Below are 144,179 nucleotides of genomic sequence, written 5' to 3' on the forward strand. Positions count from 1 at the left end.
TGATGTGGCTGAGAGGTGAGCACGTAGGGAAGGGAATTGATTTTGGAAATTTCTAAGTGGGGTTCAGGGTTTGGTACCATGTGACCCAGTCCCTAGGACCTGGTAGTTGATGGGGTACCTGCATTTGGGGAGAAAGAGTGGGTAGGTGACTCAATATTAAGGAAAAAAATCCTAATTAAAAAGCACATAAAATCGGGCTAAAGAGATGGTTCAAAGGTTAAGAGCACTGACTGCTTTTCAGAGGTCCTGAGTTCAATTACTGGCAACCACATGGTGGTTCACAACCATCAATAATGAGATCTGGTGCCCCCTTCTGGCCTGAAGGCATACATGGAGGAAGAACCCCGTACACGTAATTAATAAATAAGTCTAGATTTTTTTTTTAAAAAACACATAAAATTCATGGGTCCCCAGCATTGAAAGAAAGATATTTAAAAAATGGGCAAAATATTTGAATAGACATTTTATTACAGATGAGAGATGGCAAATGGACATTTAAAGATGCTCAATTGCATGTGTCATTGGAGAATTGCGAATTGAAACCATAATAAGAAATCTTGATGGGCCTATAAGCATGGCTGAAATATAGAAGATGGACAACACGGAGTAAGGATGAGGGTCAACAGGAACACAAATTAATTTCTGGTAGACATGCAGGATAGTACAGTGCTCTGGAAGACAGCTTGACAGTTTCTTACAAAGCAGGGTGTAGTCTTACCTTACTTGTGACCCAGAAACCACATCCTAGATATTTAGCCAAGTGATTTGGAAACTTACATACACACAGAAGTCTGCACACATGTATTTGTAGTGGCCTTATTCACAATTTCTAGGAATTTACCAAAGAGGCAACGCCATGGGGCAGTGGGAAGATCTTGGTTGGTAAAGATTCACAGACGGCAGGGAGCGAGTGGCTAGGAGCCTATTCCATGTGCCATTGGGATGATGGTTCATGACACTGTGAATTCTTCCAATGAAGGGAATCTAACAAAAGTTAGAGAACTGATCTAATTATTTTATAAATTGGAATAGTTAATTTAAGAATGTTAACTTTTTTTTACTGGTGTATAAAATATTAGACAAGGTTGAGTTATATAAAACCCATATCAAAATTAAAAAAGAACAGGAGAAAAATGTCTGAGATAACAAATCCCTGAAAGCCACATTTGCACATCTGTCTTCTGTCTCCCAATTATTCTTTTCGCCTCCCCTCTCTTCCTCCTCCTTCTCTTTTTCCTTTCCTTTTTCCTTCTTCCTCATTCCTTTTATTTTCCCTTCCTCGCCTTCTTCCTCTCTCTCCCTCCTCCTTCTTTCCTCTGCCTCATCATGTATGCTACTCATATAATGTAGGTATTAACCCCTTATTAGATATATGGTTTATTAATAATTTCAAACCACAAACTGATTTTTCGCATTGTTCCCCTTTTATGTGTACAGTGATCTTAGTGTGATGTCATTCCCCTTGTCATTCATTCCTGCAGTGTGAGCTCTTGATATCATATAAAAAGCAGCACACATGCACACACCGGAAACACACTTGTCGGCTTTCCTTCTACGTTTTTGTTCTAGAAATTTTATGTTTTCAGGCCTTACATTTAAGTCTCCAACCCATTTTTCTTCTGGGCTTTTGGAAATAGTCTTACTCTGTAGCTTAGGAAGTCTTGGGACTCACCATGTAGATACGGATATATTTTCATCCCTTCACATGGGCGTTCTTTTTCTTTACCTCCATTTATTGAAGAGACTGTCTCTCCTTGGAATTTATTCTTGGTGCCTTTAGTTGCTTTTATAAAATCCAGTAAGACTAGGATTATCTGGGTTATAATGTCAGGAGAAATCACCACATATAATACAGGAAAGTGGTACCCAGACAGTTTTAATTGCACATGTTTCCTTCCTAGTACTTTTCATCTTGGCCATGGACGCTTGGGCTCTTTAAATACCAGTCAGAGCTTGTTGAAATGAAGGTTTCAGCAAATAATTTAGTATCCTTCTCTTTACTCTCACCTCTTAACCCTAACCTTGGGTATCAAACATGAACACATGCCAGATTATAATACTATCATGGCTTATTTACATTTAGACTCCTCTGTAATTTCATCAGGAGTCTTTCCTTTTATTAATTTTTTCACACATTATATTTTGATCATGTTTTCCCCCCCCGTTCCTCCCTGATCTTTCCTACCTCCATATCCATCCAACTTTATGACTGATATTCCTCTAGACGTGACATTGAATCAGGAATTGTCACTTTTATTATATACTTTTAGGAATTATATATATTTCTTATATATAATTATATATTATATATATAATTTAGGAATTATATACTTTTAGATGTAACTGTTTAGAATTAGTAAAAATATTCTCTTTTATCCAAATTAAGATACTTTCCCCTTTTTATCTCTCTGGCAGTAATGCAATGACACAATTTCTTGTGCTTCTTTTTGAACTCATTCTGCTGTGTCTCTTGTTCAATAGTAGAGACTCAACGGGACTTGATGACTTCTGTATGTCATTTTCCCCTTTACTGACTGCAAGGGCCACACAGACTGTTTTACTGTGACAGAAGCAGATTTGTCATCCATACAGAGGTCATAGCAGTGCTGTTGACAGTTGTGCTTTCAACCTGTTTGTCCAAAAGGAGGTCAATTCAACAGAGACTCCCGAGTTAGTAGAGTGTATCTATCAATACTCGACTCCTTTTAAACACCTGACATGAAGGTGTGCACTGCTGATGACATGACACACAGCGAGGTAATTTGTCTCTGCCTCTGGCTGTTTCCACCTTCCATTTCTCTTCATCGCTGCCCTCCAGGCCTGTCCATCCACTGTCTGTATCATTGTATGGCCTCATTCATTCTGTTCCATTTCCACTCCTCAACAGCCTGTCTAACAAAAACAGCTAATGCAGGTTTATTGACTCTCACTGTTTATCTTTCCTTCTGTCGTCACACAATGATTGCAGGTATACAAAGCATTTTCTCACGAGGAAGTCAGCATATGGAACCATAGTCATTGCTGAGCCTCCTTTCTTTAGGCACAATATTTCGTTTTTTTTGGCTAGGGAAGTTTTTTAAATTAAATATTTTCAGGTGTGTATTGTTGGGATTGACACCAAGCCAAGTTATAGAGCAGTTCTATGAAAATTATGCACCTAGATTCATATTCCGTTCCAGTGATGGCCATGCAGTGTGACTCAGATAACCACTCCACAAAAGTCAGAAGTCCTTGGGTTAATTTTTAGAAGCAAAATCGCCTTTTTCTCAGGACGAGTGGTACATTTACACTGAATAGAGAGATATTGGCAGCCCTGATTTTTTTTAAAGGATTGTTCCTTGACAATGGAACCCACTCTAGAAAAGCAGATGTATGATATAGAGAAAAGAATCCATGTCTCTTGACAATGCAAAACTCCTCTAAGAAAGCAGTGATGAGAGACTGAGAAAAGAATTTATGCCCTGGCCACATCATCTGAGCTCTGGAGAAAGCTAAGTCTTGACTGATTCATCCCTTTATTGGCTGAGGCTGAGACATGTCAAGTCAGTTTGGACTAGCTCATAAGTCCCCTGACTCTTCTACAGGGCCCATGAGAATAAATAAGATTATCTTTATTTCACTAAAAATAATTAATAGATATGGAGAACTTACACCATTTGCTCAAATTACTCCACCTGGCATAGGTGTCTTAAATTTAAGTTAGTAAGATCTAACTATGAAAATAAATTGTAAACACTTTTTATCCACAAAATTATCATTCTGAACTATTTTTAAGTATTCTTAGTTTTTGAGAATTTCACACACATATAATGAAATATAATCATATCTTCCTCCATTTACTCCTTCAATGCTCTTTATATTCCCCCATCATTCCCCATTCAGCTTCATATCTATTCCTTTGATCACTCACTAAGTTCAGTTAGTGTTGCCCATATATGCATGGACTTGGGGCCACCCACTGGATCATGGAAGACCTAAGAGTTGCCAGATCCTCAATAAAGAAAGATTCTCTCCCCTCTAGCAATTATCCTGGTATAAAGTCCATGACTGGGAAGGTCATAGAGCCTACAGCAAAACCTGCTATTGTTATTTTGCTAAATGGTCATGCTGTGAATTTGCCTTTAAAAGTTTTATGCTTGCACTTATGGGCTGGGTAGCTCTCAGCTTGGCCAGTGAAGCTTCTTACTCTGTAGTGGGTGGTGGCTGATGGAGAGATTCATAACTGATCAGAGTTCTGAGAATGAGGCTCAGTGCACACCACCAAAGTCTTTCTAGAAAATTTGATGATGATAACCAGGTTTTCCGTAAAATAACTTCGCACATTTTGTACCACCACACAGGATGTCCACCCCATCCCAATTTCCCCTGGATCAGCTTGCTCTCATTCAGGCCTGCATCCTTTCATCCCTTCTCAGCCCTATTTCTTGGCATTCATTCAATCCCCACTTTCATTTTCTTAATTGGGGACACAATGGTGAAATTACATCTCTAGTGTGAAGACATGTTTATTAACCCCTGTAGACACCTGGAGGGGTGCGCCTAGTAGGTACCATGGTGTTTTCTGATCTCCACAGAGGGAAGATTCTGTTAATGGAGTGTAAGGTCTCCAGAGAGAAGGGGTCTCCAAGAGCACACAATGTTAAAAAAACAATGTGCTCATTCACAAAGTTGTATGGATGGGAATGTTTTTTAAGTATGAGGTAAATTTGACCCAGTAGGGTGAACATTGGTTGATAGGTTAGGAGCTAAAGACTGTGTTTGAGTTCCTGTCTGTGACATCCACCTTCCCGTTCCTGTCAGTGGGATCCCACGTCAATGCTACTAGCATTTGGAGGTACTTTTTAAGTGTGAAAACCAGTTGCTCCGGCTTTCTACTTCACACAAGGGTCTAGATTAACAGCTGGAGCTCTAAGGTCAGGCATGCACAAGTCATCAGTTCACAGAGGTGTGGGGCTGAGGGGTCAGAGTGAGGGTGGTCAAGGTCAATTTTCAGAAAGATGAAACCCTAAGGAGAGAGATACTTGCTTGAGGTGATGAGGAAAGTTAATGCTAAGGCAGTGAAACCTGCTGTGAGCTGGCCGAACCAGCATCAGTCATTTCATGCTAAAGGAAAGAGATGGGACATTCATGCCCAGTTCTCATAAAACACTCTTGAAGGTATTAGATTTACTTTCATAAATTGTCTTTATCAGCCCACTTAAGTTTGTCAATTTAAGTAAAATCTTTTATGTATTATCTTATATTATAACTTACTTGTTTCATTCATTAGAAATGCATTATATCTGTCTTTCAGTAAAAGATTTTACTTTTCTTATTTTGTAAACATTTTAACATCAATAACATTGTTGTAGTTAGTATAGACAGTTGATGTTGGTGTGCATTTGTGCTTGCTTGCATGCGTGTATGTTGTATTTGGAGGTTGACATTGCGTAGCTTCTTTTATGGGTCTCTACCTTATTCACTTTCTTCTTTGAGACAGGACTAGCTGTGTAGCCTTGATGGCCTAGAGCTCACTAGGCAGATCAGGTCAGGCTTGAATTCAGAGACTACCTGCCTCTGCTTCCTGAGTGGTGGGATTAAAGTCGTGCACCACTGTCTCAAGACATCTACCTTATTCTTAAGACAGAGTCACAGAATCTTGAGTTTGCCATTTCAGCTGTACTGTCTGAGCAGTGAGCCTTGGGATCTGCCTGCCTCCCCACTGCTCCAGTGCTGGGGTTACAGATGGTACCACAGCTATTTCAAGTGGTTGATAGTTTTCAAGTGCTGAGGGATCCAAACTCAGGTCCTCATGCTTGAACAGCAAGCGACTTAGCCACTGATCCATCTCTCTACCCCTTGGTATTTGGTTTTAGTACACCATCATGGTCATACTTAGTAAATCAACTAGTTTTTACTCTCTGTTTATGTCCCAGAGATTTGAACCCAAGCTATCAAGTGTCTTCAGTGCAATTCTGCCCTCTGGCTCTTCTTTTTCATGTCCCATACTACAGTTCTGTTTTTTTCTAAAGCCTTATAGAAAGGCCCGCATCCTCTATTCTAGTACTCAGATGTCACCAGAGTGGCATCACCGTGCTTTCTTTCTCTACCCACTGGTCCTTCCACACTTTAGATCTCGTGATGATGTAATCACTCTTACCTCCATGTGGAAGGAGCATACCCTCATTTATGCTTCTAAAACAGTTTTATTTTATTTTATTTTATTTTTTTAAAAAACCACTCTGGTTTCCTTACATGACTGCCGGAGAAATGACCATTTTTTTCTGTGAACCCCGGGAGGCCTGGAGGCTTTGGGAGGAAGCATGGGGCTGTTTTGGTGCAGGTATAAAATACACATGGTAGGAGAAGGTATAAGACAAGGGAAGTCATCAGGGCTTCATAAACAGATGAGAAGGAGCAGAGGAACTTGAATGGAGCAGGGATCAGGGAAGGATTTGTGGGTTTTTTGTTCTAAGGATGTGAGAGTACTGACATTGGGGAGAAGGCTGGGAACAGGGGAAGCTTGTCTAGGTAGCGCAGGGAACTCACTAAGCTTATCTAGAGAGCCTTGTCAAGGGTAGTTGGGTACGGAGAAAAACCTCTGTACAGAAGACTGTGTGGCTGTGGAGAACCAGGAATTTCATCCTTGTTTGCTGCCTAACTGCTGTGGTTCCACTCCTCTCAGCGTAGGCCCCGTCTGACTGGAATGATGGCCCAAGTCAGAGCCAGAAGGGCTGTCTGGGGCATTTAGGACCATACAGATAGGGATTCTCATGCAGGGAGGAGCACAGGCTCATGTTGGGGGGTTTGTGGCAGAGTCAGGACCCATTCCTAAGCCAGTGTGGCTCGCACCCCACAGCAACCTCAAGCTTCTAGGGAAGTCAGACCGTAAGTGCATCCTCTACTTTGTTCTCTTGTTTTTGATTATTTTCCCTTTAGACACAGTAGTCATTGAGGGTAGAGCCTGGATTTTCTTAAATACTTGTTTCTCCATGGATCCATTAAATGTCAGCTTAGTCACTTTTATCTATTATGTATGCGGTTACCTCTTCTGTTCTGAGAACAACACAAAGTCTAGAACAAAACCCTTGTCATCCTTCAGTTTATATTCTAGAGGGATGGATAAAAACCCAAATAGATGTGAATTATTTCCATTGGTAGTAAGTGCCTGGCAAAATGATAAACCAGGTGATTGGAGTTAGAGATCTGGGTGGTAAGGAATGCAATGTGGCTCCGGATGTCTTCTGTGTGAACTGTCTGGCTCAGGTTTATCTGAAAGGGTGCAGACGTAACTCTGAGGTGGGTGCTCAACCATTGTGTGATTGACTCAAACCCCCAAGCACAGCTGTGCTTTCTTTCAAAGGGAGCAAGCGAGTCGTAGAATTAGAACGACCCTATATGGTATTTTCTACAATCCTAAAAGTCACTTTCTGATTGCGAGAATCAACGGTAGAAAATTGGTTTCTAAAGTTTCTCATTGGGGAAAATTTCAATAATTAGGAACACCTGGACCAAAACCCAAACTAATATTTTAGAAGCCATTTGACTTATGTTCAATTGACTTGAGGTCAATGTATCCCACAAACCAACTTCTTGGGAATATGTTATGTTTGTTCAGGAACATATGGTTTTATTTTTCATGTTTAACAAAGTAACAAAAGTATGTTTTGTATTTTGGTATTTATAATAAATATTTTTCAATATATTGACATTTTAATTTATTATAGTTTTAATTTGTATTTTTTTACTATTTGTCTAATTTGAAACTCTTTATTTAAAATAAATATTCTAGTATACAATTAAACACAACACAGATATGATACACCACAGTAATAGAGAGTAGATTCTAAATAACACAAATCTGATGCTCTAAGAATGGATTTCATTAATTTTTTTGCTACATAGCAAAATATTCCCCCAAACTATTTACTGTTCTATTAATTTTTAGCTTTAAACTTATTGTTATTTTTATGTGTGTGTGTGCAAATATGAATGTACACATTCCACAGTGAGCTTGTGGAGGTCAGAGGACCTTTGGGAACTGGTTTCCTCTTTCCACTATATTAAGGAGAGTTAATTTGGTTTCTGTTGCACTGTGCACTCCAGGCTAACTGACCCGCAAGCTTTCAGGTATTTTGCTTGGCTTTGCCTCCCATCTTGCCATAGGAGCACTGGGATTGCAGATGAGTGATACTATACCAACGTTTTAAATGAGGGATCCAGGGATGGAGCTGAAGTCAGGCTGTGTGGCCAGGCTCTTACCAGCAGAGTCATTTCACCAACTGTTTTATATTTGCTAGACGATTTCTGAGTCAAAGTTTTGTTCATTTGCTCTTTAAAGATTCATTGTTACAACTTACTGGCCATTCTTTAAAACTGCCAGCCTGAACCTCTGTCAAAGTGAGCATGCCATTACAGTTTCTGCCAAGATGTCCAGATCTGAACTCAGTTCCGGCACTGTGACTTCATCATTTATGTCCTGTGTCCCTAAAATCAACACAGGGCTCTGCTGTTGTGATGAGGAAGCAAAATCACAGCTCTGAAGTTGAGTTCATCCTCCTGGGATTTTCTACCTTTCCTGAACTTCAAGGGCAGATGTTTGGGGCTTTCTTAGTTATTTATCTGGTGACTCTGATAGGAAATGCCCTCATCATCACCATCATCTTCCTGGACCAGATCCTGCACATCCCCATGTACCTGTTCCTGCAGAACTTGTCTTTAGTGGACCTCTGTTTTAGCACAGTCATCACACCCAAAATGTTGGTGGTCCTGACCACCGAGAAAGCGACCATTTCCTTTGGGGGCTGTTTTGCACAGATGTATTTCATTCTTCTCTTTGGTGGGACTGAGTGTTTTCTCCTGGGGGCAATGGCTTATGACCGATTTGCTGCAATCTGCCATCCTCTGTCCTACCCGGTCCTTATGAACAAAAGGGTCTTTGTGAAACTGGCTGTGTTCTCATGGGTCTCAGGTACCATGATGACTACTCTGCAGACCACATGGGTGTTTAGTTTCCCCTACTGTGGCCACAGGGAAATTAACCATCTCTTCTGTGAGACTCCTCCAGTGCTGGAGCTTGCATGTGCAGACACGTTCCTGTTTGAAGTCTATGCCTTCACGGGCACCATTTTGATTGTCATGGTCCCCTTCCTGTTGATACTCTTGTCTTATACTCGGATTCTCTTTGCCATCCTGAGGATGCCATCCACCACAGGGAGGCAGAAGGCCTTTTCCACGTGTGCCTCTCATCTCACGTCTGTCACCCTCTTCTATGGCACGGCCAGTATAACTTACCTACAGCCCAAATCCAGGTACTCACCGGACACCAAGAAACTGATGTCATTGGCTTACACCCTGCTCACCCCTCTGCTGAATCCACTCATCTACAGCCTGAGGAACAAGGAGATGAAAAGGGCTGTTGTGAAATTATGGCAAAGAAAAGTGGGTTTACACACGACTTGACTTGTTGAGGACCTCGGTGCTTTTCTATCCTGCTATTGAACTCTATATGGATTTTTGCAGTTGTTGAAAGCATAGTACTTTTCTTTTGGGTAGATAATGTTTCCTTTCTTGATATCTCCATGCTTGGAGGCATATCACATTAACCTTCTCTTTTAATACTGTAGTCAATTGTTTTTAGGAGGTATATGATCCATAACACATGACTCACAATTTATTGATCCACCTTCTGTTGTTGAATACAGGTCATTGCTAGACTGTTGCCATTAAGACAAAGCTGCAGTAAACATCTAATTCCTCATGTTCATGTTCTTGTTGATTTTATTTTTATGTGATAGATCCCTCACGAAGACTGAGTAGATGAATTATTTTGTTTTGACGTGCTTAACTAGGTGTTACAGATGCCAGCTGAAGTGGTGCATGGTTTCTTAAAATTATTTTTTAAATTTATTTTACCCCGACCACAGTTTCCCCTCACTCTTCTCCTCTTGATTCATCCTCTCACCTCCCTTTTACCCCACATCACTTCTCCTCTGTCTCAGTTAAGAAGGGTAAGGCCTCCCATGAGAGTTAGCCAAGCATGGCTTATCTAGATGAGTCAGGATCAAGCTCCTTCGCTCTTGCATCAAGGCTGAGCTAGACATCTGGCCAGAGGAAATAGGTTCCAAAAAGCCAGTTCATGCACCAGGGACAGGTTCTGGTCCCACTGCTAGGGTTTCCACACACTGATTTGCACCCACATGCAAATGAACTACGTTGTCCCATGCAGGCTCCCTAGCTGTTGGTCCAGATTCTATGAGCTCCCAGGCATTCAGGTCAGCTGTCTCTGTGGGTTTCCCTGTCATGAACTTGACCCCACTTGCTCATACAATCCCTCTTCCCTCCCTTCAACTGAACTCCTAGGGCTTGGCCCAGTGCGTGACTGTGCATCTCTGCATCCATCAGAGTCTGGATGAGGGTTCTATGATGACAGTTAGGGTAGACTCCAATATGCTTACAGGCGAGGGCCTGTTCAGGCACCCTCTCCACTATTACCAGGAGTCTTAGCTGGGGTCATTTTGTGGATTCCTGGGAGTCTCCATGGTACCAGGTTTCTCCCTAATAGTGTAATGGCCCCTCTATCAAGATATCTCTTTCATTACTCTCCCTCTCCATCCCTCCTCCAATTCAACCATCCCGATCCCTCATATTCCCATCCCCTGCCCCCCTACACCAGTTTACCCAGAAGATCTAATCTATTTTCCTTCCCAGGGTGATCCAGTGGTGTATGCTTTTAATTACAGTATTTGAAAGGTCAGTTTAGGAAACTTGAGAGTTTAAGATCTGGGCATGTGTTCCAGAGCACAGTGAGACTCATCTTGAGAACATAAAGGCTGAGGATGTCACTCAACAATAGAATGCTTGCCTAACATGAACTCGGCCCTGGGTTTAATTCTCAGTACCACAAACCAAGCATGAAAGCAGAATTGCTGTTCACATGTGTCTGCTTACTTCCGGCGGATGTTGAGCCCCACTGAGCACCACTTCTATCTGGAGCAGCAGGAGACCAACTACATGAAACAATTTTTCTAGAGAGAAAATCCATTCTAAGAAAGAGTAAAGAATTCATTTATTTTTGGGTGCTCAAACTTGTTTGAATTCATACATCCTCATTTTATAATCACAAACTGGGTTACTTTGGGATCTATGTATGTATGTATGTATCTATCTATCTATCTATATGTATGTATGTATGCATCTATCTATCTATCTATCTATCTATCTATCTATCTATCTATCTATCTATCTATCTATCTACATCTATATATCCGCTGCCCTGCGGAAGCCTGCCAGGCTGCCTGCCTTTCTAGGTGGGCGGCAGCATCTGTCATTTTGATGAACAACTATGTGATGCAGGGCTGGAAAAGATGGAAAAATGGAATGGGAGGAGCATGCACTGTGGATAGAGGTGGAACTGGACACGGGATGGTAGCGACAATTGGGAGAGAAGGCTGGGGTTGACAGTGAAACATGTTATTGGCCAGTCGAGGCAGCAGGGTAGTGTACAGTAGCCTGGAATGTACTCAGATGCGGACTCAGCCCCTCAACACACAGACTAGCCATGGGATTGCCCTATCTCTGGGCAGCGATGGAGGCCAAAGATGAGGAAAGTTTCTCTTTCTGGATTGGACCTCATTGGAGGACTACCATGGTCTGAGACGCGGTTGGGGGTCATGTTAGGTTTGGTGGTTCATACTGATGCCCCAGGCTGCAATAGAGCCTGAGATCCGTGTGGACATTCAAAGTCTGTATTGTTGTCCGTGGGCCATGCTGCTGCTGGAGGCCACACTGGTTTGAGCGGCCCTTGCCTCCACCCGAGGCAATGGTAATGGTCCTTTCTGTCACTGAGAGCCATGTCTGGGTCCATGGTTCTACTGCAGCCAGGGTCTATGTTGATGACTGAGGCCCATGTTATCACCTAAGGCCATGTTGCTGTCTGGTCTTGGAGGACATTGTCTGGATCCATGGTCCTACTGCGGCTGGGGCCGTGTTGTTACCGGAAACCATGTGGAAGCACTCGATCTGTGCCCCAGCTGACAGTAAAGAGCAAGCGACCTGTTTTTGCAGCGATACCGATTACTGAAGTTGCTCAGTTGAGAGGTACGGACATGGAAGGCCTCTGTGACAACTCCTACCCCCACCCACCACCCTCCTCCTTCTAGAAAAGTAACAGCCTAACCAGGAAGCATCAAAGAGATGCTGACGAGGATGCATGATGAGGATGCTGAAATGTAGCCTTCCAGAACTGATGGCTTCTGGTCGGGGTTCAGGAGGAGAATGACGCAGTTCTAATTGAGTAGGAGGCTGTTGAGAGTTTGCCCATTCTTCAGTGAGCATAGTGATGACACAAATTGAACTTGTCTTTTTCATTATTTTTTTATTTTAAAAAATTTGGGAGTGGGAGGTCACAAGGAGGCAGACACGGAAGGACTGGTAAGTGAGTGTGATCAGGGTGCATGCTGTGAAATTCCCAAAGTATCAATAAAATATTATTTTAATAAAAAAGTTAACAGCCCATTTTCTCTTTAAAACTAAGAGGAGGAATCCCTTCTTGATCCTGGGGATATATGTGCCGATAAGGTTTCTACAGGATGTGTAGAATGACAGATATTACAAACACACACACACACACACACACACACACACACACACACACACACACAAATTTGTTCTTTGAGAATTTAATTCATGTATGAAATGAGTTTTGATTGCATTTATCCTCTAATTTCTCTTCCAAGTCCTCTTGGATTCTCCCCACTATGTCCTGTTTCCAACTTCATGATCGTTTATTTATTTACTTTTTAAGACTCCAGTGAGTCTAATTAGTGCTGCCCATGTTCTTGTAGGCACGGGGCATCCATTGGAGCATGACCACACATCTGAAGAAAGTGGCTCTCCCTTTCCTTCCTTAGCACCCATCAATGTCAATAATTAAATAGCTAAGGTTTGAGTGGGGTTCTTGTGCCCCTCCCTCGTCCATGCAGGAATGCTGACCGGCTTGACCTCGTACAAAAAAAATCACAGCTGCTGTGAGCTCGTGAGTGCGGCGGTTCTGCTATGTCCAGAAGGTAAGTGCTTCTTTCCAGCCCTCCTGACTCTTGTCTCTAACAATCTTTCTGCCTCCTCTTCTATGATGCTCCCTAAGCGATGGGGGATGTCATATAAAGATCCCATTTATGAGTGAATACCTCACAGACATTTGCTTTCTGCACTTTGGTCGGTTGTGAGTCTCTGTATTAACTACTGTTCACTGGAAAAGAAGCTTCTCTGATGAAGAGTAAGAGTTGAAACTGCTCTTGCTGAAGACACCACATACTTTGGTCAGCAGACAGGGAAAAATCAAGCCATTAGTGATCTGGAAGCTCTCTTCTCTCTAGCTTGCATCCACAGTCCCAGAAGATGCTCCATAGGCTGCTGGAGGATAAAAATCAAGATTTTTACCCAGCTGTGAACCTTGTGAGATATAATCATGCTTGACCTCGCAACATATACTCATGCAGCAACAGTGTCCACAAATGTCATCGATGTAAGCTAGCCCTTCCTGATTGGATTTAAGACCTGTGGTGTAGAAGGAAATTCTTGCCTGGTCCTTTAAATATGTCTAAAAATCTAGCCACTAGGAGAGATTATATTTCTATTTTTTCATTAAATGTGTAAACTTCCCACGTTTGCTATTCTTACAAATATTTATAAAATGTTAGTAGTCAACACTATGTGGGAAGTTCCTAAATTCTCAGTTGGCAGTGTTGCTGTGGTTTCCACTTACATGTTCACTGGTAGGACAAAATGTCCCCCACACAAATAATGAGTTATTCCCGTCATCTACTGTGAAAAGATGTCCTTTCTCTTCTCTGTGTTCATTGGGTCAGGTTACCCACTATGTGGCCTTTTCAGACTGAATACCTCCACAGGTTGTGAAATTTGTAATATTTTCCATTTATAGCCCTATGTCTCATTTCCTTGTTATACAAAGAGAATATGAGATTTGTGTCTATTGAATCTGAGTCATGTGAACTCTTTTGTGCTTATGTTCTCCTCCATGGATGGTAATAAGGGTAAAATGTTTTTTTCCCAAGTTAAATGCCATGACCATTGAACCATGAACTTAGCTTCTACTCATACTCCATTGGATAGATTATGTTTCTCTCTCTCTCTCTCTCTCTCTCTCTCTCTCTCTCTCTCTCTCTCTCTCTCTGTGCGTGTGTGGTGTCTTTGTGTATATAGCGCTGGTGCTCAAGGAGGTCTGAGGTAGCAGATCCCCAGGAACTGTAGTTGCAGGGATTTGTGAGGTACCCAATGCCCAGAGTTAGGAACATAAATCAAGTCCTCTGGAGAGAAGTGTGTGGTCTTAGATATAGCATCTCTCCAGATGTTGGAGAGGAAGTATGTGGTTTTAGATATGAGCATCTCTCCAGATGTTGGAGAGGAAGTATGTGGTCTTAGATATGAGCATCTCTCCAGATGCTGGAGAGGAAATATGTGGTCTTAGATATAGCACCTCTCCAGATGTTGGAGAGGAAGTATGTGGTCTTAGATAAGAACATCTCTCCAGGTGCTGGAGAGGAAATATGTGGTCTTAGATATGAGCATCTCTCCAGATGTTGAGCCATCTCTTCAGCACCACCTTATTTATTGATAATTTTGAGACAGGGTCTCCCTTGGAGCCTGGAGCTCACCAATTTGGCTAGACTACGTGTCTAACGATCTCTAGTAGCCCTTCTCTCGCTCCCCAGCGCTAGAAGTACAGATATGTGTCCATGTTCACAGTCGTTACATGCGTGCTAGCGATCCAAACTCAGGTCCTCGCTCTTGTACAGTAAGCAACTGACCAACTGAGCCATCTCATTATCCACATCTTTCTAATTATGTAGTGAATTTTCTCTTGGGAAAGAATCTCAGTGCTGCATTTGAACTGGTTCATAGGCTTATTATATTTTGGAATGGCATGCTGAAGCTCTATCAGCAAGATGCAAAGTGTCACATACTGTGGCTTTGGACTCCAACTACACATAAATAAAACAGCTTCTTCTAGAATTGTGTGATTGTAACTATCATTTACATGGGAAATAATAGAAATTTCATGTGTTATAATTGTGAACTCATTTATATTATTCATACTCATACTACTCAATGGTATTAATTAAATATGAATAAAGAATCATTGTGACACATTTTAGTGAGAAGTTCAGGAACCTACAATAAAAATGAACAGCCCCTAACTGTCTCTGGTAGCATGTCCCTAGCTATTTCAGCACTTGAGAGGTTGAAGTAGGAACTGAAGTTCCAGGCCAGCTTGGACTATATATTAGGACCTGTTTTCAAAAACAAAAGGCAAAATAAAATCAAAGAACATACAAACAAAAGTTCACAGACAAACATATAAAGATGAAAATATCAAAACGAGCAAGGAAACAATAATTCCAAATGTTGGTTCCACTATTTTCAAGCTCATTGACCTTTACCTCTCCTTGGCGGATTCAGCATCTTTGCATGCAAGGACAGAGAGCTGATGATGGCAACTTTACCTGTCTTTAGAGAAACCATGAGACTCAGCTGTAATAGTACGAGCGGGTCAGAATGATGCTCTAACCTCTTAGTTTAGGCTTCCTGAAGCTAAGAAGGGAGCTTTCCTTGAGCCTCAGAGTTGGGTGTATTCTGAGCCACCGCGCCTGGGTTGGGGGCAGGGGAAGAGAAAGAAAACAGAAAACACAATGTAATGATAGAAAGCATTGCAGATTGAAATCCTTCTATGCTAGACGTTGTTTCAAAGTCTTCACCTTTCTCTCTCATCCTCCGCTACTTAGACTCCAATACTGAATCTTTTCTCTCTTTCATTTCACAGGTACATCAGCTGCACACATACTGGATCTTTTGCTCACTTCTTTTCCACTATCTGCTCTTTTCTCTTCCCAGCCCAGGGTCTTAAGTCGCTCTGATTGACCTCTATGTTCTTATGTAGTCTCCCCTCTTTTCTGCTCCTGGCTGAGCTTTTTTTGACAGTGTTTTAAGCTGTGTTCATTTTAAGTTGCTTGCTGATTCTGCCTTCTCTCTAGTACTCTCTTCTCATGTGTCCACTCTCTTTATGTTTTCAATATGGACTTGTGATTTTATAACATTCATCTCCTGTGAACACTGCAGATCAGGTTTTACTTATTTCCGTTGTTCCACAAACTCTTTCCTTGGCATTCATGTTTTTGTTTTGAGCTTTTCTTCAATAAAATTCGTGTCTATGTGAGTTTAAAAATTTTGTAGCTTTATTTTCTGGTGACAATTTATTATTAGTTCGTGTTTCTTTCTTGGCTATTCTTTTTACATCCTATGCTGTTCTCATCTCTTTTAGGCTGTTTGATTCTAGAATGTTACTAAAGTGTGTGATCTCTTTGGGTCACCTCCCATCTTTTCTCTTGGCTTTTCTCTGTGGTGTTTGTTTGAAGAAAGGGACTCACATGTTCCCCGTCAGCAGGAATAACTCAGGATATACAGAAACACTCCACATAAACTCCCACTGTGTTGAGACAGGCAGATTTCTTGATTCCAGTCTGCACTTCACTAAGCATTCAGGTGACATGCGTGTACTTTGAAGCTTGAAACTTGCTGCTCTATGATACAGATTACATCTTCAGGGTGGAGATGTTTTCCACCTCCTCTACTCTCCTGCTGTCAGAACCCATGGAACAAAAGGTATCGTTCAGGTTTTTATGAAGCTAAGTGGAGTGATCTGTGGTCATCCACACCCACCTTCTCTCTTCTGTCACAACAGACGGAAGGAAAGCTTTATCACCATCTTCCCATGCAGTTCTTCTTGCTGGGACAAGAGGATCGTGGCTTTTGTCCTCCAGGACATGGCACTGCAGTGGTTTAGCATGCATGAGATGTAGGACTAGAAGCCTCTGCTGGCAGACACACAGGGACTTCCCAGGCCTGAGGATTAAGCTGACACAAGATGGATTTCAGGAGTAAGAAGAAGGAGATAGGAAACACAGCCAGTCACTTACACGCTGGTTTGGACTGGTGATAGTGAGTTCTGAAGAAGCCAATGGGTTATGTGGAAGGTTCCAGAATGGGTGATGTTTAAGAGGATGCGTGTGGACTCCTCATAGTCTCAGTGTCTCTTGCTCGAGAACAGGGACAATGTTTCCTTCCCATGAGGACTCTGTCTCCTGATTTGAGGGTCAACAGAAAGGTCAGAGTAACCTTGTGACTGCTGTCTTTCCAGTATCTTTATCACAATATTCTTTATCACAATATTCAATATCACAATGTGAAAGCGTCTCATTTTAACTCTTTTGAGAGCTGTCTAGACCAATAGTAAGATATGTGTGTTTATGTCACACCCAGGAGGTGTGGATGTGGTAGATTGTTGTGGGTTCTAGAAATTCCCTCTGGGTTTCTGATGCTGATGACAGAGGCACAACCCTTTGAGAACCCATATTGGAGACCAAGGCTTTTTGTCCTGGTCTCAGCTTCACTTGGTTTGTCCCTTCTACTGCTCACCGTTTTCTTGCACCTTACACAGATCTCTCCTATATTGTAGGTTGTGCACTGGGATTTTTAAAAGTGAAGTTTAGATTCCTGCTTTTCACTATTTTGGGCAGTGTCTAGTAGTACAGTGTTACTTCCTCCGTGATAGTTTGTTTGTCTGTGTCTTTTAGATGAGGTTATAGACCAGGGTGGCATTTTTCAGATAAGGCTTCACCATGTAGACCTGGCTGGTCTTGAACTTGGCATCCTACTATCTCAGTCCTGGAAGTGTTGAGATAATAGATTTTTTTTAATGCTAGGGTTCCTTTCCCTTTAAATATGTCTGAGATTCACTTTTTGGCTTTTAAAAGCCTTCCATGTACTTATTCCAAAAATAAAAAAAATTAAGCAGGAGATAAATCAAATAAATACCAACTGTGTCTCAAAATTCTACCCACTCTCATTTCCAGTATAATTCCTAAAAGCAGTTATTCTAAGTTCATTCATGAACGCTACGGCTGATGCTTCCTGCAGTCAGAAAATACAGTGTGTGTAACAAAGTATTTCCATGAAACAAAGATGGGTTTTTACACCCTGCATTTGGCTTGTTTTCCTTGCTCCTAAACTTTTAGTTTGCCTTTTTGATTTTTGACTTCGTGCAGGTTTAGTTAAATCATGTTTCTTGCATAATCGCTATGATTTTGAAATTTATTGGAATTTTCTTTCAATTTGTATAGATATTGTAGAAACATTTTTGAGCTGAACATATATTGTTGACTGAGGTTTTCTGTCCCACCCAGTCCTTGTCCAGGCTGGTTCCCACAGTCATTAAGTCCCAAAGAAATCACACAGGTTTACATTAGTTATAAACTAATTGGCCCATTAGCTCAGGTTTCTTATTAACTCTTATAACTTGTATTAGCCCATGATTTTTGTCTATGTTAGCCACATGGCTTGGTATTTTTTTCGGCAAGTCACACCTTGCTTGCTCTGTGGCTGGATCATGACTGCCGAATAAGCTTTCTTCTTCCCAGAATTCTCCTGTTCTTGTCACCACGCCTCTACTTCCTGCTTGGCTACTGGCCAATCAGCATTTATTTAAAATATAATTGACAGGATACAGACCATTGTCCCACAACAATATATAGTTCTTTTCACTTCCTGTTGGTGGAGACTGCTTGTTTGTTTTCCCGCTGCCTAGACTCCTGAAATAATCACACAGAACTGTATTACTTTAATCAGTACCTGGCCAATCACTTATGTGTATTGCTCTTCTATATCTGGTTAGCCCATTTCTATTAATCTGTGTATTGTCATGCGGCTGTGACTTACGGGCAGGGTTCCTGAATGTCTGTCCCCAGCAGTGACTGCATGACTTCTTGTGACTCCACCTTCTTTCTCCCAGCATTCAGTTTATTTTCCCCCTGCCTTCTGACCTATCACAGGCCAGGGCAACTTCTTTATTTATTAACCACTTAAAGCAACACATATACAGAAGGACTTCCCACATCAACTTCCTATTTATTTTCATTGTCCTGTATTAATTTAAATGTCATTATTTAAATCACTCTGCATGTATTTCATGATGTTACTTGATATCCTTGAAGGAGACATAAGAATTTCTCCACACTTTGGCTATTGTAATATCAATATTTTTGTTTGGTTAACTATTGATATTATTATTACCTACTGTCTGTGTTTTATCACGTTCTAGGTATTAGCTCATTTTCACTGAGATAAAACATACTTGTGGAAAGGGCACACACCACCATTCTATAGATCTATGACCTTCAGATACAGAGTGTACTGGGGAAGAGAAGAGTTCCCACAGAAAAATTGGGTATATGAATGATGAAAAGTTCTAAAAATCATGGAGGCACGCTGCATGTCTGGGCATGTCATCCTACCTACTGAGTGGTTTAGGAAGGGGTCTGAATTGGACTTTGAATATGAAAACCCCTTTCCTTTATGACCTGTGGTCTACTTTACTCTGGGCATAGATAGATCAGGGAGAATACCCCTCTAAGTGTCATCTCCAGCCTATGGCTGTAGGAAGAAAGAATATTTTGTAGGAGAAACTTACGCTTAGAAATCTGTAGAAAAGGGAAGCCTTGGTGAGGGCATCAGTAGAATTCTGTAAAGACCTTACTAGTAGGTCTATGGAATCTGTGCTCTCCTGGGCAGAGTGAATGATCCCTCACTGTTCTAGGCAATATAGGCAAACTCCAAACCCTTGATTTACATATATGCTCTATGAAATTAATAACACTGCTTTCTTTATACAGAGAAAAGTGAGTGAAACAGAGGAGTTAGCTCAAAGTCAGGCAAACCCTTTAAACCTTTGCAGTCTCAGGATAAGAAATTCTGTGACTGAGATCCACTGTAATGGTGTTCCTTTTTTAATTTCAATGATTTGATTTTTCTTCTAGAAAAAGGAAAGTTCTGGGCATGGGAGCCTAAGTCTTGAATTTGCCTGCCTGCTTCCCACCGTTGCCCTCTAGATGACAGTCTCACCCACCCTCCCTTCTTCCTGTTTACAATGTCCTTCAGTCTTAGCTGTTGCCTCTTTCTGAGAGCACTATCTGGAAGTCAAATCTCTGGTGTAAGGGGAGGTTATTCCTCATGGATATTCAAAGGAGTGATGCTCCAAGTTTTTCTCTAGAGTGTTCTCGTCCTGGGGGCTGAGTTATAGCCCCTTGAGTCATCATACTGAATATGAGGTTGATTCCAAGTTCTTCAGGGAGTGGCTCTCCAAGGCACATGGCTGGTGCCATCTAATGCTACAAAGTCAGCATTGGAATCACTAAGACAAACTATGAATAAGTGGGTTTTTGTCAGTGTTAAAACTGTTGACAGTGTATGAAAATCGTGGAGAAAGTCATGAGATAAGAAAGCACAGCCTCTGCTTCTGTTGTGTGCCTGTAAGAGGGTGCCTTCACAGTTCTTACCACTTGAAGATGCTGTGGAAGAGACACCCCACCGCTCAACGGTTGTTTTGATCAGCAGCAGAACTTTGTTTTGATGTGTGTACAGGTCTTCTTGTATTTTTCTGAGAGGTAAGTAGACAAAGATTTCTGGAATAAATACTTTGCATACATTAACTATCAAATCCTAGACATTTTTTCTTTTAAAAAAATCTATCTACCTACCTATCTATCTATCTACCTACCTATCTATTCCTCTCCCTACTGTCCTCCCAGTCCTTCCCTCACCAACCCCTCTTTCCTCCCAAATCTATTTCTCCTCCGTTTCCGTTTAGGAAAGGGCAAGTCTCCAATGAGTATATATATATATGTATATGTATATATATGAATATGTATATTCATATGTATACTCATATATACTAATAATATATTATATGTTATTATATATTATAATATATTAATATATTATATGTTATATATTAATATATTATATGTTATGTATATATTATACATAATATATTATATATATTAAAAAACACAGCTTATCAAGTTACAGGAAGATTAAGCACCTCCCCATTATTAAGGCTGGGCAGGGTGACCCAGTATGTGGAGTAGGGTCCCCAAAGACTTGGGGACAAGAGTTGGAGACAGCCCCTATTCCTTCTGCTAGGAGTGCCCTAAGAAGACCAAGTTACACAGCTGTAACATATATGTAGAGTGCCTAGGTCAGTCTCATGTAGGCTCCCCGGTTCAGTCTCTGTGAACTCTCACTGGGTCATTTGGTCAGTGCCAACCCTTACTTTTCTCAATGGGCAGCTGAAGTTTAAAGAAAGGACCACCGGCCTCAGACTCCCTGTTGCAGAGTCATTTAAGACAGTAGGGTCTTTTAATCATTGAGTGACCATTCATGATTTTTCTCCAGTCATAACAGGTTTTTTTCTCCTTGTGAAAATTTATTTTTAGTATGCATATTTGTTTTTCATTTGTCATAGTAATCTCACATTTATGAGGTACAGAGTCCCATTTTTGTAGTTGTATGCAATCTATAAGGCTTAGCTTAGGACAGTTGGCATTTCTGTTGCCTCAGATATTTACCTTTTTTAGAAAAAAAATTATTTTTAACAGTGTGTGTGTGTGTGTGTGTGTACATGTGCACGTGAGTGCAGTTGCACATGAGGGCAAGAAGGCATTTGATTTCCTGGAGGTGGAGTTATAGGTGGCTGTGAGCCACTTGATGTGGATGCTGGAAACTAAACTCAGGTCCTCTGTAATAGTAGCAGGTACTTTTAACCACTGAGCCATCTCTCCAGCCCTCCAGAACTTACTTTTGCTTTACTCTGGGAACATTTCAAACCTTTCTTAGTTGTTTTGAAATGTATGGTGAGCTGATGTCAGTTATAGGCTTCCTACTGATATTAAAAATAATTTCATTTCATAAAGTATTTTTACTGAGTACCATAAAGGTTTACTATTTAAAACTTTTTTACTTATTGAAATTATAATATGATTACATAATTTCTCTCTTTTCTTTTCCCCTTCATCTCCTTTTTTCTTTAAAACTTATGATATCCTTTTCTTTAATTGCTGTTCCACACATTTGCATATGTGTATATTCCTAAATGCATTAAATACAACTGCTCAATATGTATAATGTTACAATGTAGTCAGTTTAGACCTGAGTACATATTGTTCTATTTAGGCTGTTGGAAAGGACTTTGAGGTCAACGGAGTCCATTTTTCCCATTCGGGGAGACGTCAAAACCAAGTATGTGTGAGCACTGGGTTGCTTCAGGCATTTGGCTTGGATTTGTAAACATGGTCCAAATCAAGCATAAATGAACTTGCTTTCACTATTTGCTAATACTCTCCAGATCGTCATGAAGATAACATAGCATGTCTGCTAATCTGTTCTCCTGACATCCTCATCTCTCCTGGTGAATTCGCTCTGGATCTCAGAACATCACACACACACCAGTCCTACGGTCTGATCCAGGACCTCCTTCTGAACTGGGCAACAGTCTTTGTACATCTTTCTTTTCCTGAATTAGGGATTCTTCCACTGCAGCATCTTGAAGTTGGAGTTGTTACTCCCCCCTCATCCCCACATTCCATATCTTAAAATGTGTCCATTGTTTTCCCATTGTAAAAGGTTCTGGCTTCACTTTAATGCATACTATAGGTAAAGATAAAGTCTAGATGTTTCTGAGTTCTTTATTCTCAAAATATTGTATTAATGTCTTTTATGAACCAGGATCTGTTGTAAGTATTGTGCACATAGCAAACAAAACACTTGTTCTCTATCCTGTTCTAGAGGGTTAGGTTTTTCTGTATGATAAAAACGTCATCTGGTACTATCAGGGTAAAATAGAGGTAGGAGTACAAGCGAGAGTTACGGGCTTTTGGAGGGACCTTTTGATGTTGCCTACTGGTCAAGGCACATGCCAGTTTCATGGAGCACACTTAGCTTCCGTTGCTCTCTGGACTCTAATGTATTTGTAGCCATACAGAAACTACAGAATGGCAGTTAATCAGAACTTTCAGAACAATTAATATTTTCACGGATTTCTGAGTAGGGGGACTGGAGAGAGGAAAGAACCTGAGAAGGTTTAGTAGAAACTCTCAAACCACAAATCCACAGGGACTTTCAAATGGGCTTAGAAAAAAAAAAACCACTAAGGTCATAAGGAAGATACTTGGGCATTTGTCCCTAAAAATGCCACATTGGGGTTCATTCTAATAGGATCCAGTAGCTTCGAGTTTGGGTAGAGATCTGAAACCAATTTAAATATTATGTGTGTCACTTAATAAAGGTAAATTTGAAACACACTCCCTTTGTATGTTCCTATAAAATGTTTTGAAAAGCTTTTAACTGTCAAAAATAGCCCTTTAATTTTCATTTGAATATAATAAATATTGTCAATAAACATATATATTTTAAAGTATAAGTATCAGGTTATAAACATTTTTGTGGCTAGCTTTCCTTCCCTAGTTTCTGAGCTAAGTAATGTGAATTTTGGGTTTATAAATTAAAAATCTGTCTCTATATGGTGAAAACTTCTCTTTTCTAATCACTCTTTTGTGGTTAGCTATTAAAATCTATTTGTTTTTTTCTGTTATAGTTTAGAGGCCTTAAAATTGATATTTACCTATATTTAATAAATAATACCTATTGAAGGAAGAGCTAGAATCATGTAATTTATGTTTACTTTAAGTTATATTTCATTTGGCACTGTTGTATCACTTACGATAGAAAACTGTCAGTAGTTTATATATTTAAGAATACATTTTTCATCTAGAATTCTTCATTTCTCCGTTTGTATTTGAATGATTGAATATTGAAAGTGTGTAGCTACTCTCCAAAATGACAATGGGTGTTTTTGTGGGGACGGTCTCTTTTATTATAGTCTGGCAGAATTCCTGGGGCAAATGCTGGCTGGGGCTTAGATCATGACTTCTTTCTTATATTTTATGCCCCTAAGAACAATACAGGGCTCCACTACTGCCACAAGGGGGCAGAATGACAGCTCTGTGGCTGAGTTCATCCTCTTGGGCTTTTCTACCTTTCCTGAACTCCAAGGGCAAATGTTTGGGGCTTTCTTGGTTATTTATCTGGTGACTCTGATAGGAAATGCCCTCATCATCACCATCATCTTCCTGGACCAGAGCCTGCACATCCCCATGTACCTGTTCCTGCAGAATTTATCAGTGGTAGAAATGAGTTTCAGTGCAGCCATTACACCTGAAATGCTGGTGGTTCTGACCACCGAGAAAGCCACCATTTCCTTTGGGGGCTGTTTTGCACAGATGTATTTCATTCTTCTCTTTGGTGGGACTGAGTGTTTTCTCCTGGGGGCAATGGCTTATGACCGATTTGCTGCAATCTGCCATCCTCTGTCCTACCCAGTCATTATGAACAAAAGAGTCTTTGTGAAACTAGTGATATTCTCATGGATATCAGGGATCATGGTAGCAACTGTGCAGACCACATGGGTGTTTAGCTTCCCCTACTGTGGCCACAGGATAATTAACCATCTCTTCTGTGAGACTCCTCCAGTGCTGGAGCTTGCATGTGCAGACATGTTCCTGTTTGAAGTCTATGCCTTCACAGGCACCATTTTGATTGTCATGGTCCCCTTCCTGTTGATTCTCTTGTCTTATACTCGGATTCTCTTTGCCATCCTGAGGATGCCATCCACCACAGGGAGGCAGAAGGCCTTTTCCACGTGTGCCTCTCATCTCACGTCTGTCACCCTCTTCTATGGCACGGCCAGTATTACTTACCTACAGCCCAAATCCAGGTACTCACCGGACACCAAGAAACTGATGTCATTGGCTTACACCCTGCTCACCCCTCTGCTGAATCCACTCATCTACAGCCTGAGGAACAAGGAGATGAAAAGGGCTGTGGTAAAATTATGGCAAAGAAAAGTGGGTTTACACACGGCTTGACTTGTTGAGGACCTCGGTGTTTTTCTCTTATGTTATTGAGCTCTATATGGATTTTGAAGAAGTTGAAAACAGAGTACACTTTTTGGTTCGAGAATATTTTCTTTCTTGATATCTCTATGCTTGAAAACATAACACATTAACCTTCTCTTCTAGTGCTGCTGTCGATTGTTTTAAGGAGTATATGCTTGTGTAACATGATGGATAGTTTGTTGATCCTCTTTCTATTATTGACATACAGATCATTGCTAGAGTGTTGCTATTAAGTAGATTCTCGAATAAACATATAGTTATTTATGTTTATATGCTTGGTGATTTTATTTTTGTGTGCTAGATTCTTCAAAAAGTGATTGATGGAATGAATCATGTTGTTCTTATATAGTTAAAATTTTAAAGTTGCATTTATTTATTATTTGTGAGCATGCAGGCTTGTGGGCATGCCATGGTAGACATGAAGGCCACAGGCTATTATCTGGGAAGCAGGTTTTACATTTGATCATTAATGGATCATAGTGGGAGATCTTGTTCATCTTGCAAGATTTCTATTTGGAGGTCCTAGCTGTTTTAAAACAAATATGGTTGGTGTTGGTTTGTGCGGTTTGTGCTTCATGGTATCCTGTCTGGTTTCCCACAGCCTGATGGGATTCCTATACATCATCAAGATGAACATTTTCCATGCTAGGCTGGATGACCTGATGATCATGCATGACTATAACCTCCTTTGCATTCCAGAGAATTACCAGATAAAATACAACTCTTGCCAGAGCCTTTTCTAGTCCTAGCTCTCTCACACCCCTGAGGGTGAGGAAAGGGGTATTGTGGGTCATATCCCCACCAAAATGGAGGAGGACTCTGATGATAAACTCCATGGACAGAAATGCTCATACCAAGGCCTCAGCTTGACCCAGAAGCTGATAGACTAGGTCTAATGGGCCATTATTGAGAACTTCAGTGCCAAGTGTATGTCCCTGTATGGCAGAAAGATCAACCAGGGCATTTTGCACCTTTATTCTGACGCCCTCAGTTTCTAGTTGGGTGAGGCAGCACCCACTAACCATGCAGATGGAAAAGTACATGTGCTGTGAAGTGACATGTCAATCAAAGGTGAATGAGTTGAGATGGCAACCGATGCGAGAAAGAGTAGATATGTGGTTCTCGGCGTCAAGAAGTGTGGAAGGTTCAGGTCAGCACGTTTCTTGGTTCTGAAGAGGCTTGTCTGCAGGAGAATCTGACTGGAAAGGACAGCACTGATATCCAGGACAGTTCAGAGGAGCCAGATTCCTCTCCCTAGAGCTGCTTGAGCACCAGAGGTTATGGCCGTATTTACATTCGGGCTCCTGGCCGTCTGCTTTGCAGTATCTGCCCTGCGGTCATCTCCTAGTTATGTGAAAGGCTTCTACTCTTAAGAACCATGATTCCCATGACACACCATGATCACAAAGGCACCCTCAGACACATTACCTGTTGGGAAGGAGCCAAGGAGGCTGGAGGCCTGCCATAATTAACCTTCCTTGACTGAGTCATCCCAATTTGGTTCTGTTTGCTGTATCCTGGGCTGGGTTGTGGTCATCCTGTGGGGTGTCTCCTAGGATGCCTTACAGGAAGCACAGACAACTCTTAAAGCATCTGCCATTTTATTTGTTTTATCAGCCTGGGAGTAATCAGGACCACCCAGTCAGACCTAATGTCCCTCTTTTCCTCTTTCCCAGTGTGCTATCTGTTCATTTCTGCCTTCTCTGAAAACTGCCCATGTCTTATCATCTTTGTGTTTGTGAGTATGGGTTTCCTTCGCCAGTGGGTGAGGGTGGTAACTATTGGATTTCTAATACAGAAACACAAGTTGTAGATTTTAAGAAAGGAACTACATTGAAATCTCTAATTTGAAAAAATGTAAAAGAATACACTAAAATAAATTAAAGGAAAGAATAAAATAAAACTAATTGGTCATTGTGGAAGTTAATAATCCTATCACATGGAAGCCACAATAGGAGAACCATACAGTCTAGGCTAGCCTGGACTACACAAAAACCAAATTCCCTCTTCAAAACTGAATCTTTTTCAAAGCTAAATGCCCAGATCCCCAAACACCCCCAAACAGATACAACCAAATACACAAAATGTAAAAACAATACAAAAGAAAATATAAATAAGAAATTTATTTCAATGCTGATTCTGATGTCTTCATGTTTTTGGAATTTTACTTGTCCTTAGAAAGAATGAGGTTGTTCTGTATAAAAGGGTCGAGTGATGACGATGGTACTGTGGTGGAGATGTTTCTGCCTTCGAAGACACTGCGAGGATCAGACAAAATGACAGTGTTAGTGGGTTAGCACAGTGCTTGTCAACTGTTAGTCTAGGCTTCCTCTAGATGAAGAATGAGGTTTCCTTGAGCTCAGGAGTTGGGGAGGGTGTGATGAGAGACCTAAGGGATACTGCTCTTGAAAAAGGAAAAGGAAAAGAAAAAAGTCACAGTATAGCTATCCCAGTGTGCTTAATAAAAAGATGGATAACTGTCAGGAACCCCTCTGTGCCGGGTACTGTTCAGCATCTTGACCACTTTCTTTCATCCTCTGTGTACTATGAGAGACACTGCTCAGACACTTCATGTGTCAATCCATTTTTAGTTTCCCTTTCCTAGGTAGGTACTGGATTCTTTTTCTAGTTCCTTAAGTCTGTAGTTTATAATTGCAACTTTATTATAAAGAATTTTCAAATTAAAATTTTACTTGGTATAATCCACAAGACCAACCATTTATAGAGCTCAGTGAAGTTCTACACGGTTAGAACAGCCATTCTGAAGCTGCAGAGCTAGCTGAACATGGCATTTTACACTTTTAGTATCAAATGTATCTTCACTCATTATCCACCACCAAAAAGGAAAAATCCATGGCAGAGCTATAAACAGAGGAACAATAACTTTCTACCTGAAGTTATTGAAGAGAGAATATGGACCCTGAAGTCCATATTCTCTCTCTCTCTCTCTCTCTCTCTCTCTCTCTCTCTCTCTCTCTCTCTCTCTCTCTTTTGTGGGATGTCTTGTAGCCCTGTCTGGCCTTAGATGTGATCAGTGACTGGTTCTGACCCTTCCTCCTCCACCTCCATCACTCTTGCCTGTGTGCATTTTTCGCTCAAATTATTTTAAGTTCTTTTGACTCTCATTTTACTTTGCCTGATTGTTCTGTTCTCTCTCTAGCTCCATCTTTCCACATCTATGCTCCTACTCTGTACTCTGGACACTGTATTTTGATTTTTAAAAATTAATCCCCTTTAAACCCCATTAGTTATTGTCTTATCTGATTTTATTGTTCTGTAATTGTCTTTGAGCATTTTTAATTTTTGGTTTTGTGATTTTATTTGATAAAATCTGCTTTTATAATTCTTAGCTCTTGGGCCAGCAAGAATGTTCAGGGTATAAAAAGCTCTGACCACCAAACTTGATAACCAAGGTTGATCACCAGTATCCAGGAAAGAACTTATTCTGGTAAGTGGTTTCTTGACTCCATTATGTGCAAAGTGGTACTAAGTGCACACACACACATGCACACACTCACATACAGACAGACACACTTGCATGCTTGGGCTTTTATACACACACACACACACACACACACACACACACACACACGAAAATATATACTAGTTCTCTATATTTTGGTGATAAGTATATCTGCTCCCTGTAACTTTTTAAAAAATACCCTTCACACATCCTTTGCTTTTCTCTTTCTTTTCATCATCTAGTGTTCAAATTACCTCAATGTGCAATCTCTTTGGGTCACCTTCCACCTTTTCTCTTGACTTTTCTCTGTGGTGTTTGTTTCCTGTCAGCAGAAATAACTCGGGATATACAGAAACACTCCCACTGCATTGAGCCAGGCAGGTTTCACAATTTCAGTCTGTATTTCACTAAGCATTCAGATGACATGCGTGCACTTTGAAGCTTGAAACTTGCCACTCTATAGTACAGATTACATCTTCAGGCTGAAGATGAGGTTTTTCCCCTCCTCTACTCTCCTGCTGTTGGAACACTGGAGCTCATGAAGCAAAAGGCCTCATTCAGGCATTTCTGAAGCTAAGTAGAGTTGAGCGATCTGTGTTCATCCACACCCACATTCTCTCTTCTGTCAAAACATGCCCAGGGAAAGCTTTGTTACCATCTTCCCATGCAGTTCTTCCTTCTGGAACAAGAGGATCATGGCTTTTGTTCTTCACGGCGTGGCACTGTAGTGGTTTAGCATGCGTGAGATGTAGGAATAGAAGCCTCTGCTGGCATACACACAGGGACTTCCCAGACCTGAGGATTAAGCTGACACAAGATGGATTTCAGGAGTAAGAAGAAGGAAATAGGAAACACAGCCAGTCACTTACACACTGGTTTGGACTGGCGATGGTGAGTTCTGAAGAAGTAAATGGGTTATGTGAAATCTTCCAGAATGAGTGGTTTTAGGAAGATGCATGTGGACTCCTCACAGTATCAGTGTCTCCTGCTCGAGAACAGGGATGCTGCTTCCTTCCCACGAGGACTCTGTCTCCTGATCTGAGGGTCAACAGAAAGGTCAGAGTGACCCTGTGTCTGCTGTCTTTCCAGTATCTTTATCACAATATTCTAATATGAGAACAGCTCATTTTAACCCTTTGGCAAGTTGCCTAGACCAATAGTAAGACATCTGTGTTTGTGTCACACCCAGGAGGTTTGAATGTGGTAGATTGTTGTGGGAACTCATTCTGCCAATAGCCTTGGTTTACCAGCCTTAGCGTGTGGCATCTTGTCTGTGGTGACAGTTTTTTAGGGAAGAGAGAGGTCGCATGCTCTTCTGGGTGGTGAAGACCATGTCAGGTGATGTGATGCAGTGTGTTGTTGGTTAAATGGAAGGATTCCTTACCTGGCTTTGTCTTGTACTGTATTGGTGAGTCTGTTCCCCTATTGCACTTCTTAGTAAATTTTATTTCTATCTCTATCTATTTATCTACCTATGTATCTAAATATATAAAAAAGGGGGAATGCCCCACAACAGGTCTAGAAATGCCTTCAGGGTATGTGATGCTGATGACAGAGGGACAACTCTTTGAGAACTTATATTGGAGACCAAGGATCTTGTTCTGGTCTCAGTTGGCCATGATGTATCCCTTCTTACCTCCCTCCACTCACTCTCTTTGATCTCACTGCATCTCTTCCACATTGTAAATTATGCCCTGGTTTTAAAATATGAAGTTTAAATTCTAGTTTCTCATTCAGTTTTTTGACATTTCCAGGGGGACAGATATCTCTCTTTCTCTTTCTTTTCCCTCTCCCCCTCTCTTTTTTATTTGTTGTATTTTTTTTAAGATGGGTTTTCATTGTGAAGCCCAGGCTGACCGAGGACTTGGGATCCCTCTGACTCTAGAATGCTGGAATTATAGTTGGGTTCTTCCCTGCCCTTTTCATTAACAACATACACACTTCATTTTCTGTCTCACAAACCTTGTTTTTATTTACCACAAAAATTATAGCAGGAAATGCATTAACAACATACAAACCACTTCTCAAAAGTCTCTCTACTATTATTTCTACTGCCATTCCTAGGAATGTTCTTCAAAGCTCATTCATAAATTTACCCTCTGACATTTCCTAGGTTATGAAAACACTGGTATGTGTACATGTTTATTGTTTTTTAAAAATAAAATTAGAGTAAGTGTTCACATTCTATTCTTAGCTTTTTGCTTTTTCTCCTACGACTTTAGTTTTTCTTTCCTGAGTTTTCACTTGGTACAGTTTTCATAGACTAGTTCTCCCATACAGTTTCTAAAATTTTGGAATGTACAGATGTTAAACATCACATACCACACAGTAAATATTTATGTATTTGTATGTAGGTAGGTTATAGAATGGCTTCAAAGGGTTGCGAGGTCATAGCAGAGGTCAAGAGGTCTCAGCAGTAGATAGAAAAGTTAAGTAGAGACTGTGTTGATAAGAGAAAGACCAGAACAGCTGCAGATAGGAAGTGGCAGAGATCATGAGTGTCACAGGCTTAAGAGAGGAGTTATGGAGTTGAGTTCAGCTACAGAGGGATTAGGGGAAGATCAGAATAAGGAAGAATGGGTGGATGAGTGGATAATGGGTCCATAGGAGCAAACAGGAAGATGGGCATACAGGAGTTGAATAGATTCTTGCCCCAGCACAAGCTTGGCTGAACAAACCCCTGGGACAGTTGGGAGTTCTCTGTCAGTGGGTCCTATCAGTTGACAGGTTAGAAGGGGCCATCTCCATCACAGTTTAACTGTCCATCTCCTTATGGGGTCCAGGTGAGGAAATTACACCCATTTCTTGATCTTTTATCTCTGATATCTATTAGGACTGGTTTCCTTATATAATCTTAATATACTTGTGGAGTTCTACAATATCAATTCCCTGAGATAAATTTATAGATTGGCATCTGTTTTCCTTCCAGGAATGTCATTTATCAGTCTATGCTGTGTGGCTGGTACTGGACAGATGGTTCCATTTGCATATGAAACCAGGTGAATAGTCATGCTCCATCCTCAAAATGGAGTCAAATACTGATTGTAAAATGGAATCTTGATCAGAATTCATAGGGATAAAGGTCTCCAAAGGTAGTGTAGGAGGATCTTCTGTCTATGTTGTACTTTTATCGGTCAAATAAAGAAACTGCCTTGGTCTTTTGATAGGACTGCAGCTTAGATAGGTGGAGTAAACCGAACAGAATGCTGGGAGAAAGAAAACAGAGTCAGGCAGACGCTATGGCTCTCCTCTCCGAGACAGATGTAGGTTAGACTCATCCTGGTAAGCTACAGTCTCGTGGTGACATACAGATTACTATAAATGGATTAATTAAAATGTGAGAGTTAGCCAAGAAGAGGCTAGACATAATGGGACAGACAGTGCTTAAATGAATACAGTTTCCATGTAATTATTTTGGGTGTAAAGCTAGACGGGAGCTGGGTAGCGGGAAGAGGCCTGCTGCTCCTTTTACAACACATTTGCAAGGTGGAGTCTGGGAATTCATTCTTTTATACAATATGGAGCAACTTAGAACAGATTAGTTTGTTCTCAACAGATACTCCTGGGGTAGGAATGATGGAAGTCTGTGTTTGGATACTTTCTGTCCCTAAGGTATGTAACTAATGTATGCTTGGACATGTCATCCCACTATAGTTATTGATGTAGAAGTGTGTGTGTGCCCTTGCAGGATGAAAACCTCCATTACACTTGACACAGATCAGAGAAACGTCATCTCTGAGTGTTATCCACAGTCTCCTTGATGTAGAAAGGAAAGGTTTGCTTGGAAAGAAAACTCCTCCCTAAATTCAGAGATGCAAAGTAGAGAAGGAGAACCTTGGTATACAGCCCTTGAATTCTGGTAAGGACCCACTTACAGGCTTTGCAACTCCTCCCTGCTCTCCTGGTGGAGAAGTGAATGATCTTCCACTGTTTTAGGCAGTATGGACTGAGTCCTGAATGCCTGGTTTATATATGCCCTATGAGATTTATAATGGTATTTTCCTTTTACAGAGAAAGTGACAGAAGCAGAGAAGTTCAGCTCAAAGTTAGTCAACTCAGTCAAGAATTTATGCCTGAGATCAACTGCAATGGTATTTTTTTCATAAAGCATTTCGGTGATTCCATTATCTTCTAGAATGGGTGAAAGTTCTGGTTGTGGGGAAATGCAGGCTTCCTACCCAGAGTCTTAAATCCACTTGCCTTGCTTCCCACCATTGTATAGACTATGCATTCTATTCAACCAAATCCCCCCTCTCTCTAGGCCATGCTTTCATCCACCCCTCCCTTCTTCCATGTTTTGCAGTATTCTTTCAGCCTCTGATTATCAGTTCCTATTGGGAGATGTCATGGTGAAGTCAAATCTCCCATCGAAGAGTTGCTTGTTCCCCGTGGACATTCGAAGAGTAAGCGCTAAGCATGTTCTCTTGAGATTTTTCACCCGAGAGGCCAAGTTACAGTCTCCTGAGTCACAATATCAAATATGAGAAGATCTGGGTGCAGTGATTCCAAGTTCTTCAAGGAGCGATTCACCAAGGCCCATGACTCCATGCTGTGTAATGTTATAAATCAGCACTGAGTCACTAAATCATATTCTGAGGGACTTTCGATCCGTGTTAAAAGTACTGATAACGAAGTGTGAAATTTTAGAGAAGTAAGAGACACAGCCTCTGTGTGTGTTGTGTGCCTGTTAGAGGATTTCCTTCACAATTCTTATCCCTGATGGCTGAAGATGCTGTGGAAGACAGATACCGCTGCACTCAGGCGTCGTTGGTGCGGCCGAGTAATTTGGATTAAGAGGCATTTTGGTTTGATGCCTACTAATTTTTTCTTGTTTCTCATTTGAGAGGAGAGAAGATGATGATTTCAGGATTAGTGCTTCACATACATTAACCATCAAATCCTAGAAGGTTCTGTCTCGTGTAGTAGGTCAGTGAGTCCAACTCTTACCTTTCTTCATGTACAAGGTGAAGCTTAAAGAAGAGATCCTGCCTAATACTACCTGTTAGAGTTGTTCAGAACAATGTAAGAGGGTTTTAGTAATTGAGAAAGCATTTATGGCCAGTTTGTCTTAACCCTCATGACAGCTCTTTTGCTTTTGCCTTTTAAATAGTGTGTTTTTCATTTTCTCATAGCAATTTCACACATGTATGAAGAACAGTCTCATGTCAGTACTTGCGTACAGTGTGTGATGATCACATCAGAACAATTGGTGTTTATGTCATCTCAGACATTTATCATTCCTTTTAGCTGGGACATTCCCAATCTTTACAAGCTATATTAGCTATACTGAAATGCACAATGAATTGTCCACTCTAGCCATACTATCGTGCTAGTAAAGACAGTTTTATTCTGTTGTACATTGCTAGTTTGTTCAATAAAAGTTTAAAAAAATAAAACGATATTTTTAAAAAATTCATAACCAATCATTTTATATATTTAGAACTGAGTATACATGAATTTTGGATTTCTCAGAGACTATATTACCTGTTGTAGGAGGTGTGTGTGTGTGTGTGTGTGTGTGTATGTGTGTGAGTGCTTATATGAATGTGGAGGCCAGTTTCAAAGTTGTGTTCCTCAGGAGCTTGGTTTTTGATACAAGGCCTTACACTGAGTCTTGGAGCTTGCTGATTAGAATCTTTTGGTTCACCAGCAAGTTTCTAGGAACTTCTTATCTCTTCTTGCTCAGAATAGGGATTAGAAGTGTACACCACAAGTCACACTTTAGTGATTGAACTTCAGGTCTTCAGGCTTGCAGAGCAAGCACATGGCCAATGGAGCTATCACCTCAGCTATCACCCCACTCCAATTTTAGGAGTTTTTTTTTCTGACAGTCCAAATATGCACAAGTATTTGATTTTGATACAGGCAATTGACTTGAATCTATGACCACAGGCCAACTCAAGAATAAACAATGTTTTTTCTACTCTTTACCAATGTCCTACAGATCTGCTCTAAAGGTCATGTTATACATCTTCAGATGGCTGTGTCTCTCTGTAATCCTGGCTACCTCATCTCCCTTGGTCAACTTCCTGTGTGTTTCAGAATATCACAAAGAGAGCAGAAGGCTCCATTCCAACCCTGTGGCACCATTCCAGGACCTTCTGAGTTGAGCACATCAATCTTCATCCTTTTGTTTTTTTCCCTCTCACCCTCGTGGTCCTTCTACCATGACAACCTGTGGTTATTGTTGCTATCTCTTCTTGACATCTATACACAAAGGGGTTCTCTCATTTAATTTCCCAAGCCATATCTTATTACATCTCAGTCCCCCCCCACTGTTATGACTGGCTTCCCCTTTCTTTTAGATACCCTTTTCATAAAGATAGAGCCTATATTTTCCTAATTTCTCTTATTCTAGAAATATTGTTGTAATATTTCTTATGATCCAGGGACTGTTGCAGGCATTGTGCATATATGCGAGAAGCCAACAAAAATCTTCAGTCTCCAGTTGTACTTCTGTATGTGGTAGGATTTTTATATAGAAAATACTATGTCAGTTGGCAATAGAAGGAAACGTAGGGGTAGAGATAAAAGAGAAAGCCCTGGTATGTGCCAGAGATATCTTTTGTGTGCCATACATGTAAAGACTCAAGTCTGTTTTATGCAATGCCTTTAACTCTCAGTTTTAGAAGCTAACAGAACAGCAGTGGCTGTACAATGCCCGGCAAAAGGCATCTACTTGATGAGGGCTTGCTGAGTTAGTACTTAATGATTTCATGAACTTTCTGATGTAGAAGAAGTCAGGGAGAGGGGCAAGAGAGAAGGGGGAGTAGAGAGTGGGAACTTTTTGACAAAAGTTTCATAATGACCCTCAGATGGACTTTTCCTTTGGTTATCAAGGTCACAAGGAGGTACCCTAGTATCTAGTCCTAAAAAAAAAAACAAAAACACTCTTAGATAAATTCCAAGAGAGGTGACCATTTCCATTCTAGGCTGGAACTACTAAGCTCTAAACTCATTAAAGCATGTTGTTGTCACCTAATATAGATAAATTTAGTACACAAACATTCTAAGAGTTTATATGAAATGCTAACCATTGTCTGTCAAACTACCCTAATTTCAAATGCAGTGGGTATTTCAAACAAGTGTGCAGAACACTGGTATAACTGAATGATTAATTTATCTTTTCTACATGTTATCTTCCATGTTTTAAAATTTTATATTTAATGCAGTTAAGTAAAACATATATCTCTAACAATAAGATGAGATCAGAAATAGAGTTTTTGTATTATTTGTATTGTATAAATTATTTGTATTTATTTTAGGAATATGATTTAATTCAAAGTGTAGGGCGTATAGCCTTCAAAAGAATTTGACAGCATTTTATTATTTAAAGACTAAATTTCTAAGTCAAAATCTTTATTTTCCCCTTTTATGTATAAAAGATTTATAATCTTAGTGTTTAGTCATTCTAGAATTGAAATGGATAATTGTGTGAGAAGAAGATGGACTTTTCCTGTGGCTCTCTGGCAAAATTCCTCTGGTGAATGGAAGCTGGGGCCGGAACTGTGATTCTGAACCAGCCCAGGGCTCTACTCCAGCCATGAGAGGGAGGAATGACAGCTCTGTGACTGAGTTCATCCTCTTGGGATTTTCCAACTACCCTGAGCTTCAGCAGCAGATGTTTGGGGCTTTCTTGGTTATTTATCTGGTGACTCTGATAGGAAATGCCCTCATTATGTCTGTCATCTTCCTGGACCAGAGCCTGCACATCCCCATGTACCTGTTCCTGCAGAACTTGTCAGCAGTGGAAACCGGATTCAGCACAGCCGTCATGCCTGAAATGCTGGTGGTCCTGACCACCGAGAAAGCCACCATTTCCTTTGGGGGCTGTTTTGCACAGATGTATTTCATTCTTCTCTTTGGTGGGACTGAGTGTTTTCTCCTGGGGGCAATGGCTTATGACCGATTTGCTGCAATCTGCCATCCTCTGTCCTACCCGGTCATTATGAACAAAGGAGTTTTTATGAAGTTAGTGATGTGCTCATGGCTGTCAGGAACCATGATGACCAGTCTGCAGACCACATGGGTGTTTAGTTTCCCCTTCTGTGGCTCCAATGAGATCAATCACATCTCCTGTGAAACTCCAGCAGTGCTGGAGCTTGCATGCGCTGACATTTTTTTCTTTGAAATTTATGCCTTCACAGGCACCATTTTGATCATTTTGACTCCCTTCCTGTTGATTCTCTTGTCTTACATCCGAATTCTCTTTGCCATTCTGAAGATGCCATCCTCGACAGGGAGGCAGAAGGCCTTTTCCACGTGTGCCTCTCATCTCACGTCTGTCACCCTCTTCTACGGCACAGCCTGCATGACCTATTTGCAGCCCAAATCCAGGTACTCACCAGACACCAAGAAACTGATGTCATTGGCTTACTCTCTGCTCACCCCTCTACTGAATCCACTCATCTACAGCCTGAGGAACAAGGAGATGAAAAGGGCCGTGGTGAAATTATGGGAAAGAAAAGTGGTTTTCAACACAACCTGATTTGCTGAGGAGTCATGTGACATTCAGATATACTGTAATTGACTGTGTATAAATTAAGACCAAGAAAACACCAAATTTCTCAGTGAGAATATGTTTAATTCTTTCTTAAATACCTCTTTATTTTTTATGCTTTTAAATCTTTTAAATTTTGTTTTTATACAATATTTTATAATCTAATCTGAAAATTTAATATAAATTTTTTAATTCTTTATTTCTAAAACTTTTTTAACATTTTAAAATTCCTTGAATTTATTTTAAAATTGTTCATATCATATTTTAAAACATAATCAAGTATTCCCTCTCTTTTAACCCTATAGTCTATTGTTTTTAAGATGTATATGTTTATTGATTTATTTCTGTACTGTTGATAGATACAGGTCATTGTAGAACGTTGCCATTAAGACAATACTTCAATAAACACGTAGTTCTGAATGTTCTTCTGCTTTGTGATCTATTAATTCTACGGCAGATTCCTGAAATGACAGCCGCCGGGATGAGACCTGCTGTGGTTATATATTTTAACCATCATTGTGAGGTGGCCCACCCGACACATGGAAATTCATGGCAGAAAAAGCTCTAGAGCTCAAGGCTAGCTTGTTTTCATAAGTTCAAGGGTAGCCTGAAGTTCATAGTGAAACTCTCTCTCTGCGTTGTGCTTTTGGTTGAATATGTAAGCGCTCAGCTTCCTGTTATCCTGATTGGCGCTCGCTGCCGTGCTTGCTTGCCATGATGGACTCATCCCTCTGGATCTATAAGCGCAGATAAATTCTTCTATAATTTGCCTTGGTCATTGTGTTTTAGCATAGCCACAGGAAAATATCGAACATAGAAGTTGGCACCAGAGAGTGGCGTGCTATGAAGTACCTGACCATATTGCTGTTTGACGGAAGGTAGACGACTTTGAACTTTGGGCTAGAAAAGTGGTTGAATTCTGCTGCAAGCAGAGCTTAAAGGGCCATTTCCTGCAAGCAACAACTTAGCTTCCCCTACTGTGGCCACAGGGAAATTAACCATCTCTTCTGTGAGACTCCCCCAGTGCTGGAGCTTGCATGTGCAGACACGTTCCTGTTTGAAGTCTATGCCTTCACGGGCACCATTTTGATTGTCATGGTCCCCTGTTGATACTCTTGTCTTATACTCGAATTCTCTTCGTCATCCTGAGGATGCCATCCACCACAGGGAGGCAGAAGGCCTTTTCCATGTGTGCCTCTCATCTCACGTCTGTCACCCTCTTCTATGGCACGGCCAGTATAACTTACCTACAGCCCAAATCCAGGTACTCACCGGACACCAAGAAACTGATGTCATTGGCTTACACCCTGCTCACCCCTCTGCTGAATCCACAGCCTGAGGAACAAGGAGATGAAAAGGGCTGTGGTGAAATTATGGCAAAGAAAAGTTGCCGAGGTTTTACACACCATGTGAGTGTCTGAGGTTTTACACCGTCTGAGTTGCTGTGGTTTTACACACCATCTGAGTTGCAGAGAGGCCATGTGCTATTTGGAAATCACCAACAGAAACTCTACTTTAGATTAGCAAATCATGGAAAAGGGATTTTTCTCTCCATACTTTAGTCATTTGTTTTCAAGAAATACCTACTTTTTTTTTTTTTGGCTCAGTAGATTTCAAAAGGAAGGAAAGAATTAACAGCAACTATATGTGACGATTTCCTGTGATATTTTGGTAAAGAATCTGACCACTTTCTTAAAAAACTTGCCCGAGGCTAAATTATAAAATAATGGATTACTAATAAAGACAGTATAAACATTGAATCTCTAATATGATTGTTATTGATAACAATGAACAAGTGTGGCAGAAAGAAATACAAAAATGTACATCTTGGAAAGAAAAATAACACTAGGAAACTTAATGTTACAGCCAAGATGTGTGTTGGAAGACAAGTTGAAAAGGTTAAGATTAGTGCCATTAGGCTGAGGCTTTCTGTGCGCTGGAATAAAAGGGAGGGCGCCCTCTGGGCAAGACCTCATCTGACTAAGCTAATTTGTGAAAAACAGCCCAAGGGGTCTTCTGCTCCAAGGAAGCAAAAACAAACAAAAGCTTAAGCTAATGTGGTTCAAAGACTAGGGTCCCTCTAGGCTCAGAGAGAACTTGATAGTGTTATCCACGTGGTGCTGGCTTTAGAGGCATGAAGGATGAGGGTCCATCTAGGCTCACGGAGAACTGCGTGGAGGATTCAGGAGTGAAGCAGTTGAGAATTATTCTTCCATAATTTCCAAGAGCTACTGATGCCACGCAGCATGTGTCAGGGGAGTCCCTGCATGAAAGCCCTGAGAAGCCCTTGTGTGAAGCTATGAAAATAAAACCTGGGCTGCAGTGCGGATTCCAAGATGCTGGAGATGCCAGAGTCAGAATAAAGAGAATGGTACCAGTTCAAGAGAGAGATGTCTGTGTCAGCAGCAAAGCTGGGCTGTTGAGTCATCTAAGCCCCTTGATATTCAAAGGACATGGAGCGATAGGAGCTGTTTTCCTTGCTTGTGTTAAGTAAAAATAATAAGAAAAGGGCAGGTCCACTGGTGCAAGCAATCCATTTAGGCCAAATCAAACCACATCAAAATGCCCATCATTTTATTAAGAATGATGCTCTCGGGTGGCTGAGGGCATGGCGGGGAGACTGGACAACAGGGAGCCCATGCATACCTGAAATCCATGTTTCTCCTCTGGAAGCTCACTGAAATACCCTGTGGGAGTGGTCCTGGAATGATGGGATTTGGAGTCCAGAGCAATGCAACTCCCAGGTCACGTTGGCTGGGATGGATGCCAGGGGCTGAGGGCTATGTTCCCAATTTAACAGCTTGGTTCAGCTCTTTAGTGAGGTATTTCTTACTACACTCCATTCTTCTCTTTTGAAATGGAAATGTATATTCTGTGTAATTTTAAGTTGTAAGTTTGTGACATGCATTTTGATTTTGAAGGAGTTACAACTAAGATATTGCCTTGGGTCTTAGAAGAGACTTTAGACTTTTAAACAATGCTGAGGCTGTGAGAGACTATGGGGATTTATGAATTTGAACTAAATTCATTTTGCATTATAATATAGGGTCCCCAGGGAGTGGAGTGTGGTGGTTTAAATGAGAGTTGCTCCCCCTAGTTTCCACTGCTTGAATCCTTCACCCAGTTTGGTGGCCTTGTTTGGAGGGAGTTCAGGAGATGTGGACTTGCTGAGGAGATGTGTCACTGGGAGCAAGTTTTGAGATTAAAAAGCTCCTGACCACCACATCCAGTTCACCATCTTTGCTTTGTGCTTATGGCTGAGGATGTGAATGCTCAGCTCCCTGCTCCTGCCAGTACGTCAGCCTTGCTCGCCATGCTTCCCTACCACGACAGACTCATCCCTCAACAACTGTAATCTCAAACAAGCTTTCTCCAGAACAAGACAAAACACAAGGGCAGAGCATGACGCTTAAATATAGAAAACGTGTTGGCATGCTCGAAGTCCTGGGTTTAATACCCAGCATCACAAAGCACTCAAGAAACAAATACACCGCGTGGTTTCAGAACAGCTGCTGTTCTTTGTAGGTTACTACAGTGTCCTGGGCCTTGGCGAGTCATGTGTCTAGACTGTTTCAGGGCATCAACAGGGTGATTTTTATTTCTAGAGAGATGATTTGTTTAGTCAAAAAGGTTGGGAAAAAAAAGCATTTTCTTGGGAAGGCGCAGAGTACTGCTGCTTCACGGATCCACACAAATAATTTTCCTCAGTGGAACACAATTCCAGATTACCATTCCTGAAATTCCCTAACTATTCTGTTGTTCCAGGAGCTGAGTTTACATCCCATTGGGATTAAATCCTCATGACCTGCAGGATTCTAAATATCCCGGCTCCAAACCCCATTTCAGGCTCATTTCCACCGCCTGTTCTCAGCAGCACCTGTGCTAGTCAGAATCTCCAGGAAGCAGATGCAGAGGGGCAATGAGGTTTGGAAACACCTCGGATGAAATAGTGTCAAGGGGCACTAGACAGGAGGAGCCCTATGAGGGTCAAGTAGGCCTGGCTCAGACGTCTGTTGTGTAAGAAGGTCTAAAGGCCTCCCTGGCCACAAGTTCCGTAGAGTGGTGACCCACTCCTGGTTCTAGACTTTTCATTTAGTGACCTTTGACCTCTGGGAGTGCCTTCTGTCACTCTGGCAGGGAGTCTACCGTGTGTAAATGCCCTGACTTTTTATGTTTATGGGCACAGACTTTTTATTTTTCCTGAGACAGGCTCTCTCTGTAGCTTTGGAGCCTATCATGGCTGACCTCGAACTCACAGAGATCCAGCCTGTCTCTGCCTCCTGAGTGCACGGATTAAAGGTGTGTGCCACCACTGCCCAGCTGGGCACAGACTTTCATAGTATTTTCTCAACTCCCTTGTCAGGTATTGATGTGGAGAAGAAATATTATTTTTTTTAACCATTAAATTAAGTCTTTAACAATTGCCAAAATAAAAATAGAATGATTTTTATTAACAAGCTTACTTAGGAAACATTAAGATATGTAGGAATGAGAAAACAAATTAAGACACTCTGCCTCTAATATAAGACATCAACAACTAATAAGTTAGTCTTAGAGAATGTAGAATTATATAAAAGTAATATAAGTCAAAGCTTTGTTTCTAACATAGTTATATAATTTGTTTAAGTATTTAATTTAAATAAAATTCTTTAAATACGTTAACCCTGCTTTTGTAAGCCTGCTTGCTGAAGCCTCTTCCTCTCTCCTGAAGAAGCAAACGCCTGCTCCTCTCCCTTGAGAAGTGACCAGCACTGGTAACTGCTCAGTAAGAGCATTCTATGGGCTAAAGGTAAAACCTGTCCCAACCGGAAGCTACAGTTATTGTTCTTTAAAAAAGATATGATGGGATGCCCTGAGCGGCCTGCGAGCCAGGCAGAAGCTGCTGCCAGAGCAATGCAGGTTCCCCAGGCAAGCGGCAGAGTCAGGCGGCTGGATGCGGTGGACGGCAGAGTAAATGGGACATAAGGCTATACATAAAGCTAAACATTTATTACTTAAAGAAGAGGGAGACATTTATTACTTAAAAAGAGGGAGACAGAGAGACATGGAGACAGACATAGAGAGAGAGACAGACACACGTGTACACACACCAAGAGACAAAAACAAGAGAGGGGAAGGGAGGTCAGAAGTGGCTGGGGAGTGGGCGTGGTTAGTCCTTAAAGGCACCGCAAAGGAATAACAACAGTCATTGCTTATCTCCAATGCAAATTCCTAGGCAGGACAGAACTATCATTTTAGGATGATCACATTGATAAGTGTAGCTCAAATTCTAATTGGTCTTAAATAATAAAAACCCATAGTCAGATAATAGGCGGTAAAAGCTGGAAGATCAGAGAAGCAAAGCAGCCAGTCACAAGCTCTCACCTCTACAAAATCCTCAGACCCAATGGGGTATCCTGTCTCTACAAGTCCTCAGACTGAATGCCTGACCTCCTGTCTCCTCCCCACTTATATTCCTCTCTCCTCTGCCCAACCATATCCCTTCCTGTCTCCACTTTTCTAGTGATTGGATTAAAAGCATGTGACTCCCAAATATAGGAACCTGGCTCAGTTTCTCTTTTAGACCGCCTTAATCTTGTGTAGCCCAGGTGGCCTTGAACTCACGGAGATCCATCTGCCTCCTCCTACGTGCTGGGATTAAAAGTGTGTGCTGCCAATGCCTGGCCTCTACAGCTAATTAGTGTCTTAGTTCCACACTCTGATCTTCTGGCCAGCTTTATTTGTTGAATCACAAATAAAATATTAGTACAGATAAGATTATTACAATGCTGCCCACCCTACAGAAGCTATGAGATACTCATAGTCCTAGCCTTATCCCTTAAGCATTAGCTAGGGCCCTGCTATACACTGATAGAGTTCTGTGGTTTCTCTGAGTGCCTGGTTGAATTCCTTGTTTGTCTGAATGTCTCATAATAGCATTTCCTAAGCCCCTGGGCATCCTATGTGGGAGCGTTTTTATTCTTTCTTCCTTTATGCTTGTTTTCCTATCTTCATAGAAGACATATCTGCAAAACATTCAGAGATCATCCCTGTACAATGATTTTTTTTGTTGTTTATAATGCTCACTATCTTTCATTCCAAGCAAATGGTAGCTGGTCTTCAACTCAGCAGCCAAGGGGATGTTAAATGAAAACTGACAATGTCCTAAATAGCAAGAAGAGATCTCACTAGTTGTATCACTTGTATTCAGAAGAGGTTGGCTGGGTAGCTTTGCCACATTTCCTGTGAATTGAAACACTCCATCTTGGAGTTTCCTTTATTCATTAATAAAGGAAACTTATAAGGCCCAGAAAGTCAAAGACTCACCAGTCTCAGGAAGTTACAAGATTCATAAGACTCCTCCCTATAAGGTTCACATACACAGGAGCACTTGCTGATGGAGACTCTCTGACCTGTTAGCTGCTTGTAAACCACTGTCTAGGATTTCAGTTTTCATTGTTGTTTCCCATTCTGCTGCATCTGCCTTTGAGTCATATCTGTTCCTGTAATAACCCCTTACCAGTAAGAAACCTTAAGAAACCCACTGATTTACTAAGTTGGACTTTGGTAGAATTGTTATCTTGGCGAATTGTCAGTTCCCTGCCTATGGTGAGCAGAAATTCCTTCATGTCTCACCAAGAAAAGTTAACGCAACATGGATACAGAGCCTTGGATGAAGGGTTTGGTTTTTTTGGTTTGTCAAGGTCTGATTCTAAACTCTGGTACCTGTTAAATATAAAGCTAAATGTTAAACATTAGAGCTGTTGCTCTGGAAAGGAAGCTAACACATAACTCCCCATAGAAATGAGATTTATTGGAATACATAGGCCTCAGGGCCAGGACTAGGGACTGGGGGTTTGGAGTGGGAGACGTGCACTAGACAGCATTGGACTCTATGGAGACAAACATGATGGGATCTTAATAGGAAAGAGAGGCTTAAGCTTTAGAATCTTGAAAGAAACTGCATTAAGAGTGAAAATAAGCTATAGATAGATAGATGGATGATAGGTAGTTAAACTAATCTGGCCTCTTCAGAAAGAAGCCTTCGGCACACTTCCCAAAGCATCCCTTACCCCTGCCTCAAGGAGTCTCTAGACCAGTGGTTCTCAACCTGTGGTCATAACCTCTTTGGGGTTGGGGTCAAACGATCCTTTCACAAGGGTTGCATATCAAATATCCTATGTATCAGATATTTATATTACAATTCACAGCAGTAGCAAAATTATAGTTATGAAGTAGTAACAAAAATAACTCTATGGCTATTGGTCACCACAATGTGAAAAGCTGTATTAAAGGGTCACAGCATTGGGAAGGTTGAGAGCCGTTGTTCTAGACCAATCTTCAGAACAAAGAAAACGCCTGCCTTGTATAATGTTTTAGGGGTGGTGAGAAATTTCTCAACATGTGATTTAGTTAAACACAGCTTCTATGAAAAGAACCTTGAGAAGCCAGGAGCAATACAGCAAGAGCTGTCAAGTCACACTACAGACTGCGCCTTAACTCTGTCCCAGAGAGAGCTGCAGCAGGGTTAGACATGAAACAGGCCATGGGATAGAATCTAGATAAACAGGCCCATATTGTGACAGTAACAAAATAACTTAGGTTGCTACACAGCACCTTTCAGAACTACTGCTAGATAATATTTTGGTCTTGATATTGTTGCTGTTTTCTTTTTATCCACCATATTACATGTGTTCAATTTATGCACCTCTTCATTGAAATTTAATATATACACATAGAAAGGGCATAAATCGTTCTGCATCTTGATGACTTCTCACAGATTGCTTATATGTGGCAAACATCATCAATGACGTGGTGACACAGTTTATAGTGGGATGAGACAGACACTTGTAAGACATGTTGGTGAAGGAAATGAAAATTCGTGTGTGGCAACACATGCCATCCTGAGGCATGCTACTGCTGCATGCCTGGGCATGTCGTCCTGTTCGAGTGAGTGATTCAGGAGGGTACTTGGATTGAGTTCTGAGAGGGAAAATATTTTCCTTGAGGTTGTGTGGTATAATTCCTGTTGAATACCGATTATATAGAATATGGGGCTTACTTTTATTTCATAGAGAAATCAAAGGAAGCGTTGTTCAGTGAGGTTCTCAAAGCCAAGTCAGCTGGTCTTTGCTTCTGACTCTAGCCTCTTTATACATGAGATCAACTATAAGGATTTTTTTTTTCTCAAATTTTGCATTTGCATTTTGGAAAATGTAGAAATTCTTGAGTCAGGGTAGCCTATGTTTTCTACTGCACAGGCTTAGACCTATTTGCTTTAAAGTTGTTTCCCGTCATTTCATAGACTGTACACTGCCTAATGAAATTCTCTACACCACGTTCTCATCCCATACATCTCACTCCTGCCTACAATGTTCGTTCTGCCTCTGTTTTGATTTCTATAGGGAGATGTTGCGGTGAAGTCTCTTGGGTAAAAGAGGCTTGGCCCCAGTGGACACAGGGAGGAGTGTTGCTCTGAGCTTCTTCCCCCACACTCGCTCACCTGAGGGACCAAGTTCAAGGCTGTTTAGTTATCCCAGAGAAGAAGAATATCCACAGGCTGCGACTTTAAGTTCTTTACAGAGAGAATAACGAAGGCACATAATTGTCACGTAACTTGACAAAATCAGCGCCTTAAGCCATACTTATTAACAGGTGGCTTTGGGGCATGGGGATTACTGAGACGGAGCCACAAGGCAAGGAAGAGCAGCCTCTTCCTGTGCTGTGCTGTATGCTTTTTCTTCAAAGCTTTTCTCACTGGCTAAGGACACCTTCTGTTAGAGACACCTCCTTGCCCAGTGGTCATTAGGCACAGCCAAATCATTTGACTTTTTAGGTTTGTGTTTGATAATTTCATTTGCTTTCTTTTTCAGAGAGAAGAACAGACAGAACTTCAGAAACCAATACTCTGGTGCACTAACCAAAGCTTAGAATTTCTTATCAGGACACTTGGCTGCAGGGTCCAGAGCTTACCATTTTCAGTTGGAGGCCAAAGCCTACAGAATGAGGTGCCCACTGTAGCACTATTGTCTGAGTTATCGAAGACGTTAGCGTCTTTAACTTATTGAAAGAACAGTTGTTCAGTTGTTCTTTACCGCTCATGGTAATATTTTCATTTTCGTTTAGAGTTTAAATATATATGTATATGCATATTCTTTCTTCATGTATAGTAACACATAATAATTACATATATTTATGAGCTATAGTGCTACATCTCAATTTATTTATAAAGTATGCATGGTCAGATAAAAACGATTAGCATTTCTATTACTTGTATTCATTTCTTTGTGTTGGGGACTTTCTAAATTTTTACAACCCTGTTTTGGAATGAACAACAAGTTGTTGTGAGTGAGCCCTCCTATTGTGCTAGGAATATTGCCTTCCTATGTCTTACAGGCCAAGGATTGTTGTAGGCATTGCACATGTCTCCAAGAAGCAAGCAAAACATTTGCTTTTCATACTTATGTTCTTATGATAGATTACATTTTTGCATATGGAAATACATTTTTTAATAAGAAAAGAAGGGGTGAGAGCCAGAGTTCTGAAGTGTGTTGGAGTAGTAGCCTATTAAAAAGTCATGCTTATCTCTTGTAGCATGCCAAGTTTTTATTGGTTTCTGTGCTCCAATGTGTTTGGGACCATACAGAGACTAGAAAATAATTGGTTGCTGATAGAATTTGCTGAGTAATTAATGATTTCATAAACTTGAGGACTAGGAAGGGGCTGGAGAAAGGGAAGAGAGAGACAGAGAGGGGAGAGTGGAGGGGCTTTTCTTAAGCCATCATGGTCACAAGGATGGGCATGTCACATCTGTGTAAATTCTAATAGAAGTGGCTAGTTACAGTCTAGGGAGCATTTAGTAAAGCTGAAGTCAATTCACACAAGTTATAGGTATCCCATAACATAAGCACATTTAAAATACAACCTCCTCTATGTGTTCATATACAATGTTCTTACTTCAATTCTGTTATTTGTGAATGCAATGAATTTTTAAAATGTATCTAACATAGATATATGAAACATTATACAGACTGAGCAGGTTGTATTTAAGAATAATATGTATATGCATATACATATACATGTAACATATATCAATGAAAAAGAGGCTATGAAGTAATTAAAAGGTATATAAAATTTCTATAACTGAATTATTAGGTTATTATGAAATTTTTGTTAGGTTAATAAATATTTATTTATTATGGTCTTAAATTTTATATTTACATACTATTGTATAAAGCAAGTAATTCCTACAATGATGGTACAGAGTTAGAATAGGCATTAGAAATCATTTCTATTAGCTTTAAAATGGTGCTTAATTTTCAAACCACACAGTACACAACTTGCAATAGAAAAGACAGTATTTTATAGTTCAGACCAGCTTTCCTAGAAAGAATTCCCAGTTTCTTCATTTATATTTCAAGGACTCATTAATTGAAGTGGTTAGTCACCCTCCAGGTTGCTAACTGTGATGTTGGTCCTGGGTTTTCATGCTCTGCGCTGGGGATAAGACAGGTGGAAGCTATCTGCCCAGGACTTCATCTGCTGTACATTATGTTCCTGAGAAAATACAGGGCTCCACTCCTGCAATGAGGAGGCAGAATGATAGCTCCGTGGTTGAGTTTATCCTCTTGGGCTTTTCTCACCTTCCTGAGCTCCAAGCACACCTGTTTCGAGCTTTCTTGGTTATTTATCTGGTGACTCTGACAGGAAATGCTATTATTGTCACTGTCATCTTCCTGGACCAGAGCCTGCACAGCCCCATGTACCTGTTCCTGCAGAACTTGTCAGTGGTGGAAGCAAGCTTCAGCACAACCATTATGCCCGAAATGCTGGTGGTCCTGACCACCGAGAAAGCGACCATTTCCTTTGGGGAATGTTTTGCACAGATGTATTTTATTCTTCTCTTTGGTGGGACTGAGTGTTTTCTCCTGGGGGCAATGGCTTATGACCGATTTGCTGCAATCTGCCATCCTCTGTCTTACCCGGTCATTATGAACAAAAGGGTCTTCGTGAAACTACTGATATGTTCATGGGTCTTGGGCATCATGGTAGCAACTGTGCAGACCACATGGGTGTTTAGCTTCCCTTTTTGTGGTCCTAGTAAAATTAATCATATATCATGTGAAACCCCAGCCGTGCTGGAGCTTGCATGTGCAGACACGTTCCTGTTTGAAATCTATGCCTTCACGGGCACCATTTTGATTGTCATGGTCCCCTTCCTGTTGATACTCTTGTCTTACACCCGAATTCTCTTTGCCATTCTGAAGATGCCATCCTCAACAGGGAGGCAGAAGGCCTTTTCCACGTGTGCCTCTCATCTCACATCTGTCACCCTCTTCTACGGCACAGCCTGCATGACCTATTTGCAGCCCAAATCCAGGTACTCACCGGACACCAAGAAACTGATGTCATTGGCTTACTCTCTGCTCACCCCTCTACTGAACCCACTCATCTACAGCCTGAGGAACAAGGAGATGAAAAGGGCTGTGGTGAAATTATGGGAAAGAAAACTGGCTTTACATACCATGTGAGTTGCTGAGAAGCCCTGAGTATTTGAAAGTCCCCGAAAGGAATTTTACCTTAGGTTAGCAAATCATAGAAAAGGGATCCCTTTCTTAATACTTTCATTAGTCGTTTATTTTTACAAAATATGTACATTTTATACTATGATGTAAAACTCTTCAGATATTTGTGAATTCTAGATATTCAGGTTGTTTTTTTACTGTGTTATCATTGAGATGATGCTTCAATAAAATCTAATTTCACATTTTCATGTTTGAGTCTTTGTTTTCTGGGCATCTGATGGAGTGGATGGTGTGGATGGTGTCTTTCTATGTTTCACATCTGTCTATCTATCTATCTATCTATCTATCTATCTATCTATCTATCTATCTATCTATCTATCTATCTATCCATCCATCCACCCACCCACCCACCCACCCACCCATCCATCTATCCATCCATCCATCCACCTATCTGTCTGTCTGTCTGTCTATCTATCTATCTATCTATCTATCTATCTATCTATCTATCTATCTATCTATCTATCTATCTACATATCTATTACTTACCATTCCATCTAGTTTGATCTGGTATATGTATCTCTGTGTTTGCTTGTTTTTTTGTCCATTTCTGGGAATTCAATTCTGGTTAAGGAGTTGCCCTCTTTCTGTGCTACTACCCCAGCCAGGATTCATCACTTTGAATAACTATTGCAGAATTACTTTTTAAAATGATTATAAATGCTTTAGAAGGCCCACTGAGGCTCACTGACACTTAGGATGTCAAGAAAATAACAAATGTATGTATTGATGACATTTATTGTTTCTGCAATGAAAGTCTACAAGTTAAAAAAAACCAATTTATTGGAGAGGGCCAGACTAGTCCTCATTTCTTTGATCGTCTCTATTTGTTTAAAGAGAGTCTTAAAGAGGGTTACTAACTATCCTTTTCTGTGTGTGTAAGTTTTGGAATGTAGTAAGAAATTATGCTGCTCTAGTAAAGTTTCAGAAGTAGATTCTTTTCTAAGTCCATGACCTCACTAGTCCCAGGGAGTTGACTAGGTGTCTGGTACCAGTCATGACTTTCTTGTTGATTGGGTCTTAAGTCCAATTTTACAGCTGTTGTTTGCCACTGACTTTGAATGTCATAAAAGTATATTTTAACAGTACAGTAGACTATCATTGCTGACAACTTATTACACTCTGCAAAATTAGTTATAGATGAGATTTTGAATGCCTTCAACCCAAAATAATAAATGTCTAAGGTAGTAGAAATACTAATTGTATTGTTATGTCATTAAACAATGTATACATGATAAGAAATACCATGTATATCATAATAAAATGCATATAATGCATGCAATATGTATATATATGTATATATCTATAGTAACAATAAAAATGTGCAATAAGAGTCTGGAGAGATGTCTTAGCGGTTAAAAGATTTGATTGTTCTTCCAGAGGACCTAGCTTCAATTCCCAACACCTATACGGTAGCTCACAACCATTTGTAAATACAGCTCTAGGGGATCTGCTGGGCTTCTGTGGCCACCACACACGTGTAGTGCACAGACGGCTATGCAGGCGAAACACCTATAGATGTGCAATCTTATTACATTCATATGCTTAGAATGAAGTTCATATTGTTCTTTTTCTTCTCATTAGAAGTTAATTTGAATATTTGGTCCAATAGCATGTGTGTATTTGAAATCTATTTTGAGATATTTTGACATCTAAAATAGGTATATGCATTAGGCTAGACAAAGACAATGGACTTGGATACATGACCATGGTGTATAAGAATTCAACTCACTGCTGTTTTTTGATATTTTGCAGATCTGCACCATGGATAATATACACCTTCAGCTTGTTGTGTCTGTGTGTCTGCTTGGCTCTCTTATCTTTCCTGGTCAGTTTTTTTTCTTCTCAGAATATCACAGAAAGACTAGAAGGCTCTACTCTAGTCCCATGATGTCAAGCGTGACCTTCTGACTTGAGTATGCCTATTTTCCTCCTCCTGCCTTTAGTGATGACCAGGATGCCGTAAAAAGAACAGCAACAGCATCTAAATCAGTAAACTATTTGGTGCCATGTTTTTGTTTTTTTTTTTAATTTTATTTATTTTTTCTCTTATGCATTATATCCCAACTACAGCATTCTCTTCCTCCCATCTCCTTCCTCCCTCCTCCCCAAGATCCACTGCTCCTCTGTCTCCCTTGGGAAAGAAGCAGGCCTCCCAGTAGTATCAACTGAACTTGGCATAACAAAATGCAGTGGCTAGGCATATGTGCTCTTATAAAGCCTGGAAGAGGCAACTCAGCAGTAGGAAATAAGTCCCATGAGCAGGCAAAAGAGTCAGAGACACCCCCAGTCCCGTTGATAGTTCAACAAAACTCGCAAGCTAGGCATGTATGCAGAGGACCTGGGGTAGACCCAGTAAGGCTCTGTGGTTGCTGCTTCAGTCTCTGTGAGCCCCTGGCCCTGCTTAGTTAATCCTGTGGGCTGTGATCACCTCATTTTATACTTTTTATTTCTATGACTAAGGCTACAGGGATTTAAGGAAAAGTCAATTCTGGAGTCATCGTTGTCCCCTTTAATTGTCACGGACCACTCTACTAATTTTGAATGTAAATAGTATTTTGAATAAGGGCATCTGAATCTCCCAACAGCTGTATTATCAGGTTGCTTGGGTTATAGAGGAGGGACACACTCTCACAGCCAAGTCTCTTTAAGTGACTTTTGTTTTTGGAACCTGGTTGAATTTCTTATTTTTAAAATAATTTATTTAAAATTTGTTTTGTTTGTGTTGGTGTGAAGGTTTCAGATCCCCTGGAACTGGAGTTGCAGACAGGCGTGAGCTGCCATGTGGGTGCTGGGAATTGAACCTGGATCCTCTGGAAGAGCAGTCTGTACTCTTAACCTCTGAGTCATCTCTCCAGCCCCCTTGAATTTCTCTTATAGAGAGAATATATCCCTGTGGTGGTCAAAGAATATGTAGTTCCCATCCCCTACTGTGGCATGTGATTTTAATTATTTCCATTTTCTTTTATTCTTGAATCACAGCTGCCTGCCACCTTTCCCAGAATGAATAGACACTTTGCAACTATGTTTGTGACCAACGCCTGATGCCCCAACTTAGAAAAATAAAACAAAAACTTCTTTTAAGTCACCCAGTCTGCCATGCATTAATACATCAGTCCATGGAAGCCAGAGTGCAGAAGTTTTTAGAGGTATTTAATTCTATTCCTCACTATATAAAATGTTTATTAAAGAAGGCTTATTGAAATATTTATGACTTAAAGTCAACTGACCAATTGCTATTTTGTAATCTGTAAACATATATATTGAAAATATGATCTGTCTAGGTTTTGATCTCTACTGAGTTTGCTGAGAATACAAGCTCTTACAATTTGAAATTGTGATCTTTTTCTGTTATGTGAAAAGTTTCTTTGAACGTATCTGCCATCACTGTTTCTGTTCTGATCATTTTGGCATAATGGAATGCCTCTTAAAAGTGCGGCTTCCTTGCTGCTCTAGAATGGCGACAAGGCTCCCGCCCCATCAGTGCTGTTTCTTAGGGAGCATCCCTCATACAGCACACGCTGGTTTTGCCACTGATCTTAGCTCACATCTATACCATTACAGCCTATTAACTGAGTAGTAGAGGCTTGAAGCAATCACATTTTTGTTGGTGTTCCCTAAATAACACTTGTTGAATCATCCAGCTAAAGTTCCATCTCTATATATCTGTTGAGTTCTGGTAACTATTAACTCACTGGGATTACAAACTAATCACAATGGGGTTCTTCTGTGAAGGGAAGATTTTAGTGTTTGTAAAATGACATGTATGGATAGGCACTGTGCCAGGCATGGGAACAGCAAGAAAAAAAAAGTCTAGTAAGAGAAACTTGTTTTAAGCAAATTAAACACGTGCTTAAACATTTTCACCATTATGATGATTGTTATAAAGGAAGCAGAGGATACCATGATGCAATAACAAGAAGGTCATGTCTACTTGGCGGAGGGGGGATATGACCGAAGAGGGATTAATAAGAAAATGAAAGATTCGTTGAGAGAGTGAGCTTTTAAACCTTTGCAGGGGGCCTTAAAGGCCGATAGAACAGCTAGGAAGATGGCTGGGACAACAGACAGCAGAACAATCTGGGAGGAAGGGACAGAGCATTTAAAGGTCTCAGTGTGGAGCACTGCAGGGAAGGAAGATCTGAAAAGGGCGGGGAGGGGGGGGGGGAGGAGTGGGGTGGAAGCCTGAGCAGAAGAGAACACACGAGGTCTCAGGGACACTGAGAAGTCTCTGCTTGTCACCTAGTAGCCATAGTTGGATAATGGAAGGCTTCATGCCAAGGAGACACATGACCATATTTGCACCTCTGAACTGTCATTCTGGCTGCTGAATAACTGATAGGAAGGAAGAGGGTGGTAATAGGTAAGGAAGAGGCCATGTCTGCCACCCAGGCAAGAACGATGATGGCCCCGGCTAAGAGGGTAGGGGAGGTAACAGAAATGAGAACGTTTCTATGTATAAGAAATCAAACTGATTGAACTTGGTTAGGAATCGTATGGTGGGGTCAGATAGGAGAGAAAGCAGTTTCGGGGAGAGATTATATTTCAAGTCAACAGGTGGAAGCTCTAATCATTGAGATATGAAACATTAGCAGAAAAGACTGTTTGTGGGGAGTTGGAATTCAGTTCTGAGTGAGCAACACTTAAGATGCTTGTGTTAAACCAGTAAAGCAAGACGTCTGAGATTTATAAGTCAGGTTCAGAGTAGTGATCTGAATTCTGGGGGACAAAACTATAGGGAAAAGTCTGGGGAGGGATGCTGGCTCCAGGAAGGTATTTGTGAGTTTCAGGCCAGCCAAGACTGCAACTAGAGACTTTGTTTAAAAAATAAGCAATCCCCAACAACAAACAAAACTGAAAATGCTTCAATCCAATCTGGTTTGGCAAAGAATGGATTGAATTCTTACTGCCACCTAGTGGTCTGAGTATGTAATTTTGGCAGGTGTGATGGCTGTTCTTGGTTGTCAACTTGACTATATCTGGAATTAACTATAATTCAGAAATGACGGCACACTTGTGATCTGGATCTTGAGGTGGGAAGACAATATGCCTTTATTCCAGACCTTGAGGCTGAAAGACAGTGCCTTTAATCTGGACTACACCTTTTTCTGTAAGTCTATATAAGGGCAATGGAAGAAGGAAGGGTCCATTCTTTGCCTGCTTGCCCTCACCATGTCAGCATATCCATTTGTTCACTGATACTAAAGTCTACTTTTTTGGGATTCCAGCATATACAGAAGACCAGATAAAACACCCAGTTTGGTGGGACTGAGCAGATACTAGATTCTTGGACTTTCCATTCACAACTAGCCATTGCTGGATGGCAGCCTATAAGACATCCCAATTAATTCCATAAGTTCTGAGACTCTAGAGAACCCTAATTAATACAACTGTGGCAAACAAACACGCAGTCTCTGCTTAAATTAGAGGAAAATTTTGTTTTTTAGGTGTTAATCTTAGTAGGTTTTCAGAATGGCTGAAGTAATCATCATTGTGATATCTCCTTTCCCATTAGGATATTCTTGTGCAAACTCAGAAGATCATATGTATAGAAATGTGGACAGCGAAAAGGTTACAGATGAAACTAAGCCCTCTGTTTATATTACATTCTAATAAGGAACCTGGCTACATTTTATCTACACATGAGACTTCATGGCAGGCTGATTTTAGAGGTGCGAGACCAGATAATCTGACAGAGGAATTTCAGTGCACCTCACCCTCACCTGTCAACACATGGCACGGCTATTGGTAGTTACTTTAAGACAGGTTGGCAGTGAGAATCAAGAGCCAGAAGGAGTGTAAAGAGACTTGAAAAGTGTAATTTATACAGAAAAGACACAACAGAAGTTATAGAAAATAAAGGTGTTAGGATTACTAAAAACAAACCAAGTACTGGAACAATACCAAAGTTTAAAAACGTCTTAGATAGTTTTATTTTATTTTTTGATAATTTTGTATGTGAGCACTACATCCACATCATTGCACTATTGCTACCCTCCTCTCTCTTCCTCTAACTCCCACGTCACTTCATCATCTCTTATTTAATTGTTGCTACATGTATATACCTATATGTATTCACACGTGCACACATATTAGTATGCCATCTACTGAGTCCATTTAGTTTGGCTTATATGTGCACGTGTCTAGGGTTGCCCACTTTGGGTTGGACACCTATGTGTGTGTTTATCCTTGGAGAGGACAATTATCTCTCTCTCAACAGCCATTAGCCACTTATAGCTCTTCATCTAGGGGTGGAACCATGAAGAATTTCCCCTGCCTGCATTAGTGTGTCAATTGGTATTGAGTTTTTACTGACCTTGTTTAAAAATATAGAGATTCACAACTGGCTAAAATGCAGAAAATAGTTGGCTATGTGGAGGCCAACCCCAACTGTACATATGCAAGGCAATTTCTACATCTCAGGTTCAGGAAAAGTCACGGAAGAATGGCTGGAAAGATTGTAAGAGCCAGATGGTCAGGGTGTTTGTTGGTTTGCCATGTTTTCTAGGCATTACAGAGAAAATGCACCTATAAATTTTCAACAATAAGGAAAAGTTTTTGAATGAATCTTAGAAATTGGCAGACTTCATTTATCACAATATCAAAAATATAAAGGTTTTAGTTCTTTCAAAATATTTTACTTTGAGAAGAGAGATTTGGGGCCCCTGTTTATAGAAGACTACCTAGGGAGATGTTTAATGTGTTTGGCTATCTAGGCACTCAGGCTGCTATAGCTAGAGGAACTAGTATACTTCATAAGATACTGGCAGATCTTGATATTGTCCATAAATGCTATTGTGCATGTCATGCATTCAGACTTTCTTTAAGATTTAAAAGGAAGAATTGAGGAACCAGTAATAAGTGACAGGACCAGGATCATTGGCTGTCATCCCTGAAAGGAAAATGAGTCAACCTATGAGGATGAAGTCTAACCTTTAATGAAGACCTTAGCATGTTAGGCAAATTGTCTGCTAAGAACAGCCACATGCCATATTTTGTATGTTTATGAAGTGTTTGATGACCACTTATCTATCTAAAATACATCTCTGTTTAACCTTAAAAACATATCTAACACGATTCTAAGTTTGATTATTATAGATGACTACCTACCAACCTGCATTTCTCAATTATCCTAAAGAGCTTTCAAATACTAGAACGTCACATTACAATTTTAACTGAACTGCATAACACCTTAACATGAACACCACTTAACAGAAACATATATATCTAGTATAACAAAAAAACCTTAAATTTGTATCAATATGCAAAATATGTTAAACAATAGTAGTAACTATCGGGGACCCCTGAGTGCCAGCCTCAGTGTCCCCTCAGGGTTCAGAAGAGGACTCACAGCAAGCACAGGATGTAGAAGGATCTGAGGGTGTGAATGAACTCTCTACTGCGTACTTGTATGCGTCAATTTCTTTATTCTTTTCCAGCTGTTCTCTCTCTTTCTGCAAAGTTTCCAGTTTTTACACACGTGCAAAACAAAGGCAATTCTCTGATCTTGGACATCCTTTTATTTTTGAAGGTACCAAATGTGATCTATATGAAAGACTCTTTTCCTGACTGCTTGGCCTGCCAAACAGAAGATAGTTACAGGGAGGTGGCTTCTAATGTATCTCAGGGAACAAATCAGAGATTAGACTGTGAGAACCAAGGTTATTGACTGCATGACTAAATTTTCCACTGAAGGTTCCACAGAATTGGGGGATGACCCAATATGCCAGTACATGGGAAAATTGTGGTTAATAATCCATAGTCTGCTGAATCTTGCATCAAGAGAGTGCTTATGGCTTCATAAGAGATCTACTGTAAGAATCAGCTGATACACAAAAGGTGGTAGGTCCAGCGCCTTGCAAACTGGGTTTATCTCCATCAAAACACGTTTGTTCTGGTGGGTCAGTCTTCTGCTCTACCATATGAAATCTCACTTCATGATTCCTATGAACTGCAGCAAGAAACATGTGTAGAGAATGTTCTAACAAAAATAACCTTAAATTTATATCAATATACAAAAATCCATACCAACATAAAATATTTGAAACTAGTAGTTGTTTTTTAGTTAAAAGTAGACTCAATAATCTTTTATCTTATTATTTGTATAACCTCTCTTCTTTCTTTTCAGAAAGAGATCCTTGAATCCAACGTTTCTTGCTTAGTTTCTTCCATTACCATGACTAGTAACAACTTCTAATCAATCCCCCTAAACAATAACAAACATCCTTAACCTACTGAATGACCAAAAACCACCTATTCCATCTCTTGGGAATGTGGACATCATGTTTCCTAGATTGATTCCTGTTGTTTGTGGTGAGAGCATCTTTAGGAGACCATGAGAACATTGGGATAATGATTAAGTCCTGGGAGAGTTAGCTGTGTTATTTTTTGTTTAGTCTCTGTGTTAAGGGAAAGTGTAGAGCTTATCTGAAACTTTGGCTGGATAGTCTTTGAGGTTAGACCATTTCAGCTAGGAGCTTTGAAGTTGTTCTGGGTTCAGAATTTTGAGAAAACTGTGATAGAGGCATTCTGAGAGGTTAGATCATCTGGGCTACTTGTCTTTATTGGTGTCTGATCATCTTTTTATGAAAACACAACTTTTAAAGGCTATATATAATATATATATTTCTGTATTAACTAACACAAATATGAAATGTGGGGTGTGTACAAGCCAGCTAAAGATTATTTTTTGTTCTATGTTTGAGCAGGTAAAAGGCATCTTCCAACTTTATAAGTTCACATCAGACTGCATATCCAAATTTAAGGTAAATCTCTGTCAATGCCATATGAAAGAATGACATGTAATAAGTCATGAGGATTTTGTAGCCAACAAGATTTATCATGTTTCATCCAGTTTCAGAGCTCCTCCCATTGTAGAGAGATCAGCATATGTGTCACCTGTCCTGTAGACTTTCTTGTTTTTTTCCTTTATGTCTGCAGTCAAGATTTTTAGAAGGTTTCCCCTAATCAAACTGATCTTCATTATTTTTGAAGGAATCCATAGTTTTTGCTTCCTGTGGAAAACCAGAGCAACTTCTTCCCAATGCAATACATTTTCTGATTTCCATTCTGAATTTAAGACATCTTAGGAATAGATAGATTGGTTTAATTGAGCGATTTTCATAATTCAGTGTCTCTCAGCAGCTACTCTTTTGTTTATTAGGCTTTAAAAATTCAAAGTCAACAAAGCACTACACAGGATCCAGAAGCCCCGTGTATTTACCGTCTTTACAGGGCTTATTTTTTTAAAATATTACTCTTTAAAGACTTTATTATTTTTAAACGTTTAATTTTCTATTTATTGTCTATTTCCATTTTCTCTCTTTAGCATAAAAGAACACTTTAAAGCATACTCTACCTTTTCAGACATTTTCTCTGCCCATACCTGACTTTCTGTACATCTGCAGCATTCTCTGACTGTGAGACAAACCATAAACAACAACACCTATTACTGTGGGGGCTTTGCTTAGTGCATGGCACTGGCACATGGAACCGACTGGCTCAAGCCCACAGGCAACTGCTGGGAACTGCATCTCTGTACATTGAGTACCGGCCTGCTGGAGAAACTGCAGAACTAGAAATCCACATCTGAGTTTGTTCAGCACTTTTCTTAGCTTTCTCATGGCCTATGTATTCAAGCCTCTACACTGAGTGTCTTATGTAACAAATCTTTCTCTGTCCTGCAAGCCAGCTCCCAAATAATGACACAGAGATTTATGATTAGTTATGAAAATTCAGTCTTAGCTTAGGTTTGTCCTACTCACTCTTATAACTTACTTCATATTTTTAAATCTACATTCTGCCATGTGGCATTACCTCTCTTTCTTCTTGTACCTCCTGTCTCCTCTCTGTGTCCGGTTGATGACTCTGCCTTTCTTCTTCCCAGAATCTTCTCTGTCTTCAGAAGTCCCGCCTAACCTCTTCTTGCGCAGCTATTGGCCATTCAGCTCTTTACTAAACCAATCAGAAGGTGCCTTGGGAAAGACATATCCTCACAGTGCAAACAAATATTCTGCAACATCTACAATAACAATAGTTTTTATATATAGTTAATATATATATACATATATAGAAATTTATGTTCCTTATGAATCTCCTTACATAGATGAGACAATACTAATATTCACACCATCTGACAGAGGCATAGTTTATCCCTGTGAGCATCTCATGTCCTGATGTACCTTTCCTGGCATCATGATCATCTGCCCAAGTATGTAGTTTGAACATAAGGTAGAGTTCTTTCTGGAAAACAATAATTATAATTCTTCTAATAAAAGGAAGGGAAAACAGATGCTTATCACAAGTGTAAATTCAATCTGTATCTGGTATTACTGGTGTCAGATTTGACTTAATTTTTTTCTAACATTAAATTCTTTGCTAATAAATTCTGTGGACTTTGATATTTGGTAATTTACAGAGTTCTAAATCACTGTTTCAAAATAAAGCAGTAGCAGATCTGATTCTAAATCCTCCAGATGTGTTATTTCTGTTTTCTATCATTATTTATTATTATTATTATTATTATTATTATTATTATTATTATTATTATTATTATTATTGAGATGGGCTCTTACTATATAGACCTGAAACTCAGTATGTATGACCATGTTGACTTTGAACTCACAGATCTTCCTGGCTCTGCCTCACAAGTCTGGGATTAAAGGTGTATGCCACCATCTTTGACTTCTGTTTTTCTAACTTTAAGTTAGCAGTAGGGTAGACCATTCCTGATGTCATTACAATATGTTTCTGTAGCAGACTGGAACTCTTTGTCAGCCAGGATGTCTTAATACAGTTGACAATTGAAGTTCAGAGCACAGCACTCTTTTTGTTTTTAATTTTTTTAAAAAAGAAAACACACTATCATTTTTTTCATTATATGAACCAATTCAAGTTTCCACTTTCTCTCCTCCTCTTATGCCCTCCACTTACTCCCCACCCCACCCCCATTCACACCTCAGAGAGTGTAAGGCACATTGCTTTGGGGAAGGTCCAAGGCCCTCCCTACTATATCTATGCTGAGCAAGGTATCTATCCAAAAAGAATGAGTTCCCAAAAAGCAATTATAAGTAGTAGAGATAAATCCTGGTGCCACTGCCAGTGAATTCTCAGTATGTCCCAGCCACACAACTGTTAACCACAATCAGAAGAACTAGTTTGAACCTATGCTTGTTCCTTCCCTGTCTGACTAGAGTTGGTGAGCTCCCATTAGCTCAGGTAGACTTTTCAGTGGGTGTCCCCATCATGGTCTTGACCTTTTTGCTCATATTCTCACTCCTCCCACTCTTCAACTGGACTTTGGGGAACACAGATACTCTTATCTTAATATTTGAAAACCTTTCTCTTAGTCTATGGCACCATTTTTTGTTTCATTAAGATTAAGTTGTTTGTTTTTTAATTGTTGGCCTTCATCACTGTTGTGTGTTGGTGATACCACTGGAGACCCTGAGTCTCTTTAATATCAACATTACTTTTATATATAAAAATATTATCTGATTCATGTATTTTCAATGTACAGTAAAATTTCCCAGAAACTACATACTACCTTATGTCATTAGAGATTGAATTCATAAGTAGAGATGAGAATTTAGTTATGTACTAAGCCATTAAATAAATTCATGGAAATGTGACAATAACACTATACTAAGCTTTTTAGGATATGACTAATTTCCATTAAAATGGTTATTTCTATTAATAAATAATTATGTTGCTGATATTTTTACATGAATTAAATAAATGACTTACAAAAGTACTGGTTTAAGTTCTTAAAATAACAATTATTAATTACTATAATCTGTATAAAAAGCTTCTTTGTGTTTCTTAGAAATAATAAGAATATAATGGAGTCCTGAGGCCAACATGCTTGCGAACGGGTGGTTTAGAGAATTCACTGTAGACAGCTTCTCAATGACTTTAAGGGGAGGGGTATATATCTTGATTTGCCTGTGTCCCTGGTCATATTTGTCCAAAGGAAAAAAGGGGAAAGAAAACAGGTACACTAGAAGTTCATGTGTATGAGGCCCCTGGTTTCCTGGTGTTGAGTACTGCTCCTGCACATCTGTTTCCTTGGTAACTAAACTTAGATGTCACCTGTGGCCTATTAACAACCTTCCTTAGCTCCAGTCATTCCTCAGGGCAATGAGCATCTGGGAGTAATTAGGGAAGTTGGTAAGGAAGTTTCCTTAGGCAGGAAATTGGTTCCTCTGGAACTTGTTAAATATTAACTCCACAACCAAGATCGTGAAAGCACTTACTGGAATTAGCAATAGTGTTCAGGTCTTCTGGGGACACTTACCAAAATCAAATAGTGTCAGGAATTAGGAGCTCATAGTTAATTCTTGAAGGTTTAGACATCATCTTTAAGTTATGGTGAGGGAGCAATTAACTCAAGACGATGCCTGACTTTTTAACAAAGGCACACTCTTAAGTCTCTCCCTGGGGCTCACATGGGTGTAGAATAAGAACAAGAGGTGTAATTAAGGTCCATGTTAAATCAGATGTTCTTCTTCACTGAGTTTCTTTGGCCACAGTAATATTTACAAAGACTGGTCAAGCCTGGAAAAGTGGGCCAGATTTACCATAATCTCAGCTAGGTGGAAATGTCTAATACCTTGATCAGCCTCAATTTAAAAAAAACAATAGATTTTACTCTAAGACTTGACTAATATAAACATGTGAATCTAAAGTAAAACAAAACAAAACTATAACCTAACACATCATGTATTTTTTTTTCTTAAAATAGAAATGCCGAGGACTTATAGAATAAGGAATGAGTGAGTGGTCAAGTCAGAAGTTTCTACTATGTTGACATCCACACAGGCCACAGGTGGCCTCTCTGCCCAGGGCTGTAGTCTGTGGACCTCAGATCTACAGCAGGATAAGCCCAGCCTTTGCAAAGTGGTGGGTCTGTCAGACAGGTGGCAATGACACCATCCTCTATATACTTCAAATGACAAACAGCTTCAGTTCTATCCAAAGGGTAAATAGCTTATATCCAGAAGAAAACAGGCAGTTGCAGGAAATGCTAAAGTATGATAATTCTGTAAGAGAAAGAGAAAAATGCAAAAGCAAAGAAATAAAATAGCTGGCTTTCTGAGTGCCTGTTATGAGGGAGCACTTGGTTGAGCACTTTGTGCTCCAACTTACTGCTTGTTTAAGTGTTATAGTCTGGGCACTAACTATACCCCACAGCCAATGCTCACCAGGGCTCATTCTCATCTTCAGTCAACTAACATATGCCAAGATGTCACTTCATGTTACACCCTAAAAGAAGGGTCCCAGAATCAACATGGTTCTTACCTATATGGGTTTTATGTTAAAGAGCAAAAACATAAACAACCCTGTAAGACACATGAAAGGCAGCATAAGTGTTGGAAGGTATATCACAAACCAATGGATCTATGTACATATATACCCTAAGTACCATCTATGTGTTTTCCTATCATCTATCTATCTATCTATCTATCTATCTATCTATCTATCTATCTATCTATCTATCCATCCATCCATCTATCTATCCATCTAGCTGTACATCCATCCATCTAATCTATATAATCTATCTCGACCAAGGATTGATAGGTTAAGAAAGGTATATATAAGAAAGTGATATTTATATTAACATCTAAAGTTTGAGTAGAACGTTCATAGAGAGTAGATATCAGAATCCTGGCAAAAGCAAATGGTTCCGTAATGAAAAGAAAGAAATCCCAGGTATAGAACTTGCTAGGTGTGTGGCACCAGAGAAACATTACAAGCAGATGCATCAGATCTTAGTATGTCACTAAGGGAATTACAGGAGAGGTTACACTGAGAACCTGGAAAGATTACACTGAGAACCTGGAGAGATGACTCAGTGGTTAAGAGCACATACTGCTCTTGAAGATGACTGGGGTTTAATTCTCAGCACCCATGTCAGATGGCTCACAACCACTTGTAACTCCAGCTTCAGGGGATCCAATGTCTAATGCCTATATTTTACATGCACGTGTGGGTGCACACATATACACACACACACACAAAATCTTTTGACAAAAGATTAAATTTCTGTATTTTATGTAATTTATAATTCATAATTTTTATGTGCTAATCTAGTTATACCCTATTGTTACTGAAGGTGATTTTACACTTTTGACTAAATGTTTAATTACATAAACAATTCTCATTTAAAAGTAACTATCAAGGCTACAAATTTTTAATTTATCTCTTCAGTCAGATCAATTCAATATGCCCTTTTTGATGACATTAATTCATTTCCAATTATGTCATGAAAGGAGGTTATATTATAAAGTCAAGATATTCATAAGAAATTGATTTTCTGTTTTTTAGAAATATTGATTTTCAAGTGATAAGACACTTTTCTTTCTATTTTCTGTTATTTTAATTTACAGATTTATTTACTTCAGTAAAAAACTACTCTCTGTGATCTCTATTTTTTCAAGTTTGGATATTTCTTTTTGGGCAAGTATGTGTATACCCTGCCACCTCTTCATTTGAAAGTTTGAAAATAGGTTGTCTTCCTTTCTAATTTCTCAAGGTCTGATTATTCTTTTTTTGTCTGATTATTCTTTACTCTTTAAAACCGTTTTGACTGAACCCAGACTTAGAATGAGAAGTTTGTGGCGAGAACTGGCAACATCTTTAGGCAGTCTTCTCCTGCCATTTTTCTTTGGCTTCCTTCAATCTTTTGAACCAAAATTCAGCATATTCTGCAGCCTTCTTCTTGTTTTTCTTAATGCATTGTTTCCTCAGAGCATCTCCTTGGCATTTGTACTGCAGAACACAGAGAGGAACATGGTGCTGAAACTTGGGTGTTTTGATTCTGGGCTTACCTTTTCTGTTTAAGGGCTTTCTGACAGCATATTGGCAGACATCTACTTAAGAGATTGGAAAAATTTTCAATTCTGCTAGCTCTTGTAGGCTCCAACTGCTGCGACACAGTAGTTTCTGTCAGTCCAGAACTATTCTCTCCTTCCCCCCGCCCCAGCAACCAAGTTGATTGATAGCATTCAAATTGGCAGCTACAGGGCATCCTCAAACAGACTGGAACTTCTTTCTCAGCAGTTTTCCTCGATGTCTTACTCAACAGAAAGCATGGTAGATCATGGCTCAAGACACCTTGCTTCATGAGAAAACCTTGTTTGTCATTCCTACCACTGATTCCAACTATACAACCCTTCTGTTCCTCACCTAGAGCATCAGCAGCTACTTCTGTGGCCATGGCTTCTCATAGAAAGTAGGAATCTTGCATTCATTGTCTACTTCAATGAATTTTTGAGAGCTGGTGGCTGGGAAGGAGATATTCAGCTTCATCTTGTTGTGGCTGACCACCAAGAAGGTGCCACCAAAAAAGTGAGGTGTTTTTCTTTTTCTTGCTCTCTACCTGGGATGCTTCTCAGGTTTCGTCCTTAATTGATCCTTTTGGGCAGAAGGTAAATGTTCAGCATAGGACGCCTGGGTGGTCTCTCACAGAAACATGGAATGCCTCATGAAGTTTTCTGTCACCCTTTGTGCTCTAGAGGTCACACAAACCTCTGGCATCTCAGCAAGCACTGCTCTGTCATCTGAAATTCACTACCCTCTCCTCTGTAGTCCAACATGTGATTGAATTCTACAAGTGTGGTACCTCAAGTTGAGAACATGCACACGCAGAAGCATTCATTCATTCGTATACTTTCTGTTTTATTACAGTGTCCACCAGTCAATGCATTTGATCATTCTATTAGCTTCTGTTGGCTGTTGACATTCAGTTTGTCTGCTCTTCTTGGCTAATTCCAGAATGTTGTCTTTGGCTGCTTCCACCTCAGAGAGGTCTGGTTGTTTCTGGAACCTGGATAGTTTGGGTGATTGGTTACTGAAATCAGACAAAGAAATGTCATATAGAAATATTCAAACATGATTGAAATTGCTAAAACTTAGTACTTGGTAGGCAACAGAACTTTCATAAGGGGGGAGTAATAAAAGATAATACATGATTTACAATTATTATGGAACCTGACAGCCCATGAAAATATTATTTCTAGAAGTTTTTTTTTAAGTTGATTTTAATGGGCATTTTAGCCCTTCTGGGTCCTAGAGTTTCATGTACACTGAGACTGTGGAAAATACAATAGCTCATTATCAACCAGATATTGTTAATATACAATGACTGCTTCTAAAGGAGATGTAAATAGGGGACATACAGGTGCCTCCCAGAAAGATCACTGTGAATAGGCAGGGTTTCTTGCTAAGCTTCCTGGGAGGGTACAGTCTCTTCTCAATGTTTGTTAGCTTTCAGTTTCTCCACTCTTCTCAACCAGGAACTGCAGGGAACAGAAGGAACACTGGAAGGAATTTTGGAGACAATATTTGAGAGTCTTTTCTACCAGGGCACAGATACCTCCCTCTTCTGTGGCGGATCTATAGTGGAGATTGAGGCACTCAGAAACTAGAAATGCCCTTAACTGAAAGTGAATGCTAATCCATCTGATCTGACATGGAAAAGAGAAACAAACACTACTTGAGAGCAGTGGGGTCACAGCAGGGGCTTTCCTGGCAGGATCAGCAGTGGTAGAGAAGCCAGTCTCTGCCAGAACCACGGTGCAAGGACAGACAGAAAGCCAGAGAACACCTACCTTGACCCAGGCTTTGCTTCCCTCTAATTTTCTGTAGGTACCATAAGTGTGATGGATACAACCGGCAGGCAGAGGCTTAGGAGCCTCGGTGACATTGTGCGTATGCATGTGTGTGTGAGTCGTATGAATGTATGTGCATGTGTTTCCCATAAACTACTGAGACACAGGGTAGAGTTGGTTATTGGAGGGTGGAAGGGCAAAGAAAGCTTTATTGGAGTTAAGGAGAATAAAAAGCACACACTCAATGTCTATCCTAAGCAGCTGAAGCCAGATGTAAGGTGAATTTTAAAGCCAAAGCAGTCGAATCAGCCAGATAGCTGGTCTAATGGGAACCATGGGTACGAACGACACTGGGCAATGGAGGTATAAACATAGTTGTACTGATATTTTGTGAAGACTCTGTGTTTGAGTGCATTTACACTTTTCATTCCTTAGCATACAGAATTTTCTTTTAACTTTGGTATTAAATTTGTGAATTTTACTTTCTTGATTCTTTCCTTGAAGTCATGATCAAAAATATTTTCTTGATTTAATAATTTAAGTTTCCACCAGTGATCTGGTACTATATGACTTTTCTAAGAAAACATTTACTGCATTATTTATTGAAATATTCATGTATTTCTCTGTGTGTGTATACAACAAACATTTCAAGCTCAGATGTCTCCCTGGCCTTCTGATGTCCTTAAGGCATAAAGGCAAGAAAAAATAAGTGTTAGAAAGTGTGATTGGTCCAGATTACCAAGGATAGATTTGATTGTTTCTCCACCACGGAGCTAAGAAAGGTTATGTCTGGAGTGCAGGAAATCCTTTAGGGCATTGTAACATGAAGGGCTGGCTTGTTTGTTGGGATTTCTGTTCCGCCCAGTACCCCACAGCTGGCATATTCCAAAGAAAATCATACAGGGCTTCATAAGATTATAAACTGCTTGGCCCATTAGGTCAGGCTACTTATTAGCTCTTATAACTTATGTTACCCCATTGTCCTTATCTATGTTAGCCATATGGCTTGGTACCTTTTTCAGTTGTCAGCTCACATGTTGCTGCTTCGGGGGTCTGTGCAGGAGTGGTGGAGTGAACTTCCTCCTCCCTAGCCTTCTCCTGTTCTCATTGTCCCGCCTCTACTTCCTGTCTGGTTGACCCGCCTATACTTCCTGATTGGCCAATCAGTGTTTTATTAAAATACATGATTGACATAGTACAGATAATTCTCCCACACCAGGGCATCTCTTGGTACTACTGTGTAGTGTGATCAAAGTCAATGGGAAACTACAACAATGTAATTCAGATGGACAGCTTCCCCAGAAAAAGCACCTGCAGAGGTGCTTGCTGAGCCTGGAGAAAATACAGAATGGGTAGTAGAGGAAGGTAGTTATACATATCAGCTAAGGTCATGTGATGAGTTGCAGAAATTAGGATTATAATTGCTATGAGCGTTTCTGTCATTATTTTCTTAAGAATGTGTTTATACATATATTTGTGTTTTCTTTTCTTTATTTCTTTATCAGGCAGTTGAACATTTATAGAAGGAGGGCCTCTTGTTGGTTCCCAGCCACTTAGCCCTGAAATAATCACACAGAAACTGTATTAATTAAATCACTGCTTGGCCCATTAGCTCTAGCTTCTTATTGGCTAACACTTACATATTAATTTAACCTATTTCTCTTAATCTGTGTATCACTACGTGGCTGTGGCTTACCCGCTAAAGATCTGGCATCTGTCTCTGGCAAGTGTTGCAAATGGGTGCCACTCTGTTGCAAAAAGGTGCCATTTGTAGAAGGAGCGGCGGGCTGTGTTCCCTCCACCCGGCTAGCTGTACTTGAAATAATTACACGGAAACTGTATTCTTTTAAACACTGCCTGGCCCATTACCTCCAGCCTCTTATTGGCTAACTCTTACATATTGATTCAACCCATTTCTAATAATCTGTATCTCACCATGAGGTCATGGCTTACCAGGAAAAATTTAGCATGCCTGACCTGGCAGCTTCATGGTGGTGGTTCTCTTACTTTGCCTCAGCTTGACTCTGCTTCTTTCTCCCAGCATTCTGTTCTGTCTACTCCACCTATCTAAGCTACTCTCCTATCAAAAGTCAAGGCAGTTTCTTTATTAACCAATGAAAGTAACACATAGACAGATGACCCTCCTCCATCAGGCAAGGCTACATGACTTCTCTCTAACTCACCTTCCTCCTCCCATGCTACAGGCCAAGCCAGTTTCTTTATTCATTTACCAATAAAAGCAATACATAGTCAGAAGGACCTCCCACACTATTTTTCCTTTTCTGTTTAAACAAAAAGGAAAGTTTTAACTTTAACATAGTAAAATTACATATAACACATAGTCATCAAGCAAGAATTACAGTTACAATATTTATATCTACTTTACCTTTTATCATAACTAAGAAAAATATATCTATTTTTAACTCCATCAAAGAATCCAGAAGAATATAATATTACTTACATAAACAGGGAGTGCATTACAAGCAACTTTCAAAATTCTAGAATTGATAGAGACATCTTGCTACCTGGACAGTCACCCAAAGTTCTTCTGCATCCCTCTTCAGCCTTCAGGCCCATAGTATCCAGCAGACTTTTTCCACAAAGCAGGAAATTTCAAAGACAGTTCTGTCTATACCGGCAGTTTGTTTGTCACATTTTTTCTGTGCCCTGCAGAATATCTAGCAGACTGTTTCATGAAGCAGGAACCCCCCAAAATTGTCTTACTTTTAGGCAAGTTTGGCAGTCATTTCTCTGCGGGTCCTGCATGTCCAGTTTATCAGGCAGTCTAGGCAAGAGCAGTTTCTTACCAAATGGCCAACCAACTAACTCCATAAGAAGCCTCTTTGGTCCCCACCATCCTCTTGAAGTAGCTTGGTGCTGCCAGGTGCAGATGTGTTTCATTGTCATGAAAAGTCTTAAGTTTTTAAACATTTTAAATGCCATATTCTGAAGGTCTCTGAAAGCTTTGAAGAATACCTATCTAACTGAAATATATCTCTTTACATCTAGAAAAACTAACATGACTACAAGCTTAACTATTATAGATGATTATCTATTAACTTATATTTCTTAATCATATATTACATTTTTAAAGAACTACACAATCCCAATACCTTAATCAAGAGCAGAAATATACATATAACAAGATTGTCCTTAAATTTGTATCAATAAACCAAGATCTATACCAATGCAAATCTCTATAGCATATCCCCCTTTAAATGTAAAGAATCATTTACAAACAATATTTGGGAAATGGATGTAGTTTTGTCCAAACTTCTTTCTGATGTTTATTGGGTGAAGTAATTTTTTGAGGGGTGTTCACAGCAACCTCTCAAAGGTTCATGGTCTATCAAACTATATTAGTCTGGAATAAACCCACAGGTTCTCATCCTCTGTGGAAACAAAAAAAGAACCTCTACATGGCTTCTCTCTAACTCTGCCTTCTTCCTCCCATGCTATAGGCCAAGCCTGTTTCTTTGTTCATTAACCAATAAAAGCAACACATAGACAGAAGGACCTCCCACACCAAACATCAGTTTGGAGAATATCATTGATTACCAAATTTAAGTTTTGAGACATTAAAAGAATGTCCCTCAAGGGATAGTCCCATCTATTTTAAAATTTATAGTGTTTATAGTAGTGCATGTGATAGTTATATCATGTTAGAGGTAATTATGACCTGGTTAATGTTTTCATTTTGAAATTAGCCATGACATAAGGAGATTTGATTGTATAAAGTTGGGCTGGACAAGGAGTAGATTTTTGATGGCTATTCTTTGCTGTCATTTTGACTACTACAACCTAAAAGACTGTGTATACCTATTACCATGAGGGAATTTTCTTAATTAAATCATTTGAAGTGGGAAGACATTCCTTTTATCCAGATTTTCAGAGGTGGGAAGATCCACCATTAGTCTGAGCCACACCTTCTGGTGACAGCCTACATAAAGGACATGGAAGAAGGAAGTTTTTGCTCTTTACCTGCTTGCCCTCACTCTCAATGACAAATTCATTCATTCCTTCACTGATATTAGAGCTTACTTTTGGATTCTGGAATATACTGAAGATCAACTGAGACATCCAGGCTCATTGACTAAACATTTATGGATTATTGAACTTTCTACTGGTAGAGAGCCATTGTTGGACCATGGCCTATAAGCCATTCTAATAAATGTCTTTTCTATATACATACATAGATGTGTGTGTGTGTGTGTATTTATACACATATATTCATTTTATTAGTTATGTTCCTCTAGAGAACACTGACGAATACAACTGTATATATTTATAGATAAAGCATATATTTATATTTTCACTCATGTAGTATCATTCCAATATATTATCTTAACTGCATCATTGCTATTATGATGTATTCTGAATGTAATAATCGAAATTATTCCATTGTCCCTTTTTCTGCTTAAAACTGTATCTTGTAAAGTTAACAGAGAAATGTGTGTAAATTATTTTTAAAAGCTATGATGTGAAGACTAGTAGCAAACACATTGGTAGCATTTATATTTCTCTCAACCAAGACAAGTAGTGACCATGTCTATTTTGTCCCTATTATTAAATTGTTGCATGATTTCTGTAAAAATTTAATTATGCATAAATTTATGCATAAAACTAATTTCTGCATAAATTCTCTCATGTGTGCTGCTCTGCATCCTTTCTTTATACCTTAATAAAAAACCTTAGACACCTTTTCATGCAAACAGAAAATATTTCTGCATATGATATCCCTTTATTTATTTATATACCTTTCTTTTGATGAGCGATTAGTAGTTTTTAGTTTTTCTCCATTGTTTAAAGAAATAGCGAAATGAATCCTTTCAATTGTAGAATTCATTTCCTCAGAAAAAGAAGTTCATTTTTTTTGTTTGAAAAGAAATAATATTTTAGTTTTGATAATGGTTGCTAGATAACCTTTCAGAAAGTTCATATCCCTGTGTCTGACATCACTCTTCCCTTTGACATTTACAGCTCCAGTGGATTTCCAGTCTAAAATTTAAATATTGGCTAACTTGAATGGTGAAAATAATACCTCACTATGATTTTGTTTGCATTGTGTTGGTTATGAATAAAGATAAGTCCCTTATCACATATGCATTCTATTTTATATCTTTATGCATATAGTATATAAATGTAATATATATATACATATCTACATTTTTTGTTATATATATATATATATATATATATATATATATAGTTGGATATCTATTTTGTGTGTTTGTGAGTATTCTAATAAAAAATCAATACAGAGTTACACAGATTTAAAGTATTTTTTGCATGTTTTTAGTGTTTTTTTCAACATCTCATGTATTTGAACAATGTATGGCATAGTTTTTACATATGGAATTTTAGTTTTGGCATCATTTTAAGAGACATATTTATAGCATACAGCTTCTAGAACATAGACTCATTCATATTCGGCTATAGTATGAGATGGAGATCTATATTTTCCTAAATGAACAATCACTAGTCTTGTGCTACTTTTGAATGATGCTTATTTTCTGCAATATTTTCAAGTATGTTCTTTACTCACATTAATTCCCCAAATACGCATTAGTTTGTAGATTGGGTCTATTTTGTTTTAGTCACTCATTTTTCTGTATCTAGGATATTACCATACATTTGGACAATCCTTGTTAATTATTATTTGTTTAGTTGCAAATAAGGCATCATTTTTTGAGATTCAAATATACAACTGCCTGCTATATTGATGGTTTTTATAATAAGTATTGTAGACTATATCATTAGGATTCTTTCAATTGGAGTATAATTTACATTCCATAACACTATCCTTTTATGGTTTACAGTTCAGTGATTCTATTTTTTTTAGTATGTCCATAACGTACCAACCATCACCGCAATCAAGTTCTGGTATATTTTTATTACTTTATTAGAAAGCGAACTCTTCATTTGTTCTTCTTCCTAACCTCAGGTCCTTTTTCTCCTACAAATTTTCATATAAAGGGAATCAAACAATATATTTTGTTTGTTTTGAGACAAGATCTTTTTTTTTTATTTTTCCATTCAAAAATTTACACTTCCTCCCCTCCTCCCATTCCCCTCTCACTCCTCCACTCACCCTCCTCCCTCCCCTTCATTCCTTAAGAGAGGGCAGGGAACCCTGCCCTGTGGGAAGTCCAAATTGAGACAAGATCTTGCTGTGTAGTCCTTGCTATCTTCAAACTTGTGATCTTCCTGACTTAGATTTCTGAGAAGTAAGATTAGCCAGTATATGCGTGTGTGTGTGTGTGTGTTTATATTTAGCGAGTGTTTTTAAAGGTTACCCATGTTGTGGCAGTATTTCATATTGCTTTACATTTGAATAACCCATTGTATGGACACAATGCATTGTGATTATGTGTTGTTTAATTGATGTACACTTGAGTTTTAAAATATACATTATACCGTATTTCACCCTCTGTAGTGTATTTAAACTATCAGACTTAAATAAATGACTAGATGATACTTTGAAGAAAACCTGACCCTCATCCTGGTGAAATACTTTTTAAATATTAGTCTTGGGTTGGCACAACACTTAATAACTCTTGCTGTTCTTGTAGAGGACCTGAGTTTGGATCCTAGTAACTAAGTCTGGTGGATGACAATAGCAGGTAACTCCAGATCCAGGGGTCTCCTGGTCTTTATGGGCATCTTCATTCTGACATGCAAATTCACACATACACACACACACACAAACACACACACACAGAAAGAGAGAGAGAGAGAGAGAGACAGAGACAGAGACAGAGAGACAGAGAGAGACAGAGACAGAGACAGAGATAGAGAGACAGAGATAGAGAGACAGAGAGAGACACACAGACAGACAGAGAACTAGCAAGGACAAGAAAGGCTAGAAGTGAATGGGAGAGCAGTAGATGGGAAAGCCTCTGATGCTGATTTATTTTTTTCTTTATTTTTTCTTTCTTTCTTTCTATTTATTTATTTATTTATTTATTTATTTATTTATTTATTTATTAAAAATTTCCACCTCCTCCCCTCCTCCCTTTTCCCTCCTCCTCTCCACCTCCCCCTCCCTCTCTAGTCCTAAGAGCAGTCAGGGTTCCCTGCCCCGTGGGAAGTCCAAGGTCCTCCCTCCTCCATCCAGGTCTATAAAGGTGAGCATCCAAACAAACCAGGCTCCCACAAAGTCAGTCCATGCAGTAGAATAAAAACCCAGTGCTACTGTCCTTGGCTTCTCAGCCAGCCTTCATTTCTGCAGCTGTTTTCAAGGCATTTCATGTCTGTATCTTAAAGGATTACTGCTGCTTTATAACAAAAACCTCACACAGATCTCAAGATTTGGGGGCTTCTTTGACTTTTTCTGGAAGAGACTGAACAAACATCGGCTCAGCCAAGGCGGACCACTCATAGCAGAGCAAAGGTGTGAGACTAGCTTTGCAAATGAATGAGTTTGTTGGGGTTACTTACGGGACAATGGGTAAAGGGTTACATAATAGGAGCCGAGGTGACCCAAAGGCAGCTGTTAACACTGAACAGCCCAACCCAGCGTGGGTGAGGACTCACAAAAGAGGCATTACTGGCAACTACCATCAGGCTCCAAGTTTTATAGAGTCGGAGCAGGAGGCGTGGTTCAGCCTCCACTCTCATACCCAGAAGACAGCCCCTCTCAGTGGCTACTCAAGTGTAACAGGAGGGGGCCGGCTCATTGGGGTATCTGGCCCGTCCAGTACCCCACAACCAGCAAGCCCCAAAAGAAAATCACACACATAACTCCATAAGATTATAAACTGATTGGCCCATTAGGTCAGGCTTCTTGTTAACTCTTATAACTTATATTAACCCATTATTCTCATCTATGTTAGCCATAATGGCTCCGTACCTTTTTCAGCTGGGCAGGTTACATGCTGTCTCTTCTGTGGTCTGTACAGGAATGGCCGAGGAACCTCCCTGCTTCCCAGAATTCTCCTGTTCTCATTGTATCACCTCTACTTCCTGTCTGGTTTTCCCGCCTATACTGTCTGCCTGGCCAATCAGCGTTTTATTAAAATATGATTGACAGAATACAGACAATTCTCCCGCATCACTCAAGCACTAGGTTGAGTGGTGGGTTCAGTAACGCGGCAGAGGCTCTCCGTTTTGTGCTCCAAGCAGTACACATTGCAGCTGACATGGCCTCTGCATTTTTTCTTTTAGTTTTAAAAGTTTGTATACAAAGTAATAGGTTTCATTATGGGTTTTCCCAACATACTTTATTCTTGTCTCCTTTCCTCACTCCCTCCACCTGCCCTGCTGCCTCCTCCTTCTGGCCCACCACCTTCCTTCAAACAATGCATTTTTCTCCCTCCCATACCTTCAGAGCCCCTCCACTCTTCACAGAGAACATGCAATATTTGTCTTTCTTTTGTAAAAATATTTATTTATTAGATGTGTGTGCTGTCTAGTTTTGTATCAACTCAACACAAGCCAGAATTATGTGAAAGGGGGGGAACGGCAATGGAGAAAATGACTGTAAGATCCTGTTATGTATTTTCTTAATTAGTGTCGTAGTAGGGTTTCTATTGCTCTGAAGAGACACCATGACCATGGTGTCTTATAAGAAAACTATTTAATTGGGGTGGCTCACTTACAGTTCAGAGGTTCAGTCTACTATCACCATGGCAGGGAGCATGGTGATGTGCAGGCTGACATGGTACTGGCTACATCTTGATCATAAAGCAACAGGAGGTGGAATGAAGCACTGGGTGTGGCTTAGGCACATATGAGTCCTCAAAACCCACACCTCAGTGACACAGTTCCTCCAACAAGGCCATACCTACTCCAACAAAGCCACATCTCTTAATAGTGTCACCCTCTATGAGCTTATGGGGGCCAATTGCATTCAAACTGTCACAATTAGTGATTGATGGGGGAGGGCCCAACTCATTGGAGGTGGTGCCATTTCTGGGCTGATAGTCCTAGGTCTATAAGAAAGCAGCCTGAGCAAATCACAGGGAGCAAACCAGTAATCAGCACTCCTTCATGGCCACGGCAACAGCTCCTGTTTCCAGGTTCTTTTGATGACAGACAGTGATATAGAAATGTAAGTCAAATAAACACTTTCCTCCCCAAGTTACTTTGGTCTTGGTGTTTCATCACGGCAATAGAAACCCTAACTAAGATGATGTGTGTGGTTGTTTTGTCTTCACCAGAAGAGTACATCAGATCCATGGAACTACAGTTACAGATGGTTGTGAGCTGCCATGTGTGTGCTGAAAATTAAATCGGGGTCCTCTGGAAGAGAAGCCAGTATTCTTAACATCTGAGCCATCCCTCTAGCCTTGAAAAACTATGGTATGTTAAAGTAAATTAAAACTATACATTTTTGATATTTTTGTTGTACTTTGAGACAGGAACTCAAAATGATCCTCTTGTCTCAACCTCTTGAGTGCTATCACCACCAGTCAGAGGAAAAGATTATTTTTAAAAGTGCCTGGGCTCACTTTTCTAACTTTTCTCTTTCCCCAGGGATGATCATATTCAGGCCCTTTAGTTGGAAATTCTGGTCCTTTTTGTAGCTTTTAAAGTTGAGCTTGAACTCATGTTTCTTGATGCTTCCATTAAACTTTTTTGCGGAAAGTATTTGCTGCTCTTCTCACCTTCCACTATATGCTTACACTCATTTTCTATTAATCCACACTCCTACTATTTCTACCCTTCATTATAAGTAAATCAACGTTTAACCTTTATGACAAAATTTGTAATTATAACTGAAATGTATAGCTTTTCACTGGAGTCAAGTTAGCAAAGCAACTTTTTATATATGCATACACTTATATGCACATAGACATCTATATGCATGTATGCCCACACAGTTAATTGTAGGAAATGACACTACTAGTTTAGTTGCAGATTCTCTTCTAGCTGACTAAAAATTCTCACCAGACATTATTCACATCAGCTATTTATTCTATGAGCTTCCTCATTTTGGAGAATTTCCTCCAGGGGCTTTCTTCTCTTTCCACCCTCAGTTGTCTGAGATGGACCTGACTGTTGTGCAATAACCCTTTGTACACTGTGAAGATGCACTAAGGCTCCTTCTGATTGGTTTATTAAAGAGTTGAGTGCCCAAAGGTAGGCAGGGAGAGGTTAGGTGGGACTTCCAGGAAGAGAGAAAAGAAGAGGAAATGATTCTAGGCACAGGGGAGATGCCAGAGAAGATGGAGATGAGGCAGGACTTGCAGGAGGAGAGGTAAAAGCCACAAGTCATGTGGCAGACCATAAATGAGCAGAAATAGGTTAATTTTAGTTGTAAGAGTTAGTTAGAAACAAGCCTAAACTACTAAGGCTGTGCTTTCATAATTAATAAGTCTCTGTGTCATGATTTGGGGGCTGGCTGTCCAAGAAAGCCCACTACACCATATATTTTAGAATCTTCTTTATATTCACCTTGGGAATGTTCTCTCCATTAGATTCATGTTTCCTGCATCTTCTGCCTTTGTCTATTGTGGTTTGCTGTCTCATTTCAATGGACCTTTTAATTTGGCTTTTTGAAAAAGTTGTGTGAAGAGTAGAGGTTTAGAAGTTTCTAAGTACTGATTGCTTGAAAATGTTTGCATTCTACCTTGACTTTTGGATAATTATGAAATCTTAGGTTGCAAATAGTTTTTGTTTTGAATTATTCCTTGCTTTCTAGTTTTCTATGGAGTTATTGAGAAGTATTAGTATTATAATTACTAATAAATTCTGTTCTCATTACTTCTAAAGGATTTTATAAAATCTGTGTCATATCCTTTGTATAGGATGAAGCAGCATGATAAACCTCGATGGACTTCTGTTTTGGTCTAGACTGTTGACTACTGAGCACATCCTTCCCTTTCCGTGTGACACGGCACCACCCTGGGTATATTTCAGAGAGATAGACTGAAGATAGATTTTGGCGTTTGTGTGGCAAAAATGGATTATAAAGCAAGTGTACTGCCTTTCTAGCTTTCATAGTTGAAAGACAATAGCTGTGGCCTTTGATCAACGAATTAGGATGATAATTAATGTTAGAGGTGTTGTGGTGGGAAGTAGAAATGTTCAAGGGGGTGATTACAATTTTTTTCTCTGCTACATTTTTGGAACTTCTTTAAGCTAGTGCATGCCTGAGTGTGGAATTGTATGCAAGTAGGGTTGGCGATAGCTCAAACACAGCGTATTTGTCTAGCATGGGAAAGGTCTAGCCCTGAGTTCAATTTCCAGAAAACTGCATGCACCCTACCCCCACAGGGGTGGTAAAGAGTAAGAATGAAAGAAAGAAAGAAAGAAAGCAATAAAGCAAGAAAGAAGCAAACAAAATACAAAACAAAACTAAGCACACTCTTTGACATAGTAGTTGCAGTTTTACCCCAGTTCCATCATTTTCTATTTGCTGCTGCAGCATCTACAATGAAAGGGCTGCCATCTGGGAACAGTCAAACAGTGTGTCCCTTCATGCTCTGATTTCTCTCTCTCTCTCTCTCTCTCTCTCTCTCTCTCTCTCTCTCTCCTTCTCCTCTCTATTTTCCTTTCGGGCACAAGAGACAGAAACACTCTTTTAGAGGCACAAGAAAGTCAGGAAAGCAGGTTTAGTAGTAGATTGCTTGTATAGAATGCACAAGGCTCTTGGTTTGATCTTTAACATCACAGAAACAAGCAAATTAGAAGTATGAAAAAAATTTCTATACTTTACTCTATTTTCCAATGAAATGTCTGGAAATGACAGGAAAGAAGCCATGACTGACCTGATTGGTGAGTCATTGGTGACCTGATTGGCCTTTTCAGCAAAAGGCTGGCCTCATCTTTTTTCCTTTCTTTAATCAAAGGTGTATTCTGGGTCTATGTTTTCACTTGTCTAGGGGAAGAGCTTCAATGATGGAGAGACTTGCAAGGATCTTCTGACTCATTCACATTATCTCTAACCTAGTCTTATCAGCAATTTAGATGAAAGCTTAATTGAAAAGGTAAGTCATGTCTTTGCTCCTCCCAGTTCCAGGGGAGACAGCCATATCTTCTCATGCTATGCCAGCCTTGTCTCTGATGAAGCAGTGATGAAGGTTGGAGTGAATGAATTTGGCCGTACTGGGCACCTGGTTACCAGGGCTTCTTTCAACTCTGGCAAATTGGCTATTGTTGCCATCAGTGACCCCTTCATTGGCCTCAGCTACAGTATGTTTCAGTATGACTCCACCCATAGCAAGTTCCACAGCACAGTCGAGTCTGAGAACTGGAATCTTGTCACAGATGGGCAGGCTATCACTGTCTTTCAGGAGCGAGATGAGATACTAGTGCTGAGTATGTTGTGGAGTCTCCTGATGTCTTCACCACCACGGAGAAGGCTGGGGCCCAGCAACAACTCAAAAGCAAGACTATCCCAACTCAGCCCCTGACACTGAGCATCTCCCCTCAATTTCCATCCCAGACTAACAGAAGAAAGGGAGGGGCTTAGAGAGCCCTACACTACTGAATATATCAATAGAGTTCACTGCATCCCCACAGAAAAATGAAAACACTAAGTCACAAGCCCAATTCCTGAGGCTGAGGGAACATCTTGGAAGAGGGGGCAAGAAGATTCTAAGAGCCAGAGTCTTCTGTGGGATAATGTTTTCTACACATGATGGGTGACCGCACCCAGGAAATGCAACAGTGTAGCTGCCTAAATAAGTTCTGAAAATGACAGCTCCAACTGAAATGCCAATATGCATATGAAACTTACACAATGCTCCACCCACACTGAAGAGCTACAAGGAATTAATGGTTTTGAGAGAGGGAGAAGTCTTCTCAGGGATAAGTTCCCTGACTGATAGGTTCTCAAATCCCAAGAGTTTAGCCCTAGACAGTTATGGGCAATACTAGATGAACTTAGCAGTTGTACTTAGAAATTCATCTGTATATGTATGTGGCAAATATTAATTATTATTATTATAGGAGGCCATGAATTTGAAAAATGTCAGACGTGGCAGAAGAGGAGTTGGAGGGAGGAAAGGGAGAGAGGGAATAAAGCAAATGCAGTATCAGTATATGAGATTCTTAGTTAGTAAAAATGTATAAAAAGGCAGAAAAATGTGTGCATGTATGTATATATATGATGACTATATAAATCTACATATATAGATTACATTAGTTATAAGAAATATATTAAATTGTATATCATATATATGTACAAAGTATAGAAGAGTTTTAGAAATGTAAAACTTGGAGAACTTTCTCTATAGAGCAAATGATATGGATGAGAGTTTTAAAATTTTATCCAAATGCATTAGGATATTTTAGTTTTTAGTATCAATGTACTTATTAATGTAAATGAAACAATTTGATAACTAAATTTGAGGAAAGTACAAGATATATCAGTGGTTGTTATTTCTTGAATGATGATGCCATTTTAGGACTCTTTTATGCTTGTTTACTTTTCATATTTAAAGCAATAATTTTGTATGTCTTGTTATAACTGCCCAAACACCGGGAAAGCTACTGTTCTCATGTCAGGCAACAAACGGCCTCACCTCAACTGAGTTGACTGACAGCTGTGGTAGCCCTTCCTGTTTCTTACACTTTGAGAATGACTGTATTTCAATTCTAAAATTATCATGATTTCTATGTCCTTAATTAATCAGCTATATGAACGTTCTTATGCATATCTGATCTTATTTGATATGGACTGAGCTGTTGAATAATTACTGAATTCAAATGACACAAAACAAATCGGAAACTTTTGTCTCTGTGTTCATAACTGAGGATATGAACTTCAAGTTCAAAGTCTACTGTATCCCTTTCCTATATCTAACATTGTGTTTTTAGATGCTGTTCTCCTCCATTAGGTATTTTTGGTAAATTTCTTATTTATTGAATAATAAAACACACCAAAGACTTTATGATTATTTATAGGTTCCACCATTTTCTGTTTTCTAGCTGGGTATTTTCTTGTAGTTTGACTTCCTATGTGTACTTTTCTCCTTTAAGAATGAGTCTTTCTGGGTGTCTCTGGCTGGTCTGCTACTTCATACGTAGCCTTGAACTCATGGCAATTCTTCTGCCTCAGCTTCCCAAGTGCCAGGCTTACAGGTATGCACCACAGCTGGTTATAATAGCCCATATTTGTGTTTTCTAAATTTTCTGATGGAATGTATAAGGCTTTTTTATTTTATAGGTTTTGAAATAAATATGTATGATAATAATAGCATCCAATCATGAGGTTTTCCCGATGACACTTCTGGTTAGAGGTGTTTGTTTGTTTCCCATTTCTATAATATGACTGTCTTTACTCCAGTAGGAACTAGCAAGAGCAGAAAGGTTCAAATGCAACTTGCTTAACTTTTGTATTCATGGTGGAATTATTCTATTCTATGTGTAGTAACATCCCATTTTGAAAAACAGCAGTAGGCATGGAGAAAGAGGAATTGGAGTATTGTGTATTTCTTAAACCTATTCTTTGAGCTAACATAACTTTCCTCTCTTCTCCTCATATGCTTCTACCTGGAACACTTGTATTCCAGGTAGAATACATGTATTCTATGTGCCTGCCATTAGTATTATTGTAGCCTTACCTGCCTCATAGCTTGCTAACCTGTTCCCAGGGGTTTTCAAAGGAAGTCTGGATTGGACAGTAATATTTAGCAGGACTCACTAAGTAGAGCTGCAAGAGCAGAAACAGATTCACACAGTCTATTTCTGTGTCCACCATCGAAGATGAAGTAACATGAATGCGGATCTTTTTTATAAGAAAATAAAAATTCCACCAGCAAAATGTGACATTTAGTCTAAAAAACTGAAAAAACCCGCCAAGTAAATGACAAAAGACAAATAGAAAAATGTCAGTAAAATAATCTAAAAATTAAGCATTTATTTTGTAATCAAGAAAGTGAAGGATAGGAAGTGCTGGCAATGCAAATGTATGAGACTCTTTCATACCACAGAATGTAACAAGGAAGTAAAAGCAATGAGAGACAGAGGTGAGGAAAGGTGAGGAGCGCAGAGTCCCCTGACCCAACACACTCAGGAGCGGCTCAAGGAAGCAGTCATCTTCCGAGAAAGCTGAACCCTGTCTTAGAGATTTAGGAAAATCCTGAGGACTGGTACAGAGCTCAGCTGTGGAGCACTTGGGGCTGTAGGTTCAATCCTTAGCACAACACACAAGCTAACAAACAACCCCACAAACAGCTAATGACAACAACGACAAGAAAGAAAATCTACAAACTGAAATAATAACTGTGCAGAATTGACTGCTTCCTGCATTCCAGAAAATTCGTGAGAAGAGACTCACAAGGAGACAGATTGTGAACTTATACACTATCCCAAGAGATAAAAATCACCATTCCTAGAAGTTTGGATAATTTTCTAGGAAGTGTTCATGAGCAAAGACTCAAATGATAGAGAAGAGATAAGCTCTCATATATACTTTCAATAAAAATTATGCATAACGGGGCCACTTAGATGGGTCAGTGGGAAAAGATGCTTGCCGTCAAGCTTCATATTCAAGTTCAATTGTTGGAATTCACATAGTGGAATTCTATTCTAGGGTTGTCCTCTGACTCGTATGTTTCCTATGGGATGCATGGCTCCCCAGTAAATAAGCAAATATAAAAGATATCCAAAGCATATTTCTTTTGATGAAGAACAGAATCTGATAGTAACTGCTTAAGCATGTAGGAATCAGTTGGGAAACCTGGATTTGAATACTGGTATTTAAGAATCTCATGCTGTACTGATTGAGCTAACCAGATGTCCCATGGCCAATAGTATTTAAACATACTATGATCACCTAGGCAGTAAACATCTGCATGATTGCATTATAGTGCATGGGATTTGGAAACCATATGTATCTATTTTTCCACAACCTTTACTTTTCACAAGTACAAAGAAACTAAACAAAGAATAACAAATAAACTATAGCATGAATTCTAATTGTTCTTAATAATAAAAACTCGGAGTCAACTATCAGAGGATGAAAGCTCAAGGATCAGAGAAGCAGAATGGCCAGGCACTAGAGTTTTTACCCTGCCAGTACTCAGATCGAAAGAGCGATCCTGTCCTCCTCAGCCTGACTGCCTAGGCTGGATCTTCAGACTGCTGCTCAGACTGCAATGAGCTCCTGTCTCCTCCTGCCTTATAGTCCCCTCTCTGCCCAGCCACATCACTCCTGTCTCCACCTCCCTAGTGCTGGGATTAAAGGCCTGTAACTGCTGAGTGCTGGGATCACCTTTGTGTGAGCTCTGCTTTTTCTTTTAGATTGGATCAATTTCGTGTAGTCCAGGGTGGCCTTGAATTAACAGAAATCCCCCTTCCTCTATCTCCAGGGTCCTGGGATTAAAGGTGTGAGCCACCACTGCTTGGTCTCCAGTGCTTTAGCTCTGCACTCTAAGCTTCAGTCAAGCTTTATTTGTTAAAACACAAACATCACTTCAACAAACAAACCTTTGATGTAGGCCAGAGTGGCTCGGAACTCAGGGTTCTCCTGCCTCAGCCTCCTCAACACAATATTACAGGGATACATCAGGACATCCTCCAAAGACAAATCCTTTACCTCAATCCTTCACCCCAAGTATCATTGGATCCATGGCTTCCAGATTAGCAATACATAATAACAGCCTGGGTGCTCTCCTTCAGGTAATACGGGAAACTTCATGAATGTCTGTGGCATGAATTCTAATTGGTCTTAATAATAAAAACCCAGAGTCAAATATTAGGATGCGAAAGCTGAAGGATCAGAGAAGCAGTGCGGTCAAACACTAGAACAACCCTTTACCTCTACCAATGCCTCAGACTGCATCTCCAGACCCCATCTGTCTCCACCAACTGTCTTCTTCTTTATATTCCTCTCTCTGCCTAGCCATATCACTCCTGTCTCCATTTCTGTGGTGCTGGGATTAAAGAGGTTTGGCTCCCGAGTGCTGGGATCATCTTTGTGTGAGCTCTGTTTGTCCTTTAGACAGATTCAATCTTGTGTAGCCCCCAGTAGCCTTGAACTAACAAAGATCCCTCTGCCTCTGTCTCCTGAGTCCTGGGATTTAAGTACGTGCCACCACTCCCTGGCCTTTAGTGGCTTAGATCTGTACTCTTCAGACAAGCTTTATTTGTTTAAACACAAACAAAATATCACTACAAATGTCTTTCTGATTGGTCAAGAGGTCGGAGTTAATGAAGCATTGAATGACAATCTACATCCATCAGTCATTGTCTCTAAACAGCTGGATGTTAAGAGAAGACCGGATTGAAATGAGAAGTGTGTGTGTGTGCGCACACACACACACACACACACTGCATTTGATCATATTCACTCCCATTACACTTTCTTGTTCCTCTCCCATTCATATTGATAGCCTTCCTCTTCCTTCTTATATTTTATGATGACTGATGAATTTCATTAAGGTTACTTTGGGGTAACATGGTTAAGAGTCTGTTTATAGGCGTGTAGACATCTATTATCACTTATACCACTGAAGAAAATGTCTCTCCCTTCCTCTTAACCATAGACTGCTTATAAATTCTTCAGAAGGTGTGGGTCCTCATTTGACTTCCCCCTGCTCCGTGACAAGATGTTGATAGTCTCAGCCTTGTAGAGGTCTTGTGCTCTTCCAAAGGTCTTGAGTTCAATTCTCAGCAACCACATGGTGGCTCATAACCATCTGTAAGGGGATCTGGTGCCCTCTTCTGGCCTGCAGGTATACACACAGAAAGAATATTGTATACATAATAAATAAATAAATATTTTTTTAAAAAAAAGAGTGTGGTAGCCTTGTCATGCCTTGAAGGGCACACTCCACAAACACTTCTCCTTCCTCCAACTTTTTCTTGCTTCACTTTTCTCTTCTCTAACTTGTGCTTTGATGGGTTGAATGAAAACAGATAACATATGTTTGAGTGTTTGGTCCCCAGTCAGTAGAACTGTTTGGAAAGAATTAGGAGGTATGGCCTTGTTAGAGTAGATGTGGTCTTGGAGGAAGTGTGTCAATTGGGGTGGACTTTGAGGTCTCAAAAGTTCATGCCAGGTCCAACCTTTCCCTCTGTCTCTGTCTGTAATTTGTAGATCAGATGTGAGCTCTTTGGTATTGTTCCAGTGCCATACTTGCCTGCCTGTTATATTTTCTACCATGATGGTCATGTACTAACTCTCTGAATCTGTAAACAAGACCAAAACTATATACATTGCTTTCTTTTAAATTTTCTTTGTTATGGTGTCTTCTCACAGCAATAGAATAGTAACAAGATATGTTCTGAGCCTTGGAGATGTGTGTGTGTGTGTGTGTGTGTGTGTGTGTGAGAGAGAGAGAGAGAGAGAGAGAGAGAGAGAGAGAGAGAGAGAGAGAGAATAAAATAATACAAGAATATGAGAATATGATGTATGTGTGTGGGGGACAAGCATGTATGGAATGTGAGTGGAGGTCAGAGGACGACTTTGTGGAGTTGGTTCTTTCCTCCCACTCTTATATAGGTTAGGGTTCACACTTAGTTCATCTGACTTGCATCACCAGGTAGCTGAACCACCTTGCTACTGCTATTTATTATTTACTTATTGTGTGTGTTTGCAATTTGGTCACTAGTGTAAAACAATGGAAAAGAAAAAGAAAAAGTATGAAATTATGGAAATAAAATCATACTGCCAGAAAAATATGTCATCCAAATGCTATAATTATCAAAACATATGTGAATAATTTTCATTATTAAAGTTAAATATTTTATAGTTTTACCAAAAGCAAAGTGTAATCGTAAGTTGTTTACTAGGGGAGTCATTTCAAACAAATGCTAGAAATGAACTGATGGTAAGGGAATACTAGGCAAATGTCTTTACAGATTAAAAAGAAAACCAAATTTTTTTTTTAGGTTAGTTATATAACTTTACAATAAAATAATAGAACTTCAGCACACAAAGGATAGAAAAAAGTCTTGAGTTTATAGACAGAAAAAAAAAACCCTTTCTTAAAAGAACATGCATTGCCTGGTATAGTACTTCATGTCCGTGATCCTAGCACTCTGGAGGTTGACACAGAATAGCCATGAGATTGAAGCCATACTGGTCTACAAGTAAGTTCTCTCAAAAGCAAATAACAGTGCTGGAGAGATGGATCAATGGTTAAGGGTTACTTCACTCTTGTAGAGGACCTCAGGTTGGTTTGCTGTATCCAGTTAGATGGCTCACAATCACTTGTAATTCCAGCTCCAGGTGACCCCACATCTCTACCAGTCTCTACAGGAATCACACACATGGCCACAGACCTACACACACACACACACACACACACACACACACACACACACACATACACACACACAGAGCTAAAAATAATAAAATCAAGAAAACAAAGAAACCAAAACAATTGGACAGTGGTTTCTGGAACATCATAGGACAATGCTTTCACATTTCTGAGGGAAGATATATGTGTGTGTGTGTGTGTGTGTGTGTGTGTGTGTGTATGTGTATTTATCTATAACTGTTTTTCTCCCTAAACTGTCAACAAAGAATAACATAATAGTAATGCCACTTTAAAATGTACCAGAGCTCATTCATAAGCATGCAGCTTTCGCCACGTTCAAGGGACCTGAAGAAATGCTAGAGGGAAACTGGCACTACAGGTGAGCACATTGATTGTCCCTCATGGAACACAGGATTTGTGTATTCTTCTTTGTGATTCTTAAAGTCAGAAATCTATTTCAACCACATTTATTGATTATCTAACTAGGAGCCATGGAAAGGGCAAAGGAGAACACTGTGGGAAGTGGACACAGTGGCTCAAGGAGCCAGTCTGTGAGTTCATCATTGTCCAGCGAGCTGGTTTTCAGTCTTCCATGCAGAGACGGTTTTAGTCTTGATCTCAGAGATGTTGATTCAGGCATTCTAAAGTACCCTGATAAAACTCATAACTGATTAATAGTTAAGGCCCGACAGTTAGTCAATTACAATATGAAATATTAGAAGTTTAAGTTCAAATGACTTTGAAACTCCTACCCACTCAGTCAGTCAGTCTCTCCAGCAGCGATGTAATGCTGAATGGCACTGGTTCTTGCATCTTGGTGTATCCCTTCACCATGTCATTGGGGAGGGTTTGCATATTTGGGTTGGACCCATAGGGTCCCTTTTCCATGAAGAATTCCAGGTGAAACTGAGAGCTAACTCTGCTGATCTTCCTGCTTCCTCTGCTTACATGTATGTGATCTAAATGATACCCAGATTCTGAAGATGGCCTCTCTGTGTACCAGGGATATAGCATGTGAGAAGAGAAAGAATTCAACACCAAGAAAAATAGGCAAAGTGGAGCATCCAGAGGATGAAGGTGCCCTTGTGCCCTCAAGGAACTTAGCACATAAACAACTGTCCTCAACACAGGCTGTGGGGACAGTGGGGGAGGCCTGGGAAGGACACTGTAACTTCCTTTTCTCTTGACTTAGCATCTTATTTTTGTGTGCTTTTCTACTAGTGTGTACTTTCAGGAGGACATTGTATTTAGGACTAAGAAAGATGTGCAAATGAAACTATTGGTTAGAATAAAAAGAATGGGCGAATCATGCAGAGTTTGCACAGGAGAGGAAAGGCTGAACTGCATGTGTATGCAATGCTCCTGTGTTGCAGGGGCTGCATGTTCTGTGACTTTCCTAATAATATCCTTCTAATTTTCTCAATAGCAGGATTAGTATTAAGCCCCGGGGGAAGGTCGCAAGAACCCATTTTCTCAAGTTATTTAAAACCCCTGACTCAACAAACTCCCCTCATTTACAGCATGGTGCATACCTGGTAACGGACATTCGAGGTAGCAAGGACATGAAAGTAAGTGACTTTCAGCACAAATGTCTCTGATTTCTAAAAACGTTATGTTAAAAGTAACGCTCAGGTATTGCATTCAATTTTGCAAAATTTAAGAAAAATGAGACAAATACATCAACATATGTAAGAATCTGGAAGTTTAGTTGAACTTGACCAGTTAAATGAATATTTTCCTATAATGTGCTTGAGTGTGCCAAACTTTTAACGATATAGTAATTGAGAACTTAGCATGATGCTTTGAAGGGGTTCTGATGAAAACATTCCTTCTGGGTCCTGGTGATGTGATGGGGATTTTATGGCGTTTGCAGCTCCTCTACTAAGCACGCACAGGTTTGGAAGCCTGCGAGATCTTTCTTCTCCCTTTTTTCTTTATATTTTATAATTTAAGCAATTATTAGGACCTCATATATCACATCTCAAAACTTAGTTTTCTCTGTAAAACTGAGAGATTCAGATGGGATTTAAATTGTCAAAAAAATTGGGTCCACTCTAATGCCTTTTAAACCATGGCAGTAACTCGATCCTGTGGCTTTAGAATATTGAGATGGAAATAAAGGAAGTACAGGGTTCAGACATCCACTCTGAAGTGAATTGTTCCACACACGGGAAGCAAGTTGCCATTTATCTTAAAGTGCCTTAGCGTATGTTCTTTTGAGAAAAATCTAGGAAGGCTGCAGAAATATACGGAGGAGCTTTCTTTAGTTCCTTTGTATATTTTCTATGGCTGAGAACAGCTTGGATGAAAGGAAGCCAGGCTTCCAGGTGCACAGGCAGGCTGTGTTTGACAGGTTCTGCTTTACTGTGACAACTCTGAGAGCAGCTGATATCTAGGTCAGCTATGCTTTCTCATGATAAAAACAACAGGAAATCGGTTCTGACCCCATGGGCACAGGAGTCAACACACCGCGCAGATAAGTGGTCTGCGACCTCCACCCCCATCATAGACAGAGCTGGAAACCGAGGACTTGCACAGTATCAAGCCTCCTTTCTAGCATCACACTACCCAGGCTAACACATTTCCCGTTCTTTCTTTTAGTCTTATTAAATATTTAATTGATATTAGGATTTTAATGTAGCGGAGATGTTCATATTGTTGATATGAGTATGGATGTAGTGTACGTAAAGCAAGGGAAAGGGAAGAGTTCAAGTGAAGCTGCATGTTTGAATGTAGTGACTTCACCTCTGTAAAGAAAGACAGGGAGGCAATCCCCCCTTTTCCTTAGGTCTGAATCTGTCCTCTCCACCACTGCACAGTGTTTGGTTTAGGATATGTCACTTTAGTCTAAGTTCCGATTTGCTCACATGTTGTATAGTTAGTAATAATGATATTTACTATTGTAAAGATTAAGGGAGTTACACCCGAGGGTAAGGAGTGCTGAGCGCAGCCCTAGAAGGGTCTGGAGAGCCCGAGCATGCAAAGTGCAGAGCCTGAGACTGTTTAGAGAAGCCCAGACTGTTTGCATTTATATCTGGGAATACTTTGAGCAGATTCCTTCCCGTATTCTGTATGCTAGGCCAGTCTAAAGCACAACAAAAAAGTAAGAATCTATCTGCAACAGTCTCAGACGAGGACAGAGACCTGCGGACTTCTGGGTACTAGCTGGATCTCTGTAATCAGGGCAATCAGAACACTGGGTTTCTACTTCTCTCTTGTCTTGAGGCTGGGACTCACGGAAGACATCTCTGAGAATGTGATAGTTAAGTCCTTGTGCAGAGAATAAAGGGACTTCTCGGCAGAGGAAAGGTAAGAAACTTGTCCAGAAACCTACAGCAAGCCTAACCCCACTTAGATTCTGGACTTCTCTTGACTGCTTCAAATTGTTTCTCTTGGTGCCTTCTTGGAATACATCTCACACATCTTGGTGTAAGGCACGGCTACAACTCACCTCAGAGATCTTGTGGAACTTCACCTCCAGTTAAAAATTACTGAGCAATGCCTGTTCTCAATGCGGCAAGAAGGTATTTAAAGGTCTAGGGTCTTTCCATTTTGCCTTCTCTCCCCTTCTCTTCTTTCCAGGAGAGGTAGGAAATATCAAGACTATCATGAGTCCTCTGCTGCCTTTTCCCCTCCTCTTTCCACAGCACGCACTGTTTATATGTCCCTAAGTCTGGCACTGGGTAGTGGGAAGAGAATTTGGAGTTGAGAGTGTGTGCTAACGTTGTTGATACTGCTACGGAGTTGACTTCTTAGTTTTATTTCTAAAAACATCTGGGATACAGTCATCTAGAAATAATATATATATTACCATTGGATCTATAATATTTCACATATGTAATTAAAATAAAATTGTATCATGAGCAGAGTTAGAAAATTTTTGAGCATATATTCTGAGCATTTTCAGGAAAATAAGATGTCTGTAGCATCATTTTATCTGTGACATTATATACTGCTATGTCATAAAAGTATTTTATTTAACCATTCCTTCATTGGTGCATATTTATTCCTGATGCTTTTTTAAAACTGCTGTAAAAACTATTGCAATAAATTATTAAACACATAGATATTGTTAGTTTCTTGTATTTTCATGAAATAAACCCTTACAAAGGAAATTACTGAATCAGATGATGTTTAACTGTAGGGCTTTAGTGATAATTGTCAAATTAAACTCTAAAAATTTTATGCCAGTGAACACTCCCAAAACTTATCCACGTGTGTCTCTTCTGCTTTAGTCCTATCACCCCTCTGGTAAGTAATAACTGTTAATATCTTTGCCAATATAATATGAAAATTTGTCACATTATTGTGTTAATTTGATTACAAACAGTGTGGCACGTGTTTTGCACATCTTAGGCCACACATCTCTCTTATTTTGTACATTTATATACTCATATCCTATTTCTATGCTTCTATCGTTAGCTCTTTTTGTGACTATTAATTCTGTTGAGTACATGCTATTTTCCCAGTGAATGTTTTTCTGGGTTTGTAATGGAAACTTAAAACTTTGAGTTTATCAAATTTGTCACACGTTTTCTTTGCAGTTTCTGGCCTTAATGATTCCCTTAAAATAGGCCAGAAAATATTCACATATATTCTTCTCAGTTTCTTTGAGATTTCAGTTATTACATTAAGATATGATCACTCTTGGATTTATGTGGATGTGAAGTACAAGCTATGTATACATTTATGTTAATATTTGTTGTTTAGTTAACTGTTAAATCCATCTTTAATTGATTTGAAATGCTGATATTATTATTTATTAATGCAGATATAACTCTACCATGTATCTTTGTTGTCGGAGATTTAAAGCAGAGATGTGAGGGAGGGCCAGGCACAAAGTTACCACAACGCCAGAGAAATGGAAGAGAAAAGGATTAATGTAAGACTACATTAATGCATGGGTGAATAATTGAGTAATCTTGTCCTCTGTTTTAAATGTCAGAGATACAAAGAGAGGTGAATGGGGAAGGTGCGCTCCATGGAAACGGAGTAGGAAAAGCAGACTACAAAGTAAGTGATTATCGATTTCCATCACTTCAGCTTTTAAATTTTTTTTTTTTTTTTAAAGGGGAGCTAGATGGTTCAGCCAGTAAAAGCAACTGTCTCCAAGCTTGATGATCTGAGTTCAATCCTCAGAATCTACATGGGGGAAGCAGAGAACTGACTTCCACATTGCTCTCTGACCTCCACATGTGCGCTCTCTCTCTCTCTCTCTCTCTCTCTCTCTCTCTCTCTCTCTCTCACACACACACACACACACACACACACACACACAAATAAATACATGCAAAATGAATGAATAAAGAAGTACAGCTTTGAGTTCATGGTTCCAGCAGAACACTGATACAGTGATGTGTATGAGGGAGGAAAGAGAAAGGGGAGAGGGGTCACTATTAAGCAATTTAGTTATTTTTTTCTTAGGCATCAACAAGAGAGTGAAGCAGTGGCCAGTGCACTGGTGGAGAGTCAGCAGGGCCTATCAGATCCTCCCGGCTCCTCTCCCTGCCCTCTTACCTATTCTCTTTTCCAGCCTCCGGGCCCACACCAGGCTCCTGTTACCCTCCTCTGAGCATCAGATGTGGGCTCATTCTTGCTGAGGGGTGGGGGACAGCACCGGAAGGGAAAGGCGGTGGTGGAGGGAGAGGCATTATTGACTCTTGTCAATGCTTCCAAGCTTATTGCCAGTCCCAGCAGAGATCTTGAAAAAGAGACAGGAGAAGGTGAGATGCCCTCTCTCTTGCTGACCTTCAAAACGCATCGCTCTCCTCTGACTGTTCTCTCACAGGCTTGGGCGGAGCCAGCAGGTCAGAGCAGTCACAGATGGGGGAGGGGAAGGCGACCCTCCACAGCTACGTGACACACAGCGCCTAGCGGCCCACTCTGGAACTTTAGGATTTTGTCCCTGGGAACAAGTTGAGTCTTAGTGATTCAGGGTCAAAGAAAGGTCAGTGAGTGCAGAAAACATTGGTGTTTCTAGGGCACAGAGTCCGTGTTGGAAATCACTGACTTACGAACTTTGGGACAGGAGCTCCTGCGCGGGGATAATGGGTTGCACTTCTTTCCCGAGACCCACAGGAAAAAAGAAAGTCCATTAGCCAAGACATATTATGCAACTTCCATGCTTTGTCATACAGATAGGTATACACTTTTTACAGACAGGGATTTTTTTGAGCAGTAGCCTCAAATCAGAGAACCTGAGGGTGCATCAGAATCCTGCCATCTGACTATTTAAAATGAAATTTTGTTCTAGTTCAGTGCTTGGAATGTAGTTTAGTGCTCTGTGCCAGTTTATTGTTACCACAACTTTGTGAGATATTATTTACCTTACTTTAGGCTCAGAGGGGTCAAGTAGCTTGACTGACATGGCGCAGAGCGAATCTAAGGCAGCCTCTGACCCCAGGCTCTTGTACTGTCCCCTTCTTACCGCACCATCACGGTTCCCACAGGCCTGCACTTTAGAAGGCAGCTTTGCTAAGAAAACTATTACTCTCCTCAGTCACGCGTGGTTTTCAGGCCCACAATAATTTATTTTGCTTGTGCGGCCTGCAAGTATCTATTAATGTACTCTTACACACACACTTCTCAAATGTGGATTGTAACCCTATCAGGAATCAGTGAGAAATCAGGTCATATAGACATAGATTTCTTTTTGATTAATGTAATGGTTGAATGGACAGAGAAATATGTATAGGAAACAAAAACTTATCAGATAGTCTTTGGACAATTAATTCAAACAGAACAAAGAATTGTACCCCTAGACTAAAGCTGATAGGATTGCTAGCTTGTGCCTCTGGTCATTTCTGGATCCATTTGTGACTTATATCAAATGTAAGAAGGAAAGATAACCTCACATTTTAAAAAGTGAACTTCAACCTTTCTCCATATAAATGACTGTTTCTCCACACAAATATCAGTAACCAGTTTCCTAATTGATGCATTATTATAACTGACATTCGTTTAAACTCCACATCTGAAGGGTTTCTACAGAAAGCCAGTTGCTAGTTTTGGCAGGGAAAATGATGAATAAAATATTATTTATCATAATAACTCTCAAATAAAACAGAAAGATAGAGACAAGAGAAAAGACACTAAGGGCAGAATGGAAGGTTTCCATGGGGATTAGAAGATGGACCAGGCTCTTCCATTTCCTCTCCAAAGCTGAGACACTTGAGGTCATAAAACATCCTGAGCTTAGGTTTGCCTGAGGTCTGTAAACCGCCAGAGCCTGGCTGAGTCACAACACCCAGTACATCTCTGCAGTGAGGAGTGGAAACTGCAGGCTGACAGGTGTCCAGGGCCAGTGGGCCACACACTCAACCGTGAAATGGAAGCTTGTGTGAGCAAAGTTTTATTTTTTCAGATCATAGAGTTTTTTTGTTTTGTTTTTTTTTTTTGGGCACTAGAGCTGTTTCAGAGGCATAAAACATATTCATACATTATATAAATCCTTTCCCCGATTAGACCTATCTTATGTGAGATGGAAATTCTGATTATTCATAAAATGGTCACATGTTTATAGCAACCTAAATGGAAGAGCAGGCTAAGTCTGTCCCTTTCCCAGGAGCCTGAACTCCCTAAGTTCTGAGCTCCTCGGCTCCCTATCTCTGGTGGACACACTGCTAATTGCAGGCAGAGCCACTTGTCCGCACTGAGCTAGTCTTTTCTCGCTCTGCCCGAGATGTGCATGCAGGGCCCAGATGGTAATACAGGGCAGAGAACTTGAAGGCGTAAGTGTGTTAGAATTTGCACAGATCAACTAGTGTGAAGGGACGCGGAAAAGAGGAGTTGTTGGTATTCTTGTGTTTCTTTTCGGTGCTTGACTTAAAAAAACAATTTTGAAATATTTCCAGGCATGGAAACTCAATGGAGAAATAACTGTTGATAAGTAAGAAAAGTCTATCCTAACTGAAAAGTTTAGTGATTTGTGCTCAAAGGAGCAAGTATTCATATTTCCGTGAGCAGATGTAACCCCTTGATGACAGATTAGACCAGTCGGGGAAAGATGCTTGCGTGGTAAAAGGTGACACATAAAAACCATTTGAGAATTACCATGGGAAAAAAATAAACTTATGTTTTGTTTATATATATATGAGAATGTTTTTATTTTCCCTTTCAAGGATATATTACACTCTTAAATCCAGGTGATTTCCATTACTTTGGTCACATATCTATTTTCAGAAAATATTTTCTTAGGGCTTATCACAGTCTGGGGAGGTTTCATGACCTGTCTTCAGTTTTCTGAGAATTTGTTTATACAGAATCACTTTGAAAAGCTGAGTATAATTAATTTTCTGAGAGGCATGTACTAAAACATGATAAATACTTCTTTTTTTGTAGGTTAAACTGATTTGAACATAGTTTGAGGGGAAAACATAAATTAGGAAATAAATGTAGCTTTTGATTGAAAATACAAGTTTCCACCCAGCTTTGGTACCTGTTCATCTTTATCCCAATAAGTCAGGTCTTTCTTCAGCAAAGGCCCCTTGTGTGTCAAGGTCCACTGCTCCAAGCAGCTCCTGGACCATCATCTCACCATCAGCTTCTCAAGTGCTGCCCTCTGAGCCCAAGCTGTGTTGTTAACGCTTGCGTCTTAATCTCTTTTTGACATTAGTCTTACTGGGGATATTGAAGACCAGTCTTCCTGACCGAACTCCAGGAACCTCCTCTTCCATCTCAAGTCTCAATCATGGATTTTTTTTTTTTTTGAGTTAGGAATAAGAGCAGAACAGTTCAGGTGTAGCTCCTAGCCAGGAGTGTGGTAGATGAGGGTGAAAAGTGGAAAAGTGAAGAATTGCCTGCTGCCTCTCTTCCAGGAGCTCCTGGCCTTCCACAGGCGCCTGTCCCATTTTAGAACCACCAGGTGAGCCTTTCTCCTTGTCGGCCTCTCCAGTCTGTTTGTTTGTGTCCTGCCCTTTCTCCTTGCTTCCTGTTATCATGCTAGTGTTTTCCTTTGTAACTAGTCAACATTTTCTCTACACTTAACAAAGCAACGTGTAATTCAATTCTTCAGATAGACTTCTGAATTAAAGAAAAGCAATTTAAAATAATTAATTCTATTTTCTAAATTGCTCAAGCACAAGTAACAGTGCAACAGAGATCACATACACACATTATTATCTGGGTGGTTAATTTGTACACAACTAGGGCCCCTTGTTTCTTGATTGATTTAAAAAATTACTCATAACTAATTGGTGAGCTATTTTTAACTGTTTGAAATCATAATCATCTTTGAAAACAGCTCAGGGGACCATCTACAGGTTTGTGACAGATTCATGTGTCTTAAGAATTATCTGAAACAATTATTAAGTTAAACTTAAAACAATCTTTTTCTTGCCTAAGAAAAGACAAAATATGTTTTTTTCACCTACCCCTAGACACACCAAGAGTTTACACAACTTAGCTGTAAGAAGGATCTGTGGAAACAAAGAATACATAAAATGTTATAAAACTAAAATATTTTTCTAAATTAATAAAATCATTTTATTTCTCAGAAACATGCATGCCATAATGCAATTTCCTCAGGAAGCGTTTTTTTTTCTCCTTTTCCATGTTCCCTGACTCCCGAAGAAGGAAAGAAATCTAGAAAGAAAGTGTAAAAAAGGAAAGAGAAAGCCATTGTAGATGTACTTTCCAGAGACAAGAAAAATTAATCTTTGATTGTTAAATAATGACTACTTTTAATATCTTAAAAAGTCTCCCGATCCCCACCTTTATCTCCTCTAATTAGTTTTCTTTTCCTAAAAACATTCTGCATTCAGCTGAATCCCATTTTTCCTTTCCTTGCTACTACACTGATATTTATATTGTTTATTTAAAGCAAAGAAGATTACAACTATGTTTGGGTTAGTAAGATTTTTCTGAGATGTTCTTTGTAATTTAACCACGGCCTACAGCAGTTTGTTATGAAAAAGTACTTTTAAGACTAACCAATAGCTTTCTCTGATATAGACTGCATTAAACTGGAAAATGCTTAATAACAAGATGCTCATAAGGCAGTTTATATCCATCAGCATTAATGCACAGCTCTACTCAGAATATGTATGGGCTTTGAGGATTTTCGTGACAGTAGAGCTCAAATTGTTATAGTCAGTCACTTCATCATTAACACATGAAGGACACACATAATGACTCACGTAATTTTTCTAGCAGACAAATAAATTGTAATTAGTTCGTGACAATTGTTTGGATTAAATATTACTCATGTCCATCAGGTGCTTCTTTGTTTTGCGCCATGAAAATCCTCAATTTGATTAACTACTTTCTAACTGGGCAGCAGTTGACCTGCTCCATTTCCATCAGCTTGGTGTGTACTGCTCTCCACAGCGCGGCATTGTAGTGCCCTACTTAGTGTGAAGCTTTGCCCTCTAGCATTCTTCTCAGGGTATCCTTTACCTCTGCATTTCTCAGGCTGTAGATGAGAGGGTTTAGCATGGGAATTACAAGGCTATAAAACACAGAGATCACTTTGCTATACCTCCATGAATTCCCTGTTTTTGGTTGCTGCAGGTACATGAAAAACAATGTTCCGTAGAAGATGGTGACCACGGTGAGGTGGGAGGCACAGGTGGAGAAGGCTTTGCACTTGCCCTGGGAAGACTGGATTTTTATGACAGAGACCAGGATGCAGATGTAGGAGACCAGGACGGTCATGAGGGATCCAGTAAGATTCACTGCCGAGAAGATCAGGAGTTGCTTTTCTTTGTTGTGGGTGTTAGAGCAGGAGAGTGCGAGGAGAGGGGGGTCGGCGCAGTAGAAGTGGTGGATCACGTTGGAGTTGCAGAAAGACAGCTGGAAAGTCAGTACTGTCTGTATAACAGAGTTCAGGAAACCATAGGTGTAGACTCCTACCACCAACTCCTTGCAGACCCGTTGTGTCATGATGGCTGTGTAGATCAAGGGGTTGCAGATGGCCATGTAGCGGTCATAGGCCATGGTAGCCAAGAGGAAGCATTCAGTAGTGGAAAAGGCACCAGAGAAGTACAACTGAGCAAAACAGCCTGAAAATGAGATGGTTTTTTTCTTCACCAATAAATTTTGCAGCATTTTGGGCCCAATGGAAGACGAATAACAGAGATCAATGAAAGCCAGGTGACTGAGGAAATAGTACATGGGCGTGTGAAGCCGCGAATCTGCCTTGATGAGCAGGATCATGCCAACGTTTCCCACCAGGGTAATGAGATAAATCACCAGGAACACCACAAAGAGGGGGAGCTGAAGCTCAGGGCGATCTGTGAATCCCATGAGGACAAATTCTGTCACGGTGGTGCGATTACCTCTTGCCATTTTGTTCTTCTACCTGGTGTGAAGAGAAGAGATATGATTCAAAATGATCAGATACATAAAAACCCAATCTTCTTGTGTCTCCATCCTAGCATCAGATGTTAAAAATCTACCATTTCATAAGTACCCAAATGGTTGGATGGAGTTTGCTTCTTTTAAGAACCACAGCATGAGTTTCCTCTGCTGTATTTTCAAGTTTACAGTGCTGATACTTTCGGTTTAATTCTGAACTCCACCTAGGGCCAGATAGCACATCTGATTCTGGAAGGAGAGAGGGCACCACACTGCTCCTGCTTTTGTGGGTCTGCTGGAAGGGCTCACAAAGGAGAATAACCTACGGATGGGTACAGGTTCACAGAGTACTTCAGAGACCTGTGGGAGAGTGTGGACAGTGGAAATGGATGACTCATTCATTGATTCTTACCCATGGGTCAAATGTCCACTGCCCATCTTTGTTGTGAAAGACACTATGGAAAATGAAGTGGGCATGAAGATGAAGAAAAGTATGTCTGCTGAGAGGGTGCTCACAGGCTGGTAGGAGAAACACGTATGTAAATAATTAGTTTCAGTTCAGTGCAGACAGTGCTTTTCTTCATTAGGGTTTCTCTTGCTATGATAAAACACTATGACCAAAACTAGGAGGAAAGGGTTTATCTCATCTTACAGCCTGCAATTCATCGCCAAGAGAAGTAAGGACAGTAATTCAAGGCAGGGACTCATGCAGAGGTCATGGAATGGTATTACTCACGGACTTGCCCTCCATGGCTTGCTCAGTTTGCTTTCTTATACCATCCAGGATCACCAGCCTAGGGATGTCACCACCCAGGGTGGGTGGCGCCCTCCACATTAATCATTAATCAAGAAAATGTCTGACAGTGCCATAAAGAGACTAATGTCTTACATCAACCTGCCCTCTGGCAGAGTGTTGTGTATGAAGGGAGGGTCAACAGCTTTTAAAGAGGGGATTCTGAATTATTCCAAACATCAGGCTGAATATTAACACAACTTAACAGTGAAATATTGGTGTACTCTTCATAGCAGAGAGGACTATAAATGAAACAAACAGAAAAAATAAGCAAGCAAAAAACCAGCCTGATTTCTGCTCTATTGTTAACATAACTGCTTAATGATGTTCATGTGTGAATATAAACACAGACTCATCTCTTTGTGTATAAATGAGATCACAGTTTTATGCTTTACTTCTTCATAAACTCAGCAATTATGCCATGCCATTCCTTTTCATAGCTATGTTGTGATTTATTAGTTCCCTCTTATTGGAAACATTTTCCACTTAATTCAGTAGATATATGCTTCTGGGCTCCACTTAGGGTTATGAACACGTCTGGTGCTGGGGTGAAGATGTTTAAAATTTGTAATTTACAGGTTCTATCTATCTTTTGATGGTGGTTAACACATTAATTCAACTCTTTGATATTTATGTATATACTATACTTAGTTTTCAGTTTTCTGCTTGTACTTTAAAGTTGCTACATTATTTTTTCTTTGTGCTAAACAGTAAGTTTTGTGCCAATTTTTTTTCCTTTTGAAATTCTGATTTTTGTGACATGGTTTATAAACACTTCTAAATTTAATAACACTAAATTTATCTGTTGTTTTATTTTATGTATTTATCAGATCTTATTTTTTTACTTTACAATCTTTGATACTCTTGGAATTTAATTTTGGTATGAGGAACTCCTCTATTTCTCCAAATGGCTGGCCAAGGATTCCAATACAACTAATTGGCTAAGTCATTTTTCCTCTGAGTCTGTTGGTTTCAAGTTCAAGCCTACAGCATACAAAATGCCCTTTCAGTGCATGCATCAATTTCCAATGTTTTTTCCCAGTATCTTCTAAAGCTAAGACCAAATACAAAAATCTAATAAAGTTAGTTTTCGTGTCTGATAGCACAATTTCTGGCTTGTTCATGCTAAAAGGATGTTAGCATAATTTTTTATCAGTTAAAAAGTCTTGTTTTCACTCAGATGCCTTTGACTGAGTGGACATGTTAATTTTGGGAGAACAGACATATTTACAAGAGGATCCTCTTGCTGTAAGTAGGCTATATATTGTATTCGTCCAAGATTTTGATAATAGGTATTTAATAATTCAAACGTTCCAAATACATATTGTATACATTATTTAAAGTCTATTCTTAGGCATTTTGTCTTTTTCATCATGATTGTAAATGAAATATTATCTTTCATTATGTGGCTTGTTTAAGTCTTATTTACATTATAGGAAAGCTATTGAATTTTGTGAATTAATTTTATAGGTATCTTCTTTAACATATCATTTACAAATCAATTTTAGTTTATTCTTTTGGGTTTTTCAAATACACATTCACATACTATGAACCAGATGTGATTTTCCCCTAGCTTTCTATGGAGTGTCTCTCCTTTCTTTCCTGTGTCTACTTGTAAAGGCTTGTACTTCTACAGTGATGCTCAACTATGGTGACAATTGTGGCCATTTTCATCCTCTTCAAAAGGGATTCAGAATGACAGAAGAGACTCCATGGTACTGTAGAGAGGGAATAACAGACACAGAACTGCTGAGGTAAGAAAGACTACACATTAAACAACTTCAAAGACATGTGGCTAAGAGCACACCATGGAAACAAGCTGGCCTTTGTCTTTTGCAGGGTTAGGGCAAGCATAACAAATGCAGGCCCATATAGCTTCATGTAAGAAAACATCTGAAAGTTAGAAATCAATACAGCAAATTATAAAAATCTGTTCTATTATTTATTCCTCTTTAGCAGCTATACCTTTATAACCCCCTAGAAAACAGAATTCTTGGGATGCTCAGAGTACTGGGTTACTATGCAGAGATCTCCATAGAACTTGCATTCAGTTCCCATGTGTAGCTGTACAGTTGACGAATAAGACTTTTTCCACACCCCGACCAACCCTTAGCTCTCTATAAGACCTGTCGTGACAATGCTAGTAGCATTGCTCACACCAAGAAGAGTTTTCTGGAAGATCTTAGGAGCATTCTGGGAGTCACACAGGAGTCTTGTTGCTAGGAAGGTAGTCTACAAGGAATAGATAGCATGGGTTTCATATCATAGGATGTGGTGCAGAGTAAAGTGAACTAAAATAACTCTAAAAGCAAGGACAGGGCAGTGTTCTGTTACATTTGGATCTCAGCACTGTCTGGGGTAGGTGATTGGAAATGTGGCTAAAATTTCATGCCTAAGCTAGATAATTGAAGGCCTGATGATCCCATTTTAAAAGATCCAATTATTTATTTTAAATTTATCACTGTGTAGGTATGTGTACACGAGTTTAGGTGCCTACAGAGACCAGAGGTTTTGGGTCCTCCTGGAACTGGAGTTACAAGTGGTTGTGAGCTACTTGAATGGGTCCTGGGACTGAATTCTGGCTACCCGCAAGAGCAAGAGCCATCATTCTAGTCATAACATATTCCATCTAAGAGAGTTTGGTTTATAACCTGTAGGTAGTAGGCAGCTTTTAAAATTAACTCAGGTATTGACGGAAAGCTACAAGGAGCCCTAGTGTTTTCTAAGGAGATCTAATATACTGAAACACACACATACACACACAGCTGTTTACACAAACTCATCAACATTAACACCATTTAATTCAAAAATAAAAGACGCATTTGAGCGATGAAAGGAAGCAGATATCCCAGTATACTGTCTAATCATGCTGTTGTGGATAATTTTAGTAGACAGAGAGTCTGCACTAGCAGTGAAATCAGAAGAAAGAATGTTGGATGCAGTGTGAAGGAATGCAGGGAGATGCTGTAGTCAAAGATGACGATGATATGGGAGTCACTGAGCTTTGGGTGATGGGTTGAGATGTGATGGTTGAAATCACGCAGGAAGAGAGAAATGGGTGAAAACAAGGATTTCAGAGTTGGTTTTATTTTTAAAAACTAACCAGAAGAGTCAGCAGGGGAAAAAGTTGTCTCAAGAAAATCAGGCTAGTCCCTATCAGGAAGTAGTGTAGAGCCCTTAAACACAGGCATTCTTGACATCCCTGGCTTATGGTAGATGTAGGCTGTCTATGTGTGGTCACAGTGTTCTCAATTATAGCTTTATTCGATATCAAATTAACCTTGGGATCTTCAGGTATCACACTTAAACTACCTTGCTGTTGCTGGTTAAATGTTTGTTGAGAGTTCTGTGCAGTAGCAAAAATCTATTTGGATTCATTTCTGGAGTTGATCAAGTCTTCCTGCTAGGGTCCAAACTAGGAGAGCACCTACTCCAAACAAACATAGGGAGGTTTAGCACTCTCAGGAGATCCTGAGAGCTAGTGTGCAGACCGCAGCTTTATTTAATGGCTCTTGCTTGATCAAAGATATTTACTATTAACTGCTATGGACATGATGTACTACTTGCCTGTAAAGTTTCACAAGGGTGGTTAATGAATGCTAAGTTGAAGTTTTAAAATGCCTTATTAGCTAAGTATTTGTTGATTATCTATCATATTGAAATATCATTCTCCATTCCTACACAATTCTACTGGAATTAATCTTTGAGTTTTAGAATTACTGATAGTATCAGTTTTTATGTTTAGATTACAAATTTTAGGAATGAAAAAAATCTCTAATAGTAAATATTTGACCTTTAATTTTTTTCTAGGAGAATATTCGTAGTTTCCTTTAAAAAGAAAATGTTAATGAGACTTGATTAAGCCTCAAACTTGATAATAACTAGTGGTGAGTTGGAAAAGTTTGCTTCATATTTATTTTTTAATTAAATATTTTAAATTATGTATGTATGTGTGTGTGTGTGTGTGTGTGTGTCTGTGTGTGCCTGTGTTCACACACGCTTACTATGGCACATGTGTGGAGGTCAGAAGACAACTGGCTGTGGCTGGTTTTTTTTATCCTATGGCTCCCATAAATTGGACTGAACTTAGGTTGGTAGGCTTATTGGCAAGCACCGTTAACCTGCTTAGTCATCTTACTGCCCCAGGTGCAACTTATATCATTCTGTTTAATACAAACTTGTTATCATTCCAATTTTCCAACAAGTAAACTGATATAACAATCTTTAGTAGTGTGCCACGTTTATAAAGTGGTAAGACCGGGATTTAAAGCCAGGTTGACTAATGATTTCGTCTCCTTTTGCCCAAAGGATACACTTTCTCTATTAGGGTTTCCCAGTATTTATTTATTCTGGCAAGTTTTTCTTGTAAAGTTAGATTTTTTTGATAATATTTTAAGCGTACAGTGATGGCTCAACGACACTTTCTAAAAGTTTATTTAGATTTAACTGTTGTGTTTGTACAAATAAACAGCATCTGGTTATTTGGAATGTTGTTTTACTCCTTATGATAATTCATAATGTATGACCAAATAAGACAGCTATGTTGATTAACTCAGGAGACATTCTTAGCCTCTGGGGAGGGAGGAGCAGGTGAAATACTTTGGAACTCTATGAAAGCTAAATTTTCTCTTCTGAGGAAATTTTTGCTCGTATTAAATTTTGGAATGTGATTTGGGAACCTTCATGAGTTTGTCAGATCCCTGCCATGGTCTCCTCCTAAAATAATGCACTAATCAAATGAGCAAATGAGGCAGTGAGTAAGAGCCCACTCTTTCCTACTCCATTTCCAGCAGGAACAAAGCACTTGTTTTCCCTACAGTCCCAGCACCAACAACGCCCTTTCCTTGGCTGCTTCATGGTTTCTACTACATGAATCTTAGCAGTCAGTACAACTTACCAAGCACCCAGTAGACAGTTAGGATTCCCAATGCTCTGGAAGTGTCCACTGAGTGTATTTTCAGCCGGACAAACAGGCCTCTTCATGTCTGTCTGCTTCTGCTCCTAGGTGTCTGTATTCCACACTCAGGAGGCTGGGGGGTTTATAAAGTGCAGCGAGTCTATTGTTTCCTGTTGTTCTGATGCTTCCTACGTCTCAAGGGAAAGTTTCTGTGATGTATTTGCATGCGACTAAATCACCTTTGGGAATGAAAATCCCTGAATCATTCTAGTAGCTAGTGATGACTCAGGTTGCTATACATGGGTGCTTGCCATGCATTGGTGTTTGCTCTTGGGATGACTCCCAAGTCCAGAACCTTTGGTGTAATGTTAAGATGAAGTCTTTGTTCCCTTGCGAGGACTTCTGAAGTAGGCGTTCTTGCAGTTACAGCTGCAATGAGGTTCAGCGAATGCTTTGTGGAGTGGTCGTTAAGATTAGGAAAATGTTATGTAATTAAGACAGATGCATACCCTAGACACTTTTGTCTACAAAGGAAAGACATTTTTGGTTTTCATATTTATCATAAGAGATAATATAGGAGAGGAGCAATACCTTCTTTTATTATTATGCATTTCTCACTGAATCAAATTAGGGAGTAATTATTAAGGAATGGAATCATACTAAAACCCACATCACACAGGTGGCTCTGGATAAACTCGTTGGGTCACAAAATAAAACATAAAAGAATTAGTGCAGGAGAGAGGACTTTATAAGAAATTGGAAAGACTGGGGGAGATTAAAGAGAGTGGTCAGAATGTGTTGTATACATATATGAAATTGTCAAAGAACAAATTTACATAAATAATTTTAATAGAAAAATTCTAACAATGCTAGCAGCTATATTTCCTTTCAGTCTCAGCAGGCACTGGGCTATTCTAAAGAAAGGGAAGGTACTTTTAAGCATTCACTGATTATAAATTTTAGCTTCAGTTTTCGGAAGGCATTGTACTAAAAGAAGGTGCATACATGGTTCTCATATGTAACTATGGTTCCTCATTGAGAAAGAACATTCTCCAGAGCCATCTGAGGCTTGTGGTGGAGACCACTGGACGCGCCAGGCTTTATTATGCTATCATCATGAACTCGTACGAATCTGATGGTTCTTGCAAAGGGATGAGTTGCTGGGTTTCCTAGTTACTGCGTTTGCACTGGAGTAGCAGAAGGGCTGTTCCAACTTGTTTTCAGGCATGAGTATTTTGCTATAAAATAAGAAAGTAAGTGATTTTGATATGTTTTTAGTCAGGAGATAATTCTACAAAGAATTTTTGAAAGGCGAGGTTCACAATAATTTCTTTATTGAAATAGGGAGATGATTCAGCTTTTAAGTACACTATTACTCTTCAGAGGACCAAGTTTCAATTCCCAACATCTATGTGATGGCTCAGAACAACATGTAGGCCTACTCCAGTGGAGTCTAGTGTCCTCTTCTGGACACTCAATGTAGTGCTGCAATACATACATATATGCATATAAAACACTCACATACAAAATGAAAACATACTTTTTTTTGGTCTTATTCATAGTATTCTGGTTTCATTATGGTGAATCCGAATCCATTTGCTAGAAATCTGGTCTCTATTACTTCTAGAATCTTCCAGATTTCTCACATTTGCTCAGAATGTGAGTGAACTTATCTTAAGACTAACATTGATTTACGAATGAAATCTAATTATATGTCCCTTTCTGCGGGGGGGGGGATAAGCTAATGATTCAGTTGATATCCATAAAGACTCATCAGAGAGTTTAGAAATATAATAATGTAATTATAATAATGTAAGATTTATTCAATTTAGAAGTCATGTAGTTCAGGCCCCCGAAGGCAGAAAATTATTTTCTAAGCATTTATAATGTGTGTGTGTGTTTGTGTGCGTGCATGTTGGTCTGTATATGTACATGTGGAGTTCATTCCCTTTATTTTTAATTTTGCATCCATGTACTTAATCAACTATAAATTGATTTTTTGGTAGTACTGGATATTGACCCCACGGCCTTGTGCATGGTAGGAAAGCATTCCACAGTTGAGCTAATTCTCCCGTCCTAATGAATTTAGATAACACTTGCATTTGTTGTGCTCAAGTATAGACTTTTTCTTATTATTATCCAAGCAATAATTTAATAATATTTATATTGTGTTAGGTATTATGAGTAGTACAGAACTGATTTAAAGTACACAGATGGGTACCTATAGAATGTACACAAATACTACATGGTTTTATATAAGCTACATAAGCATCTATGGTTTTTGGTATCCATGGGGGATCATAAAATAAGCCAAGTAGATACCAAGGGGTGACATATATCTGTAGCAGCCTGACTTCCGGAAGAGAAGGGTAGAGATAACATCTCACCTATGAGTCCTCTGGGGCATTGTCTTCAATTCTGTGCTTCGTTCTCAGTTCTAAATACAGGCACTATGAATTCAAGGCCTAATTCTTTTTTTCTTTTCCTTTGGTATAGGTCCATTTTATTTTTCTGAAATTAGCGAATCTTCAAATGGGTCAAGATTTGTAAGTTTCTCTCTCTCTCTCTCTCTCTCTCTCTCTCTCTCTCTCTCTCTCTTTCACACACACACACACACACACACACACACACACACACACACACTCTTATCCCTACAAATCAGTGTACTGTTCTCATGTCTGAGAAGAGTCAGTCTTTCCTCCTTTCATTTATCTTACATCATTATTTTGACTCTGACTTTTCCCAACTCTTCCTACAGTATTGACTATTGTTGTAGAATTGTACATTGTAAGGATTTGTCACTCTTATTGGCTTAATAAAACACCGATTGGCCAGTAGCCAGGCAGGAAGTATAGATGGGATGACCAGACTAAGAGAATTCTGGGAAGAGAAAAGGCAGAGAGTCTGTCACCAGCCAGATGCAGAGGAAGCAAGATGAGAATGCCTCACTGAGAAAAGGTACCAAGTCACATGGCTAAACATAGATAAGTATTATAGGTTAATTTAAGTTGTAAGAGCTAGTGGCTCTGGGAACGGCTGTGGGATCATAAGGGGCAGAAACTTCCATCTTGGAAAGAATTTCAAAATAAAGAATAAGAAAGCTTTATAAAAAAGGATTCTAGACAGACAAGAAAGAATCAAGCACAGTTTCTTTGTAAAAGTCTTTACTTCAGTAGGCTCTGTTTGTTGGCTACAAACAGAGGCATGGCTTCTTTAAGAAAGGCTTCCTGACTTAGAGTTAGCAGCAAAAACCACATGACAGTTCTTTTAAGAGGCCCTGAGACCAACCACTTAAATGGTGCTTATGAGGAACCAGCAGTATGCTTCTTGGTGGTGGCATGGGCCTAGAAACTCTGTAGAGTTGTGGCAATAAATGTGGCTCCTGCCAATACTTCTGTTCTGAAGTGAGACTCTCAGGAAGTCAAGAAATGGGCAGAACCAGTCCCCAAAGCCACTGATTTAAACCTAGCCACATTATTTAGCAGATTAAAGGCTCATGTGGTCAGAAAAATATAGAGATATACAGTAAAGAGAGCTTCAGACCAAAAAAAACCCTCTAAGCAGTTTAGAGTATGTTAAAAAATATACATAGACTTGGAAGAGGAAAAAAAAGGATAGAGAAAGTTCTTAAAAAAGAAATAGAATAGTCAGATGTGGTAGTATATGCCTTTAATCCCAGCACTCAGGAGGCAGAGGCAGGCAGATCTCAATGAGGTTGAGGCAGCCTGGTCTACAGAGTGAGTTCCAGGACAGCCAGAGGTACAAAAAAACCCTGTCTCGAAAAACCAAAAATTAAAAATAAAATAAAAGAAATAGAATTAAAAAAATAAAAGCCATGTAGAGGGAAAATACACAGAGAATCTGGATACTGTAGGTTATTGTGTTGTCTTTGAATTGTCTTTGAGGGAGGAGAAACAGCTGCTAAAAGACATTTGATTATAAATGCTGGGGGATTAATCCAACCTATACATTTGAAAATGCCTTAACTTCAAAATTTTAGTCAAAAGGCATGTTACTTTGAAGAAGAGGTTTTGCTTTTATTTTCATAGGGAATGAGAGGCTGTGGATTCATTCTGGGTTAAGAAAAATAAAGTTAAGGTTTGATCAAGAAAGACCCCGTGGAAATACAAATCAAAACAACTTTGAGATACCATCTTACACCTGTCAGAATAGCTAAAATCAAAAATACCAATGAGAGCCTATGCTGGAGAGGATATGGAGTTAAGGGAACACTCATCCATTGTTGGTGGGAATGCAAACTTGTGCAGCCACTTTGGAAATCAGTGTGGCGGTTTCTCAGGAAACTGGGAGTCAACCTACCTCAAGACCCAGCAATTCCACTCTTGGGAATGTACCCAAGAGATGTCCAATCATACTACCAAAGCATTTGTTCAACTATGTTAATAGCAGCACTATTTGTAATAGCCAGAACCTGGAAACACTAGGTGCCCCTCAATAGAAGAATGGTTAAAGAAGGTGTGGAACATATACACTTTAGAGTTTTACTCAGTGGTAAAAAAAACAATGACATCTTGAATTTTGCATGCAAATGGATGGAAATAGAAAATGCTTTACTGAGTAAGGTAACCCAGACCCCAAAAGATGAATATGAACCTTCATCTGGCGATGGAAGGAGATAGAGACAGAGATCCACATTGGAGCACTGGACTGAGCTTCCAAGGTCCCAATGAGGAGCAGAAGGAGGGAGAACATGAGCAAGGAAGTCAAGACCATGAGGGGTGCGTTCACCCACTGAGGTGGTGGACTGATCTAATGGGAGCTCACCAAGGCCAGCTGGACTGGAGGTGATGGAGCATGTGATCAAACTGGTCTCTCTGACTGTGGCTGTCAATGAAGGCTGACTGAGAAGCCAAGGACAATGGCACTGGGTTTTGATTCTACTGCATGGACTGACTTTGTGGGAACCTGGTTTGTTTGGATGTTCACCTTCATAAACCTGGATGGAGAGGGGAGGACCTTGGACTTCCCACAGGGCAGGGAACCCTGACTGCTCTTAGGACTGGAGAGGGAGGGGGAGGAGGGAGGGAGGAGGGAAAAGGGAGGTGGGGAGGAAGTGGAAATTTTTAATAAATAAATAAATTAAAAAAATAAAAAAAGAGAAAGACCCCATGAAAAATCTCCAGTGAGAATGCATGGCCCAGATGATCCAATGTTTCAGAACACCTCTGATGTAGTTTCTTCTGAGTTCTCCATGAAGAACAGCCTCAAGGTTGCTGGCTGAGATGATCAAGTCTCACAGAATACTCCCAGTCAGGACTTGACCATAATCCTAAATTTTTTTTGGGTCCTCATAAGATTACTAGCACCCCCAATCAGCAGGAAGTAACCTAGAAAACTGCATCCCCACTCTCAAATAATGGATTAAATAGGCCTTTCATAGGCATTCCATGATTCAGTCTGACAGGGTCGATTGACAATAGGTCCTTGGGGTGAGTCCCCAAGTACTTGGTGACAGAATGGAGTCCAGGATTGTCAAAGGAATGGAAGAACTTTGTTTGAGGACTCTCACTGATTATACCTAAAATATATTTTCTATAATTGCAAGGCCTAATTCTTATACTCAGTATCCTCTCTCAGACTGACCATGAGAAAATGCTGCTGTCCCCCAAGGAATCACTAAGGCATCTACTCTGAGCCGAACAGTGTAAGCCCAAAGTCTCGTTTCAGACAAAAACATTTAGAAAAACAAAGAAAAGAAATTAACCTGTTAAGCCTGAAAATCTCTAATCCACATGATTTTTCTCCCTCCACTGATCAATTTGCTATTCTGTGGGCCTTGTTGATGTTTAAAATTGTTAATAAAAATGTATGTGTTTCAGTGAGTGAGGGTCTTTAGTTGTAAGCAACAGGACAGATTTTGGGATATTTTCAGAGGATCAAGAGTCAACACGAGGTCTTTAAAAGCATGCTTAAAGCTCTTTCTCACTTAACAGAACTGGTTAGGTAAGGAAGCCTTTGAAGCTGATACTGAGGATCAGTGGCTATAGACCGTTACCTCAGGACTGTTGCCACTGCCTGATAGACACTGAGGACACTCAGCTCAGCCCTAACGTTCCTTCTATAAAAACGCTGGTAGAGTCTTAAGTTGTGGCTTTGATGAGTTGAGAGAAATACACACATGTATGAGGTTTCTGTTTCTTTGAGAATCTCATCCATTCTTGCAATGTAGTTTTATTATATTCACCTCCTCTTTTCTCTAGCTCCTCCCAGATTCCCCTCAAATTCCCTTTCAGTTTCATTTCTTTTTAAAAACATAACACACTGAGTCTAATAGTGCTGACCGTATGTGCATGGGTGTGGGGTCATCTGATGGATATATTTAATTCTTATTTCCCCAAAGAAAACAATTATTTCTTTGATTTTTGCAGATTGGCTAGGGATACATGTAATTGTTCTATTTAAAGGATCAGAGACCCAAGAGAGGGTAATTCAGGTGGTTGTTGACCAGCTTTATTCCAGTTGCCTACGTGAGTGCTATTGGGCCCATTGAAAGGTAAAATTCTGCTTATAACCCAATTCCTTTAAGCTCTGTCTCATTTTGGTGTGTGACAGTAGTTTCTCAAAGGTTAGGGTAGCCCAGAACAAGTGTATAATAATCCCTAAATTTTCTGAGCTGTTTTCAATCAATAATTGCTTAAAAATGGCCATCTATTCATTTGGAAAATAAGAGTATTGAGAATAAGAGAATATATCTCTGAAATGATTATAAAGCTTTTCCTCAATTTTACAATCTTACCTTAACCTAAAGAACTTTGGTTCTCCAAAACTGACTCAGCTATGGGAATGGGATGAGAAGTTATCAGTACATTAAACGTTTCAGAACAGGCCTGTGAACTCTGACCTTAGAGTTCACAGATATCACATCTTGAAAGCACAGCCACACAGGTTACCCATCTGTGTTTCTAAGGAACCCCTAAAGATTCCTTTAGGTCACACATTTTAAAATACTGTGTTGATTAGCCAATGTCAACTGGATTGAATTTGGAACTGCCTCGGAGATACACTTTGAACACGTCTGTGAAGACTTTTCCAGAGAGATTTAAGTGAGGAAGGCAGATCCACCCTGAGTGTGGGATGAGGTCCTAAACTTAATAAAAAACAAAGAAGAGCCAGTAAGCTGAGTACCTGTGTTTCTCTTCCTCTGCTTGCTGACTGAAGCCACCTCAGTCCTGCCACCATGAGAGACTATCTCTTCTTAAATCATTATACAAAGTAAACCCTTCCATCTTACGTAAATTTTGTTGAGTAGTGTTAAAAAGAGGTCATGGCAAAAAAAGAGGGTATAGTGCTATGGAGGGTGGATCTGGGAGAAGTTGGGGGAGGAGTGGAGAGATGAATATGATCAAGATACATTATTTTGGGCTTATATGCAAAGAACTCTTCATTCTACCACAGAGACACTTGCTCCACCATGCTCATTGCTGCTCTGCTAATAATAGTCAGAAACTGAAAACAATCCAGATGTCCCTCGACAGATTAATGGTTAAAGGCAATGTGGTACATTTACACACTTGAGTATTACTCATCCATTTTAAAAAGGGAAATTATGAAATTTGCAGGTAAATGGATGGAGCTAGAAAAAATTATCCTGAGTGAGGTAACTAGGACTCAGAAAGACAACTACAGTATGTACTCACTTACATGTGGATGTTAGCTTTTGAGTTAGTAATTGATGATAACCAAGTTGCAATCTTTGGTTAGGTGTAGTTTAAGGAAGTAACTGGGGTACAGGGACAGATAGATCTCCCTAGGAGGAGAGGAAAATAGAATAAATATGGATTGGGGGGACCTGAGATGGGAGGATCAAGTCAGGAGAGGAAGGGAAGAGGGGGACAAGGAAGGAAATACAAGGAAAGACAGATAAAATTAAGGGCCATTTGAGGAGAAGTATGGAAACTGAATACAGTAATCTAAATGAAATAATCAATTAATGGGGGATACAGAGCCCCTGCTGGCCATCTTTTGTCACTAAATGCTCTTCTAGTATTAGGTTATCTCTAATTGAGTTTTACCCATAGGTGTCCCATGGAAACCCCCAAGCAACTCAGGCTGTTACTAAGACTGTAGGTTACTTTTCATAAACTGAGGCAAGGCACAATTTCTAAAGATAAGACCTACACAACTCATTGAAGATGAAGAAGTAATGCTGGTGATTGCATAGAATCTTCACCCTTATATGCTAGGAACATTGGTATGGGAATGCACTTACATGCTACCACAATAGAAATGTAAGCACAAACCCAGTCACAAATCCTTTCACCTACAACGGTGTCCTCCTGGCAAAATGTTCCAGTGCAATGAAGATGCAAAGCTTGTGAGAGTAACCAGCCAATACCTGATTTGAATAAAGCTCACTCCACAAGTTGGAACCCACAATACTGTTGGGGTGACCAAGAATCTGAGACTAGATAGCCCAGGGACCAAGGGTAAAACCAAATACCACTGGTCTATAAAACAACAAGAGCAACAACAAACAACAACAAAAACCAAAACAACAACAAAACCTCAACAAACAAAAATACATAGCAATAAAATGACACCGAATGACAGTCTTCTATACTCAGGTCAGTGTCTTGTTCAGTCGTCATCAGAAAAGCTTCCTCCTACAGCAGGTAGAAACAGATACACAGGCAGACAATATGCAGACAGTGAGAGACTTTGGAACACTCAGTCCTAAACAAGTTATCTCTATCAAATCCCTCACCTTAGAACTCGGGCAACACTGCAGAAGCAGAGGAGCAAAGAATGTAAGCACCAGAAAGAGTGGAGGATATCAAGAAAGCAAGGCCCTGTAAATCAACAGAATGAATGCACACAAATTCACAGAGACTAAGGCTTCATGCACAGAGCCTACATGGATCAGTCCCAGATGGGGTTCTAGAGCTGAAAGGAGAAGTGGACACAGCCTCCATTCCTAACTCAGAAGCAATATCCAATTGTTAACCACTTGCAATAAAAATTTAGTTTTCTCAAAGTGAGTCTTGCTGGGGGAACAAACTGCTTTAGAGAGTAGGTTGAACGCCCAGCAGTAGATGGTCTAAGAAAATTGGGAATCATCTTACCTCAGGATCAGCAATACCACTCTTGGGACTATACCTAAGAGATGCCCAATCATACTACCAAAGCATTTGTTCAACTATGTTCATAACAGCATTATTTGTAATAGCCAGAACCTGGAAAAATTCTAGATGCCCTTCAATGGAAGAATGGATAAAGAAAGTGTGGCACATCTACATATTAGAGTACTACTCAGCTATAAAAAACAATAACATCTTGAATTTTGCATACAAATGGATGGAAGTAGAAAACACTATCCTAAGTGAGATAACCCAGACCCAAAAAGATGAATATGGTATGTACTCACTCATTAGTGGATTCTAACCATAAACAAAGGACATTGAGCCTATAATTCACGATCCTACAGAAGCTAAGTAATAAGGTGAACTCAAAGAAAAACATATATAGATCCTCCTGGAAATTAGAAGCAGATAAGATCACCAGGCAAAAGTTGGGAGCATGGGGGTGGGGAGGGTGGGGAAAGGGGAAGAGGGGGAGAGAGAGGGTAGAAGGGAAGGGTTGGGGAGAGCTTGGGGGAGTGGGATGGTTGAGATGGAGGGAGGATGCATATGGGAGCAGGGAAGGAGATATCTTAATTGAGGGAGCTATTTTGGGGTTGGCAAGAGGCTTGGCTCTGGAGGGGTTCCCAGTAGTCCATGGAAATGACCCCAGTTAGGAGGAGAGGGTGCCTGAATTGGCCTTGTCCCATAACAAGACTGATGACTATCTTGAATATCACCTTAGAACCTTCATCAGGTGACAGATGGAGATAGAGAAAGAGACCCACGTCAGAGCACTGAACTGAGCTCCCAAGGTCCAGTTGAAGAGCAGAAAGAGGGAGAATATGAGCAAGGAAATCAGGACCACTCGGGGTTGGTCCACCCACTGAGACAGTGTGCCTGAGCTAATGGGAGCTCATCAACTCTTGCTGGTCTGGGACTGAACGAGCATGGGATTAAACCGGACCCTCTGAATGTGGCTAACAATTGGGGCAGACTGAAGGGCCAATGATAATGTCACTGGGATTTGTCTTTATTGCATGTACTGGCTTTTTGGGATCCTATTCTATTTGGATGCATACCTTTCTAAGCCTGGATGTAGGGGGCAGGACCTTGGACATCCCACAGGGCAGGGTACCTTGCCCTCTCTTAGGACTGGAGGGGGGTGGGAGGGAGACTGTGCGGGGGAGCAGGAGGAAAGTGGGAGGAGGGGAGGACGTGGAAATTTTGATTGATATTATTTATAAAGTAATAAAAAAAGAAAATGAACTCAAAGGCATCTTTGGAGGCTATTGTCTCATAAGGCTCAGAGTCAGGGCTTTTCTTTTCTTTTTTTTTTAAATCTTATTTTTTATTTTTATTTTATTATAGATATATTATTTTTTTCTCTCTCCATTTAGGTACTTTCAATATGCATGATTGCTTTGGTTTATTGTTTTATGGGATGCCTGAGGGTTGGAATTCAAGACTCTCTTTTTCTATATCTTCTAAGTTTCTGGTGCTTTCTTCTGGACTCTTTCCCTTTTTTTTGGTCCTATTCTGATGTGTTACTTTTTGTTTTATCTTATTTTATATATTTTATTATTATCCCTTAGAAGCCTGCTTATTCTCTATGCTTGTAGGAGATCAGGGACTTTGCTATAAGATGGTATATCCTAGCAATATCAGAAGGCACACCCAGAAAGTCTCACCAACATGAGTGCCTAGGAAGTGGGAAGAACAACGACACCACAAGGGACATGCAAACATGGGTAGGGGGAAGCCCACAAGGCCTCAGCACTACACAAAAGTTACTGAGGAAATCTGGGAGTGGGAGAGGTGGTCCTCCCCAGGAAGAATGCACAAATTGTTGGTCCAGTAACAAACACACACACACAGTAGCATTGCATGGATGGAGCGGGCTATATTTAGAAATATATATGTACATATACATAAATGCATGCAATAACAATTAATGAAAGAAGAAGCCACAGATTTGAAGGAGAGAGGAGAAGGGTATATGGGAGGATTTGGAGGGAGACAAGGGAAGACATAAATGCTGTAATTATATTATAAGTTCTAAAAATTCTAAAGTATAAAAAAGAAATAAAAAATAGGCTAGCAATACCCCCCCCAAAAGAAGCCTGCTTATTCTCTAATGAGAGACAGAAAAGGGAGTGGGTCTGGAGAGGAGGGGAGGAAGGGAGGTCTTAGGAGAGTATAGGGAACGGAAACAGCAATTAGGATATATTCTGTGAGAAAAAGAATCCATTTCCAACATAAGGAAAAAGGGACATTATTAAAGAACTAAAAAAATAGTTTTTAAAATGGAAAATAGTTCTGCTTCAGTGTCAGTGATATTTTTAATCGCATAACTCTGGACTTTGCATTTTAGCAGAAGCCTCTTTAAGGAACGAAAATCAGTGCCACCATGGACTTGTGTTCTTCATATTTCTGTCTACTTAGGTTCCTGAGAGATGAACTGTCTTAGGGTTTCCATTGCTTTGATGGAACATCATGGTTGAGAGCAGCTTGGGAAGGAAAGGTTCTGTTTCAGCTCAGAACTCTCAGGTCACACTCTGTCAGCAAAGGGAGGACAGGAACTGAAGCAAAGCTGTGGAGGAGCTTTGCTTGCTGTCTTCCTCCCCATGCTTGCTCAGCCATTTTTCTTCTGTCATCCAAAACTACCTGCCCAAGGTTAGTACCACCCACAATGAGCTGCATTTTCCCACATCTGTCATAAGTCTAGAAGATGCCTTCACAGACTTCCTACAGAATGATCAGAGGGAAGCATTTTCTCAATTGAGAGTTTCTGCTCTCAGATAACTCCAGCTTGTGTCAACTTGACTAAACAAAATTCAAACCAAAACCAAAACCAACCAACTGACCGAACGACTGACCGGCCGACCGACCGACCAATCAACGAACCAAACAAAAAACAAACAAACAAAAATCTAGCCAGTACATGGATCATCATGCAGTTGATGAAGAGAACTTGGCAGACTTCAAACAGTCTTATTAATCGTTACATGAGAAAGCCAAGAAGTTCTAATATGAGGAAGCACACACTCTAACACTTAAGTGAGGGTGTTTAGGAAAATAGAACGTGAAATGGTTGGACAGAGAGAGAACCTTTGGCAGATTGTGATGCATTGTTGAGCTAAGCTTGAGATCTGTAGTCCCCACAGGCTCTGACATTCTTTATTCTCAGGTCCCAACCTCTGGTCCTCACAAATTCCTCTCACTGACCTTCTGTTCAGGGCTGCCCCTGCCTTTTTCTCTTTAGACATTTTCTTCTTTCCTTGAATCACCCCAAAATTCTTTAATTTATTCTGGAATCTTTTCTCTTTCACACCACCTATTCTCTGCCTCTCAAACTAATTAAATCTGGGTATCTGAGCAAAGTGCACTGTCTTTAAAGCTCTGTTGAGGAGACACCACTCCCTTTCATACTCTACAGGCACTAGTACCCAGTGTTGGCATTCTCTTGGCTCCTCATCCAATTTCCATATCATTTATTTGCCATCTTTATGGCAAAACATTGATATCTGTATTAGTTGGTGCCATTAGCACCACTGTTCTGTGAGTGGTACCGAACAACCATTTTCTTCTCCTCATTTATTAAAGACTTTGCCCAGGTCCAAATCTTTTACCCTACTCAAGCCCTTTGCTCTGCTCCAGAATCAGTAGTGGTACTCATCATGTGGAGAGCCATTAACGTGACCTGAAAAAGCCTAGAATCTTAGACCTCCTCATAACATCTATTTCTTCATAATTCACTCGAGAACCTTACTGCAATATTGTTATTAAGATTGTAGTTAAATACAGCACATCCAAACTCTCCAGGTTTTATAAATGACATGCTGTTTAGTTTTCTATGGTCTATATCAATTTTAATAATAGGATTATTATTTTCCCAGTGCTAGGGATTGAACCTTGGACCCTCTTTCATGCAAGGCAAGTGCTGAACCATTGAGCTATATCCCTAAAACAAAATACTTGCTTGAAGATGGGAAGAGGTAAATTTTGAACTATCTAATTTAATACTTTGTAGAGGAATGGGAAGGATAGGTTTTGACAGAGTTTTCTGCAGTTTTAATAGAATCTAGTATATTAAAAATTCCCGTCTGTCTGTCTGTCTGTCTGTCTGTCTGTCTGTCTGTCTGTCTGTCTCTCACTCTGGCACCCTGGATTCCACCAACCTAGCGCCCCAGGAAACCCTTGTTTTCAATTATTCAAGCTCTGTAGTCCTATGGAGCACTGGACCTTGCCAATATATAAGTTCTGGAAGTCCTGGAAGTTTCCTGAACCTTCCAAGGAAGGAGGGAGGAGAACTTGAGGGAATGGGATAGTTAGCAATGGGGGAAGGACAGAGACGGAGAGCAAGGAAAGAGATATCTTGATTGAGGGAGCGATATGGGACTATCAAGAAACTTGGTACTTGATAAATTCCCAGAAATATATAGGATGACCCCAGCTAAGACGCTAAACAATTTTGGAGAGGGTACCTGAACTGGCCTTGCTCTGTAGTCAGATGGATGACTATCTTATCCCATTTCCCCCATAAGATCATATACATTTTAGTCTTTTAGGATCTTTTATTCATCATTTTAGGAAAAAACTTGATTATGTTGCCTAGGTCTTTTCTCAGAGCTGTTTGCATGTCTTTGTTCCTTAGACTGTAAATGATGGGGTTGAGCAGAGGTGTCAGAATGGTGTATGTCATTGCCAATAGTGTGTCATCCTTGAAAGAGTCACTGTTCTTGGGTCTCAGATAGACAAAACAAGCAAACCCATAATGTATGAAAACCACAGTGAAATGGGAGGAGCAAGTTGAAAAGGTCTTATACCTCCCCCTGGCGGAGGGCATCTTTACAACTATTGTCACAATGAAGACATAAGAAACCATGATCAAAATAAAGCTGCCCACCAACACAAAGGCAGTGAATGCAAGGAGAATCACTTTTTGATAAAACGTGTAATTACAGGCAAGGGAGACCACGGGCTCGATATCACAAAAAAAGTGCTGGATAATGTTGGAGTTACAAAAAGACAAGTTGAATATTATGATAACAATGCACAGAGAAACCGAGAAGCCAACCACTCCAGAGGCCATGATGAGCTGGAAGCAGATCTTTTGAGTCATCAAGATTGGATAATGTAGGGGGTTGTGGATGGCGGTGTAACGGTCATAGGACATGGCAGACAAGATGAAACAGTTGTTGCCTCCCAACCCAAAGAAGAAAAACATCTGTGTGGCACACTCAGGGAGAGAAATGACCTTGCTCTCTGATTGCAAGTCCACTAACATTCGGGGTAGGATCACCATAGTGGTGCAGGTTTCTGAAAAGGACAGAGCAAAGAGGAAAAAGTACATGGGAGTGTGAAGGTTGTGGTTGAGCTTGATGGCTGACATGATCAATGCATTTGCTAGGAGGATGGTCACATGGGAGAGGAGAATCACAGCAAAGAGTAGATGCTGTAGTTCTGGGAAACTGGAAAATCCCCACAGAAGGAATGTGGTCACTATGGTGTGATTGCCCATCCTCACGGTGGCAGCGCTTTTGGCCAGGCAGAATATGTCCTAAGGTGAAGTTTCAGAGATGACTGTGAAGAGATTCTGCAATGATGTTGCCAGGATTTTCATCAAGATCACCTGAGTTAACAAATTTAATAACCACAGGAGAGTCTTGGATGCCAGTGACTGAAGGTGAAGTTAGGAATCTAAATGATGCGAATATTTCTAGTAAGTAAGTCTGTTCAAACTCTATAGGTTAGGGCTTAGGCTTGTTGGCTGTGGTCGATGTAGTCCAACAGTGGCTGGCTCACGTTGAAAAGCCCAAGAATCTGAGAGTTGTTCAGCCTTTGATGTTGGATGACTCAGATGGTCCTCATTCTACATTGGAACTACAGAGAAGTAGGTTCTGATGCCAGTGTAACAATGCATCAGCAACAGGATAGATGAACTTGCTGGTGAGAATGAGGGCAAGAAGGCAGAGCTTCCTTCTCCTATGTCCTTTCATACAGCCTGGACCAGAAGGTACAGTCCAGATTTAGGATGGGTCTCCCTACCTCAAATGATCCAGTCAAGAAAAATCCTCACAAGTGTGCCCAGCCGCTTGGGTGTTAGTTGACAGATGCAGTCCAATTAACAACCAAGATTAGCCATCACAGTGACAATTTTGAAAGTAACTAGATGAGATAAGCAATTTACTAGGCAATTTCAGACTGTTTTAAATATACAACAATAATACTATTAGTAGTACTTAGTGAGCTAGTTCAATGACTTTGTAGTTGTTGCGAACATTGCATTGAAAGCATCTGGGGTTGGAGTGAGTTTTGAGAACGGTGCCATTTTAGACTGTCAGTCAAATTTAGTCATAGGCATTTGATCAGCATTACTTTACAGCTGCTATACTCCAATGGTTTTGCAGTAGAGACTTGAAGGAAAAAAATTCCTGAGATCAATTTTTACATAATATTTCTAACTCATTTGTTTATTAAATTTCCAGTCCATACAGAAATTTATGGGCAATTTTATGAGGACTGTGCATATTATTTTGATTTAAACTTCGAACACTTTTAAATTATAGAAGACAGTGATTAAAAAGGAGAGGAGTACAGACAGCGAAAGAGATACTGGTTGGAAATCAACCTATAGAATTCACAGGGATTAATGAAAATGATGATGTATCAGTCTGCTCTTTGACGAGTTGCTATTTTCTAATCAGTACTGAAGATTCAGGAACAGAATATGAGTCCAGACACATGACCAGCATCCCCTCAACACAGAAGATGAACTACAAAGTATGCTGGGGTTAGACAGTGTTCATATAACTCTCATAAACATATGTGGTAAGTATCATCACTCAGATTTTAAAAAGAGTGGCAGAGTGACTAGTAACAGTCATGACTTTCTTCAGCTTATATTGACCAAATACCCACCATGTGCATTTCATTGCCCAAGACACACAGTATGGATTCAGGTGTACAGATATCTATGAAGTAGTAGCGCACAGCTATTGTCTGCTCGATTAGCAAAGGCCTGTATGAGGAGGTGAGATACGTAAGTAGATTGCAGAATGACATGTGAAGAGCAGGGGAGAGAATATCACAGGTGTGCCTAACAAAGGGCTTCTTGTGAGTAACAAAACATTCTCCAGCAATCTTCCCTGAAACTCTTGTGGTTTATCTTTAAGATCAGATTTTTTTTCCTCTGAAGATTTCTTCGCTTAGTTATTTCTAAAGGAAAGCCCTTTCCATGAAAATTCCTTCAACTATTGGTTACCTTTTGTGATTGTAAGTCTAACCTCTATGGAAAAAGGAGTTTAGTTTTCTTTGAACATGATTCAGCACCTTCCAAGCATTGAAAGCAGAATTTTTATGGCTAATCTGGCCACATCATGTCTCTTGTATTTTAAAAGTCATTTATAGTCATTAGAGAGATTTATTGGCTCCATTTTAAACTTGTTTCTCATCTTTGTGCCCAACAAGTTACTTCCTGAATTTCAAATTTAATATTCTACGTTAAGTATAAGGTGTGCTTTTAATTGCATTGGGTATTTCCCATAGAGTGAAATTGCATCTTTTAGGTTTATTGAACACACACACACACACACACACACACACACACACACACACACACATTTCATTCTTCATACTGTGACCAGATGTAAGAATTCTAAAGACAGGACATATTAATCAATCTGTTGATAGTGTCAAAAATAGTATGTAGGTATCCACTATTCAGAGAACTAGACATAAATGCCTCAGCATGTATTTCAATTTTGTTTATAAACAAATAAAAATGTTTCTTGGTTCAGTCCTACTCTATTCCTACGTATCCTTCGCTCATACCAGATGATGTGCTTTGCTTTCCAAATGCAACTCAATCTTTCTGTTACTTTGCATATGGTATTGTTTTTGTTTAACTTTCTCCTATTCATTAGAGTCCTCTATATTTTAAATTCATTTGCCTTTACTCATTTGCCATTCTCTGGGCTCTGGAATCCAAGCTAAAATGCCTCCTCTATTTTACTTTATCACTCATTTAGATTTTTGCAGTAGTTTCTAGTATCTGTTTTCCTGTTCCTATACTCTTCCATATAAAATCTCCCATCATGGTACTCCTCCTCTTTGTAGAAACTATTGCTTTCAAAATTTTGGCGATAGTTACCTTTCCATAACTGGGACCCAAATATCTAAGGGAACATCAGAGGGAAGGACTGTTTATTTGCATCACAGTTTCAGTTCGTGGTTGCCTGATTCCATTGCTTAGAATCTGAGGTGGTGGTGACATGGGAACTCTTACAGGAGCAGGCTATTTGCTCCATGAAAACAGAGAGAGAACGCCTTTTCTTTCCAGTTTCTCTTCACCTTGTGCCTCTTATTCCATCTATGTGTGTCTAGCCTGTGGGATGATCCCACAGAATCAGGGGATGCTCCTTCACCTTGTTCAATGCTCTCTGGAAATTCCTCACAGACACACCCAGGGGTGTACCGTGGAACTTTACTAATCTCTTAGTGACTTGTGTAATTTTTACTATATATTTCTGTTGTCCAGTACTCTGTATCCTCACAGTTGCCATGAAAGACAAGAGCTACTGCAGTGGTCTTCCCTGTGACAAGGACATGCTGACTCTGAGAGGTTCTTTGCTCTGCAGGAAGTAGCTGCACCTGTGTGGCATAGTCACAGCAGGGCAACAGGAGTCTGGGGGACCTCTGCTTGTCCCTTTGACTTAAAGTTTCCCAATATGAATGGATTTAAGGTCTTGCCTGTCCATCATCATTTCCCGCTGCCAAACTTCTCTTTGTGAGCAAGCTTTCAAGAATCCCAGTTACAGCTACTTGTTTTTTTGATCTTCCACTTCCATTTTCATGTGTTTTTGCTCTCACCTGCAGTGCCCTTTCTGACAGAGCACTCAAATGTTACTTGCCTTGGGAAAGCTTTCTAAACGTCTCTGCCTGTGTTAATCATTTCTTTGGGCTTTTTAAATCGTTTTGTGTTTGTGTATGTGTCGGCACACGCATGCATGTATGTTTAAAACAAGCTTAACTTTTGTATTGGTAGGAAAGTGATTCATTTTAAGATGCTGTGTCCCCCATCCTAGAGTGAATATAGGTTTTTGACCATGACCAGCTCAGTGACTATAGGAAAAAGCTCTTTTGCTCTCCAGACACATTTGCACAACTAACACCCATTTGCACGTGCTAATTCCTTTACAACACAGTCCAGTCTTTAATATATTTGTATTTGCTTCATTTTAACAGTTGTCCAGTGTTCTCAGGACTCTGCACACTGAACACTGTGAATGAATGTGCGGGTGTTTCGCTCCTTTTTTGCTTATTTGCATTCATGAATGATGAACAAGCTATCAAGGCAACAAAAATGTCAAGTGCAGGAGTGGCTGCTTAGAGCCTGGGAGAAAGATATTGTCTCCGCATTTCTAGGCACTACCCCTACTTGATGCAGTATGAAATCACACCTGAAGTACACAAGTGGCATTTTATTAAGGGAATGTTAAAATTGCTAGAATTTGTGAAAAACAAGCAAACAAAAACTCTACTGTGGGATAATGCTTTTGTACACTGCAAAGATTTGTCACTTGTATTGGTTCAATAAAACGCTGATTGACCAGTAGCCCCTCATACTCACTATAAGTTCTTGGTGTTTTCAAGAGAGTAATACCAAAGTACCAGGGGGTGTCTAGTTTCTACAGACTTCATCAATGACTTTGACTGATGGTCTCACAATGATTTTTGAAACTTTTCATGTATGTGATGATAAATTCCCTGATCTATTGAAATAGAGTGGGACAAGGACAGTATGATGTCATTTAATCCTCCATTACCATTGACTGCCACTAGACAACAAGATACTTACAATATTGCATCAACTGATATTTTTCACTCTGGACATTATCAGGATCTGCATCTGGGTTTCCCATCCTGTTCTCTGTTTTCCATCCATCACTTCCTGTGTGCTTTTCTTGGCTTCATCTCTATGAGGAACAAGAAAATGGCAACATTATTAACTTCCATGTCTTCTGTGCCCACACTTCCCCTAATACCTTTTGCCAAGCAATAAACAGCCACTGGATCTTGATTTTGAAAAAAAAAACAAGCCAAGCACACACTCATTGTAAGGAACAACAATAACAAGAAACCCCCACAAACCCCCCACCTTCTCAAGGAGGAGAGTCACCTTCCACTCTCTTAAGACCAAGAAGAAGTGAGAGCATCTGAAGAATTTCATCTCTCCCTTCAGAGGTGGCTTTCTCTGAGAGTTTATACATCACATAATGCAGGGATGAGCAGTGAAGCTGCTTTTGCCACGTGGATGCCTGTGACCAGTCGTAGAAATTAGTCTCTTACAATTTAAGGAGATGCCTTCCACATTCCTTAAGGGTGGGGCTTAGAACACTCAAGGTTTAATGAGAGTCCTGGGGCCACTGGAGATGATTATCTTGAGATTGCTTTAGATACTAGAAATTATGTGTCTATGGGGCTTTTATCCAATGTCTTATCCACCCAGGGCTTTATAATTCTTGAGATGTGATAGGGACTTCCTATGTTTATTATTTTTATGAATATCTGGAAATGGTTTAAGATTAACTTGTTAAAAATATCTTGAGGTTCAAAGGATTCTGTGGGGGTGTGTACCTTTTGTATAACACCATTTGCTTTATGACTTTGGAACTTTGCCAAGTCCTTTTGTCTTCTGCTACTGTATTTACATGGTAAAAGAATGAGCATTATGAGATTATTGCCTGGGGAAACAGAAGGAGCCAGACAGGAAGAGAAGGAACATGTAATACAATCTGTCATTCATTTCTCATAAGGCAACTTTGTTGAGAAGATGCTGTTTACAGAGAACATTCACTTTCATACAAATCCCTGCTTAGTGTGCTGACATTGAGTTTTCCTGTAAATGGTTTCTGATCTTGGCGTCTCTATCTCAAACTCTTTTCCACTTATGGTACCATAATCACACCTTCTCTTCAATATTCACTCTTATAACTTCAGACATTACAGCAAAACAGCCAACATGTTATTCTAGGGCAGAATTGAGAGCTCAGATTGCAAGGTGCCTGACGCATAAGCCTGAGGACCTGGCTTTGATTCCCAGCATCTGTGAGAAGAACCATGTGGTGGCCTTTGCTTGTAATTCTAGCACTGAGGAGAGAGAGGCAGGGGGACCCCTGGGGTTCACTGGACAGCTAGTCCAGTCTTCTTGAAGAGTTCCAAGCCAATGAGAGATACCAACACCCTTCACCCAAAGTGGATTGTTCCTTAGCGATAGTGCTCAAGGTTGTCCTTTTGTCTATACAAGTATACATGCACTCGCACATATACAAACACACTCATACAACTAAACTAGGTTTATTTTTAAACTAGCATACAGAATATAAATATTTAAAGCACTTATTTTAAAAATGTAAATCGAATTTATTTTTAACTAATATGGAAAAGCAAAATGATACATGACTATACCATATGTGATCTTTTGGTACAAATACATAATGTGTACAGTAATTTGTAATTTAAACATAGTGCCTCAAACATCCATCATGTATTTTCCAAAAATAATTATCAACTGAAAACATCAATAGCCTTCATTATGGAATTTGTAAAATCATATGTCATGTTTTGGTCATGTCCACTTTGTGTTCTCTGTCTAATGTCTAATTTTTTTCTCCCCTACCTCAATACTCTTCTCAGTCCCTAATGGTCCCTCTTCAGTTTTCAGGCTACTTTAAAAAATAGTTTCTGAATACGAAAGAGATCGTTGGATGTTTTATATGATATATTTGTCTCATTAAGATTTCAATTGTTGCATATATTTGTCCTGCACACCACAGGGTTTTAAATGACTGAATAATAGCCCTTGGTGTATGTACAGCATCTTTTTTCTATCCTTTCTTCTGCTGTGGATCAATCATGCCACCAATTCTGTCCATTTTCTAATAAATTGGCTCATTTCTTTTTTCTTTACAGAGGGATAAAATTCTACTGTGTATATGTTTCATGTTTTTCTAATTCACTCATCTGTTGATAAATCTCCAGACCACTACATGTTTAAGATACTGTGCACAATTCAACAATAAACATGAGGATGCTAGTATCTCTGTGGCCTTCTGACTTAGAATTTCTTAAGTTTATACTGGAGAGTGTTATGGACAGATCATATGGTAGCTCTATTTTTTAAATATTGTGTGTGTGTGTGTGTGTGTGTGTGTGTGTGTGTGTGTATGTTAAAGAGAGCAGGGGTACAGAAAGAGAGAGAGAGAGAGACTTACAAAGTATATAATAATTTCTTATCCATATCCTCTCCACCATTTGTCGCCATTTATTTTCTTCATAATGTACTCCCAATATCATTTAATTCTTACTTCCCAAATGGCTAAAACTAGCGAACACATGTTTTCTTTTTTTACATACTTATTTGCAGTTTTTATTATTATGTCAAGATTGCTTAATTCATTAATGTGTGGATAATCTTTTTTTGTATCTGTGTTTGTTTTTTTTTTTAGTTCTTTATAGACTGTAGATATCGATCCCCTGGGAGATATATCGGTCTCAGAATCACAGTATACAATTGTTTAAACTCTTTAGTCTCTTCTCTAAACAATGAAAACATGAGAATAATAAAAGCATCTACGCCAAAACATACTGTGAACATTTACTATGTGTAAAGTTCTTAGCATAATTATTTGTATAAAGGGATGTTGATAGGAATATTATTTGTAATTATTGCTGTGTTTGTCAACCCAACCCTGCAGTAACAGGGCTACAAGGGATTCTGAAATTAAGGTTATCAAGAGAATTAAAGTATCATTAAGTCTTTGGGCTGAAGAGTTAGTGTTCTGCCATGACCTACCTACACAAAGGGAGTACTCAAGAGGTGATGCTTTGACTATATTTTCATTTTTGGAGGCATCCAGATCATTTTAAAATTCTGATTCTTCATGCAATTTTAAGACATTCATGCTCTGTCTTCTTACACAATGATGGAAATGTGTAAAACTTTTTTGTTATTTAAAATTCAACTTTATGTGAAGTTCCACTTCATGTTCCCCAGGGTACTTGATGGCATATGTTAAAGATGAAAATTAAAAATACTTATTGATGGTCAGTCCCTGCAGTGGCTGCCACTGTCTGCCTGCCCTCAGCCAACAGCTCAAGGCCACCTTGGGCTGGGCATCTGTTGCGGGTTCAACTGGGGCGGCGATGGGTGGCAGGGCTTTTTTCTGCATCTCCGTGGGGCTGGCCAGCAGTGCCAGTGTGCTGTGAGAACACTGCCACCACCACAAGGAGACAGTGTTCAAAGTTCCTGGGTAGCTTGCCTTGTGAGGAGCTGACAATAATTTAATTCCATTTCCAGTTTTTTTTTCTTTTTTTTTTTTGTGGGCACATTGATTGAGAACCATGAACAGTTTTAAGAGGCAAGAGTTTGATAGCCATATCCTTGATGAAGGCTTTACTGCCAAGGACATTCTGGACCAAAAAGTTAATCAAGTTTCTTCCTCTGATGACAAGGATGCTTTCTATGTTGCAGACCTGGGAGACATTCTGAAGGACCAACTAAGATGGCTAAAAGATCTTCCCACACCACTCCCTTTTATGCAGTCAAAAGTAATGACAGCAGAGCCATAGTGAGCACCTTAGCTGCCACTGGGACAGGTTTTGACTGTGCAAACAAAACTGAAATACAGTTGGTGCAGGGGCTCGGGCTGCCTCCAGAGGGGATTATCTATGCAAATCCTGGCAAACAAGTGTCTCAGATCAAATATGCTGCCAGTAATGGAGTCCAGATGATGATTTTGACAGTGAGGTTGAGTTGATGGTGGTCGCCAAAGCACATCCAAAGGCAAAGTTGATTTTGTGGATTGCCACTGATAATTCCAAAGCAGTTTGTGACCTCGGAATTCCCCTCTGTATGTTGTGAATACGATTGGTTAACAGAGAAAGTTGACTTGAGCCTATGGCAGGGTGGAGTAGTGGTAGACAGGGAAGATGTAACTAAACGCTGGGAGAAAGAAGGGCAGAATAGGGAAAAGCCATGTAGCCCCTGCTGAAGACAGATGCTAGATATAACTTTGCTGGTAAGCCACTGCCATGTGGCAATACAAAGATTAATGGAGATGGGTTAAAATAATACGTAAGAGTAATAATAAGAAGCTAGAGCTAAGGGGACAAGCAGTGATTTAAATAACATGGTTTCTGCGTGATTTATTTAGGGACTCTGAGCAGTCAGGGACCAACAAGTGGTCCCTTCTTCCAACAAGGGTTAAGTTTGGTGTCACTCAAAACCAGCAGGCTTCAATTGGAACAAGCAAAAGAGCTAAATATTGATGTCATTGGTGTCAGTTTCCATGTAGAGAGTGGATATACTGACCCTGAGACCTTCATAGGTCCTGTCTGATTACTTCTGTGTCTTTGACATGGAACAGAAGTTGATTTCAGCATGTATCTGCTTGATGTTGGTGGTGGCTTTCCTGGATCTGAGGATAGGAAGCTTAAATTTGAAGAGATCACCAGCTCTGGACAAGTACTTCCTACCAGACTCTGGGATGAGAGTCACAACTGAGCTAGGCAGATACTCAGTCATTTCAGCTTTCACACTGGCAGTCAAAATATGCAAAAATATAGTACAGAAGGAGCAGACTGGCTCTGACGATGAAGATGAGTCAAACGAGCAAACCTTCATGTATTATGTGAGTGACAGAGTGTATGGAACATTTAATTGCATCCTTTATGATCGTGTACATGTGAAGGTCCTGCTGCCGAAGAGACCCAAGCCAGATGAGATGTATTACTCACTCAACATCTGAGGACCAGCATGTGATGGCCTTGATCGGAACATTGAGCATTGTAACCTGCCTGACATGCAAGTGGGTGAGTGGCTACTCTTTGAGAACATGGATACATACACTATTGCTGCTGCGTCTACTTTCTTTCTTTCTTTTTTTTAATATTTATTTATTTATTATGTATACAATATTCTCTCTGTGTGTTTGCCTGCAGGCCAGAAGAGGGCACCAGTTCCCATTACAGATGGTTGTGAGACACCATGTGGTTGTTGGGAATTGAACTCAGGACCTTTGGAAGAATAGGTAATGTTATTATCCTCTGAGCCCCCTCTCCAGTCCCCTGCATCTAATTTCAATGGGTTCCAGAGGCCGTCTATCTGCTATGTTGAGGCTGATGTGGCAACTCATGAAGCAGATCCAGGGCCTTGGCATCCCACCAGACGTGGAGGAACAGAATGTTGGCACTCTGCCCACATCTTGTGCCCAGGAGAGCGGGATGGACTATCACCCAATAGCCTGTGCTTCTGCTAGTATCAGTCTGTAGATACCATTCTTATAGCTCTTACCTGCAAGTTTATCTTAAATTAAGGGATTTGGGGAGGACCATTTAACTTAATTACCCCTAGTTATGGAATGTCTTTATAAGAGTAGGGTTGGCACGGATGCAGTGTGGAAGGTTAGGAGAAGGGTCTATTTTCCTCTATTTCTATGGAAACTTTGAATATTTGTTTTATATGTATTTTTTCACTTTTCGAACATGATACTAATGTGTGCCCCTCAGTTGCTGAGCAAGCATTTGTAGCTCGTGCATTTGGCAGAATCGGCCAAAAGCTAGTGTTCTGACCCATTTTGGAAATAAACTGTCTTGAAATAGCTGGGCATCAGGGAAGGTTTTCAAGTGTCCCTTAAGGAAGGTGCACACTTTCTGCACAGGCTGCTGTAATCACAGCAGTGAGTTAAGCCACAGCACAACAGAGAAGGAAAAGGTGGTTGGTATGAGACCACACCCTCTATACATAGTGTCAGTCTGCTTAGCCAGCCCAGAGTTGTTCACGCGGCTGGTGCCCAGAGACTGTTAGTGAGGAATGTCATCTGTCTCGTGACCTGTTGTCCTGGACACATCTCAGGGACCTGATGTCTTGGACACATCCCAGGGAAGGCATCTAAGATTCTTTTGAACCTTGACTGCAGAAACCCTGAATGTTCCTCAACCCTTGACTTGGCCTGCATCACCACCTAGTAATGAGTTGGAAATATCATACAGCACTTGGCAACCAACCAACTTCCTGTAATCAATTCAACAACATCAAAAAAAAATACTGATCGATAAAGATATTGAATTGATGGAACTGGGTTTAGCTTTTATATTTGAAGTTTAGCAGTATTTACTTCTCAGAAACATCCAAGTAAACTTGAAACTGATTGTTCATAAGAAAATTTGTTATATTATGATGTAGTAAATATTAAATCCTACATGGCTATACATGAACATCTAGAGAGAACAAAATAATAAATTGACCACTTGAGAATTGACATGATCTTGGAAGCTTAATTGTTTTTCCAGTGAATTGAATCACTCAGTATCCATCACAGTAAAGAAATGCTCGGTGGTACTTCAGAATTCACACTTGAGTCTTTAGCATCTTCAGAGATTCGTGCCCAAAGGAGACTATAAAAGATGACTATAACCACCACAACTTTGACTCTTCACTGAAAGATGAATGCATGCTCACTGCAAGACGTAGGACTTTGGCTATTGGTAATGAATCTGGCTGACTGGTTTTCATTCATCATCTGAGAAAAACATGTATGTACTCAGTCAGTCACAGCACGAAAAAAGCAGGTAGAATCAAGCAGTCTGCCCGTGTGCCACCTTTGCTGGCTTGATTTGTTTCTACCACCAGTTTATGAGAGAGGAAGCAGTCATAATAAAAGAACCAGGGTTCCTGTTTACCTACACACAACACAGCAAGTCCTACCTTTCAATATTATCTAAATGTGTCACTGTTAAAAGAGTTGAAATCTTTGGGCATTTACTGATATTTAAGGATTCAATTAAAAGATTTAAAGGTTTTTAAAAACTGTTCATAAAGAGTTAACTTTGCATATAAAAAGCTTACTATATTTTATGCAATTGCATATATGCTGAAAACAACATTATATCATCTTATAAAAACCTGGTTTAGAAACTAGTGTTATATCAAGAAGTCATTTGCTCTCAATAAACCTCATTTAGTTTTGTGTTGAGTTTTAGTATGTTCTTTTTATAGTGATTACATATATATTTCAAATTATTTTGTAAAATATTTTTTGTTTCAAATATATACAAAATCTAACAAATTTACAATAATCTTATTGATAATTTAAAATTCCGAACTAGTAGGTGTGTGAGTAATAATTTTATCTATGCAGGAAACTCTTATACAATATCTATTAAAAACCTGCTTTCCAACCAATTCTGGTTCATAGGAGTCTAAGATTTTTATTAATTAACTTTTTATTATGTTGATATTAAGTAGGATGATTCAGGCAGGTTGAGTATCTAATTCTGATTTTATTATTATGTATCACATGCAAGTTAAAGAATCTTTTTCAAAGTTATTAAAATATGGTTATTAAAATAATATTTTATAAAAATGTACGATTTTATATAAAATCTAAAAATTTATGAAAATATTGCAATTCCATAAATTACCTATATGCAACTATGCATAATTTTTAGATTAATGCTCATTTTAAGAAGCATTTAAAAGATTAGTTGCTATCTGAGTATTTCCTACAAAACACTATGCATTCATCTTTCTTAACATGCCCAGGATTTATTTCTATTATTCTCATCTTTTACTTTTATATTTTGTTTTAAGGTGTACTTGGTTAAACAATATAATGTGAAGGGAAAAGGGCATGTTATGTGAGGAAAAATTTTTAGGTGATTCTGCTAAAGAACTTTAAAATTTCAGAGTAACTCATCCCAGCAGGCAAATAAATATGGATGCCTGGGCATCTTTAAATGCAATTGTATTGTTTGTGTATTAATAAGAGCAAAACTACCCATTTATAAATTCCTTTCTGTCCTTTCTCCCTCACAGCCTGGTTCTGGCAGGAGCTACACTGACCCATGGCTTTCCTGGAGGATGGGAACCACACTGCAGTGACAGAGTTCATTTTATTGGGCCTGACAGATGACCCAGTCCTTAGAGTCGTCCTCTTCACCATCATCCTGTGCATCTACCTGGTGACTGTGTCTGGGAACCTCAGCACCATCCTTCTCATCAGAGTCTCTTCCCAGCTCCATCACCCCATGTACTTTTTTCTCAGCCACTTGGCCTCTGCTGACATCGGCTACTCATCTTCTGTCACACCCAATATGCTTGTCGGCTTCCTGGTGGAGAGAAACACCATCTCCTATGTTGGATGTGCCATCCAACTGGGCTCAGCTGTTTTCTTTGGGACAGTTGAATGTTTCCTTCTGGCTGCGATGGCTTATGATCGTTTTATAGCAATCTGTAACCCATTGCTTTATTCAACCAAAATGTCCACGCAAGTTTGTGTCCAGTTGCTTATAGTATCCTATGTTGGTGGTTTTCTTAATTCTTCCTCCTTCACTATGTCATTTTTTTCTTTTCTCTTCTGTGGACCAAACAGAATCAATCACTTTTTCTGTGATTTTACTCCTTTAGTTGAACTCTCCTGTTCTGATAACAGCATCCTTATAATTCTAGATTCATTTTTGGCTGGTTCTATTATTTTGATCACAGTGTTTGTCATAGCTGTCTCCTACATCTACATCCTCATCACCATCCTGAAGATGCGTTCCACTGAGGGCCGCCACAAGGCCTTCTCCACCTGCACCTCCCACCTCACTGCAGTCACTCTGTTCTTTGGGACCATCACATTCATCTATGTGATGCCTAAGTCCAACTACTCCACAGACCAGAACAAGGTGGTGTCTGTGTTCTACATGGTGGTGATCCCCATGTTGAACCCCCTCATCTACAGCCTTAGGAATAATGAGATCAAGGGTGCTCTGAAGAAACAGATTGGTAGGAAAACATTTTCTTAGAGCTATCTGTTATTTTTAAGACTTGATATATTAAAAATGCCTAATTGATATTTTACTAAATGAGTGTCATGGTTGGAAAAGTTTGATGACATGTTAGTGTGTGAGGAGCTTTTCAATAAATATGAGGGTTAAAATTTTATATTACATTGAAAATTAGAAGTTTCTTTTACAAAAATTAAATCAATTTTATAATTAAGGGCATAAATTATTCATACAAATATAAATTACTAAAATAATTTTGAAGCTACATTAATATTTTTCGACATTGTTCATCATTAACTATGTTACAGATTGGATCTTAATTGTCCCCAGAGTCTCATGTAATTGGCTAAAGCCAATTCACTGTTTGTGGCACTCACAGGGAATTCTAGAAACATTTAGAAACTGAAAATAGTTGTGATATTTATTTTACTCAAGAACATGCCATATACAAGCTATGCCACTCAGAACTTTGTCTATTTTCATTATTGGTCAGGAGGTGAGTGGCTTTGATCAGTCACCAATCTCTACCATGATGTGCAAACAGAGACCATATTAATGGCCTCAACTCACCAGGGACTGAGACCTCTAAAATTCTATTCCAGAAAATCCTTTTCTTTTTGTAGGCTGATTAACTTAGTTATTTGTTATAGTAACAGAAATCTGGTTAATATAGTTTTCAATCCTTTTGGATATGTTTTTCTTTTTGTTTTAAGTTATCTTGAGGTAAATATGTTACATATGATTGCATGATAAGAAATAACAAAAGACTAAAATATCTAGGAATATTGTAGAATGGTTATCTGTAATGTTGGACTGTTTAGACCTATAAAACTTCTGATCTGTGGCCTTGGCCATTGGTCATAACTTATTTGAGGGGTCTGTAAAGAAGAGGAGGGAATCTACCTCTAATTCATCTGTGGATTTCCATTTCTAATATTTTTTTACATTTTGAAAGTTTTATACATTATAGTATGTATATTGATCACATCCACTAACCGCTCTCTTCTACAAGCTTTGCATAGTACCCACGTGCAATGCACCTCCAACTTAATAATCCTCTTCTAAATATTCTAAATTATTTCCTTTATTTGGGGAGATTATAATATGATTACACTCCCTTTTTTCCTCCAAAACCTCACATATGTCCCTCCTTGCTCTTTATAATTCATAGATTCTGTTTTTTACTTTTATTAATAACATCTGAGTTCAACTAGTGATGCACATGGGTGTGTGGATATCCGCAGGGCAAGTAGCATACCAGAAACTGTGTTCAGAAATAAGAGTGATTTTCCCTCCTGAAGAACAATCTGCTGCCAGTAGCTCCTCTGACAGGGGTGGGACAGAGCTCTTCTTCCATTCCTGACGAATTTTGATTGGCCTTATCTTGCAGAGGTAACTGTATCCATTGTAAAACAGCTATGTTATATCCAGAAGTCAGCATTTCACAGCAATTTTCTCAATTTGCCAGCTTTTACATTCCTTCCAACTCCCCTTCCCAAGGACTGTCTTTCTCTTGAAGCTGTGATTGCCTTCAGTAGAGATTCAGGCAATCTTCAGATGATGGTGGCTATCACACTCCTTCATTCCCCTTTCCTATCTCTGCTTGAATGCTTCAGAAAAAAATTCCATCTTTGAATACATTTTAGAATTACAGTTTAGAATTCTTACATGTAATAGCTCTATTCTATGTCTCTGGTGTTGCAAATAAGAAACGGTCAAAATAGAGCTTATAGTCTACAATAGGATTCCAAGATTGAAAATTAAAAAGTTAAGTGATGTTGTCTATGAGTTTGGGTTGGGTACTGTGAGACAAAACCAAGATAAAACAACACAAAAATAAAGAAGAAGGCAAACCAACTGAGTAGAAGAGGTTGATGTGCTAGGGCATAGAATGTTCACCATAGTCATTTATCAGAACTCAGTGCTCCAGCAAGGACTACAGAATGGTCTTCCATGGATGCCTTCGGATGGAGGGCTCTCTCTGATCTGTTAGTTGTGTGAATTCAGTACTCACACATGTGAATTAGATCAACAGTAGAGTTTTCAGTTACAACAATGGCAGCATTGGTCAGTTTAATCAAACCCATGGGACCACAACCTGAGCAAGTATAAATGCTAAGTTCAATATCAAATTAGAGTTTACAGGATAGGAATCCTGTGAACATCCATAGAACATATGAGAACCAGACATGGGGAAGGGACCTAACATTCAAATATTCTCTTCCAACATAAGGTATTTGGTAATTTAGAAGAAAGTACTACCAACATGCACTATAGGTTTAATGGGGGGGGGGTGCAAAAGTCAAAACTATGGCATGTTCCTGGGAGAGATGCTATTGATAGACATCACACATATTCTCAGGAGAACAGAAAATGCAAGAAAGCAAGCCATGCACAGATAGCAGCCAAGAGAGCTCTAGGACTGGACTTGTATGTAGTGTAGTCAAAACCCAGTGATAGATGAAGGTAAGTTGAAAATCTACAAACAATTCAAGGCTCAGATTTTCCTATCAAGTGCAGAGAAAGATTTTCAAGCCAAAAGGAATGCAGAAATACTAAATATGAAAGTTAATGAAAGCAACATGTAAAAGAAATGAAACTAGTAACATTTGGTGGATATTGGGAAGAATAAACATAGTCTATAATATATTAGTTTTATTAAAGATATGAAATATTTGAAATGTATATAGTTACAAAAAACAAAAGTAATGTGATTATAAGATTAGAAATATTCAATGTGGATTTGGCATATAATAACAGTCAGGACAGTATATCTCTACTATATCCCAACAACCCTACTACAGCCGGCCTTGAAAAATGTAATATAGCTGAAGCATGTGACAAAGACCTTAAAACTGCCTTTATGAATATGATAGTCACCCTTAAAGAAGAAATTAATAAATCCTTTAAGAAATGTATGAAAAACAAACAGTGAAAAAAGTAAATAAAACAATCCAACATCCAAAACTAAAAATAGAACCAGTAAATAAAACCAAAACTAGCCAAGCAGTGGTAGTGCACACCTTTAAACCCAGCATGCAGGAGGCAGAGGTAGGCAGATCTCTCTCTTGTCAGTTCGAGGCTAGCTGGTGTTCAAGAGTTTGTTCCAGGACAGCAAAAACTGTTACACAGAGAAACCCATCTCAAAAAACCATAAACCAAAACAAAACAAAATGGAGGGAAACTGGCAAATTAAAAATTTAGATACTTTAACTAAAGCTTTAGAGGCAAGTCTCATCAATAAAGTACAAGAGATAAAAGAGAGAATCTCAGTCATTGAAGACCTTATAGGAAAATGGATACCTTAGTCAAAGAAAATGATAAATCTAAAAATTTTCCAGCATAAAACATCTACGAAGATGGAGATACTCTGAAAATAACATCTGAAAACCGAAGAATAATAATAGGCATAGATTAAAGAGAAGAAAACAAGCTCAATATTCTTAACAAAGTCTTAGAAGACAATTTCCTAAGCATACCAAACACCTAATAGACTAAACCAGAAAAGAAAGGTCCTTGGGCACATAATAATCAAAACACTAAGCATCCAGAACAAAGAAATGCTATTAAAGTTTAAAGGGAAAAAAAAAACAGTAGCATATTGTACTGGCTTGTTTTGTTCATCAACTTGGCACTAATTAGAGTCATCAGAGAGGAGGGAGTGTCATCAGTTGAGGAAATGACTCCATGATTTTCAGCTGTAAGGCTTTTTCTCAGTTACTGATCAAAACAGGAGGGACCAACAGGTGGTTGGTGCCATCCTGGGCTGATTGTCCTGGATTCTACAATAAAGCAGTCATAGCAAGCCAGTAAGCAGTGCCCTTCCATGGCATGTGTATCAGTTATCACCTCCAAGATCCAGCCCTGTTTGAGTTTCTGTCCTGACTTCTTTTGATATGAACAGCAATATGTAAGTGTAAGCCCAAAACCCCTTTCACTCCCAAACTTGCTTTTTGGTCATGGTTTTGGTCACAGCAATAGAAACCATAACTAAGACACATATAAAGGTAGACCTTTTAGGATAACAACCGATTTCTCAGTAGAGACTCTAAAATCCAGAAAAGTCTGGACAGATGTTCTATAGAATCTGAGAAAGCACAGATATCAGCCCAGACAACTATATCTAGCAAAATGTTCATTCACAATTGATGGGGAAAAATGAGGTAAAACCAAATTCAAGAAATTATTTATTTAGAAATCCTTTCCTACAAAAAGGGCTAGGAAAACTCCAACCAAAAGAGTTTAATCATTCCCAAGATAAGATAAGGAGGAAAAAATCCCAGACCAGCAAATCAAAAAAGGGAACACACACACACACACCACCACCACCACCACTACCACCACCATTTCAACAACAACAACATAACAGAAATCAACAAACACTCTGCCCACCACTGCAACCACTGCCACCACCACGACCACCAACACTACAACAACAAAATAACAGGAATCAACAAACACTCCTCGTGGATAATTCTCAACGTCAGTGGTAACAGATGCCCTCTAAAAAGACAGAGACTACAGGGTGGTTTTGAAAACAGAATCCATTCTTCTGCTGCTAAGAAACATACCTTACCATCAAATATAGACATTACTTCAGGGTAAAAGGATGAAAAGAAAATTCCAAGCAAATTTACCTTAGAAGCAAGCTGGCATAGCCAATTTAATATTTGACAAAATAGAGTTCAAATCAAAACTAGTCAGAAGAGATGGGGAAGGACTGTAGGGTGAAGGGCCAGCCGAAGAAACACACCCTGACCCTGAAACAAGAGCTAAAGAAATATACCCTGATCCTGAAATCAGAGCCAAAGAAACACACCCTGACCCTGAAACCAGAACCAAGGAAACACACCCTGACCCTGAAACCAGAGTCAAGGAAACACACCCTGACCCTGAAACCAGAGCTAATTCTCTGGCTCTGAAATCAGAGCCAAAGGATTTAAAAGGGCCAGTGAAAGAAATATACTCTGTTTCTGAATCCCGAGCCAAAGAAACATTCAACCAATCCCTAAGTATGAAATCTAGCCAATTTCTGATCTTGCCTAAGCTCAGGCATTAATATTTGGCCAATTCCCACTCTGAAATACTTTGTCCTGGAAGAACTCCACCACTAAGAAACCCTATATAAGTAAGCCTTCTGTCAGTTCAGTTTGGGGCTACCATTTTCCACCCTGGCAGAGGCAGCCACTCTCCTGGGTTCCTCTCTCACAATAAATCTCTTGAATGAGGTTTGGGTAATGACCTTGCAGTAATAACTTGAACCAGAGCAGAGCAGAACTGTAAGGGCTCTCACCGGAACAGGAGCAGAACTGCTGGATCTCTGCAGGGAAACTCCCTTAGCAGAGCACAGCAGAGCTGTAACAACAGCTCTCCTGGAGAGGAGGAGAACTGCTACATTCCTCTGGAGAAACCATTCCCCACTAGAACAGAGCTATAGGTATTGCCTGGCTCCTGATGGCCAGGATACCATTCTCTTCAGAGCCGTAACACCTATACATATTGCCTGGCTTCTGATGGTCAGGATACCATTACCCGCAAAGCTGTAATACGTACAAGGAGACTATGCACTCGTCAAAAGGAAAGAAAAACTCACAAAGAGGACATTGCAGTTCTTAACATGCATGTCCAAAACCAAGTATCCAAGTTTGTAAAAGAAACACCACTACAGTGTAAATCACATACTGACCATCACACAATGATAGAGGGAGATTTCAGTACCACACTCTCACCAATAGATCTTCCAGACAAAAAATAGAGAAATGCTGGAGTTAACAGACATCATAAACCAAATGGACCTGACAGGTATTTACAGAACATTTCACCTAAACACATAAGACTATATCGTTTTACCAGTATCTCATAGTCCTTTCTCTAAAATTGACCGCATATTCAGATACAAAAAGCAATGTTCAACAGATACAAGAAAATTAAAGTAACACCCTGAACCCTATCTGATCACCACAGAATAAAGCTGGATATCAACAACAATAGAAACAACAGACAGCTTAATATCCTGCACAAAACGCATCATTGCCAAATATATCAAAGGCCTCAACATAAAGCCAGATACACTGAGTCTTATAGAGGAGAAAGTGGGAAATAACTTTTAACTCATAGGCACAGAAAAAAAACTTTTTGAACAGTATATTGTTAGCACAGGCACAAAATCAACAATTTATCAATTGAGACCTCATGAAACTGAAAAGCCTCTATAAGGCAAAGGACACATGATTTGGACAGAGCAGTAACCTATAGAATGTGTAAAGATTTTTACCAATTATACATCTGATAGAAGACTAATATTAAAAATATATACAGAACTGAAGAATTACATATCAAGAAAACAAATGACCTAATTAAAAGCAGGGCATAGATCTAAGAATTCTCAAAAGAGGAAGCTCAAATGGCTGAGAAACACTTAAGGAGATATTTAACATCCTTATCTTACACCTGTCAAAATGGTTCCATTCAGTAAAGCAAATGACAGCTAATGTTGATGAGAATGTAGCGGGTTTTATTATTTGTTTATTTTTTATTGCTGGTGGGAGTGCAAATTTTTACAGCCACTATAGAAATCAGCATGGCACTTTCTCGGAGAGCTAGGAATTGATGCTAGGAAAAGATGCCGCTATACCACTCTTGGTCATGAACTCCCAAAACATTTTGTTTTACCACAAAGATGCTTTCTCAACCATATTAATTGCTGCTTACCCCATAATATTCAGAAATTGGATACAACCTATATGTCCCTCAATGGAAGAGTAGTTAAAGAAAATGTGGCATATGTACACAATAAAATGTTACTCCACTGTTAAATAAATGAAATTAGCAGGCAAATGGATGGAACTAGAAAAAAATCATCCTGAGTGAGGCAACCCATACTCAGATAGACAAGTATGGTATTACTTACATGTTGTTATTAGCTATTACGTCAGCGATAACCAAACTACAATTCATAGAACCACAGAGCTTATGTAAAAAGCAAGGACGAGTGAGGGACAGATACGTCTCCCTTGAAAAGGAAAGAGAATAGATATGGATAGATGTGGGAGGGGGGGCTAGAATGGAGATCAAGTGAGGAGGCTCAAAGAAGAGAGGGACGAGAGAGGGAATGTGGGGAAAGATAAATTTAGCAGCTATTTGAGACATAGTATCCAGTAGAAGCTTCCTAAGATATATGCAAACATGAAAGCTATCTAAATGAAACCAATAAATAATGGAGGAGATGGAGTCCCAACTGGCCATCTCTTGTCACCAAATGAAGCTTCCAGTACCAGAACTGAATTACATATAATTGAATTGTTGGCCAAAATGGGTCCCAGACAACCCAGGCTGCTGCCAAGAATATTGGTTGCTCTCTGAAAAATGAAACAAGAATGAAGTAAGGTCCCATTGCTGAGGGCAACAAACCTACACAAATCATTGAATATGAAGAAGTTGAACTGGTGCCTAAGAGAGCCTTTACCCCCTCCCTATGTGCTAAGGTTATTAGTACAGAAGGGTACTCTACATGTTACCAAGGGAGAAATGTAAACAGACCAGCCATAAACACTGATTTAAAGTGGTATCCTCCAGACAAAATATGCTAGTGCAATGGCAGCATAAAGTTTGTGTAAGTAACCTATAAATATCTGATTTGACTTGATGCCCACTCTATGAGGTGGAACCCATGCCTAACACTACTGGGGTGAACCAAGAACCTGAGATTAGATAGCCTAGGATAAAACAAAATACTAGTTTTCTTAGAACAAAACAAAACAACATAGCAATAAAATGATTCCCTATGACATGCTGCTATACTCATGGATCATTGCCTTGCCCAGCCATCATCAGAAAAGCATCCTCTGCAGATGATGGAAGCAAATAGAGACCCACAGCCAGATAATATGGAGGGAGGGAAGGAGGGATAGAGGGAAGGAGAGAGAGAAACATTCAGCCCTAAATGAATGACTTCATCAAATCCCTCCCCACAGGGCTCAAGGAACCTTCTGGAAAGTTAGAAAATGTAGAGGACACCAAGAAAACAAGGGTCTTTAAATCAACAGGATATCTATCTATCTATCTATCTATCTATCTATCTATCTATCTATCTATCTATCTATCTATCTAATCTATCTAATCTATCTCTATCTATCCTCTCCCCCCCCTCGCTGTCTCTCCTCATAGAGACTGAGGCAACACAGATCTGTATGGATCTGCGCCAGATAGGGTTCCCCCATGTCTAACCTAAAAGCAATCTCCAACTGATAACCATTTGCAAAAGAAAATTCAGTGTCCTCCAAAGGAGTCTCACTGGGGAAACAATATGTTTGTAATGTTAGGCTGCATACTCAGCAGTAGATAGCCCACAGGAAATGAACTCAAAGGCATCTTTCTTGTTTCATGTCTTGATAGAGTTATTCATTTTTTCTTTTTAAAAATTTTATCCTATCCTATTTTTCATGTATCTACACACACACGCACACACAGACACACACAGACACACACACACACACACACACATTCTTTTTCTCTTTATCTGATAGGTCCTATATATATATATATATATATATATATATATATATATATATATATATACATATATGTGTGTGTGTGTGTGTATTTTATGGATTCTACTTTATTTGTTTTTGTGGGTTTCCTGAGTGTGAGAATAAGTGGGTCTCTGTGTCTATATATGTTTCTTTTTCTTGGGGTCTTTTCTTCCTGTTTTTTTGTTATATTCCAATGTGTTAGTTTTTGTTTTATTTCATCTTATTATTTTACATTAGCATCCAGTGTGTTTTCTAATGAGAGAGAAACAGTGAATCTGGGTGGGAGAGGAGGTAGAGAGAAATTGGGAGAAGTAAGACAGAAAACCATATTCTGGATATATTATGTGAGGAAAAATATATTTTCAATGAAATAAAAATTAACAGCTTAAAATAATAAATACAAGGTTGAAATCCCCAAGAAAAGTAAATAAACATAGGGGAAAGAGTCTTTGTTCATGGATGTGACACAAGGTCTAGAAAGTAGGAGCTGCTGTCTTGAGAGAAATTTTCCAGTGTGGGTTTGGTATGTCGTTTTGTACTTAATCAAATGTTACTTAAATTCTCTTCAATATTTCAGTAAGGAAAATTTTCACAGGTGCTTATAAATTTATTCTTAAGCAGTTTTTATACCTATTTCTCTGTTAATAATTACTGGTATATAAAATTAAATATTTTCATATATGATATGTTTTTATACTAATATTTTAATAAAATATTTTGTAGGCTTATGACTATTTGCTACAGGTAAACAACCAAAAATAGAAAGTTTGACTTTCCACATGTTTTTCATTATTCTTTATTATTTTACTTGGATTCTGGGCTCTGCTTTAATGTTTCATGAAAGCAACAAGAGTGAGTCATGTGACCTCACTCCAAGCATTGACAGATGTGATTTGCCATTTTACTACTACAAATGATGCTGCTTCTCATTGTCAGTTTTTTATTTTTTGTATTTTATTACTTTTTATAAATTATTTGAATTCAATTTAATTTTTATATTGCCATTTTAAGTAAAAAAATCTTTGCATTGCTTTTAAAAATGTTTGTTTAAAATGTATTCAGAGATCTTCATACTCTTCTTCATTAGTAATATAGTAATTTTGACAAAGTATGACAATAGCTAACACTTTATATGCTTACTATCCCAACATTACATTAATATTATTATTAGTCTATGTTTTATATAAAGTTGTATAAAAACACCATAAGGTAACTTATATTTTTATTTAGTGTGATTTATGGATTCCAATTATAATAAATAAGTTTATATTTATGTTAAGTTCGTATTTAAAAGTTAAATTCCCTTCCTATGTCTTTTTGTATTTGTTTTTTCTGAAAATTATATTTTTTTTAAAAAGCAATATGTCTTTATTTTACATACCAATCCCAGTTCCCTCTTCTCCTCATACTCCCATTCCTCCTCCCACCCCATTCCCTACCCATTTCTCAGAAAGGGTGAGGCCTCCCAGGGGCATTCAACAAAGTCTGTCGCATGACTTGAGGCAGAACCAAGGTCCTCCTCCCTGTATCAAGGTTGAGCAAGGTATCCCTCTGTAGTAGAAGGCTGCTTGTTGTTTCCTGACCACCCAGACTTCCAAAGTAATCACACAGAAACTATATTATTTAAATCACTGCTTGATAAATCACTTAAGTGTATTGTTAGCTAGCCCTTACATTTAGAATTAATCCATTATTTTATATTTTACTACAAGACTTGTGACCTACTGGCAAGGTTCCAACTGGCAGCTCCATGTCTTTCCCCTCTAGTGGCTACATGGTGTCTCCTGACTCTGTCTTCTTTCTCCCAGCATTCAGTTTAGTTCACTGCCCCCTCATGCTTACATCTAATCTGTCCAGGATAGTTCTTTCATTAACCAATGGTATTCATAGCATACAGAGGGGAATTCCACATCATCTCCCATTTTCTATTTAAATAAAAAGGAAGGTTTTAACTTTAACATAGTCATTACACATAACAAAACAGTTACTAAGCAAGAATTATAGTTACAATATTTATATCTGATTTATCTTTCATCATAACTAAGGAAAATTATATCTTTCTATTCTTCAACTCCATCAAGGACTCCAGAAGGATATAATATTACCTAAGTAAACAGGAAGTGCATAGTAAGCAACTTCCAAAACTCTAGAACTGATAGAGACACCTTGCTGTCTGGACAGTCACCCAAAGTTCTGTAACATTGTAGCATCCATCTTCAGCCTACAGGCTCATAGTATCCACAGACTTTTCCATAGAGACAGTTCTGCCTATATTGGCAGTTTGTCAGTCACATTTTTGTGTCTGCAGAATACCTAGCAGATTCTTCATGAAACAGAAACCCAGAAAGACCATGTTCAACAGTCATTTCTCTTTGGGTCCTGCATGTCTAGTTCATACAGCATAGCATCAAGCAGTCCAGGGAAGAGCAGCTTCTTGCCCAAATGGCTAGCAAACTCCATAAGGAGCCTCTTTGGTGCCCACTTTCCTCTTGAAGTAGATTGGTGCTGCCAGGAGCAGATGTGTTTCATGTCATGAAAAGTCCTAAGTTCTTAAACATTTTAAATGTCATGTTCCATAGGTCTTTGAAAATTTTGAAGATTATTTATCTAACTAAAAATATATCTCAAAAACCTAACATGATTACAAACTTGACTATTATAGATGATTATCTACTAACCTATATTTCTTAATTATACATTATATTTTTAAATGAACTGGACAAACACAATACCTTAATCAATAGCAGGAATATACATATAACAAAATTGACCTTAAATTTGTATCAATAAACCAAGATCCATACCAATGCAAATCTCTATAGCATATTCCCTTTTAAATGTAAATAAACATTTATAAACAAACATTTAGGGAATTTTGGCACAGTTCTTTCCATGCTGCTTCCTGCATTTTGTTGGGTAAAGGAATTTTAGGGGGTGTTCATGGTGAGCTTTTGGGCAGTTTTGGTCCATTAAATCATATTAGTCTGGAAGCAATCCACAGGTTCTCGTCCTCTGTGGAAACAAAAGAAGAACCTCTTTTCCAGAGTAGCATATCCTTAGACCCAAATTTTGAACACAAGATACCTTTAAAATATATATGTTGGTTTAGCTTAGCAGCCCATACACTGAAATGTCTCTCTGTACTTAGCTCCTTTACAGTCAAAAAATTCAAAGAAAATACAATAATATACATAATCCAGACTCCCTGTGCATATTCTATCTTTATGTGACTTATTTTTCTTACTCTATTACTTTTTTACTTCTTTTCTTCTCTCTCCTAAGCCTATGTACTTTTTTTTTTTTTTAAAAAAAAATGCACTGAGTCTTGTTTAGAGTTCTTTTTGTATTCAAGTATGTGGTCAATTTTGGAGGAAGGTCCATGAGATGATGTGAATAAGGTATAGTTTGTGTTTAGGTGAAAAGTTCAGTAAATATCGGTCAGGTCCATTTGGTTTATGATGTCTGTTAGCTCTAGCATTTCTCTGTTTTTTATTTGTCTGGATGACCTTCTACTTGGTGATATAGGAGGGTCTGAGGAAATGCTGAAGGAAGACCCCAGACTCAAATAATATATAAGAGCAAAGAGCATTTATTAATATTCCAGCAGGCATGTGGGTTCATTTGCCTGTACAAATGGCAATGACCCTGAGGGGAGTGTGTATGTTCCTTTTAAGCACAGTTAAGGGGAGTTTTAAGGACCGTTAGGTCATATCAAACATGATTGGTTAAACATGGTTATATTAGTGGTTATATTAGTATACTTTTAATTGTCTGAGGTTTAGTCTTAACATTTTTGGACATACTTGCACAAGCTTGGGCCAGTTTGGATATGACTTAGAAGAGATCACTGGATTTGTCCTTGAGCCACTGTGAGTCTGGCTCAGGCCTTGTCCCTGAATGTAAGGGCATTGTGGATAAATGGCCCTTTGTGGGAGAGATACCTGTTTTGCCCTTCTCAGAAAATTGAAGCCTAAACTCAGTTGTGGGTATGGGAGAGTTTAACCCTCTCAGTGAGAGTAGGGTATTGAAATCTACACTATCAGTGTGTGATGGTCAGCATGTGATTCACACTGTTGTAGTATTTTTCTTACAAACTTGAGTGCTTTTGTTTTGGGGTATAGATGTTAAAAAATCACAATGTCCTCTTGGTGGATATTTTTCCTGTGATGAACATACTATGCCCTTCCCCATCTCTTCTGACTAGTTTTGATTTGAACTCTATTTTGTCAAATATTAAATTGGTTTCACCACCTTGCTTCTACTGTACATTTTCTTGTAATATTCTCTTCATTCTTTTACCTTGAAGTAATATCTATCGTTGATGGTAAGGTGTGTTTCTTGGATGTTTTTGAAGCATTCCTGTTAATCTGTATCTTTTGATACCATTGATGTTGAGAGTTATCAATGAGCAGTGTTGTTGATTTCTGTTTTTTTTATTGTTGTGTATGTGTGTGTATATGTGTTTCGCTTTGATTTTCTGGTATGGGATTGTTTTTCTTTCTTGGCTTTTCTGGACTGTGGTTGAACTCTTTTGGTTGGAGTTTTCCTAAAACTTTCTGTCGGGCTGGATTTGTAGATTGATAATTGCTTAATTTTGTTTTTATCATGAAATGTCTTACTGATTGTAATTGAAAGTTTTGTTTGATATCTATGCTTTTTGAGAATCTGTAGAATAACTGTACAGGCCCTTCTGGCTTTTAGAGTCTCCTCCTAGAAATTATGTATTTTTTAATTGGTTTGCCTTTGTGTATTAATTATTTTTTTTTCCCTTGCAGCTTTTAATATTCTTTCTTTGGTCTGTATTCTTAGGGTTTTGATTTTATGTGTCCATGGGCCTTTCTTTTCTGGTCTAATCTATTTGGTGGTCTTGCATGCTTGGGAAACTGTCTTCTAGAATTTTGCTGAAAATATTGAAATGAGTTTCTTCTCATTCCTCTATGCCTATTATTTTTTTGGTTTTATCTTTTCATAGTGTCCCAGAGTTCCTGGATGTTTTGTGCTTGGAGGTTTTTAGATTTAACATTTTTTGAGACATCAATTTCTTCCTTCAGGTTGTTAATGCCTGAGATTCTCTTTTCCATCTCTCATACTTTGTTGGTGAGACTTGCCTCTAAAATTCCTCTTAAAGTTCCTAAACTTTTTCTTTAATGATTTTCATCAGTTTTAATTTTCTTTATTGATTCTATTTCTATTTTTAGTTCTTGGATTGTTTTATTCATTTCCTTCCACTCTTTGTTTTTCATAGATTTTTTTATGTCTCAGTTAAGGGCTTCTATTGCTGTGAGGAAACACCATGGCCACATCAACTCCTATAAAGTAAAACACTCAATTGAGGTGGCTTATATTTTCAGAGATTTAGTCTGTTATCACCATGGTGCAACATGGTGGAATGCAGGAAGACATGGTGCTGAAGAAGGAACTGAGAGTCCTACATCTTGACCCATAGACAATAGAAAGTGCTCTAAGTGTCACACTGACTGAAGCTGAGAAAAGGAGACTTCCAAGCCCACTCTCAAAGTAACACATTTCCTCCAACAAGGTCATACCTACTCCAGCAAGACTACATCTCTTATTAGTACCATTCCTTTTGGGTGCCATTTTCTTTCGGACTACTCCATTCCACTCTTAATCTCCCAAAAGCTTGTAGCCATATCACAATGTAAAAATATATTCAATCTATCTTCAAAAGTCCCCATAGTCTAGAACAGTCTGAAATTTATTTAAAAGTCTAAAGTTCAAAGTTTCTTTGGAGATTCATGCAATCTCTTAACTGTACTCCCATGTTAAGTCAAAATAAAAAGCAGATAATATACTTTGAACATAAAATGGAACATGATATACATCACCATTCCAAAGCACAGGGAAGGGTCATAGTGATGAAATAATGGACCAAAGCAAAAGACTGAAAACCACTTGGGCAAACTCCAAACATTGCTTTATCTCCACATCTGATGTCAAAAGGCTTTTCAGGTTTCACTCTCTCCAGCTTTGTTGATTACAACATTTCTCTCTATTGGACACTCCCTCTTAGCAACTCTCCTTGGCAGGTAGCTCGTGGCTCTGGCATCTCCAACATCTTTGGATATCCAAGGCAATCCTTCACAGCTTTATAAAATGGCCTTTCCTGACCTCCATTCAAGGTTACCCCTGATATATGCCTGGTCTCAATAACTTTCCTTAGTGGAGGAGAAATATTTTATAACTCCTTTCGTCTATCTGTGACTCTACAGTTTAAACCATAGGTACAAATCTGCCAAGTTCTGTTGCTTGATGGAATTGGAATATGTCCTCTTGTCCAATTAAACTTCACCATCTTTTGGTTTTCTCTGATTTCCTTCACTGCCTAAGCTTGGCTGTCTTTGAACTGGATCCTTAGAACTGGCTGGCCTCTAACTCAGAGATCCAACAGCCTCTGCCTCTGGAGCACTGTGATTAAAGGCATGCGCCACCACACTTGGCTCTAAGCTTTTTGTAAATTCCTTTTCACAAGTTTGAGATATACCTAGGTGGCATCTTGCACTGATATCACAACTCCCTTTATTCTAACCCATGATCTTTTTACTTCCTTAAAATAGGACTTAGTTCCATTCCACTTCTTGGTTCTCTTTTCTCTTCA

At 39.4% G+C, this 144,179-nt stretch overlaps 7 protein-coding genes and 1 pseudogene across 7 annotated transcripts; 6 read left to right on the plus strand and 2 right to left on the minus strand.

Moving 5' to 3' along the window:
* Positions 1 to 8,496: 8,496 nt before the first annotated feature.
* LOC148121507 (olfactory receptor 10A3-like) lies at positions 8,497 to 9,441 on the plus strand. Its single transcript, XM_087907661.1, has one exon. The coding sequence runs from the start codon at positions 8,497 to 8,499 to the stop codon at positions 9,439 to 9,441; it is 945 nt and encodes a 314-aa protein (XP_087763787.1).
* A 14,369-nt stretch (positions 9,442 to 23,810) lies between these two features.
* LOC125417149 (olfactory receptor 10A3-like) lies at positions 23,811 to 24,812 on the plus strand. Its single transcript, XM_087907662.1, has one exon. The coding sequence runs from the start codon at positions 23,811 to 23,813 to the stop codon at positions 24,810 to 24,812; it is 1,002 nt and encodes a 333-aa protein (XP_087763788.1).
* A 6,071-nt stretch (positions 24,813 to 30,883) lies between these two features.
* Positions 30,884 to 37,207, plus strand: LOC125417179 (olfactory receptor 10A6-like). The gene is made up of 4 exons (XM_085692871.2): positions 30,884 to 31,304; positions 31,994 to 32,164; positions 32,317 to 32,396; positions 32,609 to 37,207. The coding sequence occupies exon 4, from the start codon at positions 35,849 to 35,851 to the stop codon at positions 36,791 to 36,793; it is 945 nt and encodes a 314-aa protein (XP_085548997.2). The 5' UTR covers positions 30,884 to 31,304; positions 31,994 to 32,164; positions 32,317 to 32,396; positions 32,609 to 35,848; the 3' UTR covers positions 36,794 to 37,207.
* Positions 37,208 to 47,370: 10,163 nt separating this feature from the next.
* Positions 47,371 to 48,315, plus strand: LOC125417185 (olfactory receptor 10A3-like). The gene has a single exon (XM_048460506.3). The coding sequence runs from the start codon at positions 47,371 to 47,373 to the stop codon at positions 48,313 to 48,315; it is 945 nt and encodes a 314-aa protein (XP_048316463.2).
* A 46,165-nt stretch (positions 48,316 to 94,480) lies between these two features.
* On the minus strand, positions 94,481 to 95,419 carry LOC125416993 (olfactory receptor 5M5-like). Its single transcript, XM_048460195.3, has one exon. It carries the CDS (start codon positions 95,417 to 95,419, stop codon positions 94,481 to 94,483), a length of 939 nt encoding a protein of 312 aa, XP_048316152.3.
* Positions 95,420 to 114,762: 19,343 nt separating this feature from the next.
* Positions 114,763 to 115,719, minus strand: LOC125417020 (olfactory receptor 10T2-like). The gene has a single exon (XM_048460223.3). The coding sequence runs from the start codon at positions 115,717 to 115,719 to the stop codon at positions 114,763 to 114,765; it is 957 nt and encodes a 318-aa protein (XP_048316180.3).
* A 7,883-nt stretch (positions 115,720 to 123,602) lies between these two features.
* On the plus strand, positions 123,603 to 125,531 carry LOC125417197 (ornithine decarboxylase-like; annotated as a pseudogene).
* A 2,574-nt stretch (positions 125,532 to 128,105) lies between these two features.
* Positions 128,106 to 129,050, plus strand: LOC125417089 (olfactory receptor 5P76-like). The gene has a single exon (XM_048460365.3). It carries the CDS (start codon positions 128,106 to 128,108, stop codon positions 129,048 to 129,050), a length of 945 nt encoding a protein of 314 aa, XP_048316322.3.
* The last annotated feature ends 15,129 nt before the right edge of the window (positions 129,051 to 144,179 follow it).

The sequence above is a fragment of the Myodes glareolus genome, chromosome 7, assembly GCF_982192425.1.
Source record: "Myodes glareolus chromosome 7, mMyoGla1.1, whole genome shotgun sequence".
Lineage (NCBI taxonomy): Eukaryota > Metazoa > Chordata > Mammalia > Rodentia > Cricetidae > Myodes > Myodes glareolus.

Coding starts and splice junctions, on each gene's coding strand:
- LOC125417149 (XM_087907662.1), top strand. CDS start 23,811: ATGACTTCTTTCTTATATTTTATGCCCCTAAGAACAATACAGGGCTCC.
- LOC125417089 (XM_048460365.3), top strand. CDS start 128,106: ATGGCTTTCCTGGAGGATGGGAACCACACTGCAGTGACAGAGTTCATT.
- LOC125417179 (XM_085692871.2), top strand. CDS start 35,849: ATGAGAGGGAGGAATGACAGCTCTGTGACTGAGTTCATCCTCTTGGGA.
- LOC125417185 (XM_048460506.3), top strand. CDS start 47,371: ATGAGGAGGCAGAATGATAGCTCCGTGGTTGAGTTTATCCTCTTGGGC.
- LOC125417020 (XM_048460223.3), bottom strand. CDS start 115,719: ATGGGCAATCACACCATAGTGACCACATTCCTTCTGTGGGGATTTTCC.
- LOC125416993 (XM_048460195.3), bottom strand. CDS start 95,419: ATGGCAAGAGGTAATCGCACCACCGTGACAGAATTTGTCCTCATGGGA.
- LOC148121507 (XM_087907661.1), top strand. CDS start 8,497: ATGAGGAAGCAAAATCACAGCTCTGAAGTTGAGTTCATCCTCCTGGGA.